This window comes from Camelus dromedarius, chromosome 5, assembly GCF_036321535.1.
Source record: "Camelus dromedarius isolate mCamDro1 chromosome 5, mCamDro1.pat, whole genome shotgun sequence".
In the NCBI taxonomy this organism is placed as follows: domain Eukaryota; kingdom Metazoa; phylum Chordata; class Mammalia; order Artiodactyla; family Camelidae; genus Camelus; species Camelus dromedarius.
Window position 1 is genome coordinate 29109778 of NC_087440.1, and position 144179 is coordinate 29253956.

Sequence of the window (144179 nt, forward strand, 5' to 3'; positions counted from 1 at the left end):
CATGTAATAATTCTGTAATTCTGTGTTACCTCAAAAACATTCATTGACTGCTCACTATGAAATAGAAAATAATTAATATACTTCTCTTTGGGTTGTTAACACACTTCCATTTCTCACTTCATCACTCAATTTTATTAGATTTTATTATTCCTAGTTCTTCTAATTTATCACCTTTATACTTTAAAATAATACTTAGTTTATCATTCTGAAAATAATCTGTTGATTTTCTCCTATAGTGAAAGTTGAGGAAACTAGAATATTTCAGTACAATTTTTTTCTTTTTCTTTTTGTGACTACTGTATTTATGCTTTAAAAATATTTTTTCCAAAGTTATTGAGCTATAACTGATATGTAACTATTCTTTATGCTGTCATGGTTTGTAACATTTGTATTCTGTTTTTTAACTGCAATCCCCAGAATTGTTTAATATTAGCCTAATAATTCACTATTACCATGTTATTTCTATTGTTTTCTTTACCAAATATTGTGAACTCTCCTTAAGAAACATTAATTTTTCACTTGTTGGATCGTATTTTAACCTATATTTTTCTTTAATTCTTGAAACTTGATTTTTCTATTTTAGTATATTTATCTCCACTTTGTCCGACTTTTAGTGATCTTCATTTATATCATACTTTTGTATTTTTATTTATTTCTTGAATTTTTCCAGTTTATTTTTCATCACTTAATATTTTGTCATTTATTTAAAATTTTCTAAACATTTCAGAAAGAAGATATCTTTAAAAACTCATAGAATATTTGCTCATAATTTTCACTACTTCATGACATAATCTATTATATGTATGCTGTATTCCTTATGTCATTTTCTCTTTTCTTTCTTATTGAAATATATTCATATAGGTCATCACCTGCTTTATTTTTTGGTAAAATTATTGTGACATAGTATACAATCATATTATTATTAATATTTTAATGTACTAGATATCAGAAAGGATATTGTGATGGAAGAGTTGAAATGGTAACGAGATATGATGGAAGGCAGCTGAGTTTTGGAATGTTGTCTGCATAGCACCTCTAATCTCTTGGTATGGTTCTCTCCTGGGCTGCTGGGCTAACTGCTAGCTCACAGCAGAGTCATATTTGTTAATTTCTGTCACATATTTTGTGATTTATCCTTTTCTTCTCATTATATAGTGGAAATTGTCAGCTGCCTGGCTGCTTTCTCCATCCTCTTGCTTTGGTTTTTCTTCCATTACAGAACACACATGGCCTAATTATTTCAAAATTGCTGTGTCTGCATCTTTCTCTTTAATATTCTTTCCACCATCACTCTCTGGAGTGAGGGTTCGCACATTCCAATACTTCTGTTCAAAGTAAAGATAACTGGTTTTATTCTCAGTGTATCCACTTCTTTGAGACTGCTGAGCTTCCTGACTAGCTCAAGATCCTTAGAGATATGCATTTTATTTCGTTGTTCATAATTGTCCTGTTGCAATTTTTATTGTAATAAAATTTGTCTTCACATGTTGTGATTTGGAATTGTAGGTATACTTCCTAGTGTTCCTAAGGATGGAGCTCACATTTATGTTTCTTCTCTTGATTTCAAGGAAGAGAGAGGAAGAAGCATCTTAAGTTTGGAATCTTAGACTTAAATATGATTTTATTTACATAATTGAGATTGACCTACGCAGTTCTATTTTTTTCTGTTGTACATGCCTGGAATTTGGATTCATTATATGATTTTCATGAAAGTGTTGGGTAATACTGACTTTTCTGTAATTTAAGGAAATAAAGTAGGAGAAAAAAGAAAAATTTGAGAAAATAGTTAATTCACATATAGCCTAACCTTTCAGTATCTATGTAATTTAGATAATTTGTATGAGATTATGTGGCAGTAATTACACCTGCTTCACAATGTGGTTGTGAGGATTCAACAGAATATGTATAAAAAGTTATTTTTACAGTCAGTTTAAGTCTCATTTCCTTATATATTCTCTCCGCTTTTTTTTCTTGGAATATTGTATGATTTTATCTCCATGTATTATTCTTCATACTTTTTAATATATTCTGGTTTTAAGTTGAATATTATTGTAGTAATCAACATAGAAATGATTAAATGATAAAAATTTTAAAGGACAGTTTTAAAATGTTGCTCTGGAATTCACCTTTAATCATCATAAAATAAAGATTTAAAGTAGTTCTGAAATATGGTCAGTGGTCTCTTTATCATAAGAAAACTAAGTGCCTCTTGTTTCTCCTCATTAACAGCTTCTATGCTTGGCTACAGTGGGAAAACCAAAACGGCCATAGGTGGTAATTCCCCAGGCCAGGTGACTTTGAGTTTGGCAGTTCCAGATCTCTGCAGCATCGCTTGGTCACTACCCCCTGGGGCTGTAATTAGCTGCTGCTCTGACTGTTTTATATGGCTATTTGTGTAGGTCTGTAATTATCCAGCATAGGATCTGGTTGATTTAGGGAGAACTGTATCTATCTCACTCTTTAATGATGCTACTCTCTTAGTTCTCTTGGCAAAACAGGTAGGTGGGAAGGACAAAAATCAAATCTGCAGTGAGTAAGTTACTGAATCAAAGTTTCTGTGTTGCAGGAATGTAAAAATTAAGTTTTCCTCAACCTGCTGGGATGTTAACCTTCTCTGTGGCAGTTTGCTGCTGGCACTAGAGAAGGAAGATGGAGCAGGAGTCAGGCATGGATCGAAAAGTCACCTGTATGGGCAGTTGAGGATATGAGTTAGGGAAAGTGTACCCCAGGACTTCAAAGGATGAGAATAAAGCTGTAGAAGAATATCAGGGAAGACCCAGAGTTTATTGTATAGCTACTCACCTCCTTTTCCAAGTTTCTTAAGCGCTTGGCCTCATTTTACAATTTTTTATTTTTTGGTCTCATGTGCTTTTCTTTCTGGTCTGTGATTCATGGTCTGGCTGGACACCAGATTGTTCTATTCAATGCCCATAAACCTTTCAACATTTGTAAACTTCTGCTCTACCTGCTATTTCACTTCTCCGCCCTTATCATCCTAATGGTTAAAGTTCAATTTGGCTGATTTCAAGCTCTGAGCCTTGCTGGTGTGTGTTACAGTAGAGTGGCATGTAAGTTTTCTGAAAACTTTGTCATCTAGCTCCTAATGGGGACCTTTCATTCATTCATTCATTCATTCAACAACTCTATTATATTTATTATATATTATTTATTCCTTAATGAACCCATTTCATTTTTATAATGTGTTCCTCTGATATATCAGCCCCAAACCATCCATTTAGAAAGTAGAAAACTGATGTCAATTAGTATCTCAGTTTTCTTGTATTTCTTCTTCTTTACTCTGTCATCTCACTTTCGTCACTGTCACAGCATTTCTCTATTTCCTCCTTTTATTCCATTTTCATCTTTCATTCTTGATTCACTCTTCTTTCTTGACTTCTCTGGCCCAGTGCTGATTGTCCCCTTACCTTCATGTTTGTTCTGCTTAACTCACTGGCTCCTTTGCTTCCTTTCAAACTGTCAGTGTGACATTCTACATGGTTGGGTCCTTGCTTTCCCCCCTTTTTTTCCTTTATACTCTTTCCCTCAGAGAACTTATTTGTTCTTATGCTTTCATTTATTATATGAATTACTATACGATCATATCTTGACTCTGTCCTTCTTTCCATACATCCCGTCCCACAATTCATCCTGGACTTCTCACTTGTACCTGAAACTCTAATTGCTTAATATAAATGTGAGTATCTATTTTCTCCACCCTCATAAATTCCATGCCCAATTACTTTCTTTTCAAAAATGGATCCACCATTGTCCTATTCATGCTCAAATCTATGTCATCTTTGACTGCGCTCTCCTTCTTGTTCTCTCCAACCATAATCAGTCACCAATTCCTTTGGGTTTTTACTTCTCAGTATTTCTGTCTTCTGTATCTATATTCTTAGAGATAAAACTGTGTAATCCTAGTGCATCTGCATGGCTCCCCAGATCTGTTTTAGCTCATCATTCTCTACCTCCATTGTTTATTTCCTTTAATTGATCTATCACACTTATAGATCGAGCATCTTCTTTAATAACTAGCCTCATCATCAGTTTCTTGCATCCACTCTTACATTGAATCCCTATACTTATCTAATAATTCTTGGATATCTTAGATTAGTTCTCAGTGTCAGGCACAAACTAATGTCTACCAATCTTTCTTCTCTTCTCCAAAATAATATCTGTGCTGTAGACAGTCTGTGTGCTTTGATGTTAACCCAGTGAACACCAACTTACCTGTTTTTAATATTTTGCTCCCAGCTTGAAATGACATTGTAGACCCTATGTTTGCATATTGTAATATTTCCTATCTCTTAAAGCTGTACACAAATGTCACATTTGCTATGCTGCCTTTTCTCATCACTATAGTTACCTTTTCCCACTCTTCTCATACACTGCTGAGTCTATTCCACTTCTGTGACCTGCGTCACATGATGCCTGATGTATATTTATACATGTGTCAGGTAAGGATTGACTTTGTACAACACTGGTCTTTCATGAGATCTGGCACGTAGGAAGCAAATTGATTTTAAATTAACAGAATTAGAGGATAAGAATGGGAACAGAACATAATTAAGACTTTGGTCTTAAATAACAATCTGACTTTATAATGTGCCTGAACTACTTCTGTTTTCTCCACTTGTACAATTTAAGTGGAGGTCAAAAGTAAAGAATTCTGTATGCCTCATGAAAAAAGCAGTTTTGAGAAAATTTTGTTTTCCTGAGCAGCTGGTATTGTATAGTTTGCCTTCCTTGCCTCAGCCAATCAATACATATTTTGCCTGGATGGGTACAGCCTTCAGAAATCCCTTGAAGCCCCTGGCTTTGCCCTTTCTTCCTTCTTGCCTCAATCTTACCCTTAAAGACAAGGGACATATTCAGTGTTGTCTAAGGTAGTCAGAAAGAAAAATTTTAATGTGGGGAATTGAAATTTATGGCTTTGTATTGTGGGGATGGCAGCAGTGGAAGAGGCATAGCCTGATTAGAGCACAAAGCTTCTTCCTGCATCCCTTAGGCAATCTTTGATTAATGTCTCCCCTCAAAGCAAAATTATTTGGGAAATATGGTTAAGTGATTGGATATAAGGGTAAGACATTAAAAACTTTACCTAAAATAAGGTCTCGTTTCAATACTTAAGAATAATGAAGGATTCAGAATATCAGGAATAAATTTCTATACTTGAAAGCCACTTATGTAAATAAATAGTCTTCCCTACATGATAGGTACCATTTATTGTGCCATACTATGTGCTAGGTTCTGAGGAAGGTATGTTTACATTTATTATATCATTTATTTCCCACAACAACCTGCAAAGGAGGTATTATTAGCTCCATGTTAATAATGAGGAAACAAGTTCAGAGAATTCAAGTAATTTTGCCATGTTGACTTAGCAAGTGAGTGGCTGAGCCTCGATTAAAAAAAAAAGCCTGGTTGATGTCAAAGCCCAAGCTATTGACCATTATACTATAATGTATGGAAGGAAATCTGTAAATTTTTGTATTTTTAGGATTGGGGAAGATAGAGATGAAAATTTGGAAAAGATTCCTGGACTTTTGAGATGTGAGCATATAGCCATGTGATAAATCCACCATGTAGAAGAACCACACCTTTGGAGATAACTGTACTGTGACTCTCATAGCAGAAGATGACTAGACAGAGAACCCTCCCGGGATGGCTGACTACACAGAAAACATGCACGGGGGAGAATTTAATGTGCCTCTTGTCTAGTCTGCACACTTTAGTATATGCTAGACTCCTCAAGTCATAGTAACAGTTAATTTTTTTACAGTGAATTACATGTGTATATTATTGTACAACATAAAAGGCAAACTTTCCATTCATTATCGTGTGTGATTTTCACAGAAATTCTGTGAGCCTGACAGGTCAGGTATTAGAAGCATCTGCCTTCCTTAAATGCAATCCAATGTCAAAGTCAGAAGCAGCCCTGAATCAATGAACTAAAGGTGAGAGAGTGATGTCCTCTTTGACTTACCTGGGCTTTCAGAATTAGAGGCTACCATATTTCATACTCTCTGAACCTTAGTCTGCCCTTTCTCTTTTCTCCTGATGCTTTTTTGGTCATTGTGCTTTTCTTTCCTAGTTTCCCCTCTATCTTCATTCTTTCTCTTTTCTCTCTGTTTTATTTTTCTACGCATCTCCTATTATTTCATAGACTTCAGGAAGATAAGTTGGGTGCTGGCTGTAGGTCTGGAGGTGAAATGCTAGCTAATCCCCAACAAGAAGTATGTGTAAAGCCTTAGATGCCTTCTCACTAGGGGATGATTAGCCATGGCTACCCTAAGTTTTTGAATGAGAAAACTTCCCTTAAGCATGTTAAAACTATTGAAAAAGATGATGGAGAGGATCAATAAGAATAAAGATCATTGAACTGTAGGCATGGCTTTAATACAGTCTGAGATTATGAATCTAACTTCTCAATTGATTGAACTGTCTCCTGACTTTCTACATGTATCTGAGTATATAATCTGGGTAATATACGTATGATTAATGATAGTTAATATTAAAAGATACCTTCATATTATATAATTCAAGCTACTTCCCACACATTGAATATGTCTTCCTTGTCTTCCTATTTAGTTCTCACTAATTCTTTAAGAGATGGATCAATATCTATGCCCTTGGGGCAGCCTTCTCCACCTGCTGTTGCTGACACTAGTTATCTTCTATCTTCTATCCCCTAAACTCACCAACTATTTATCTTACTATTTGCTTGACATGTATTTTATCCCACATTAGATTGTATTTTTTATGTATGCAATTCATGTTTTTTTCAACTATTTTCTTGGCTCTTTGATTTATAAGAGTTAGCAAGGGAACAAGTCATACGAAGGAAAATTGTCAGTAAAAGCTATAAAGACTAAATGGGATTTTAGTTTACCTTTGAGGATAATAAAATTTAGAAAGACCAGAAAGATGGGCTCCTTAGAAACATCATCTTGAGTTTTTTACAGTTGTAGTGACCAGTTACATAACTGGCAAAATATGAAGAATGAGTAGACAAATCATAATAGCAATGAATAAACTACTTTCCCAAATATAACTTTCTATTGTACTAGTCAAATAATCTTTAATTGTAGTATTATTTTATGTAATATTTATTTACTATTAGGTTGATATATAATTTAGTATTAATAATGGATATTTTATATTGAATTTTCTGGTTAGTTTTGGTTTTCATCAGGAAAAATCACTGTTTCGTGGGATTTTTTACTCGACTATTTTCTCTAAGATCTGTCTTTCTGGAATAAGAATCGAAAGACTTAGGTTCTGGTCTCCATTTCTTCCAGCTATGTGAATCTGGATGGGGTCTCATGTTTTTCATGTGAATGTGACCAACTTGGACATAATGGTCCATATATAATTCCATGAACAATTTTCATCTCATCACACTGAAGACATATGCTTTTCCTCATCAAGAGCTTGGATCTTTCCCCACAATTACTGAATTTCCTGCCCCTACCCCCTAGCCCCTAGTGCCTCCATTACCTCCTACTCGTGCATGTCCACCCTGTCAATCCTCTCCTGTGCTAACTCTTCCTGCCCTGATGGGCAGTATTAATGGCTGTTCCTTCCCTCTTACTCCAGGCCCCAGGTTTCTGGTAAAAGAAAGTGTATACCTTGAGACTGTAAACTATTGGCTTATGATATGTCTGTATAATCACTATGCAAAGGTGAGAATAGAAAGTCATGCCAGTTGTGATGACCTATTGGGTTCAGAACATAGTAACAACCTCTGTGAGTTTTGCAGTCTGGATGAATGAGGGTATCAATATGAGAAGGTCTGGACTTGTATCTCAAAAATTAAGGATGTCAACATACCTGTTCTACTGCGTTTCTTCAAATCCTTAAATACTAATCTCTATGAAATGTTTTCAGGGACTACTCTCTACTACAGGGCAATGATTGAAGTGAGTATCTGGACACAGAGAAACATAACACCATTGTGTACACCCTCCACTTCACATATAAATACAATACATATTAAAGGACTTAAATCTCCAGTGTCACATTTTGTATTTTATGATTTAAAGTCAAGAAGGACGCTCATCTGCTCTCCTAAAATGTGACTTAATAATGTTTGATATTTCTCGTTTCATAATCATAAATCAAAAGTATAAAATACAGATTGCCTTGAAGATAAAATATCTGAGTGGATTTCAAATTCAAAGTAAACAGGATAATATCAACTATCAGAACAGGTTACCATGTGGGTGGTACTGAGTACTTTAAAGGTTAGGGAGATGTCAGTGGCTGTAAAAGGTGACAGCAAAGGGAGGCTGAGACACTGATGAATTAAAACTCAATCTACCTCAACTATTCCAAGTGACCTCAATACCTCCACGTGTATGGACAGAAAAAAACTGTTTTCAGAGTTATTTTACATTGTCTGTGGCTACTTTAGGCATGTGCCTTAGCAGAAACTGGAGAAATCTCCCAAATACACATTTATTAGGCATGGAGAAAACCTTCCATGGCTGAGTGGTGTAGACTCTATATGAAAGCCTTACTGAGTACTGAGTCTAGTTTAGGGCTTTGTAATTTTGAAAAATTATGTGAAAACTAGAGGCACCCAGAGTAGCTGTGAATGTGGTAAAATGTGATGGAAAATAGTGGTGGTTCTATTTCTTTTTAGAGTCCACACACTTCCCCTGTTCTATACGTGTGGGCTTTCCAGTTTTACATACCCAGCTCTCTCTATTCAGTCTCAATCCGTAGCCTGTCCTAATTCAGCATCAATTTATGTCTCATGCACCCCTCACTCTAGGTGACAATCCATCTGTCAATTATGTCTTACTCTCATCGCTACTTTCTATCAGTGAATTTTGAGAGCAAACGGGGGAGAGAAGTGGATTATGAGAATATACATAAAAGCAAGATGGGATATCTTGGAATGAGGAATAGTCGATATGAGAAGTTATTTAAACAGCTGATGAATGTCATGGACACTCATGAATCTTTTGGTCTTCTCTAATCTGTTAATTTGAGAGCAGAACATTGCAGTGAGAGTATTGGTGATAGGTTTGAAGTATGCTGCAGCTCACGCATTGTGATGACATGTTGATTTTCATTTTTTGTTTGTATATTTGAGGAACTGGACAACTATATACTTTTCATTCATATGAGAACATTGAAACATCAGTAATTGCATGATATACTATCATCTCCATAATCACAGTTTCCTCCTCATTGTCATACTTATGATTTCAGTGGCAGTCCAGTTGGCTGGGTCAATGGATGGAGGGAATCACTCAGTTGTGTCTGAGTTTGTGTTTCTGGGACTCACTCATTCATGGGAGGTCCAGCTTCTCCTCCTGGTGTTCTCCTCTGTGCTCTATGTGGCAAGCATGACTGGGAACACCCTCATTGTGTTTTCTGTGACCACTGATCCTCACTTACACTCCCCCATGTACTTCCTGTTGGCCAGTCTCTCCTTCATTGACTTAGGAGCCTGCTCTGTCACCTCACCCAAGATGATCTATGACCTCTTCAGAAAGCGTAAAGCCATCTCCTTTGGAGGCTGCATTGCTCAGATCTTCTTCATCCACGTCATTGGTGGTGTGGAGATGGTGTTGCTCATCGCCATGGCCTTTGACAGATACGTGGCCATATGCAAGCCTCTCCACTATCAGAGTATCATGAGCCCACAAATGTGCATTTTGTTCCTGGGTGCTGCCTGGGCCCTTGGTGTCAGCCACTCACTGTTCCAACTAGCATTTATTGTTAATTTACCCTTCTGTGGTCCTAATGTATTGGACAGCTTTTACTGTGACCTTCCTCGGCTCCTCAGACTGGCCTGTACCGACACTTACAGGTTGCAGTTCATGGTCACTGTCAACAGTGGGTTTATCTGTGTTGGTTCTTTCTTTATACTCCTCATCTCCTACATCTTCATCCTGTTTACTGTTTGGAAACATTCCTCAGGTGGTTCATCCAAAGCCCTCTCCACTTTGTCAGCTCACATTACTGTGGTCCTTTTGTTCTTTGGCCCAACCATGTTTGTCTATACATGGCCACACCCCAATTCACAAATGGATAAGTTTCTTGCTATTTTTGATGCAGTTCTCACTCCTTTTTTGAATCCAGTCATCTATACATTCAGGAATAAAGAGATGAAAGCAGCAATGAAGAGAGTATGCAAACAGCTAGTGATTTATAGGAAGATTTCATAAATTATGTGATGAAGTCTTCTCACTAGCCACGGTGCAGCTTTATGTTTCTATTTTTGATATTTTAGATCAGGATCTTTGAGGCATCAAATTTTGATTTGAATTTTGTTAGAGCTATAACAATTGTAAACCGATAAATGTATTTATTCTTATGAACAATGAGCCGTGAAACAGTATACCTCTGTATCTGTGTACCATTTAATTACTTTCAGCAATATTTTAAGTTTTTGGTGAGCAAGACTTGCATTTCTTTTTTGAGATTTATTCCTAAGTGTTTTATATTTTTGATACAGTTTTAAATGGTACTTTTTGGGTTTAACATACAAGTGCTTATTGCTAATATGTATCAACATAATAGATCTTTGTTTATTGACATTATATCCTACAAACTTTTAACCATGGCTTCTAATAGTTTTTTGTAGATTAAGTAGGGTTTTCTTCATAGAAGATAATTTTGTCAGCAAATAAAGACATTTTATCTCTTTTATTCCGGTATGGATTTTATTTTATTCATTTTTGTTGCATTATTGCATTTTGCTGGGTCAGATGGTACAATGAATAGAAGTGGGTAAAGTGGACATCCTTGACTTGTTCCTACTCTTACGAGAAACACATTCAGTCTTTCATCATTAAGTAAAATGTCAGCTATAGGTTTTTCATAGATGCCCTTTATCAGACTGAGGAAGTTCTTTTCTATTCAGTTTGCTGAATATTCTAAAAATCAGAAAGGGATATTGGATTTTGTAATATGCTTATTCTGATTTAGTATTAGGGTAATGCTGCCCTTTTAAAATGTATTTTGTCATTTTAAATTTACTGCTAGACTTTTGTAGAATTGATATGATTTTTGTTTTTAAATGTTTTGTAGAATTCACCAGTGACATCATCTTGGCCAGGAGTTTTCTCTGTGGGAAGGTTTTCAACTATAAATTCAATTTTTGGTAGTTTGAGTCTTCTAAGAAATTTTCACACTCATCTGTGTTGTCAGATTTATTGGGATAAGTTCCTGATGGTCCCTTATTATCTTGTTAAAATATCTGTGAGACCTGCAATATTTTCTTCTCTCTCTGGATATTGGTAGTTTGTGTGTTTTTGCTTTATCTTATCAGGATGGCTAGAGGTTTTTTCAGCTTTCTTGATTTTCTCACAGAACCAAGTGTTCATTTCATTGATTTTTCTCTATTGTTTTGTTTTCTAGTTTATTAACTCCTGCTTTTGTTGGTTATGTTTATAGTCTTCCCTTTATTTTTAATTTGCTATCTGTTTCTAGTTTCTTTAGGTGGAAACCCATAGTCATTCATTTGAGACATTTCTTCTTTCCTAGACATTTAATTTTATTAATTTCCCTTTAAGCACTACTTTAATTGTATCACATGAAGTTTCATTTATCTTGTTTCTCTTTATTAAGTTCAAAATGCTTTCTAATTTTCCTTTTAATTTTTATAAACACAGATTATAATTCCCATGGAAACTTTCCAAATATCATTGTTATTGCTTTAAATTTATTTTCATTGTAGTCAGTAACCTTTGCATGATTTGAATGCTTTTAGAACTATAGACACTTATCTTATGACCCAAAAGAGGGCGGGTTCCTATTTCCCCTCATATTGAATGCTGAGCAACCTGCAGAGCCTGTTCTTTTGGGTTAGCTCAGAACATAGGAAAGGGCAGGGCATCCACTTACAGCTGGTGCTGCTCTGTGAGACTGAGAATAAGTGCACTGCTGAGGTTTTCACTGCAGGAAGGAGGAAAGAAAGTAAAGGGAGCCTAAGTCCTAGAAAGTCAGAGTGCCTTTTGTGGAGCTGATTTCTAGCTAGCTCCTACCAAGTGCTAAACTGGAAGAGGTCAGTTTTCTGGGTCAGCCAGCAATGAAGAAAAAGGCTAGGTGGCTTCCTACAGCTGGCACTGTTCAGTGAAATTGGGAAAAGGCACAGAACTGAGGCTTTTCCTCCTAGATGGAAGACAGGAAGTGAAACATTGTCTCCAACCTTAATGCACACACTCCAAGGGACTGGTGTCTATCTTGTTTCATATTGAGCACTGCTGACTGGTGAAGATCTTTGCCAGTCAAATGAGTCAAAAGGCTAGGAAAGGAAGATGCTTTTTTTTTTTTTTTCTCACTTTTTTTTTTATTGAGTTATAGTCATTTTACAATGTTGTGTCAAATTCCAGTGTTGAGCACAATTTTTCAGCTATACATGAACATACATATATTCATTGTCACATTCTTGTTTTTTCACTGTGAGCTACCACAAAATCCTGCACATATTTCCCTGTGCTATACAGCACAATCTTGTTAGGAAGATGCTTCTTAAAATGAATTGATAATAAAGCAATCCTATAAGGAACATGAAGAATTATGAAACATGCTACAATCCAAGGAAGAAAACAAAACTCCAGCAACTCATTTAAAATAAATGAATATCTGTGAATTGCCCAAAAATAATTCAAAATAATCATCCTAAAGAAGCTCAGTGAATTGCAAGAGAAGATGATAGACAACTAAATGAAATCAGGAAAGCAGTATATGAACACAATAGGAATATCAACAAAGAGAGGGATATGAGAAAAAAAAGAACCGAACAGAAATACTGGAGCTGAAGAATACAGTAACTGGACTGAAAATTTTCTAGAGGAGTTCAAGCACAAATTTGGTCAAGCAGAAGAAAAAGTCAAAGAACTTGAAAACTGATCATTTGAATTTATTCTGTTGGAGGAACAAAAATTAAAATGGAATAAAAAGAGTGAAGAAAACCTAAAGGACCAGGAGACTCCTACAAAAGAAGCAATATATACATGATGGGATATCCTGGTGTATAGAGAGAAAGGAGCAGAAAGCATCTTTAAATAAATAATGGCTGAAAACTCCCCAAATCTGAATAAGAAAATGGACAGAATCACAAGGCTCAAAGGACTCTAGGTTAAAAGTAAACAGATTTACACTGAGGCACATTATAAGCATATGTTAAAAGTCAAAGATAAAGAGAAAATATTGTAAGTAGCATAAATAACATGACTTGTCTTATACAACAAAGCCTCCATAAGACTGTCAGTGGATTTTTCAGCAGAAATCTTGCAGGCCAGGAGAGAGTGGAATGATATATTTCAAGTAGTGAAAGAAAAAAACTGCCAAACAAGAATACTATACCTGGCAAAGATGTCCTTCAAAAATGAAGGAGAGATAGACTATCCCAGATAAACCAAAGTTGAGAGAGTTTATTACCACTAGATGTACCTTACAAGAAATGCTAAAGAGAGTTATTCAGGCTGACACAAAAGGACACTACTTAGCAGGATGAAAAATAAGAAAGTATAAAACTTATTAGTAAAGGTAAATAATATAATCAAATGCAGAATATGCAAATACTGTAATGGTAGTACATAAATAACTTTCAACCCTCTCGTAAAAGTTAAAAAACAAAGGTAATAAATATAACTAGCTACAGTAATTTAATGGATGCACAAAATAAAAAGTTGTTAATTGTAAAATCAGTAACAAAGTGTGAAATGATAAATGCTGGAGAGGGTATGGAGAAAAGGGAACCCTCTTATACTGCTAGTGGGAATGTAGTTTGGTGTAGCCATTATGGAAGAAATTATGAAGATTCCTTAAAAAACTAAAATAGACTTGCAAAAGATCCAGAAGTCCTATTCTTGGGCATATGTCTGGAGGGAACTCTAATTTGAAAAGTACATGCAGACTAATGTTCATAGAAGTACTATATACAATAGCCAAGACATGGAAGCAACCAAAATGTCCATTGACAAATGACTGGATAAAGAAGATGTGGTAGGTATATTTATACAATGAAATATTACTCAGTGATGAAAAAACCAAAATAATGCCATTTGCAACAATATGGTTGGACCTGGAGATTTTCACCTCCTTCTGAGTGAAGAAAGCCAGAAAGAGAAAGAAAAATACCATTTGATATCACTCATATGTGAAATCTAAAAAAGAAAAAAGTGGACACTAAGGAATTCACCTATGAAACAGAAACAGACTCGCAACATAGTAAACAGTTTTTACCAGGGAAAAGAGGGTGAGAAAGGATAAATTTGGGAGTCTGAGATTTGCAAAGGTTAACCACTATATATATAAATAGATTAAAAAAATTAAATTTCTTCTGTATAGGGAACTATATTCAATATCTTGTAATAACCTTTATTGAAAAAATATGAGAACAGATACATGTATGTATACGCATGACTGGGACATTATGCTGTACAGCAGACACAGACTCATTGTGACTGACTATACGTCAGTAAAAAAATAACATAAAGTATGTGTAGGGGAAGGGAGAAGTAAAAGGGTAGAATTTTTGTATGTGATCAAAGTTAAGTTGTTATCAGCTTAGAATGGACTATTATAACTATAAGATGTTATATATTATATATATTATATAGATGTTATATATTAATATATATTATATAGATGTTATATATTAATATATGTTATATATTATATATATTATATAGATGTAACTATTATAACTATAAGCCTCATAATAAACAAAACCTATAGTGTATACACAAAATATAAAGAGAACACAATCAAAGTATACTGCTACAAAATAAAATCAAATCAGAAAGAAACAAAGGAACTATAAAACAGTCAGAAAACAATGGGAAGAATAAAATAATAAATCCTCACCTATATGTAACTATTTCAAGTGTAAATCAATTAAATTATCGAATTCAAAGATACAGAATGACTGAATGGATAAAAAACAAGGTCAAACTCTGTGTTCCTACAAGAGACTCACTTTAGCTTAAAAGACACACAGGCTGAAAGTGAATGCGTAGAAAAAGATAGTCCATGCAAATTGTAACCGGAAGAACACAGGAGTGGCTATTCTTGTATAGGACAAAATAGCCTTAAAATAAAAAATTGTCACAAGAGACAAAGAAAGTCATGATATTATGATAAAGTCATGATACCATGATACTATGATTAATTTATTAAGAGGATGTAACAATTATAAATATATATACACCTAACATCAGAACACCTAAATGTATAAAGCACAGAGAGGTCTGAAGGGGAAAATAGCAATTCAATAATAGCAGAGGACTTCAGTATCCCACTTTCAACAATGAATGGATCATTCAGATGTAAATCAATAAGGAAACAGTGGATTTGAACATTATAAATCAAATGGACTTAAAAGACATATACAGAAATTTTCATCCAACTGTAGCACAATACACATTCTTCTAAAGTGCACACAAAACATTTTCCAGGACAGATCATTTGTTAAGCTTCAAAACAAGTCTTAGCAAATTTAGTAAGATTGAGACCACTTCAAGTATCTTTTTCTGACCACAATAGTATGAAACTAGAAATCAATAACAGAAGGAAAATTTCCACAAATATGTGGAAATTAAACAACACACTCCTGAACAACCAGTGGGTCAAAGGAAAATAAAAAAGGACATAAAAAGTTATCAGAAGGAAAATAAAATCTTAAATGAGACAAGCAAAAAGGAAAAAAAGAAACACAACATACCAAAACTTATGGAACGCAACATAAGCAGTTCTAAGAGTGAATTTATAGCAAGTGAATTTATAGTGATAAATGCCTACATTAAGGAAAAAGAAAGATTTCAAATTTACGACCTAACTTTATACGTTGAAATAACAAAGATTAGAGTAGAAATAAATAAGAGCAGAAAAATAATAGAAAAAAATCAATGAAACTCTAAGAGCTGTTTTTTTGAAAAGATCAACAAAATTGACACACCTTTAGGTACACTTACCAAGAAAAAGAGAGAAGGCTCAAATAAATAAAATTGTAAATGAAAGAGTAGACAGTACAATTAATACAGAAATGTAAAGGATCTTAATTGTTACTATGAAAAATTATATGCCAACAAATTGGATTACCTGTAAGAAGTGGACAAATTCCTAGAAACATATGACCTACCAAGAATGAAGAAATAGAAAATCTGAACAGACAAATAATGAGTAAGGAGATTAAATCACCAAACACTTTCCAACAAAAAAAAGTCCAGGAACAGATGGCTTCACCAGTCAATTCTACTAAACACTTAAAGCAGAATTATTGTAGGTCCTTCTACAACTCTTCCCCCAAATTAAAAAGGGGTAAACACTCCCAAACTCATTTTATGAGGACAGCATTACCCTAGTACAAGGGTATCACTCTACAAAAAAAGAAAACCACATGCCAATATTTCTAAGGAACATAGATACAAAAATCCTCAACAAAATACCAGAATACCAAATTCAACAGGACCTTAAAAGATCATACACCATAATCAAGTAGGATTTCTCTCTGGGATGCAAAGATGTTTCAACATACACAGGTCATTAAATGTGATATATCCCATTAACATAATGAAGGATAAAAATAATATTATCATCTTAATAGATACAAAAAAGTATTTGACCTAATATAATACTCTTTTGTGATAAAAACTCTCAACAAATCAGGTATAGAAGGAATGCACCTCAATATAGTAACAGCCATATATGACAGGCCACAGCTAACATACTCAAGAGTGAAAAGCTGAAAGCTTTTTCTCTGACATCAAGAATGAGACAAGGATGCCCATTCTCAACTATTTAACATAGTATTGGAAATATTAGCCAGAGAAATTAGGCAAGGAAAGAAAATAAAGTGCATCCAAATCAGAAAGGAAGAAATAAAATTTTCTCTTGCAGGTGACATAATGTTATATGAGAAAATCCTGAAGACCTCACCAAAAAACTTTTGGAAGGAGTAAATGAATTCAGTAAAGTTTCAGGACACAAAATCAACATACAAAAATCAGTTGCATTTTTATATGAGTCATTCAAAAAAGAAATTAAGAAAACAATCTATTTACAATAGCATCAAAAATATAAAATATTTTGGAATAAATTTAACCAAGGGGGTGAAAGATCTGTACACTGAAAGCTGTAAGACAATGATAAAGAAATTGAAGAAGCTACAAATAAGTGGAAAGATATCCTGTGTTTGTGGATTGGAAAAATTAATATTGTTAAAATGTACATAGTATCCAAAGCAATCTATAGATTCAATGTAATCCTTATCAAAATTCCAATGGAATTTTCTGTAGAAATAGAACAAACACTTCTAAAAATTATGTGGAATCACAAAAGATCCTGAATAAACAAAAAAATTTCGAGCACAAAGAACAAAGCTGGAGGTATTACCCTGCTTGATTTCAGACTATATTACAAAGCTATTGTAATAATATTGTGTTGTATTAGCATAAAAATAGAGTAGACCAATTGAATAAAATAGAGAGTCCAGAAACAAATCCATGAATATGGTCAACTAAGCAATTAATCTTTGATAAAGACACAGTGAATACACAATGGGGAAAGAATGGTCTCTTCAATAAATTTCATTGGGTAAATTGAATATCACATGCAGAGAATAAAATTGGATCCATCTCACACACCTCATACAAAAATAAACTCAAAATCATTAAAGACAATAGGTACAAACTTCCAGTTATAAAATAAATAATTCCTGGGATATAATGAGCATCATGATAACTATAGTTAATAATACTGTAGTGTATTTGAGAGTTGCTAAGACAATAAATCTCAGAAATTCTCATCAGAAGAAAAAAATTGTAACTGTGTGGTGATGAATGTTAACTAGACTTGCAGTGATCATTTTGCAACATACACAAATATGAAATCGTCATACTGTACACCTGAAACTAATATAATGTTATACATCAATTATATCTTAACAAAAAAGAGTAAGTTTTCCAAATTGGTTTTGTGTTATCTGGAATTCATTTTCTGATCAGATTAGATTTACAAGTATTGATGACCCTCTTGTCAAACAATAAAAGGCATACTAATGGTCCTTAGCATGCAGTGGCAAAACATTTACATCAATCATCACCTGTAGACACTTGCAATCATGTGTCCCTAGAAGGCAAGGCTTTGGATGATCAAGTAATTGCCATCACAGAATACTTTAGTGAAAATAAGAAGTATAATGGGTTTATACGTGCCACTGGATGTTTTAGGGAAAGAAAATAATGAGTTTAATGCTTTAAATTCCCATCTCAAAACCAAGTAAATGACCAGGAAGCCTCTATGACTGCTGTAAAATAAACTTATCTTTTCGTAAGTACAGAGTCATGTTATCTAAGAAAAAAGTTTTAATACATCATCTAAAAAAAGGATTTTAATATGTGGGTGGCTGAATTACAGGGCAAATTAAATTCATAACCTCATACTATCATTTAAAGTTATGAGATTGACTGGGAAGAGGTAAAGCCTTTAAAAATCAAGAGAGGGAATACTGGTAGATTCCAATAAAACTAGGAAAATTGAATTCCTAAGTTCTCCCAGTCTTTCTTTGCCAGAAGATGTGTTTTATCTTCCTCAGTCTGAAGGGATTTGTCTCTTCTTATCCTGAGTTTGTTGCCATACAGGGGACTGCTGATAATCCTCAGGACCTGCCCCTACCTTTTTGCTCCTAGTCCTATAATCTGGCTCAAGTTCCAGAAAACTCCAGTGAACCTGGGACAAAGTGGAATTCATGAAAAGAGGCAATATACACCAAAAGAATTGCAAGATTTTACACATTTCTATCAATAGAAATCTGTATCACATGCATGGGAATGGATCCTAAGAATATGGGACCAGGATGGAAAGAATATAATGTTGACTTGAGCTACGATTAATGATTCTGAATTTCAGTGTTAGCTCAGTGTTAGTTGGCCTGGAAGCGACTGTAACAGTTGGCTTTATTGGGTTGACTACAAATTTAGACTCAAAGCTAGCATACATAAATGAGGTCGATCTGCCAGAACCCCCTTAGCTTATTGAAGAAGGTATTCAAAGTCTTTGGGAGATTGCAATGCTGTAATCGTTGATCCAATTTTTTGTTGTTATTTAAATTTTTTTCTTTCCCTGTATTCAGTTATTATTTGCTTTCCTTGTTATTCAGGGCTGTCTTTTGGCTTCATGACCGAAAAAAAAAAAAAATCTTAGTAGGGGAATGAAATGGTAATTTACAGAAAAGATGTCATCCCCAAGTGACCCATTAACCTCTTTTCTCCTCAATTATCCTGGGAAAACCAACATGATTCTAGGAGACAATTCCCATAACGGACTGATTTCTGGGTGACAATATGAGGTCTCTGAAGTTCTACTTGGTCACTACCCAAGCACAATTAGTGCTGTTAATTAACTGCCTTTCTGATGGCAGCATTCGGTGTAACTCTTTGCACAGGGGAGAATTATGCAACAGATGGAAACTTTCTGAGTGGTTCTGACTCCCTGAAATGCAATTGCTTTATGCCCTGTGGCAGAGGAACAAAATTTTCCCTGCTCATTGTGTTTCAGTATTAAAAATACGCATGCACTGGCTGAAGTAGCCTCTATCAATAGTGATTGAACGTAGGCCTTCAGACAAGGGTGATTTTAAATTGGAGGTTTTGTGGTCTCATTGACTCACTGTGCTTTGACTTTGATTTTAGTTATTATTTATAAATTGCAAAATAAAATAGCATGCAGGAAATGGCACAAAAAATATATAGCTTAATCAATTTTTATAAAGTGATTACTACACAAGTCAAAATATAGAACTCAGCTGTCCCATCCCAGGGATCTTTTTTGACTCATCCAAATCACAACCACCATTTTCCTCAGAAGTAACCATGACTGTGTTAAAGACTTCCTTACATTTTTTACAGCTTTGTCTTTCCAATGTGCATTGCACATTTCTATAATTTGTCTTGCTATTTTTTCACTTGACGTGTTTTTCAAATCTCTCCTAATACATAAATTTTTCTTCAACCTTCTTCTCTTCTTTATAATTTATTTGTTGAAAAACTTAGACCTTTGACACAACTTCCCACACTCTAAATTTTGCTGTTTGCAGACTCTTAGTGCATTTATTGTCTCCAGTGATTTTTGAATTTTGTCCAAATAGCAGCTGGATCCAAAGGTTTGCCCAAACACATATTTGATCCCATTTTTGATAAGATTATAGGTGATGTTGTGTTCATGCATCAGGTGACATAATTATGACTTTCTCCTCTATTATTAGCAACTATAATGCTCCATACGTATATATGTTTATATGTATATGTACATGTGTGTATATATACACACTGTATATACTGAGCAACAGAGAGAGAGAAAGAGAGATTATATTGATAATACCAATTCTTTCTAACCCTGTGGGCTTCTTTTTGTCTTCTGTTCTGTATCTCTCTTTCTTCATTGTCCCAGTGAGAATCTCAGCTCCAAACAAAATATTTATTAATTTGCTTAATCCTACAATGCACAAACAATTGTTTCAGAATTACTATATTTATACCACAATAAAAACAAAAAGTAATTAAGAATATAAAAACTTTCTTGCAGTTATTTTTTTAGTGAATGATACATAGTCAAATTATTATCTTCAAAAGTTAATTGGCAAAAAGAAAGAAGGAACAGTCTTAAAAAGAAGTTAATTAGGTAATTAGATTAGTTCTTTTTTTCCCTCAGTTTAGCTATGCCATTTATTTGGAATATATTTGGGTTCATTTGTTTCTCTTTGCATTCTCTTTTATAGACTTTTAACAAGTTACCTTTGTCAGATTAATTTTAGTTTTTGAATATGTAAAAGATTAGGAAGATAAAGTTAAGCTAGAGAAATGTCCCATTCTTATGTTTCCCTTCCACTATATTCCCTCCCACCTTTCATAGATAACATCACTTATCAGATTCTAGTACCTGTGTTGTGTTTATTTTTTCAACAAATTAATATTTTTTAATTTCTCATCATTTCTTACACAAAATTTGAGTACTATGCATATTCTTTTGCAGTTTGAAGTTTTTGCTTATGAAGTCTTTCCCTATTGGTTTATAGAACTCTTCTCAATTTTTTATAGTTGAATAGTACTCCACAGTGTATATGTTTCACAGCTCATTAAACCTATATTTCCAATATTTGCACATTTATGTAGTTCCAGTATTTTTCTTAACATTTTTTATTGAGTTATAGTCATTTTACAATGTTGTGTCAAATTCCATTTTAGAGCACAATTTTTCATGAACATGTGTATATTCATTGTCACGTTTTTTTTTTTACTGTGAGCTACCATAAGATCTTGTATATATTTTCCTGTGCTGCACAGTATAATCTTGTTTATCTATTCTACATTTTGAAATCCCAGTCTGTCCCTTCCCACCTCCCACCCCCTTGGCAACCACAAGTTGTATTCTATGTCTGTGAGTCTGTTTCTGTTTTGTATTTATATATATATATATATTTTTTTTTTGGCGATTCCATGTATGAGCAATCTCACATGGTATTTTTCTTTCTCTTTCTGGCTTACTTCACTTTTAATGACATTCTCCAGGGACATCCATGTTGCTGCAAATGGCGTTATGTTGTCGGTTTTTATGGCTGAGTAGTATTCCATTGTATAAATATACCACATCTTCTTTATCCAGTCATCTGTTGATGGACATTTAGGCTGTTTCCATGTCTTGACTATTGTAAATAGTGCTGCTATGAACATTGGGGTGCAGGTGTCATTTTGAAGTAGGGTTCTTTCTGGATGTATGCCAGGAATGGGATTCCTGGATCATATGGTAAATCTATTCCTAGTCGTTTGAGGAATCTCCATACTGTTTTCCACAGTGGCTGCACCAAACTGCATTCCCACCAGCAGTGAAGGAGGGTTCCCTTTTCTCCACAACCTCTCCAGCACTGGTTATTTGTGGACTTTTGAATGGTGGCTATTCTGACTGGTGTGAGGTGATACCTCATTGTAGTTTTGATTTGCATTTCTCTGATAATGAGTGATACTGAGCATTTTCTCATGTGCCTATTGATCATTTGTATTTCTTCCTTGGAGAATTTCTTGTTTAGGTCTTTTGCCAATTTTTGGATTAGGTTGTTTGTTTTTTTCTTATTGAGTCATATGAGCTGCTTATGTATTCTGGAGATCAAGCCTTTCTCGGTTTCATTTGCAAAAATTTTCTCCCATTCTGTCGGTTGTCGTTTTGTTTTACTTATGGTTTCCTTTGCTGTGCAGAAGCTTGTAATTTTCATTATGTCCCATTTGTTTATTCTTGCTTTTATTTCTATTGCTTGGGTAGACTGTCCTAGAAGAACATTTTTGAGATGTATGTCAGATAATGTTTTGCCTACATTTTCTTCTAGGAGGTTTATTGTATCTTGTCTTATGTTTAAGTATTTGATCTATTTTGAGTTGATTTTTGTGTATGGTGTACGGGAGTGTTCTAGTTTCATTGAGTTGCATGCTGCTGTCCAGTTTTCCCAGCACCATTTGCTGAAGAGACTGTCTTTATTCCATTGTATATTCTTGCCTCCTTTGTCGAAGATTACTTGACCAAAAGTTTGTGGGTTGGTTCATTTCTGGGCTCTCTATTCTGTTCCATTGGTTTATATGTCTGTTTTTGTACCAATACCATGCTGTCTTGATGACTGTAGCTCTATAGTATTGTCTGAAGCCTGGGAGAGTTATTCCTCCAGCTCTTTTTTTTTCTTCAGTAATGCTTTGGCAATTCTAGGTCTTTGATGGTTCCATATAAATTTTATTATGATTTGTTCTAGTTCTGTGAAGTATGTCCTGGGTAATTTGATAGGGATTACATTAAATCTGTAGATTGCCTTGGGCAGTGTGACCATTTTAACAATATTGATTCTTCCAATCCAAGAGCATGGGATATCTTTCCATTTTTTAAGTCTTCTTTAATTTCCTTCATCAGTGGTTTATAGTTTTCTGTGTATAATTCTTTCACTTCCTTGGTTAGATTTATTCCTAGGTATTTTATTACTTTGGGTGCTATTTTAAAGGGGATTGTTTCTTTACTTTTTCTGTTGATTCATTGTTAGTGTAAAGAAATGCAACTGATTTTTGAACATTAATCTTGTAACCTGCTACCTTGCTGATTTCTTCGATCAGTTCTAGTAGTTTTTGTGTGGACCTTTTAGGGTTTTCTATGTATAGTAACATGTCATCGGCATATAGTGACACTTTTATCTCTTTTGTTCCAATTTGGATCCCTTTTATTTCTCTCTCTTGCCTGATTGCTGTGGCTAGGATTTCCAAGACTATGTTGAATAGGAGTGGTGATAGTGGGCATCCTTGTCTTGTCCAGATTTTAGTGGGAAGCTTTTGAGTTTTTCATGGTTGAGTACTATGCTGGCTGTAGGTTTGTCATATATAGCTTTTATTATGTTGAGATATGTTCCCTCTATACCCACTTTGGTGAGAGTTTTTATCATAAATTGGTGTTGAATTTTATCAAATGCTTTTTCTGCATCTATGGAGATGATCATGTCGTTTTTGTCCTTTCTCTTGTTGATGTGATATATTACATTGATTGATTTGCATATGTTGAACCACCCTTGTGTCCCTGGGATGAACCCCAGTTGATCATGATGTATAATCTTTTTTATGTGTTGTTGGATTCTATTTGCTAATATTTTGGTGAGGATTTTTGCATCTGTGTTCATCAGTGATATTGGCCTATAATTCTCTTTTTTGGTAGTGTCTTTGCCTGATTTTGATATCAGGGTGATGGTGGCTTCATAGACTGAGTTTGGGAGTATTCCCTCCTTTTCAGTCTTCTGGAAGAGTTTGAGAAGGACTGGTATGAGTTCTTCTTTGTGTGTTTGGTAGAATTCCCGGGTGAAGCTGTCCGGTGCTGGACTTTTATTTGTAGGGAGGTTTTTTATTGCTAATTTGATTTCATTTTCTTCTTGATTCAGTCTTGGTGGACTGTATGTTTCCAGAAACTTGTCCATCTCTTCTAGGTTACCCATTTTGGTTCCATATAGTTTTTCATAATATTCTCGTATGATATTCTGTATTTCTATGTTATTTGTTGTAATTTCTCCATTTTCCTTTCTTATTTTGCTTATTTGTGCTCTCTCTTTCTTCTTCTTTGAGTTTGGCCAGAGGTTTGTCGATTTTATTTACTTTTTCAAAAAACAGCTTTCGGTTTGGTTGATTTTTTTTCTATTGTTCTTTTAATCTCTATTTTATTTATTTCCCCCCCTGATCTTTATTATTTCCTTCCTTCTGCTGCCTTTTGGGGTTTTTTGCTCTTCTTTTTCTAATTCTTTCAGCTGGTGAGTTATATTGTTTATTTGAGTGTTCTTCTTTTCCAATATTTTTCAATCACAGTAATACTGCATGTATATTTATGTATCTTTGGTGGTGTGTCTGCAGGGAAAATTCCTAACAGTGGGATTGTTGAGTTAAAGGCTAACATTTACATAGTTTTATTAGAAATATTGCCAAAATCTCCTCCATAAGGGTGAAACTACTGTGCATTTCCATATTCACCTTGTTTCTTGACAAGAGCTTTACCATTTTTGCCAAGTTGATGTATTAGAAATGGTATCTCATTGTGGTTTTATTTTGCCATTATTTTATTATTGGTGAAGCTGAACACTTTTTATGTATTTAAGGGATTTTATTTTCAGAGTGTTTATATTTTTTGCTTTTTATCAATTGACTTTAATTTACATAGTGTAAAATACACCATTTTAAAGTGAACAGTTTAGTGGCATTTAGTACAAAGTATTTCACAGTCCCCTCTGTCCAGTTCCAAACATTTTTATCACCTCCCCCAAACTCTTACTGTTAAGCAATTACTCTCCATTCCCGCTTTCTCCCCAGAGCCTAGAAACCACCAATCTGTTTTCTGTGTCTGTTAATTTGCCTATTCTGGATATTTTGTATAAATGAAACCATACACTATGTAACCCTTCTTTTCTTTCAGTTTTATTGAGATACAATTGACATGCAGCACTGTGTAATTTAAGGTGTACAGCATAATGATTTGACTTATATACATCAATAAAATGATTACCACAGTAAGTTTAGTGAATATTCTTCACCTCATATACATACAAAATAAAAGAGAAGAAAAAATATTTTTAACTTGTGATGAGAACTCAGGATTTACTCTCTTAACAACTGTCATGTATAACATACAGCTGTGTTAATTATATTAATCATGTTATACATTGCCTCTCTAGTACTTTTTTATCTTATAACTGAAAGTTTATACCTTTTGACTATCTTCATGCAGTTCCTCCTCCCCATCTCCTACCTCTGACAACTACAAATCTAATCTTTTTTCTATAAGTTTACTTGTTTTTTAAAGTATAATTGACTTACAACATTATGTTATTTCTTGGTGCATAACATAGTGACCAATATTTATCTACAGTACAAAATGATCACCATAATTAGTTATGATGCCGCCATCCAAAGGTATTACACATTGACTATATTCCCCACATCCTATATTTAATCCCCATGGATTATTTATTTTATAACTGTTAGTTTATATCTATTAATTTCACTCTTCTACCTGTTTGACCTCCCCTCTGGCAATCATCTGTTTGTTCTCTGTATCTATGTATCTATTCCTATTTTTATATTTTGAACATTAACCCTTTATTGGTCATATCATTTGCAAATATTTTCTCTCTCACAGTAGGTTGTCTTCTTATTTTGTCAGTGGTTTCCTGTGCTGTGCAACACATTTTGTTTAATTATGTCCTGTTTGTTTATTTTTGCTTTTGTTTCTTTTGCCTCAGGAAACAGATCCAAAAAAAAAAACATTGCTATGACTTATGTCAAAGAGTGTTCTGCCTGTGTTCTCTTCTAGGCATGTTATGGTTTCAGGTCTTACATTTAGGTCTTTAATCCATTTTGAGTTCATTTTTGTGTTTGATATGAGACAATGAAATGGTCTAATCTCATTCTTTTACATGTAGCTGTCCAGTTTTCCTAGCATGACTTGTTGAAGAGTCTTTTCTCTATTGTGTATTCTTCCCTTATTTGTCATAGATTAATTTGCCATAGGCATGTGGGTTTATTTTTGAATTCTTTTTTCTGTTCTATTGATCTGTGTGTCTGTTTTTGTACCAGTACCGTACTGTTTGATTACTATACCTTTGTAGTATAGTCTGAAGTCATGGCGTGTGGTACCTCCAGTTGTGTTCTTTTTTCCTCAACACTGCCTTGATGGTTTGGAGTCTTTTGTGGTTCCACATAAATTTAAGAATTACTTGTTCTATTTCTGTAAAAAATGCTATGGATATTTTGGTAGGAATTGCAATAAATATGTAGATTGCTTTGGGTAGTATGGACATTTTAGCAGTACTAATTCTTCCAGTCCAGAAGCACTGAATATCTTTCCATTTCTTTGTATCAGTGTCCTTCATCAGTGTTTTATAGTTTTCCGAGCATAGGTCTTTCACCTCCTTGGTTAAGTTTAGTCCTAGATATTTTATTCTTTTTGATGCAGTTTTAAATGGGATTGTTTTCTTGCTTTCTCTTTCTGATAGTTGATTATTAGTGAATAGAAAGTAACAAATTTCTGTATATGAACTTTATGTCGTGCAACATTACTGAATTTATTTATTAGATCTAACAGCTTTTTGGTGAAGGCTTTTGGTTTTATACATGGGTCTTGTTTTTTATACATTCAGCCACTGCCTTTTAATTGGAGCATCTAGTCCGTATACAGTTAATTATTGATAGCTATGTGCTTATTGACATTTTGTTAATTGTTTTTGTAGTTCTTTTATGTTCTTTTCTTTTTTTGCTCTATTCTCCTGTGATTTGATGACTATCTTTAATCTCATATTTAGATTCTCTCTCTTTTTTTTTAATGTGTATACCTATCACAGATTTTTGGATTGTTGTTACCACAAACTGTATATACAGTAATATACATGCTTTAAGTTCCTGACCTCTTAAGTTTAAGTGAGTTCTAGCAACTCTACATTTTTACTCCCTCCCCTGTTTAGTGTTTTTGACATCATATTTTACATCTTTTCTGTGTATTTACATTTACCGATGAGATTTTTCCTGCTGTAATTTTTATATTTCTAGTTGTGGTCTTTTTCACTTAAAGAATTCCCTTTAACACTTCTTGTAAAGCCAATTTAGTGGTACTGAACTCCATTAGCTTTAGCTGGTCTGTAAAATTCTTTAACTGTTCTTCAAATCTGGATGATAGACTGGCTATATAGGATCTTCTTAGTTGTAGGTTTTTCCTTTCATCACTTTAAATATATCATGCCATTCTCTCCTGAACTGCAAAGTTTCTGCTGAAAAAGCTGACAGTCTCTATTTCCTGCAGTCCTCTGGCTCTCTTATATGCCAGCCCTGCCAGCTTTCACAGCATGATATTTCGGGGGCTCATCTTTCCAGTGTAGGATCCCTGGCTGGGAGTCTGATGTGAGACTCAGATCTGTTATTTCTTGGGGAGAAACTCTGAAGTTGTGATTGTCCTTCCATTTGTGGGCCACTTACCTGGGGATGTGAGTCTTAATTCTGCTGTGTCTCTGTACCTCCCACCCATCTTGTTGTGGGTTAGTCTTTATATCTGTAGATGTGAAAAATATTTTCTTCTAGTTGTTGCCTTATTCTCATTAATAGCTTATCTGTAAATAGTTATAATTTTGTTGTGTCCATGGGAGGAGGTGAGCTCAGGGTCTTCCTACTCTGCCATCTTGGCCACCTACCATCAGTATGTTATTTTTACATCTGGCTTCTTTCACTCATCCACATGTAGTAGGTTCTACTAAACATGTAGTAGAGGTCATCCACATGCAGTATTTATCAGTACTTTATTCCTTTTTTTGGTTGAATAATGTTCCAGTATATGGGTACCCCAAAGTTTGTTTATCTGTCTTTTGGCTATTCTTAATAGTTCTGCTATGAACATGTATATTTAATTTTTTGTTTTGAATTCTTGTAGGCATATTCCTTGGAGTGGAACTGCTGGCTCACCTCCTAACTCTGTTTTTAACATTTTGAGGAAATGTAAAAAATGTTTTTCAAAGTGATTAAACCACTTTACATCCTCATGAGTGGTGTATCAGGGTTTCAGTTTCTCCACATCTTTACTATTTTCTGGCTATTTTGTCCCCACTCTCATTCTTTTTTTTTTTTTTTTTTTTTTTTTTGGTTTCACGGTGAGTGTAAAGTGTTATCTTGTGATTTTGATGTGCATAATAACTAATGATGTTGGACATCTTTTCATGTGCTTCTTGGTAATTTGTGTATCTTCTTTTTTTTTTTGTGGACAATGCCTATTCAAGTCATTTGTGCATTTCTAATTTTTTTGTATTTTTGTTGCTGCACTGAAATTTTTCTTTATATATTCTGGATACTAAACCCTTACCAGAAATATACTTTTCAGTATTTCTTCTCTTCTCAATGTTGTGTTTTTATTTACTTGATAATGTCCCTTGTGCCACAAAATTTTATAATTTTAATGAAGTCAAATTTCTTTTTGTGTGTGTGTGCTTTTGGTGTCATATTTAAGAACTCATTGCCTGTAGAGGGCCATGAATTTTTTTCTTTTTTCTTAGAGTGTTATAGTTCTAGCTCTTGTTTTTCACTCATTGATACAGTTTGAATTAAATTTTGTATGTGGTGTGAGGTATAAGTTCAACTTAATTTTTTCCCAGTTGGCTATCCAGTTGTCCTAGTACCTTTTGTTTCAGTTATTGTACTTTTAAACTCCTTTTATAATTTTGATATCTTTATTGATATTCTTTATTTGTTCATCTGTTGTTCTCTTGGTTTTCTTTAGCTCTTTGAGCTTTAAAACAGTTTATTTAAGGTTTTTACCTAGTAAGTCCAATGTCTGTGCTTTCTCAGAGATAGTTTCTGTTTATTTCTCCATGAATGGGACATACTTTCTTTTTTATTTGCATGCTTCTTAATTTTAAAAAAACTGAATATTTTGGATTTTATAATATGGTAACTTTGGAAATCAGATTCTTTCCCCTCCTCAGGGTTTATTTCTGTTAATTGCTGTGGGATATAGCTGGATTCTTTTTTTTTTTTTTTTTGCCGTTGTTTAGTGACTTCTAGATTTATTTTTGTAATTTCTTTATTCTTTGTTATGTTTGTTCTCTGAAGTCTCTATTCCTTTAACATGTCTTGAGTTAGTGATTTGAAAAAGAATTTTTTTTTAAAAAACCAATAGCCAAGAAGAAGAAGAAGAAGAAAAAAAGACAGGTAAAGGAAAATAAGAAAGGAAAGAAAAACGAAAACTAACAAGTTCTTCCAGTCTTTGCTGGTTGGTTGTGTGCTGGGGCATTCCTTCAACACTTAGGTTATATAAAACTCTACCTTAGTCTTCACTTTCTCCTTACATGAGAAAGCAGCCAGAGCTGGAAGCTTAGGGTCTTCTCAGGCATTTTCTGAGTATGTGTTCTGCCCTATACATGAATATAGCTTTCTTAATTCCCCAGTGTAAATGAGTGGTTTTAAATATGTTCATTTCCTCAAAAAAAAAAAAAAAAAAAACTGTCTCCCAGTTTTTTCTTCCAGGCTTTCAGGGCCGTAGAGTTGGTCTCAGTTATAACCTTTTGTCCCAGATGGCTGTGGTTTTTTCATTTGCCTTACATTGTTTTTGAACAATGCCTGCCTGTCTTTCACCTTGAGTGATTTCTGAGTTAGGTGAAACAAAGATGAAAGTCTTTTCATTATTGATTCGCCAGAGTTCTTTATATATTTTGATAAGATATTCTTATCAATATATAAATAGCAGATATTTTTCCATTCTGTATGTTGTCTTTTTCTTTTCTTGATGGTGTCCCTTGAAGAAAAAAAATTGAATTGTGATTAAGTCCAATTTTATTATTTTTTTATTAGCTTATACTTCTGGTGTTACATCTAGGAAGGCCCTGCATAATAAGGCCCTGCATAATCCAAATTCATAAAATTTACTGCTATTTTCTTCCTCAGTATTTTGTAGTTTTAGTACTTATATTTATGTCTGTTATCTACTCTGAGTGAATTTTTGTGTATAGTGTAGAGAATGGGGTCCAACTTTATTATTTTGCAGAAACTACTTATCTTAAGAATTTTATGTTAGTTTGTTAAATGATTAATGGTAATATTTATATTTAACTAGTTTAGCATATCTCAAGATAAACATCTTGGGGGAATTTAACTGTGAGTAATGGAAGAGTAGCTGGTGTTAAAGTTTCCACAGATATTAACTATTAAGTTTGGACAAAATACAAAAAGCAACTATTTGAAGAAACTGGAAAGTAACTCAGAGCAGGCAGAAACTGGGTATAAGTCAGATCTTGAGAGAAAATACAGATTTTCTTTATATAGATTTTTGCCTGAGGGAAAAACTCTTATTTATGCAGCATATGTTAACTAAAAGTCAAGGAGAAAATTAAATTCTTAAAGACCTGCAGAATCAGAGGATGAATTTGGGGACTGCAAGAATGGCTGAAAAATGAGGGGTGACATTCAATAAATGAGGGAGCTTCAGTAATGGTAGTCCTAAATTTTGTTTATAATCTTTACTCAGATCTTTGGCACTTCCATAAAACTGCACATAAGTAGGGTAGGCTTTGTAAAGTAAAAGTTGATAGGTTAAAAATGTTGAGCAGTTTGAGCAAGGCAGACATAAATTGGAACATAAGATGACCTGCATTAACTGCGTCCTAGAACAAGAATCAGTACTCTTCATAGGAAGATAATGAAATCTAGACTCTGTACAATGCATTATTCACAATGCCTACCTAGCTCATATGAAAAAAATAGACATAGAAATAAATAGAGAAATGTGAAGTCTAATTAAAAGAAACAATGATCAATAGGAACTGACATCAAGATGATCCAAATGTTGGAATTAGGGGTCAAGGATATTACAGCATCTATTATAAATATACCCAAGGACTTAAAGAATTCTATAGTAATAATGAATAAACAGATGAGAAATAGAGAAATGGAAATCAAAAGAAAGAACTTAATAGAAATTCTAGTGAGGCTAAATAGCGAATCGAATATTGGATAAAAGTAAATTAATGTAAAATAAAGCAATAGAAATGATCTCATCGGAAAAAGTAAAGAAGATTAAAAAATATGAAGTGAGCTGAAGTGGTCTATGGGACAATATCAAGCAGTCTGACATATGTATAATTAAAATCTCTGAAAGAAAATGGAGAGAATGGGGCCAAAAAATTATTTGCTGAGTTAATGCATTAAAATCTCTCAAATCTTGTGTAAATAAAATGACTTACATATCCAGACACCTCAATGAAATCCAAGTGGGCAAATATGTATATAAAGATAACCACACCTAAGCATGTCCTAGTCAAATTGTTGAATACCAAAAATGAAGAGAATTTCTGAAAAGGAGCAAGAGAAAAATAACTCATTACTTGTATGACACAAAAGATAAGCATAGTAGTTGATATCTTATTAGAAATAGTAGCCAAAATATAGTAGAATGGTAACTTCAGTATTTAGAAAAGCCCATGTATATTAAAATTAAACATAGTATTTATGAATACTTTCAAGGATGAACTTACAAGGGAGATTGGAAAGTATTTTGAACTTAATTTTAATAAGATGACAATATGTTAAAATATGTTATGCAGCTAAAGAATAGCTTAGAAATGTTTTGAATTAATATTCTGATTAGAAAAAGAAAAAAAAGTAAAATAAATTACCTAAATGTCTTACTTAAGCTAGAAAGACAAGCAAATCAAGTTGAAATAAACAGAAGGAAAGAAATGCTACAGATAAGAGAAGAAACCAATGAAATGGAAAATAGAAAAAAATGTAGTAAATTTATGTGTTAGTCTAGGTTCTCCATAGAAACAGACCAATAAGGGGTGTGTGTGTGTGTGTGTGTGTGTGTATTTTAAGGAATTGTTCTCACACAGTTGTGGAGACTTGCAAGTGCAAAATTTGGCAGGCTGGAGACCCAGGGAAGAGTTGATGTTGCAGCTTGAGTCCAGAGGCACCCTGGAGGCAGAATTCTCTGTTCCTCAAGAGGTGTCAGTATTTTTTCTGTGAAGGCCTTCAACTGATTGGATAAGCCAACCCACATTACAGAGGGGAGTCTGCTTTACTCAGTGCTTATTAATTTAAATGTTACTCTCATTTAAAAAAATACCTTCACGTTTAGTTTGGTATTTGAGAAAATTTCTAGCTACTGTGGCCTAGCCAAGTTGCCACATAAAATTAACCATCACAATTAACTAAGTGAAAAATTAAATTTTGAGTTGTGCTTAGAAAAGAATCTCCTTATTTTCTTATTTTAGACAATTTACAGACACACACATAGAAATACCATTAAATCACTTGTTTCTGTTTGAATTACATTTTACAGATTACTATTTTTTATTTAATTTATTTTAAATTAATGTAAAAGCATTAACATGATTTCAAAGTCAAAACTACAAAATAAGACATTTAGAATAGTCTAGCTTTTATTCCTTTTTTAATCTTGTTTCATTCTCACTCCATAAAACGTTTTTAACTTTTAAAATTTGTTTATTATTTAAAATATATAAGTAATTATAAAATACATATTTATAATTATATATACATATAAAGCTAATATATGTATCCCTCTTTTAACAAAAAATTAGCATACTAGAGACATTTTTTCCACCTTACTGTTTTCACTTAACATATGCCTAATTGATTCACCCAGAATGGTAATTAGAGATATTCTTCATTCATTTTTATAGTTGCTTAAAGTTCCATTGTGTATAATTTATACATATAATTTATGCAGTTCTTATTGATTGTCATTTGAGTATTTTCTATTCTTTTGCTATTAAAAATAATGCTTCAGCAAGTAACTTTGTGCATTGGTTATTTTATATTTTGCAAATGTATCTTTACAGTATAATTAGGATTCCAGGGTAAAAAGTTAGTAACGTAGTAATATTTGTAGATATTATCTTGCCGAGAGGTTATACTAGTTTGTATTCTCATAAACAATATGTATGAGTCCTCTTCTTCTGTACAGCTTAAACAATAGTTTGTTTTATTAACTACTGATATCAGATATTTGTGTTATATGTAAAAACTCACATTTCAGTTTAATTTTACTCTGCATATAATCTTAACATGACACATTAAACATTTTTCACGTAACTTAAGGTTCATTTATATCTTCTTATGTATGAACCATAAATTCATGATTTCTGCCAATCTTTCTATGTTTCTTGGTGTTTTTTGTTAGAAGTTCTTTAAAACCGTAGCTCTATTCTTTGTGATTGAGGTTTCAATGCTTTCTCCTAGAATCTCATTTATCTTTTCTCATGCATTTACAATATTACTCTTATGCTGTCAATATTATCAGTCTTTATCATATTCATAGATTACAAAGATACTTATATTTTCTCATAATCTAATAGTTGTATAGTTTAAAAATACTTATGCTTTCGCTCATTTAGAAATTTTCTTGGCATATAGCGTGAAGAATAGACCCAATATATCTTTTTCCATATTGCTATTCAGTTATTCCACCATCACATTAATAGGTCCTTTCTCCACTGACTTGAGATACTGTCATTATCCTATACTAATTTTTTATGTGTTTTTAACCCACTTATGGAGTTTCTATTCTCTTTTTTTTCTGAGGTAAATGTAATTTTAGTTCTCTTATCATCTGATCCTGTTTATTACTTTAAGCCACACTTTAAAAAATTATATTTCTTTTTTACTTAAAATATTTAATCTTCAGTTTTAGCCTGGTTCAGTGATTCTTTCTGGAGAGAGGAGCTATTTATCAGAATCACCTGTTAAGCTTTTCTTCCAATCTATATTTTCCTCTCCTTCTATGTTGAATTTTTGGCTTGTCTTCCTGGAATGGCAGAGTACATGTGCATGAGTGCACGCCTGCACATAAATATACACACTTCCACTTACAACTACAGTGCCCCCAAAAGAGCATCTGTTAAGATTGGAATGTATCAAGTCCCTCATGACTATTGGGATAAGATAAAGGTTGATGAGTTTTGGCTTGTTGATATATAGGATTTATTATAATAATAGTACCTAATATTTATTGAATCCTGAAAACATGCCACAAAAATGTGCTATTTAACTTTTGTGCTTTTAGAACTTTTAAAAGTTGACTTATATATATCCTTATAACTAAGCATATTTTTTGAGTTAGGTGTATGGCAATTGCTTACTTGATGTTTTTACGGAAAATGAGGCAAGTAGAAATTTTAAAAATACTGTAAGTCAACTTAGCTTCTGTCCTTCCCTCTATTACCCTAAGACCATTCAGGAAGGCACAGAAGTGTACAAATACTAACATATCTATGCCTTTGATTGTTCTAAGAATTAGTGAGATAGTATTTTCAAAGTCTAATATTAACTTAATATCTGTATTCAGAAATATAACAAGATTGTCAAAGGAAAAATTAAGGCTGTGTATGTGAATGTTCTTTGACAATTGCTAAGGGATATGATAATGGAAGTTCTAGTTTGCATGAGATTTATTAAGTAGCTTATCAACTTTATGCTATGTCATTATCTCTGATTAGTCACACAGTTGTAGGAGGTCTAAGACTTTATCCTAGAATTCATATTCCATTTTCTCAGTCGTCTCATGGCAGTCTTCATGTCTTTGTTCCTTAGTGTGTATATAATTGGGTTCAAAAGAGGAGTGACCACAGAATAAAACACAGCAAGGAATTTATCTAATGATTTGATAGGAAATGGCCAGGCATAAATGAAGATACATGGTCCAAAGAACAAAAGAACTACTGTGATGTGAGCAGTCAGAGTGGACATAGCCTTGGATGACCTCTCAGAAGGGAGATACTGGATGGTCATGAGGATGACAGTGTATGAGATGATTAGGAGAACAAAGGAACACACAGTGAGCACACCACTGTTAGCAATGACCATGATATCTAACCTATAGGTGTCTGTACAGGCGAGTTTGATGACCCTAGGCAGGTCACAATGAAAGCTATCCACCTCATTGGGACCACAGAAAGGTAAGTTCACAGCAAAGGCCAACTGGCTCACTGAGTGGAGGAAGCCAGTTCCCCATGCAACAGCCACAATGCCAACACATACATTGCCACGCATAATTGTAGTGTAGCGAAGGGGTTTACAGATTGCGACATATCTGTCAAAGGCCATGGCTATAAGGATCACCAGCTCACTCCCACCAAAGAAATGAAGGAGAAATATCTGAGCAAAGCAGCCCTTGAAAGAGATAACTTTGCATTTACTGAAAAAGTCAGCAATCATCTTGGGGGCTGTGACTGAGGACAGACACAGATCAATGAGTGAGAGGTTGGCCAGCAGGAAGTACATGGGTGATTGAAGGTGGGAGTCAGAAGCCACAGTTATGACAATAAGAAGGTTTCCAAACACAATTCCTACATAGAACACAAGAAAGAACACAAATAGGAAAATCTGGAGTTCCTGAGAATTGGATAGTCCCAGGAAAATGAACTCAGTCACCATGGTGTGATTTGTTTCACTCATTGATTCATTCCAGGAAATAGCCTCTGTAGTTACCTTGGAAAAGGGAGTGAGAGGAAAGTCAGTATTATTATATTCAAATTCCTCCTTTCGTGTCATTCTGCTCACACTTGAATGACCTTCTATGGTTTGTTACATAAAGGCTTTCAAAATGCACGCAATCTGAACCCACTATTTTATCTCATATTCCTCTGGATCTGCTTTATAGTCCAGTTATCCATGTCTTCTCAGTGTTTCCAATTATGTCAGGCTTATTCCTAATAAAATACCTTTGTTCATGTTACCCTTTCTGCGACAGTAAGTCTGCCTTGCTTTTATGTCCTTTATCCCTGAACTCCATATTTACATAGGCTTATTATGACACACATTTTTGAGAAAGTATTTTTAGGGGCCTAGTAGATTGTCAAACTAATTGTGTGTATGGTTATTAGAAACCTTCTTTCTGTCAAACTAAAACTAATCCTCATTCACAATTTTGCTGTGTGAGGCAATTGCAGTGTTTCCGTTTTGTATGTAGTCTATCCTTGAATTCATCCTCTTTAAAACTTATTTTACCGTTTTTGTGAATGTGAATACTAATTATATTCACTTCTTACAGTTATTATGAATTGCAAATGAAGTAGCAAATTAAGGTATTTTGCAGTTTTTATATTTAGTAATTGCACAACATACTTAGATAATTGGTAGTAACATTTATCATCTAGTTCATAGAGAAATCCTAGTTCCTCAATAATTATTTAAATTGTTACTTGTATTCTAGAAATGACAATAATAGCAAGATTTCAGTTGCCTGTATCCCTCTGTTACCCTGTCTTTAAAATGAGTGTACTGGGTCAAATTTTACAAAATTCCCACTAGTCCAAAACTCTGTGAGTTTTGAGGGAGGGACACAATTCCAAAATAATTTTCATCATCTCTCAGAAGCTTGGATAGAAACATGAAAACTAAGACTAATGAAGTGATTCAGCTTTAGGGGAAGTTTAAATTTATGAGGACTCTAAAAGAGAAACAAGGATTTATAAGAACTTGTAGTGGATAGAATTTATACTTAACATTTGGCAATATAAAGATATTTAGAGGAGAAAGACTTAATCCAAAGTAAAATGAAAAATAGAAATAAAATAACAAAAATTAGATTTAAAAATGAGGGAAAGAGGATAAAAGAAAGGGAATGACAAAAAGTGAGGAAAATGTTTGCTGAAAGAAAGGGATTTAATGGGAGATGAAATTGAAAAAGGATTCTGGAATGCCTACTAAAGGATTTGTGTTTTATTTTGTAGAAGTGAAGAAGTATTGAAGAATACTGAGTGATTATTTAATACATTTCTAACAAATGGTAAATAGTTAATACATAATAGTCATTATTAAGATAGTGATAATAGAACATGTGGACAGGATGTGGGAGATAAAAAAGATGATGCCAGTGTTTTTATTCTGAGTAATTCTGAGTATGGTAATAGCTTTAATTATAATAATAATTATGATAAGAACTAGTACAGCAATATGTAATATACAGATCACTTTTAGGAGCAGAAGTAAATTTGGAAGGAAGTAAAGGATAATAATAATGTCACGTAGAGTTATTGTTGGGGTATTTTTGTAAGTTGCTATCTGCTAAGTAAGAGCCTGAAAAGTGATGGTCATAAGTTGGGAAAGCCATTTCACTTGTGTATTGGGTAGAGCAAATAAATACTGTCTAGAAGTTTTGCAGTAAGTGAATGGAATGGTAGCCTGAAGGAGAAGCATGGCCATGAAAATACTTGCAGGATGAGGTGTAGGAGTTAACAGGCAAGGAAGATGTAAAACAGAGGAGTGGAAATCAATGGTTCCCTGAAAGACATGAGGGGATGGTTACTCATCAAATTTCTTGGGGGAGTAGTATTACTATTTTGTCACTATTTCCTTAATCAGTTATTCCATGGCCCTTGGAAATTACATTTTTCTCTTCTTTATCCATTCCTTAGCCCTATCCACTAAAGCTCCATGTTACTGTTTTCAAAGTTCTGTAAATATTTAGCAATTTTAATTTTATTTCCAAGTATAAAGACAAGTCTAATAGTAAAACAAGTCAGAAACATTCACTTTAGTTCTCTTCTGCTTAGCACAGTGATAAATATAATCATACTATTCAATGACAGTAAAGACGATGGCATTCCTATTGTGAAATCACTTCTAATGTGATTAGTTAGTTGGAATGTTTCTTTAGATTCAAGGAATGTAATTTAGAATTGACCTTGGATTTTTACTGGTATGAAACCATTTCATTTCACTGAGAGAGAAGGACAAACTTGATAGTTATAGCTCTATAGGTTATATAACAAGGATTATGGTTTACCAAAGGATTCTTATTTGCAGCAAAAATATTTTCTATCATGGTAACAAGTAAGAATTCGGATATGCTATTCTTCAACAGAAGGAATTTCTTGCTCACTTAGTTAAGACATCTCATTTCCTAAGTATATGCTGCTGAGGAGACAGTGATAATATGTGACCCTTCACCACTGTAATTCTTTCAAAGCTCATCTCTAACTCTTCAAAAATGATTTAATAAATTTTAGAAGTATTATATATTGCTTCTAAGTTAAGCATTAGTTTAGATTTATTAAAGAAGTTCTCCAGAATCTTACACATTGGTTGTAGAAACCACGAAGGGCCAGCTTCAGTTGAACAAGAAAATCCTTCTCTGTGCACACTTGATTAAGCTTAGAAAGTCAGCATTTAACAAAACTTAACAAGACTGTTGTTAAATGTTTGTTTTATACATATTTTATCCCTTTTTAAAGAAAAACACTTTAAATCTTTACAAATTTTACTGAAATTGAAGTCAGGAGACTTGGGGGTTCTAGCACAAATTCACTGTGTAAACTTTGTTCAGTCATTCAAAATCTCTGAGCCTTTGTTTTCCTGTTTTTAAAATGAGTTCATTGGATCAGAAGCTGTCAAAAAAAAAAAAAAAAAATCCCCAAACTCTTAAGATTAGGATTTGTACCTTTATGTGAAAGAAAAGTCCAAAACTAGGTTTTATTGGGGTTGCAGGAAGGAGGGAAGTAGATAGATAAGAGAACACTGGATTTGGAGAAATATGGGGAAAGAACCTTCAAATAGAGGGGAAAGAATAAATTAGCCCAGAAGATTCAGGAGAAGGAATTTACACTTACAAGACTTGTATAACACTTAAGTTGTATATCATAACAAGGGCTATCCTTGTTTACATTCATACTAATTCTTCTAAGTATTTAAGTCAACTTCATGATCCATTTTTCCTGAAAATACACACACAGTGAATTCTGCACAATGAGTTATTACTAATAGAAGTATCTCATTGTTAATACTACAGTTTGATTAGTTCTGCTAATATATTTCACTTATATCATTCCACCTACCTCCTTCATAACTGTGAGACTACAGCAATTTTCAGGGCAAAGAAGAGTGCAGATTTTTCTTTTATTTGCACTTTCCCTTGAAGCATAAAATTTCCAATAGAATAAAATCTATGTAAATTTTCCTACTTAGTAAATCATTTGGTTAATTAAGAGCCATTTATGAAAATGACCAGAGGCAGGTGAAGCAATCTGGAAATAGCCAGCCTGAACTTTGGGTACCGAGACTAACTCTTATAGTCTCACAAGCTTTCCCTTGAGGAAATACACAACCTTTTTTTTTTTTTTTTTTTTTTTAATTTAAAAGTTATTGTCCCAGTTTCTTGGCTCTGTTAGGTATTTTTACTCCATCACTGAATCTGAAGGTAAAATTTTAAAGAATCATAGTAAAACAAAAAAGATAAAGTTGTGAAATTAAAATCTAGATTTGTTAACAAGACAATAATAATGCTTTAGATTTTATAAAAAAGAAGATAGCTTAGAATTTGTTGAGAAAATATAGGAAAAATACTTTGACCGATAATAAGAAAGTCTCACTTCTTGTCATTTATCATTTTATTGAGCAGCTTTAATTACCATGCAGTGGTTAAAATTGAGCTGAGTTACCACAATTGATGCCCCTTAAATCAGTCATAGAAAAGCAGACAAGTGATTTTTCCAGTATGTTCCTTGATCACCAGACTTTAACTGAAGGATGTCAATCATCTTCTTTGTCCTAAGCAGCCTAGCTTAAGAACGATCATGTTAAATAAGCTGAGATCTGAGTGGGGTACCCTCCTCTAGGAAATAAGTCCCTTAAATACTTTTGGAATTGTAGATACCTTTGTAAAGTGAATCAAGAAATGCTTTGAATAAACTGTTGAAAAAATGGATTATAGGCAAATTTTGCATAATGTAAAGATCAGAGTCTATTTCTAAAATAACAGTGTACAAAATACATTAATAATCAAAGCCTGACAACAGTTCTTAAGAGTTTTAACACAGTGTCACAGTGTTTATCTTCCTCTTTATCTAAGTAAAAGTACAATTAGCATGAGAATTGCTTCCTCCTTAATTTTAATGTCTGCTAGTTTACATAAACCCATGTTTTATCCATTGGATCCACATAATTTCCATAAGAAATATTAATTGATATCCAATAATGCTTATTATAAATATGAAGATACTGATACATTATATATATGTACATGTATATATTTACATGTAGATATAAAATAGCTACATTAAAATTGAATGTAGCCATTGGTGGTACAGTTTGGGTTTGTAGCTTAGTCAGAAATATATTAGCACTTTATTTTTTATGATTAACAAAATTGCTACAACTCTATGTAAATGAAATTCTTTGTTTCAATACTTTCTTTTCTGTAGACTTCCAGTTTTTGAAGGCGATAAGGAAAATGTACACATTCTATAATGTTCATGGTGATCACAAGGGTCTTCATGGTCCATGACATTCATCTGTGCTCTCATCAATGCAGTCTGTTATATCATCTCTCTAGAACTTACACCCTGTCTACTTAGCCTTCTCATTGCCGCCTTCATCTCTCTGTTCCTTAAAGTATAGATGGCAGGATTTAAGACAGGAGTGACAACAAAGTCCACAATGGCAAAAAATGTATCTAGTGACTTAGTAGGGAAAGGCCACACATAGAGAAACATGCATGGAAGGAAAAACAAAAACACTACAGTGATGTGAGCTGATAGAGTGAAGAATGCTTTGGATAAATCCTTTGAAGAATGTTGTCGGACGGTGACCAGAATAAAGATATATGATGCAATTAAGAGAAAGAAGGTGCCCATAGATATGAAGCCACTGTTGGCAGTGACCACAAATTCTAGTCTGTAAGTATCTATGCATGCAAGTTTAATAACCCTTGGAAAATCACAGTAAAAGCTCCCCACATTATTGGGCCCACAGAAAGGTAAATTTATGACAAAAACAAACTGAGACACAGCATGAATCGGTCCAATGGTCCAAGCAGCCACTACCAAAAGCATGCACTTTTTGGGGTTAATAATAGTTAGATAATGGAGAGGCTTGCAGATTGCTGTGTACCTGTCATATGCCATGGCTATGAGCAGCACCATCTCAACTCCTCCTGTGACATGGATGAAGAACATTTGTATCATGCAGTTGTGCAAGGAAATGATTTTACAATCACTGAAAAGATCAGAGATAATCCTAGGAACTGTGGTAGATGAAAGGCCCAGGTCAACTAATGATAGATTGGCCAGCAGAGTATACATGGGGGAGTGTAAGTGAGAGTCAAAAATCACTGTAAATACAATGAAGAGGTTTCCCAGGATAATTACCACATAGAATATAGAGAAGAAGAGAAGAAGTACAAGCTGCATTCCCCAGGATTGTGCAAGTCCCAGTAACACAAATTCAGTTACCACAGAACCATTTACTTGGTCCATTGAATCATAAAGAAGTGAAGACTCAGAAGTGACCTGAAACGAAAGAAGGAATCAACTTAGAGGTACTGAGCACATGGTGTTAAATGTTGATAATTAAAAATTGGTCCTTTTATTTAATTGACAGTGGACAATTTACAAAGTAATAGGAACCCAGGTATAAAAAATTTAATCCAGCAAAGCTGCGCTTAGCAGCAATCTATTGCTTTAAATGCTCCCATTTATTCAAATACATGAAGTAATTGGGCAACATATGGTATTAGGAAAGAATGCACAACATGAACTTGAGGAATTTGGGTGAAAGAGAATAATAAAAATTAAAAACATAAATAAATAAATGTTGAATCCCAGAAAGTTAGAAGAGTGTATAAGAGCATATAAAAATGTTTAAAAAATAAAAAATGGATAATCTTTAAAAAATATAATCAAGAATAATAAAATTAGTTAGAAATGAGTATAGAAATGCATAATAACAGTCACTATATGTTTCCTACCTGTGCTTAAACACAACCTGCCCCATTAAATTTAAAAGCTTTTGTACAGCAGAGGACCATAAACAAAACAAAAAGACAGCCTGTGAGCTGGGAGAAAATACTTGCAAATGACATGACTGACAAAGGCTTAATTTCCACAATGTACAAACAGCTCATACAACTCAATAACAAAAAACTGAACAACCCAACAAAGAAATTGGCAGATGACCTAAATAGACATTTCTCCAGTGAAGACATACAGATGGCCAATAAGCACATGAAAAGATGCTCAGTATCACCAATTATCAGAGAAATGCAAACCAAAATGACAATGAGGTATCACCTCACACTGGTAAGAATGTCCATCATTAAAAAGTCCACAAACAAATGCTGGAGAGGGTGTGGAGAACCCTCTTGTACTGTTGGTGGGAATGTAATTGAGTGTAGCCACTATGGAGATCAGTGTGGCTATTCCTTAAACAACTGGAAATAGATTTACTATATTATTCAGCAATCCCATTCCTGGGCATATATTTGGAGAAAACTGTAATTCAGAAGGATACATACACCCCAGTGTTCATAGCAGTATTATTTACAATAGCCAAGATGTGTTAGAAACCTAAATGTCCATCGACAGATGCTTGGATAAAGAGTATATATGGAATGGAATACTGCTTAGCCATAAAAAAGAATGAAATAATGCCATTTGCAGCAACGTGGATAGACCTAGAATTTATCATACTAAGTAAAGTAAGCCAGAGAAAGACAAATGTCGTATGATATCACTTATACGTGGAATATAAAAAAATGACACAAATGAACTTATTTACAAAAGAGAAAAAGACTCACAGACACTGAAAACAACCTACAGTTCCCAAAGACAAAAGAGGGAAATATTCAGAGTTTGTGATTAGCAGGTATAAACTACTATATATAAAATAGACAAATAACAAGGTCCTACCGTATAGCGCATGGAGCTATATTCAGCATCTAATAATAACTTGTAATGAAAAAGACTGTGAAAAAGAATATATATATGTATAACTGAATCACTCTGCTGTACACCAGAAACTAACACAACAGTGTAAATCAACTATACTTCAATTTAAAAAACTACCTTAAACCACCACATGAATCATATACTTGAATTTGAAATGTAGAGAGGTGAAAGATTGATATCTTCAAAATATAAAAAAGAGTTTAAACCATTTAATAAAACCTCTGAGACCTAACAAATGGACTAATGATAAGAAGAGAGAATTCAGAAATGTAAACTATATAGGTATACATTTGTGTGTGTGTGTATATATATATATCTTTAGAAATCACATAAGATAAAGTATAATACTATTGTTTTCCTATTATATTAGAAAGAAAGTTTTACAATTATTACCAAAACTGACAAAGGCTCTGTCAAATAGTGACCTTTATATGGTGCCAGAGGAAATATAGACTGATTCAAACATTAAAGAAAATATTTTGAAATCATGAATCAAGAATCTTGAATCCATATCATTTGTTGCAATAATACTCCTTTTGGAATTCTATTTGTACAGAAAAATTTTTTCGCACAAACTGTTTATCACACTTTACAGTTGGTAAAACTTTGAACAATTTAAATGCCAATCATTAAGTTTAAGTCTTTTTTAATGTATGTACATGATGGAAAGTAATATAGTTATTAAAATGAATGTTAATGAAAGTTTATAATAGCATTAGGAAGATTTTTCTTTATAGTGTTAAGTGTAATAAAAGTAAATGAATAGCTTAGGACGAAATTTTAAAAACAGTAGTTGATTTAGGTTTTCTTTAGAGCTTTAAAAATCCTTTAGATTTTGAAGTATTTTTCAGTATGCATGTTATACTGATTGATTTTTTTGATAAAAATGTAAAGAGCATGAAGAGTTAAAGGAAAGATTTATTGAGACTATCTGAAAACAAAGATTGACTTATAATTATCAGAAGACAAACTAAGTGAGGAAGTAAAGGACTCTAATATTTGTTTCATCCAATCAGCCCTTTTTTAAAACTGTCGGAAACTGATTCATAAATGCTATTATTAAGGGGGGTGGGATATAGCTAAATAAGCAAAGGGTCCTGATTAAACTTCTTGGAGTTTGTATCAAACTATCGTGAAGTTGAAACCTCTTGAGTTATTCCATTCAAGTAGTTGACAAAGCATCTCCTCTGTTTCACTTTGCCAGGGTTGGCTATTTGAAATGAATTCAGGTAATCATGAAATAACTATAAGGAAAATAGATGTTCTTGTGGTTTCATCCCATTCTGAGTGAGCAAGATTAGTATTATTGCAATGGGAAATATTAAAAGAGATAAAGTAAATGGTCAAAAATAGAGTCAATTAAGTACAGTGGGATAGAAGAGATAATATTTGGGAAGAATATAGGAGATGGAACCAAGTGGGTTTGATTCCTTTCCTATTTCCACAATTACTATTGTTTTGTTGCTTCTTGATAAATTTTTACATCATCTTCTACCTTCTTTCACCTAGGTGTTCTCCTAAATACTCTTCCCAGCATTTTCTCTGAAAACTATGTTTAATCATTTCAATTTATTCATACTACTACCATTGGCCTTCTCATCCATATTTAAGTCAGTTAGGGCACAGGGCATAATACAAAGGATTTTGGGAGGGGAGTTGAAATTGTGGTGCATTATAGAGTTGAGAAGGTCATCCCTGGAAGATTTCATGGTGATACCCTCTACTCTGCTTAGCAGAAGGTGTTTGATGACTTCCTGATTTCACCATCCAATTCAGTGTTTTTGGAGAAATAAAGTTGAATCTGGAGCATCATGTTGACTGCTTAAGATCCAATTTTTATTCTGTAAAACTAAAATGAAATATACAAACCCAATTCTTCAGGACTGTCATCATGCAATTGGGTGTTTCATCTTATAAAAACAAATAAAATCTCTAAATTAATTTGTCAGATTTGGAAATTTCCATTACTATTAGGTTAGTACTGCTGAAGTGGCGTTTGTCTTGGAGTGCAAGTGATAATTAAGATTTTTAAACAGGAAACTCCCACATTATATAAGCCTGTCAGCCTAAAGACTAAAATCTTCCCTTTATAAAATATGATTTAATTTATTTATAACTTTTAGTCATTCTAAAATGGGATAATCACAATACAAATATTGGAACACGAGCAGAGTTAAGGTGGTGGAATCAGAGTCAGTAGCATGTTTAAGGGCAGGAAAGAAGACCCAAAGAAAGAGAAAGAGTGAAGATGGATTAGAAAGAGAGTAGGAGAATAAAAGTAGGGCAGGGAAGGGAATAAGAAGAATCCTAAAGGACAAATAAGGAGGATAAAACGATGGTTAAAAGAGGCATTGGTGGAACATTGCACATCTTTGCTTAGGTTGCCTGTCATGGTTTTAATCAACACATATCAACACATTATTAAGAGTGTTAATAATGTATTAATATATTATTAACCCAAGAACTTTATTTGGGTTCTCATTTACTGTTTTAGTATATTTTGACTGGAAGGATGGAAAGTAATAGTAAAACTGTAGGGAAAATGGTCACTGATACAAAGAAAAGTTAAGACCTTAAACATATGAGCAATGGCTGTGGCAATGGGGTTTGGTAGAATGGAGTGGGTAGTTGGGCATGGTGGTTCAGCTGACAGGTGAGCCACTTCTGAGATATTAGGATGTAACTGATCAGCCTCCAGTCAGTATTTCACTTTCCCTAGTTCTAATATTCATAGCTTTTTGTAAGTGTTAAATTTAAAGTTCATTATGTAGGGACACTACTTTGTCCAACACTGTATCACTTGACTGAAGCAGACTGACACATAGAGAAAGCTCCAGGAATATTTTAAGAATCAATTGTCTGGAAATAGGTACTAAATTGTTCATATAAGAAACAAAATAATAGTCCTCACATATATAGAGAGAAATTGAATTTAATAATAGCTTCTCTACAAGCTTGTACTTCCTGGTGATAACCCAGTCATATATAGAATAACATGGGTATTTAGGTAAGTGAAGAAGGTCCCACTCTTCCTGGTATAAATATCGGAATTAGTATGTATCATTGCTGGAGAAGTCTTGATGACCTAGAGAGCTTGTTTGGAGAAAAAGGACACACACTTGGTTTCTCCGCCTTCTTAGGAAACACTGGTGACTGTGTGATGTTCCCAGGAGTTCTTCAGAAGCCAAGTCCCCATAGAATTTACTGTCTCTGCTGTTGGAAATTTAAAATTTATCGATTATTTAGGGCCTGGAGAGATACATCTTTAAACAGAAAATGTAGATATATATTAAACAGAAAAGATTATTGGAATTACAGGTTTGTGTAGAGTGGGGAAGAACTTTGAGATTGTCTTGTCCAGTTACTTCATTCTCCAGATAAACAGCCCAGTGAGATTAAATGGATAGCGAGTGTATTCACAGCAGTGCATTCATAGAGCCAGCACTGGAAGTCAGACTAACTTCCAGTCCAGTAGTCTTCCTCAGTCATCCTCTATACCTGCTTAATAGAAAAACTCATTAAAAAGCTATAATTATTTATATTTGATAGGATCACTCTAACCTAATTAGAAGAGCCCTATTCACCCCTGAGTTCTCTTTTCATTTAAAATAAAATCGGCCTTCCTTTTCTAAAAGACTATTTCCTTTTTCATTGGATATTACTCCTCATGATCGCCTTTCCTATTTCTTCAAACAACCTGGCCAGTCCTTGAACAGATCTGTTTCAGAATTTATAGCCCCTAGCACAAGGACAGGGTTTTTTTTTTTTTTAAATCTGAGCATAGCCTCTCAACCTAGGCATTGGCTGGAGCCTTCAAATGCAGGGAAAGTAACAGCAAAGTAGAGGGAAACACACTAGAATCCTGGAGGTTGATGACTGAGATTTCCTTCTGTTTTAAAATAGAATTTGGTCCTCAAATAGGGTGGGCATAGGTGAGGCCAGCTCTCTGTTTTACACAAGGGAAAATGAAGTTTAAAAGGAGTTGGAAAACACAAAATCAGAAACATGTGAATCCTAAAAATATCTTCTTAAGGAGATAAATTTAAAATATCAAAGAGTATATGTGTGTGCATGAAATTAATTTTATCAGACAATGCAATTCTGTGATTAAAATTTGATAATGGGAGAGAGTTGGTATAAAATAAAAGGACAAAATTATTTCAGAAAGGAGAAAATTTCTGACACAGTATTTTTACAGAGGAGCAGAAATTGAAGGAGGATTGAGAGGGCTAGGGAGAGGGAAGCAGCCACTGCTGGGGCAGTTTTGTAACTTAAAAGTGTCTTTCCTACCTGCCTGTTCAGTCACAGGATGTACATTTTTAGGAGAAGAGAAATTCAGAGAGCTTACTCTTCATTGTAGTAATCACTCCTAACCCGCCCCTGCGCCAAAGACAAAGCTATATATAAGATTCTTCCTAATGGGGAAGTACCTAATTAGCGGCACAAGAGAGTGACCCACTGCTGCTGCAGAGACGGCCAATACCCAGTCCATTATTAGTTTCTCTTGGGGACTGAATCTTCGAGTCACATTGGTTTCCCCAAGAGAGAAGTATTGAAAGAATTGCCTGGTGTTGAAACAGAGGGAAAGAGGGAAGGTTTTGAGGTATTAATGTTGGTTTATATTAAAAAAAAAAACCCCTATTTAGGGTGGATGATCTTAGGGTATGAATTGCTTAGAATGACTGAGAAGGTGTGAAAATATATGTCCTGAGTGGACAGGATATTCATAGTACCAAGAATGAAACTTGAAGAAATAAATCTAAACTCTTGATATGCAAAGATAATTCTTATAATTGATAACAGGAGAATAAATTAATCATTTTCCTGTTTTTAATTATAGCAGATGTTTACCTGCAACTGTCTATCTGTGCTCCTAAACTTTGAAATGTTGGGGATGAAGGTCTTGAATGTTTTTGAACTTATCCTTCCTGAGTTGATTGGTTACAAGTCAATTTTGTACTTTATTGGGTCAGTTTCTTAGGAGGTCACAGGAAAACAGATACAAACATAAAAGAGAAAAAATGTAGGGAGTTATTTTGAGTTGTCTGTAATAGAAGCATGTTTACCTGAGAGGGAGATAATCATTCAAAGGACCAGAAACAAGTCATGAATACAAGCCTATTGGATCTCTCTGAAGAAGCTTGGCTTTATCTTTGATGTGTACATGCAAAAAATCTGATCTCCAGGTAATCATGGAGGCCTCAGTGTGTCAAGGCTCTGTTTGTTTAGAGTTATATTTGTTCTAGAAATGTGTTTCTTTTTCTCCTGTTCAGAAACAAGGGAAAACCACGTTCTATAGAATAGCAGCAGAATGATGGCTGGTCTTAAATTAATTTTTTTAAATAGTGACATTCCGGATTGGTGGAAAATTTCTCCTGTGTCCCTTTTCCTGTCCCTCCCCAGAAGGCCCTTCTGCAACGCTGAGCAGTACAGAGCCCCATCATTCTGCCATGCTAATGTGTTCCTGTCCTGATGTGCCTTACTCTAAGTGGGAGAGGTACTAAGCAAAACAGCACGTTAAGATGAATGGAGGAGAATGTAAGCAGAAATAAAGTCCTAGGAAGTGGGCCAGCTAGGCACAGAGCATCTCCTGGAGCTATTTAAGGACTGTCTCCTGGGGCACGGATGAGGGGTTTACTTGGCAGTGAAGAAGGGTCCTATGCCAGAGGAGGAGGACTTGTTAATGCAGAGTCTGTGAGACCTAGGAGTATCAGAGAGGTCTGAGACCAGTGATTTACAGGCTGCCTCAGCTCAGATTAGCTCAAGATTTGAACTAGACAAGCCTGCAAAAAGAACTGATCAGTAGATTTCACAATACATTTCAATTTTACTTGAGGAGATAGAGGCAGAGAACATTAAGAAGAGAAAAGGAGAAAGAAAAGGGGAGGAAGTTCTTTAATCCTATGGTTTTTGATTAAATGTAAAAAGAAAGCCCAAACACTATGCCACAAATTATTCTCATTGCTAGCTTATTATTCTCTGTTGGGTTTCTTCACTCATTTAATGATAAATGTTTATTGAACCTTTTCTATACTGTTACTGGTGTTACAGCAGTAAACATGATGGGCACAGGCCCTTTTTTATGGAATTTAATATGTAATGAAGAAGAAATACATTATATAAGAAATTATGAGTGTAATTCATGTTACAAAAGTCGTAATAGGGAGTGCTATAATAATACACAATGAAAGGAGAACTCCTGGACCCAGATTTGAGGAATTTTTCCCTGGCAAAATGATGTTGAAACTGAGATTTGAAGAATGAGTAGATGTTAATAAGTGACGCATGAAGGACAAGTGCTTCAGACACAGTGATTAGCCAATGCAGTCTCAGAGGTGAGAGAGTTTGAAGTTTCAGGCAAGTAAAAAACCCATCACATGGCTCTGGAATTGCAGGGAGAGAGCATGTTGTTCTCTGAGGCTGGAGAAGGGGCTGGAGACCAGGTCTCAGATGGGCTGATAAACTTCGAAACGGAATTAGTGTTTTAATTCAAGGGCAGTGGCAAGTATGTGAAAGGTCTTAAGCATTAATCACATATTTAGATTTGTATTTTTTAAAAATCTCTCTTACTAAGATGAATATATTGGGAATTAAGGAAAATAAGACTTGAAGTTTGGAGAACAGATAGCTAACTTAATATTCTATTCCAAAAATGACATGAGAAGCCTCCAACAAGAATGGTGATATTGTAGAAGAAAATAAGGACACATATTTAAGAGGTGTTTATAAGGTGGAATTAATAGGATTTGCTGATTTACTGAATATTGCAGATCAGAGGGAGGGAGGCGTCTGTTATTACTCCCGATTTTGTGTTGAGCAACTGGGTAAACATTGGTGCCATTTATTGTGACTGGGGACCTTGAAAGAAAAGTAGGTTTGAGGAGGAGACAATTAGTTTAGTTTTAGACTTGTTGAGTGGAAGTTGCCTGTAAAGCATCCAAGTAAGTAGGCAATTAGATATGTAGACTAGAAACTCAAGAAATAGTACCCTAGCTTTGATAGAACTTAGCTAAAATCTAGACAGAGTAATTAAAGCCATGGGAATGGATGCCACCTAGGGACAGAATATAAAGTGAGAACAGGCCAAAGGTGCAGTTCTGAGGAATATTTATTTGTTGGTTGAGCAGATGAGGGAAATTCAACTGATACTGGGAAAGAATTATCCAAGAGGTAGGAGGAAGACCAGGAGATGGTAGTGCTTCAGAAGCCCAGCAGAGTATTTGAAGGAGGGAGCTGTCAGCAATAATTTAGTAAAAAAGAAATTACTGTTCAGATGAATAACAAAGCATTAAAAAGAAGTATTAATGACTTATTTATATAGAGGAGGCCAGAGATGTTATTGCAAAGATTTCTGGAGAAATACAAGACAAAAAACTCCACATTAGTTTCTTTTAATTGAGGAGATTTTATTTACAGAGTAGTAGAAACAAATATATGAAAAAGTTACGTGTAACTTCAATAAAGCCTTTATTTCAAATGTAGAAATCTTTAATTAAATTGAATATGCCTCACCATTTTTGGTTTTACTCTTATCCAAGGCTATCAAATGCAGATAGTAAATCTACAGGAGGATTTTTTTTTGACAGACTAAGAAGCCATGTTCAAACACACATCCTAGGATGATTATTCTCTTGTGAAACAGCTATTATTTCTATGCCTTTTTAAAGAATAAACTGGGATGATTGAATATTAGAAGGCATTTATTTTCAAAACAACAGTGAAGAAGAAAAAAGTGCAAAAATCTCTGGTCTATATTTATCTAAAGAATTGTTTCTGTTATAGGAATTCTCTACCTGAAGTCACTCAAATTTAAATACAAAACTGAAATAGCACCCAAAACTGAAAAAGCTCAGGGTATAGTCAGGTTTGAGTTCATGGTTTAACATAAGTAATACATAATTGATTTTATTCTTATTCTAAGTTAAACTAAAATTAAAATAGAAATTTAAAAAATATACTTTATTTGTGATTTACCCAAACTCACATTTTATCTATTGAGTCCACAAGCTTACAGTGATACATATTTACCCATTTTTGAGGTATTTATTTATAATTGAGAGTAATTATAATTAACAAGTCCCAAAAATTGTCACCCAGAAAGTGATATTTGAATGTTAAGTTTACATCTGGAAATCATCTCACTTTTCTCATCTCTCTTCTCCATAAAAGTAGATGAAGTCAATTTATTCTCTGTGATCGGCAAAATAAAGTCACCTCTGATTTGACAGTCAATTTCTGCAGGTGTACCTTTGTTGAAGTCTCCAAGTAGTAATTCTTACCATCGTAATGGTGAGTCACGTGACTCTCAGTGTTTTTGGAGAGCCTGAAGCATTTGTACTCTAGATCTGCGCTATTCATTATGAAATCCCACCAGAACCTACAATCCGTTTGCCCAGTCTTCTCATGGCAACTCTCATATCTTTGTTTCTTAATGTATAGATAGCAGGATTTAAGACAGGGGTGATGGCAAAGACAACAATAAACAAATACTTATCCAGTGCTGTTGTAGAGAAAGGCCACACGTAGAGAAACATGCATGGCATGAAAAATAAAATTACTACAGTGATATGAGCTGACAGTGTGACAAACACTTTGGATAAATCTCCTGAAGAACGTTTCCAGACAGTGACCAAAATGAAAATGTAGGATATAATTAAAGAGAAGAAGGTAGCCATGGATATAAACCCACTGTTAGCGATGATTACGAATTCCAGCTTATAAGTGTCTATACAAGCAAGTTTCATGACCTGAGGTAAATCACAATAAAAACTATCTACTTTATTAGGGCCACAAAAAGGCAAGTTTATGACAAAAACAAACTGAGATATAGCATGGATTATCCCAACTATCCAGGAAGCCACTACAAAGGAAACACACATTTTGGGGCTCATAATTGTCAGGTAGTGGAGAGGCTTACAGATTGCAGTATACCTGTCATATGCCATGGCTATAAGCAGCACCATCTCACCTCCACCCATGACATGAATAAAAAATATCTGTGTCATGCATTTTGGAAAGGAAATGATGTTGCAGTCCGTGAAAAGATCAGAGATCATTTTGGGTACTGTGGTAGAGGAAAGACCTAGATCAAGAATAGAGAGGTTGGCCAATAGGAAGTACATCGGGGAGTGTAAATAGAGTCAATAATTACTGTGAACACAACGAAGAGGTTTCCCAGGGTAATTCCCATGTAGAACACAAAGAAGAACTAAAAGAGTAAAAGATGCATCTCCCATGAATTTGAAAGTCCAGTTAATACAAATTCAGATACCACAGAGTCATTTACTCCATCCATTGATTCAGTCAGTAGAAAAGTTAAAATACTCTGGGGGTAGAAAATAATAAAGAATTGAGAAATATGGGTATCATTTCAAACATTAATATCTTGTTTGCCCATCAATGATTCTGTGGGAAATATGTTACAAGTACCAATATGTTGAAGTTAGAAAACATATAGTGAGGGCAACTGAAAAGAAGATAAATGAATAGGAGAAATGAGACAATCAAAAGGTAGACCAGAGAGACAAGAAAAGAAATCTTGGTGATATAACAGGTAAGGTGGAGGAATTAGGTGCAGAGTAACATTTTCCTAGCTGAGAGCTTCTTTACCAAGCTTATTGTGCAATAATAATACTGGCTTCTTTAGTCTTGTTTGTATATATTTACCGTAACACCTTTCATGTCATAAATAATCAGCCATATTTGGAGTGTTCAAACTATTAATCACATTAGTTCACACACTTTAGGAGAATGCACTCTGATTATTCTTTCACTTTACACTTGGGAAATCTTATGCATGAATCACACATAGAATAATGACCAACCAATGAGGGAACAAATGTGGAACTGAAGAGGGATGGTAGCATACATTGAAAAGCCTTACTTCTCTGATAATCCAATATTTATGATTGCAGCCAATCACTTGGAGAATTAAGATACACTTTAAATCAAGGGGGAACTCCAAACTCCAAAGATGGAGTGTCAGAAGACTCAAAAAGAGGACTTTTCACTACTTTAGAATTGAGAAAGATTTTGAGAGCTAGGAGTAATGACTGGCAATTCAAACATGAAACAGAAATACTGGTGTTCTTCACTGAAATAAAATATTTAGTCATGATGCACTAAAAGCATGTAAAAACTACAAGCCATGAAGGTCATGACAGCTTGCCCTCAAATATTTGAAGCTTAGTTCTGCAAAAATGCTATTTAAAGGCGACTAAAATTGCTACCAACAATTTAAGAGAGAATATCTGTCATTATTACTACAAATAAGTAGAAATTTTGAGGGTGTTTATCTATAACATATATTTGAATCTATTCATTATCTAATCTAAAGTGAAAAGATAGAAGTACATTTAAAAGAGATGTGAGAAGATATGCAGAAAGGGGCTATTGGTAAGATTGATACCAAAATGAATGTGGCCCTTATAAATGATGCAAATTTGGATTTGTTGACATGTCTGCTAAATTATTAAGCGGCAAAAATTGGTTACAAATAGGTGTCTTACGTGATATGCTCTTGATATGTAAACATTAGAAAACATGTAAGTATATATGTTAATATCTCAAGAAGATCACTTTAGATAATGACACTTAAGGTAATTTTAATATTAAAAAGCTTGAACATCTGTATTTTATATTTTGCTTTGTTGGCCATGTGTTTGTTATAAAAAATTATGAAAATGAAATGAAAGGAAAGCAACAGGAGAGAAAGAAGGGCAAGAAAAGGAAAAAGAAGAACGCTGATAATTAAGGAGTGAGTGAAGTATGCATATATGTGATAGAGGTAGAATATTGTTATTCTTTCTGGCACAAGTTTCATAGTTTTATTAGCCCTTGTTAAACCACCATTTCTTAGACAGTGGATGACAATTACTGGGTGTACTATGAAGGAAACTTGGGTGTTTTATGCCAAATTTGAACCAGATATGTACATGCTTCCTTGTTTAGAGAAAAATTAATATTTGCGAAATTTTTATAGAATCCTGGTGTATCTTATTTGGAACAGACATACACTGAAAACAGTAGGAAAGCACTAATATAAGTGACCCCTTTAATGTGCCAACTGAATTTTATTATTTCTAATATTCCCTTATATTTTCTAAAACAGATAAGACTGACTGAAGAAATATGTCTAAAGAGAAAAGCTAAAAACGTGAGGTAAAATCAGGCTTACTCATAACTGTGCATGTTGTGCTGATTAACCTGTTTAAAGAGGATTCCATCTTCTGTTCAAGGCTTATCAGGAATTGGTTCTAACATTTAGTTAGTTAATCCTGAAATATTGAGTTCATGCTTAGAGTATGAGGGAAGAGCATATTGAAACCAGTTAAAAATGGTTAGTTCTTTTGTTTTCTTAGAAAATATTAAAGAATCAGAAATTCTCCAGAGGCAGAGTCTCATGAGTTGGTTGCTATCCCCACTGGATATTTTGGCTTTAACATTCAGAACATGGGAAACTCTTCAAGTAGGTAATGCATAAAATCAGATAGAATGTAGGTCTTCTGTAGTGATTGAAAATTCCCCCTCCTCTAAGGACCAAGAGGAATTATAACCACCCTAAGACTGAAAACCCAAAGGAGCAAAGCTGTTCAGAACTCATTTTGCCAATGTCCTGTTAACTGATGTACTATATTCACTAATTTTTTAAAATCTCTACTTTTAACCACCTTAGCTCACTTGTTATAGAGGTCCTTTTCAGAATCAGTGGACACCATGTTCATTTTTATTATTCTCCCTTTAATTCTGGACCCAGTCATTGGTTCATATCATCAAATGCTTTATTAAATATCCCAAGAGGAGAGAACTGATTGCCCCCAGCATTCTATACATGAGGGCAGAGAATCACTTCCATTGGTGTAATCTGTTAGGAGAATGGGTGGGAATGGAATGGGCAAGACACAGACATATTTGGTCCCCACAACAGGAAATATGAAGTGTCATGTAAGGTAATGAAGAAAGTTGTGAGACAGACAAGATCCTTGAGATACTAACTTACCAAAGAGAGACATTATAAATGTCAGTGCTTTCAGGAGTATCTCCATCTTCAGGCATAATATACTTTGGTAATTAAAACAGCAAGAATGGTACCCAAAGGACTGGAATAACTGGAGACAGAGGGAAATAAAGACAAAGTGGAAGAGAAATATAAGGAGAGAGAGATGCCTGGGATAATTGCTCAACATAAGGGGCATTTTTATGACCTACCTCTTCTCTTCTAGGTTGTGCAGCAGCATTTGTAGAAACTTAATAATTTTGATTTCTTCTTTATAGTGTAATCATCTCCAGGACAAAAATATATAAGTCCCTTCCCGGTGAGAATACAGTTAATTAAGAGCACTAGGTGTTGGTGACCCATTGGTACTTCTCAGATCCCTGGTTTTTATTAATTTCTCCTGGGTACCAGGTTCTACAAGTCATGCTAATTTTCCCAAGAGAAAGAATATCAGAAGAGTTACTTGGTGATGAGAAATTGGAAAAGAAAGAAGATGTATAATATCGCCTGTATATTGGGAGAGATAATGTGCTGGGTGGGTGAGAAATAAGCACCATTTAAAGGAGAAAATGTAGAACCACGAGCTGATTATAGAGTTTCTGAGGTGGGGAAGGGTGAGAAGTCACTCACAGTTCTTGCTGATGCTCTCATTCATGGAGTGGGAGAGAATGAGCCCCATGTATCAATATTTTTTCCCAGAAACAAGCAAGAGGCTTTATGAAGGGGGTTATTCCCATAAACATTCTTGATTCATTCCCATTCAACAATTTTTACCTATTAACTGACATACAGACAGCCAACAGGCACGTGAAAAGTTGGTCAACATCACTAATCATCAGGGAAATGCAAATCAAAACAACAAAGATATCACCTCATGCCTGTCAGAATGGTTATCATCAAAAAGACATGAAATACAAGCTCTGTCATTGATGTGGGGAAAAGTGAACCCATCTGCAGTGCTTGTGGGAATTTAAATTGGTACAGCCCTTATGAAAAACATCATGGAATTTCCTCAAAAAGTTAAAACTACAACTATCATACAGTCCATAAATTTCATTTTGGGAAATACAACCAATCAAAGGACACAAAAACAATAGTTCAAAAAGATATCTGCACCTCCAAGTTTACAGCAGCATTTTTTATAATAGCCGAGATATGAAAACAACTTAAGTGTCCACTGATGAATGAATGAATAAAGCAATTGTGGTACATACAGATGTCCCTTCATATCTGCGGTTCCACATCTGATGATTTAACCAACCACAGATCAAAATTATTGAAAAAAATTTCAGAAAGTTCTATGTAACAAAACTTCAGTTTGCCACATGCTGGCATCTATTTACAAAAGCATACACATTCTATTAGTTTTTATCAGTAATCTAGAAGATCTAAATCTGGGAGATTTAAAGTATATGGAAGGATGTGCAAAAGTTGTATGCAAATACTATATACAGCGTTTTGTATAAGGGGCTTGAGTGTCCTTGAATTTTGTTATCTATTGGAGAATCCTGGAACCAATCCCCTGGGGGTACCAAAGTGTAAGTATATATAATAGAGGATTATTCAGTCATGAAAAACAAGGAAATCTTACCATTTTAAACAACATGGATGGACCTTAAAGAAATTATATAAGTGAAGTAAGTCAGAGAAGACAACTATTGTATAATCTCACTTATACATGGAATGAAAAAAAAAAAAAAAAAGAAAACACCAAATTAATAACAAAAGAGATCAGCTTTGTAGTTACCAGAGGTGGGAGGAGTGGGAGGAGGAGGAATTGGAGGAAGGTGGTTAAAAGGCACAAACTTCCAGTTAGAAGATCAATAAGTATTAGGGATGTAACATATAACATTATGACTATAGTTAACAACTGTGTGTTATATAGAAAAGTTTTCAAGAGAGTAAATCCTGAGAGTTCTCATCACAAGGAAAAACTATTTTTCTTTTCTTTTTATTGTATCTGTATGAGATGATGGACATTAACTAAACCTATTGTGGTAGTCATCTCACAATATATGAAAATCAAACCATCCTGCTGTACACTTAGTGATGTATGTCAACTATTTTTCCATAAAACTGTAAAAAAAGCTTTGTTTTAAAAATTTTAATAATATATATTCTAATTTTTAATTGAGGAAACAGTTGTTTATAACATCACATGTTTCATGTGTACAAATTATATTTCTAATTTTGTATACCCCACAACGTGATTGCCACCAAAATTTTAGTTTTCATCTGTTACCATAAAGTTAATCCCTTTTACCCATTTTGTCCTCCCCACTGACTCTTCCCTTTTGATAACCACTACTTTGTTCTCTGTATCTAGGTTTATGTTTTGTTTGGTTTGTTCATTTACTTATTTTTTATTTGTTTTTTATATTCCACGTATGAGTGAAATCATAAGGTATTTGTCCTTCTCTGTCTTTCTTATTGAACTTAGCATAATACCCTCAAGGTCCATCCATGTTGCAAATGGCTGTGTAGTATTCCATTATGTATCTTCTTTATCCATTCCTCTGTTGATGGGCACTCGGGTTGCTTCCATATCTTGGCTATTGTAAATAATGTTGCAGTGAACACTGGGTTGCATGTATCTTTTCTAATTAGTGATTTTTCCTCTGGATAAAGACCTGTAAGTGGAATTGTTGAATCATATAGCCTGGAGATTTTTGTTTTGGGAGGTTATTAATTATTGATTCAATTTTTTTAATAGATATAGGCCTACTCAGATTATCTATTTCTTCTTGTGTGAGTTTGACAGATTGTGTCTTTCATGGAATTGGTACGTTTTATCTAGGGTATCAAATTTGTGGGCATAAAGAATATTTATTATTCTTTTAACATCCATGAATCTGTAGTGATATCCTGTTTTAAATTTTTGATATTAGTGATTTGTGTACTCTCCTTTTCTTATTTAGCTTTGCAAGAGGCTTCATTTTATTGACTGGCTCTTAAAGAGCCAGCTTTTGGTTTCATTGATTTTTCTCTATTGATTTCCTGTTTACAATTTCATTGATTTCTGCTCTAATATTTATTATTTCTTTTCTTCTGCTTGTGTTAGGTTTGACTTGCTTCTCTTTTTTCAGTTTCCTAAGGTAGAAACTTAGATTTTAGATCTTTCTAATATAATCATTTAATGCTATAAATTTCCCTTAAGCACTACTTTCACTGTATTTCATAAAAATTTGATAAGTTGTGTTTTTATTTTCATTTTGTTTAAAATATTTTTAAAAGTTTCTCTTGAGATTTATTCTTTGACCTATGTGTTATTTAGAAGTGTATTTTTTTAAATATCCTTGTACTTGGGGATTTTTCAGTTATTGTTCTGTTACTGAGTTTTAGTTTCATTCCTTATGGTCTGAAAGCAGACACTGTAAGATTTCTATTATTTAAAATTTGCCAGGTTATGTGTTATGGCCCAAATTGTGGTCTGTCTTGGTGAAGCTCCATGTAAGCTTAAGAAGAATTTCATATTCTATGGTTGTTGGATGAGGTAGTCTACAGATGTCAATTATATCCGCTTGTTTGATGTTGTTGAGTTCATTTCTATCCTTACTGATTTTCTGTCAGCTGGATCTGTCCATTTCTAAGAGAGGGGAGTTGAAGTCTCCAACTATAATAGTAGATTCATCCGTTTCTCCTTGCATTTCTGTTTTTGTCTCATGCAGTTTGATGCTGTTTTTAGTTGCACATTTTTAAAAAATTGTTATGAAATCTTGGGGGAATGAACCCCTTTATCATTATGTAATGCCCTTCTTTATCCCTGATAACTTTCCTTACTTTGAAGTCTGCTCTGTCTGAAATTGATATAGCTACTTCTTCTTTCCTTTGTTGTGTGTGTGTGTTTTTTTTTTGTGGGACGAGTAGGAAATTAGGTTTATTTATTTACTTAATGGAGGTACTGGGGATTGAACCCAGGACCTCAGGTATGCTAAGCACACACTCTACCACTGAGCTATACCCTCCCCACCTGCATTCCTTTGATATGTGTTAATGTGGTATATTTTTCTCCATCCATTTACTTTTAATCAATATGTGTCTTAATATTTAAAGTGGATTTCTTATAGGCAACATATAGTTGGATTGTGGTTTTTGATCCACGTTGACAATCTCTGCCTTTTAATTGATACATTTAGACTATTAACTTTCAAAGTGATTGTTTACATAATGGACTAATATCTATCACATTTGTTATGGTTTTCTGTTTTTTGCCCTTGTTCTTTGTTTTTACTTTTATCTTCCACCCTTTTTCTGCCTTCTGTAGTTTTAATCAACCATCTTCTATGATTCTGTTTGCTCTTCTTTCTTAGTGTATCATTTATACATTTTTACTTTTTTTTTTGGTTGTTAATCTAGAGTTTGCAATATACATTTACAACTAATCTAAGTCTACTTTCAAATAATACTATACCACTTCATGGGTAGTGTGAATACTTTATAATAACAAAAAATCCTAATTCCTTCCTCCCACTCCTTCTATCATTGCTGTCATTGATTTTACTTATATGTAAGCATACATAAGCAAGCATAAACATATTCAATTGACTACATTGTTGCTATCATTATTTTAAACAAACTTATCTGTTAGATCAATAAAGAATAAGGAAAATAAAAGTTTTTATTTTATCTTCACTCATTTCTTTTTCTATGCTCTTCTTTTGTTTATGTAGATCAGAGTTTCTGACCTACATTATTTTTCTTTTCTCTAAAGAACTTCTTTTAAGATTTCTTTTGTGGCAGGTCTATTGAAACAGATTTTTGGTGTTCATCCTACTTTGTATTCTGTGAGCTTCCTGGATCTGGAATTAAGTGTCTGACATTAATTTTGAGGAAATTCTCAGTCATTACTTTTTGAAACATTTCTTCTGTTCCTTCCTCTCTTCTTCTGGTATTCCCATTACATGTATGTTATACCTTTTTTAGTTGTCCCACAGTCCTTGGATGGTCTGTTCTGTTTTTTCTTTCATTCTTTGTTCTCTTTGCTTTTAGGTTTTTGAGGATTCTATTGATACATTATATAGCTCAGAGATTCTTTCCTCTTCTGTGTTCAGTCTACTGATAAACCCATTAAAAGCATTCTTCATTTCTATTACAGTATTTTAAATCTCTATCATTTCTTTTTTATTCTTAGGCTTTCCCTCTCTCTGCTTATAATGCTCATCTGTTCTTGCATACTATCTCCTTTATCCATTAGAGCCCTTAGCATATTAATCATTGTTTTTTAAAGTCCCAGCCTAATAATTCTGACATCCCTGTCACATCCAGTTCTAAAGCTTTCTCTGCTTCTTAAAATTGTGGTTTTTGCCTTTGGTATGCCTTCTAATTTTTCTTTGATGTAGTAGATATGATGCACTGGGTAAAAGAAACTGCAGTAAATAGGCTTTTGGTAAAGTGGTGGTGAGGTATGGGCGAAGGGGAAGTGTTCTATTGTCCTATGTTTGGTCTTTGTCTTTCAGTGACCCTGTGTCTCTGGATTGCAGTCTTCACAGTGTTTCTCAGTCTTTTTCTCCTCCCTTAGATAAGATAAAATGGCTAGAGTGGGCTGTGGAGTTGGATATTATCCTTGCCCAGGTCAGTTAGGCTCAGATAATACTTCAGTAGGTTAGGTTCTGGTTAACTAGTTTCCTCTCAGGGCAGGGCTTATTTTTAAAACAAACAAACAAAAAACCCCAGAGCTGATAACCTGAATCAGGCACTCCAGTGCTAGCACAAAGGCCCATGAATGAAGAAATTATAAATGGCAAAGGTGAAGTCTTTCTGAGAGTTTTTTATTGTATAATGGGCCTATGAATGAAATAATTATAAAGGGAGAGAATGAAGTCTTTCTATGGGTTCTTTCTGCATGGTCTCATCTCACTAAGGCAGCTACAGCCACAGCCATTGCTAAATGTTTGACCTTTCAGAGTCACACATGGATGCTTGACATGGTTTCATCCATTGTGGCATTTAGTAACTTGTTGGCAAGTTATTTACATTCGATCTCTTCTATGCTGAAAGAACAGCAAATTGTTCTTTCTGTGGTAATGTGTCTTCCAAGTATGGCTTTGAGCATTCTTACAGCAGTACCTTGGCCATTAGATGATCCAAAAACACATAGAATTCCTAATGCCCTTCATAACATTGCTTAGGACAAAGGAATATCTTTACAGCAAACGAAGTACAAATGAGCACACAGTCAAGTGATCCACTGGTGCTTTGATAAACAAGCTGTCAGCTGATAGAACATGGGAGTAGCTCTTTAAAGGTGCAAGTTAGTACCAGTTTGAGGATGACACTTTGTGCTTTAACATGTGACATATACTTTGAGCCCATGGACATTATAAGATATTGCGTCCTAGGATGTATATGTTTGGAAACCAAGGGTAGCTGGTGAGAGTGGCCCCATTCGCCATCACTTCTTTGGACAACTTGAATTTTCTGGACCTACAGCTTTGACCTCTGCTGGGTGGGGAGAATGCTGCTTCTTGGGACAGAGTAAGCATCCCAATAAACCTACAGTTTGAGTAGTTCCCTGGTCATTTTGATTTCCTTGTATTTGTAGATCATCAAAGAAACAAGTTTCTATCATGCAAGGGATAATTAATCTTCATTACCATGAAGAAATAGAGTTGCTGCTACACTTACATCAACAGTGACTGACAATAACTAGAATGGGCAATTGCAGAAATTAATAGACGGAGCATGATAATCATGGACTCAGGCTGCTCAGGGAGAAAGATATGGATCTGGGCAAGTGATCTAAAAAAACTGAAGTGCTGGATAAATGTGAGGGGGATCTAGAATGGGTTGTGGAGGAGGAGGATTATGGATATCAGATATAAACTACTATGTGTAAAATACATAAGCAAGAAGGATGTACTGTATAGCACAAGGAATTATAGCCATTAACTTGTAATAACCTATAATGGAGTATAATCTGCACAAATGCCATATCATTATGCTGTATACCTGAAAAGTGTGCAGAGGTCTAATATAATATTATAAATAACTATATTTCAATAAAAAATAAAAAACATAAAAAAGATGATTAATATCATCCTTGGCACATGTACAGTGACAGGGCCCATTAATACTTTTACTGTTTACACTGCTATGTTTAAAGAATGAATGATGGAGTGAACTTACATGGAGCATGAATGCATCTAAACATGGGAATATGTGGAGTGTATCTGATGCTCTTGGTGTCTCACACGTGTCCCTCTGCACTTAATATTCCCAAGAACGTAGATTGTTCTATACCATAAGTTCCAGAGACTTCTGCCTGAGGACTTTTTTTTTGGAAATCAAAAGTGTTCAACCCACTATGTGGAGTAGCCTGAAAACTTCCACGGAGTTAATGCCTCGGAGTTACACCAATACAGAAATACACAGCTTCCTCGCTTCTCAAGTGGGACCACTGTTAAGTCATAGAATCTATACAGTTTCTTACAGGGTCACAGCAAGATTGCCCCTCCAGTTCTCTGTAGTAGTAAGATACAAATTAGTATACCCTTCCCTGGCATCTGTCCTCCTTGGCCCCTTCTGAACCAGTGTCTTCTAGGAAACCTTTCCAAATAAACTACTTATATTCAGATTTTTGTCTCCTTTAAATAATAAGTAAAGCGATTGGGCCTACATGAATAACATTCAATGTAATAATACTTGATATTCATCACAACAAATTTACAGGTTATTTTTAAATTTTATGAATAACAGAAACAATGTTATTATATCCTTTTATTTGAAATATAATCCAGAATTTAAAATTAAAATGTTATTTGCCAGACCATGGCTGTTCTCTGTAAGAATATCAATTCTTAGCGTGACGTATTTACATTTCCCATGTTGGTAATAGTAAATGGTCTTATACTCTGCAGATAAAGTAGTAGCAGGTTTAGGATGGCAAATGATGAGTTTTTCCTGGATATGTTAAATTTGAGGTGCCTACATAGAGATGGGTCAGCTGAATGTACCATTTTAAAGCTTCAAAAAAAGATGTGATCAACAAAATCTGGAATAAGATATCTTTTTTTGCAATCTTTTTATTGCTACCTTTATGTCCTTGTTCCTTAATGTATAGATGGCAGGATTCAAGACAGGTGTAATAGCAAAGTCAACAATGAACAAATTTTTATCAAGTGACGGTGGAGGAGAAGGCCAGACATAGAGAAACATGCATGGAGTGAAAAACAAAAAAACCACAGTCATGTGAGATGACAAAGTGACAAATGCCTTGGATAAGTCTCCTGAAGAACGTTTCCAGACACTGACCAAAATGAAGGAATAGGAGAGGATTAGCAGGATGAAGGTGCCCATGCTCATGAAGCCACTGTTGGCAGTAACAATAAACTCCAGCTTGGCCCCATCTGTGCATGCAAGTTTTATGATCTTAGGAAAGTCACAATAAAAGCTGTCCACTTTGTTAGGCCCACAGAATGGCAAGTTTATAACAAATAAAAACTGAGACATGGCATGGATCACCCCAATTACCCAGCCAGTGATTACAAATGAAACACATATTTTGGGGTTCATGATGTTCAAGTAGTGAAGAGGCTTACATATTGCCGTGCACCTGTCAAATGCCATGGCTATGAGTAACACCATCTCCACTCCTCCCACGATGTGGATGAAGCATATCTGTGTCATACAGTTTTGGAAAGAGATTACTTTGTATTTGTTTAAAAGGTCTGTGATTATCTGGGGGACTGTGGTAGAGGAAAGACCCACGTCAATGAGGGACAGATTGGCTAGCAGGAAGTACATAGGACAATGTAAGTGAGAATCAAATATTATCAAAAACAAAATTAAAAGGTTTCCCAAGATGACCCCTAAATACAGGAACGAACATATCAAAGTGAGAAAAAGTTTTTTTTCCCAAGAACAAGAAAGGGCCAGTAATACAAACTCAGTGACCACGGAGTCATTTAGTTCACCCATTGACTGGGGCAGAAGAGCTGCTTTTCAAATGACCTGAGGATAAATATTAAAAGGAATAAGTATCACTGGCACAGACATAGATTCTCTATTCATCTTGCTAATAAAACTAGATACTGAGAGGAGAAAAATGAAGCATTTGGAAGAAATATGGTTAGCAATAAATTTATTGTATATAGGTGATAGCTGAGGAAGAAAAATGCGACTGTAAAGTTTTGCAGATAGAGCCAAAAAGAATTACTTTACTTTTCATCCCATAGCTAAATCTCTTTTAAATTTATTTTTCTTTAAATTTCTGGATCATTTTTCTGACCATTGCCGTAAGTGTTCTCACACCAAATATTTGTCATCTCCTCTGTCACCCTGCTGTTAATGGTACTTTCACACTAATTCTGTGCATTCTTACCTGCACCTTTCTTTGCCCATTGATATTCTCTTACTTCACTGAACCTGTAAAGATCACCAGGACAAAAGTATTTGAACATAGGCCATCACATAGGCTTTTAAAATTTTTATGAAACTCAGGTGCACAGGAGTTAATAATTGAAATACTTGGTTCATGGCATGATATTATCTTTGGTCCATGAGCACTTTTAATAAGTAGATTAATGAGAAACTAAAAATAAAATAAAATATTGGATATCTGAGTGTAAATATTGGTAAATGTAATGATGATAATTAATAATTAGTAATTGACTATAATGATCACAGATACCACTTAAGTGTCTTCTACACTCAGGGAATTGTGTTAAGTACATTATCTCTTTCAGACCTCCTAATGACTTTGTAAGATAGGTTCAGTTTTAATATACCTATTTCACAAATGAAGAAAGTGAGCCTCAGAAAAATAAAGTGGCAAAGCCAGGACTAGAATCAAGAGCTGTAGGACTTTAGAGTGCGTGCTCCAAACACTGTTCAGTGCTCTTCAAGGCCAGCACCTCCAGGTATGCTTTAGATCTCTCCAAAGATCTAGAAGCATCAATCAACCTGTTTCCCTCACCCCAATTTTTCATTTCTCTTCATCTCTCACACACAGAATCTCTCCTTCAAAAATAAAATCTGTCAAGGACAGCATGGGGAGAATTCCTTCTGATTTTCTATTTCTCTCTCAAACACTTCACAGATAAGTTTATTTTAACTTATACGTTCCATTTATTGACTAAGACAAAGCAAACTAGCTTCCTCCAGAAAATCCTTTTACAGAGGTCACCAGGGATTCAGCACACAATCGTCTACATATAAAAGTATCACATACAATAATCACTTTTTAGTCTTTATCTTACTCATTCTTCAAATTTGTTACCCATGATCATCCACTGTTTTTGAAATCTCTTCTGAAATTGGCTGCTACATATGTTGCCTGTCCCAAAGTCCTTTCCATCCCCTTTTCTGGATAACAGAACACCTACCTATTTAGTTATTTGGAAGAGATTTCTCAGTTTTGGCAGAAGATAGGTCCTTTTCCTTGCCCCCAGATGAAGCATGATAATCCACTGTCACTTGGCCATGGATTGGTTTAAGAGGGGCACGTAACCTAGAATTGATTAATGAGATACAGAATAATGTCTTCTGTGAAAATTTTCTTCCCCAGGTTAAAATACAAAGTTTAATGTGGAGAAGGCTCCTTTATTCCTGCATTCAATGTTAATGTGATGCCTAAAGGTGAACCAATTGTGAGCTTTGGAAGTCTACATGTTAAAGATGATAGTATGAACAGATAGAAAAAGAACCCAGTCCAAAAAAATCTTTAACTGACATCAGCAAAGGTCTACCTTCTGACATCTTGTCATGTGAGAAAAATAAAAGCTTGTTTGTTTAGCAGACTATAAATAAGGCATTGTTACTGGAAGCTGCATGCATTCCTAATATTTATGTGGCAAAGCTCCTAAATTTTCTGTTTCTCTTTACTCTTTTGTGTCTTTTACTGACACATAGATCCCCCCCCCGATTATCTTTGATTGTTGATGTGACTCAGAAGTCTATCCTAAACTATTTTTTCATTCAAAACATACTTCATTGTTTTAACTAATCTCCACTTACTAAGCTCGAGCCTTAGATTCCAGCACAGTATATCTAAGGCTATACTGTAGAACATAAATGGACATCCCTTAAGCACTTCAAAGTTAAGATGCACAAGTCTGAAATCTTAAAAGATTTTATCTTCTTTTAAATACCTGAGAAATATGACCATTCACAACGATGCCCAAACCCAGGGATCTACGTGGTACCCTTGTCTCCTCTTTGACCTCACATCCCAGGTGGAAAATTACACCTCCTGAATATTTCTCAGTTTTTTTCCTCTTCTTCATTTCCACTGTCAGTTCTTATTTCTGATGTATATATTTTCTCATCTTAATGACTGAAAGCCTTCCAAATGATGTTCCTGCCTCCATTCTTACCTAAGTTTAGTCCTTTCTATACTCTGTTTTCAGATCTGTCTATACCTAAAGATCGAACATAACTTTGTTACTCTCCTATTTGGATTTGTGATTCTATCATTAAAAACATTTAAAACTTAATAGCATATTACATAAGACCCTTTGTGAACTGAACATGTTACTCTATTTTTTCACATTTCTGTGCCTTTGCATGAACTTTCATTTGTGTTATTCCTGGTCATCACAAGGTGGAACTGTCTTTGGCTCTAAGGCCTGATAAACTTTGGTTGCCATTCCAACTCTGCCACTTACGGGCTATATAAACCAGAGCAGGCTATCAAATGATGAAATTTATTTGTCCATAAAATAGGAGAAGTATAACTTATTTTTCCTGATGTTATGAGGATTTGAGAGGATATGGGTAAAACTACCTGGCACAAATGTTACTTCCCTTTTCCTTTTATCCTTCAAGATACAGATTAACTGCCAGACACTCTGAAGTATTTATTGAAGACCCTAAGCAGAGTAAATAGCTCCTCTCTATGAACTATTGTTATATCTTGTGCATTCTTTATAATAATTAAAGTATACTATAATTTTTTTTGTATATTCTTAATTCTCAACTATGATTTCCGAGAAAAGGAACTTTTAGCTGACTTTGTATACCCCAATACTTAGCACAATTTCTGGCACAGTGTAGGCATTATTAGATGATAGTCTTCACTAACATTTATATGGTAATGAATGTTAAGCAAAATCGAGGGCCTAGAAGCCCCTGTGGGGGATATGGAGTAAATCTCCACCAAAGGACTTTGAGAATTGAGTTCACTGAGACTTGTATGCTGATGGGAGAATCTGGAAGCTGCCCACTTCCCTGTCATGAGCCTTCCCTCTCAGAGTGACCTCAACACCGAACATGTCCAACTAGATCAGAAATCTAATACAGTAAACTAGAAAAATGCACACTTTCCCCTTTCTTTTTTACCTAAAACAAAATGTGTATAGGCACTACAGAGTATCTGGCAATTTCCCTCAAGTGACAGGGAGTATTAACATAAAGCATGCTATAGAAATATTGCTGAACAGAAAAACGTTACCAGGTACTTGGAAAAAAATCAGTAATTCAAAGGAACAGTACAGTTTTCACAATTGAAATCCCTATAAAAAGTAATTTGCTACATGAATAAGGAAGAGAACTTCTAAATATGCTTGAATTTTTGTTCATAATATTTTTCAATGCACATGAAATAAATTAGAAGCTCAGATAAACTAACCTGAAAAAAATACATGATTTGAAATGAAGTTAAAAAGATTATAAAATAAAAAACACTACATATAAAGTAAATACATATATGGAAATATTTAGACTTTACACGGCAATGCCTCGAGTTTGTGGGATTTTAGATGATTTTATATTTTCCCTAAATATTAACTCTTATTTCCTATATTTTACAAGTAATATTTATGGATTTTCTGATTTCTATATTTAAAAAAATGTTTTTTGGATTTTCTAATTTCTAAGGAAGATTTGAAATTAGTGGAGGAAATAGAAAAAAATGATATAAGAGCAGTTTCATAAATAGTTTAATGTTGTAACGAAGAGCACAGATTCTGGGGACAGACTACCTGGATTTGAATCTCCATCTCCTTGATTTATGAGCTATGTGTCGTTGGGTGAGTTGCTTCACTTCTCTGTCCCTCAATTTTCTCATCTGTAAAATAAGGATGATAATAGTACTTACCTTATATGTTGCTGTGAGGATTAATGAATTAATATATGAAACACATCAGAGCATGCCCTGGCAAATAATAAGTACCTGATAAGTTTTCTTCCCTAGTAATTATAATTTTTAAGACTCAATCACTCAATTCTTTCCAAACATAGAGATAGCTTGCTTTGCCTGTTTATGTTCAGTTGGAATGAAATAGCCAGACATAATTTTTTTGTTTCCATGAATCTAATGGCAGAGAGAAAAAGGGTGGAAAAATATGAATTCCCTTCACAGATCAATTTAATAAAGATAAGGGCTTTTTGAAGAGAATTCTCCTCACAATACAATTGAAATTATGAAAATGAGACCAGGAAGATATAAAACAATACAAGTGAAAATCAATCAGATGAAGAGCATGAGCAAAAGGAACCTGGAGATAGAAAGAGGAAAGAAGACTTGGGAACAAAATGTAACCAGTTGTTCAGATTTAGATAACAGATTTTCTAGGTACCTGTTCAGGTTCAGGTACCTCTCAGCAGCAGCTTCGAGAGATTGAGACACACAGGAAGTTAATGCCCTTTTTGAATTGCCACCATCTCTGAATACTGAGAGTTAAAAATAGTTCATACCATTAGGAAGGAAGTCAGTTAGAAGGACTGAATATTGTCCATAATTTCTTCTAGTGGAAACAACATCTTCCATGTGCACTTCTGTTTTCCCCAGGGTAAATTATCTCAATTTGCAGAGAAGAATTACAGGGAAACTGAGCAGTTCAATGTGATGTTGATCAGTAATTTTTTGTTCCGCTAATGTATTCTTTTTTCTCAAAATTAGAAAATTTTAGGTTTACTTGAGATGTTCATTGGGTTATTGCATGTTATACGAACCACTATTTGACACCAATATAAACTTTAAGGAAACTATCCCTCAACACCCTTAGCTGCTCATCACATTTGGAATTTGGAGAAATAATGAATTGTTATTTGAGCAAATTAGGGGAGTTTCAAAATAGTGCAAAAAGAGACTGGGAAAATCTTACTTGGTATTTTTATAAATTTATAAACTTTGTTTTTTAGAGCAGTTTTAGGTTTACAAAAAAATTGAGCAGAAAGTATAGAGTTCCCATATTCCCCTTCACACACCCTCCACAAGTTCCTCGCATTGTTAATGTCTTGTGTTAGTGTGTTGTATTTGCTACAATTGATGACCCATAGTAATACATTATTATTAACTAATTTACATTATGGTACACTCTTTGTGTTGTATAGTCTGTAGGTATTGAGAATGGTATAATGACATGTGTTCATTATATAATCATACAGAATAGTTTTACTCCCTAAAATTCCTCTGTACTCAGCCTATTCATTCCTATCCCCTAATCCACCTCTGGCAGCCACTAATCTTACTGTCTCCATAGTCTTGCCTTTCCAGAATGTCATATAGTTGGAATATAGTTTCTAGCCTTTTCAGATTGGCTTCTTTCACTTAGCAGTATGCATTTAAAGTTCTATCATATCTTTTCATTATTCGGTAACTTACTCTTTTTATTGCTGAATAATATTCCGTTGTCTGCATGTACCACAGTTTATTTATCCACTCACCTTTTGAAGGACATTTTGGTTGCTTCCAAGTTTTGGCAGTTGTGAATAAAGCTGCTAAAAGCATTCATGTGCAGACTTTTCTTTGAATATATATTTTCAGTTCATTTCAGTAAATACCAAACAATGCAATTGTTGGATATGTGATAAGAGTATATTTAGCATTGTAAGAAACTGCTTGTCTTCTAAGGGTTGTTTGCCTTTTTATTTTAAGTTACTTATATATTTCTATATTCTTGATAAATGTGTTCTATTTATATATTCTAAAGTATATAACCTGTTCTATATATTAGTTCTTCATGTATATATGTGTGTATATATGTTCAGTGCTTGTCTATTCATTTTCTTAACAACATCCTTTTTTTAAATTGAGGTATGATTGACATGCAACATTATATTAGTTTCAAGTGTATAAAATAATGGTTTGATATTTGATATTTGATATATTGTGAAATGAACATCACAAGAAGCCTAGTTAACATCTGTCACTATACATAGTTACAGAAACTTTTTTCTTGTGATGGTAACTTTTGAGATTTACTCTCAGTAACTTTCAAATATGTAATCCAGTTATTTACTATAGTCACCATGCTGCACATTTCATCTCTACAATTTATTTATTTTATAACTGGAAGTCAGTTCTTTTAGACTCCCTTCACCCGTTTTTGCCCACCCCTCCCAACTGTCACTTTTGGCAACAAAAAAATCTGTTCTCTATATTTATGATCTCAGGAGTTTGTTTAGATTCCATATATAAGTTAGATAATATGATATTTACCCTTTTTTGTCTGAGTTATTTAACTTAGCATATAATACCTTCAAGGTCCATCCATGTTGTCACAAATGGTAAGATTTCACTTTTTTGTGTGGCTGAATAATACTTCATTATATATGTATATATATGTATATCACAATTTCTTTATTCCTCCATCAGTGGACACAAATTGTGTCCATATCTTGACTATTGTAAATAATGCCACAGTGAACATATCTTTTTGAGATAGTCTTTTTGTATTCTTCAGGTAAACAGTGGAATTGCTGGATCATACTGCAGTTTTATTTTTAACTTTTTTAGAAAACTACATACATGTTTTTGACAGTGGCTGCAACAATTTACATTCCTATCAACAGTGAACAAAGGTTCTGTATTTTTAAATCCTCACTAACACTTGATATTTTTTATTTCTTTGATAATAGTCCATTCCAGCAGGTGTGAGGTGATGTCTCATTGTGATTTTGATTCGTGTTTTCCTGATAATTGGTGATGTCAAGTATCTTTTTAGGTACTTGTTGGCTATCTGTATGCCTTCTTTGGAAAAATGCCTATTCTGATCTTCTGCCTATTTTTAAATTGGATAGTTTTTTTTTTTTGCTGTTAAGTTGTATGAGTTCTTTATTTGTGTTAGTTATTAACCCCTGTTTAGAATATGGTTGGCAAATATTTTCTTCCATTCAGTAGGTTGCCTTTTCATTTTGTTGATGATTTCCTTTGCTGTGCTGAAGCTTTTTTGTTTGATGTAGTAACACTTGCTGATTATTGCTTTTAATTCTTGTAATTTCAGTGTCATATCCAGGAAATTACTGCCAAGACCAAAGTTACGGAACTTCTTCCCTAAGTTTTCTTCTAGAAGTTTTAAAGTTTCCGTCTTACATGTAAGTCTTTTTTTAACTTTTTTTTTATTGAGTTATAGTCATTTTACAGTGTTGTGTCAAATTCCAGTGTAGAGCATGATTTTTCAATTATACATGAACATACATATATTCTTGTCACATTTTTTTTCGCTGTGAGCTACCACCAGATCTTGTATATATTTCCTTGTGCTATACAGTATAATATTATTTATCTCTTCTGCATATGCCTGTCAGTATCTACAAATTTTGAACATGTAAGTCTTGAATCCATTTTACATTAACTTTTTAATATGATGTAAGATAGTGGTCCAGTTTCATTATTTTGCATGTGGTTATCCAATTTTCCCAAAACTATTTATTGAAGAGACTGTCCTTTTCCCATTAAGTATTCTTGGCTACTTTGTCATAAATTAACTGGGTTTATTTCTGGGCTCTCTAATTTATTCCATTGATCTATGTGTCTGTTTTTTGTCGATACCATAACTGTTTTGGTTAATATAGCTTTGTAATAGGGTTTGAAATCAGGGAGCGTGATGTCTCCAGCTTTGTTCTTTCTCAAGATTACTTTGGCTATTTTGTGTGTGTGTGTGTGTGTGTGATTCCATACAAATTTTATAATTGTTCGTTCTATTTCTGTAAAAAATTCCATTGGAATTTTGATAGGGATCACTTTGAATATACAAATACGCTCTGAGTACTATGGATATTTTAATAGTATTAATTCTTCCAGTTCATGAAAACAGAATATTCTTTCATTTATTGTGTCATTTTCAATTTGGTTCATCAGTGTCTTATAGATTTCAGCATGTAGATTTTTCACCTCCTTGGTTAGATTTATTTCTAGATATTTTCTTCTCTTTGATGCAATTGTACATGGATTGTTTTCTTTGTTTCTCTTTCTGTTTGTTATTAGTGTATAGAACACAAAAGATTCTTGTATATTGATTTTGTATCCTGATACTTTACTGAATTCATTTATTAGTTTTATCAGTTTTTTAGTGGAATCTTTAGTGTTTTCTACATAAAGTGTCATGGTATCTGAAAATAGTGACAGTTTTACTTCTGCCTTTCCAATTCTGATTCCTTTATTTCTTTTTCTTTTCTAATTTTTTTGGCTAGGACTTCCAGTACTGTGTTGAGCGAAATGGTGTGAGAGAGTATCCTTGCCTTGTTCCTGATCTTAGAGGAAAAAAATTTCAGCTTTTCAGCATTGACTACAGTGTTAGCTATGGGATTTTCATATATAGGCTTTATTGTGTTGAAGTAAATAAAGGAGAGGTTTTATCATGAAATTATGTTTAGTTTTTTTCAAATGCTTTTCTGCATCTATAGAGATGATCGTATGATTTTTATTCTTTATTCTGTTAATGATCTGTAAAATAGTAATTTGCTTTTGCTTATGATGAACTGTTCTTGATTCCCAGGGATCACTTCCACTTGATCATGGTGTATGATCATTTTAATGTGCTATTGAATTCCATTTGATAGTAATTTTGTTGAGGATTTTTGCATCTATGTTGATCAGAGATATTGGCCTGTGGTTTTCTTTTCATGTAGTCTTTGTTCAATTTTGATATGAGCTTCCTAAATATTAGTGTTGGTTTCATAAAATGAATTTAGAAGTATTCCCTTCATTTTAATTTTGTGGAAGAGTTCCAGAAGGATTGATGTTAATTCTTCTTCAAATGTCTAGTAGAATTCACCAGTAAAGCCATCTGGTCATGGGTTTAATTTGCTGGGAGGTTTTGATTACTGATTCAATCTCCTTACTAATTATTACTCTGGATTTTCTGTTTGTTTATGATTCTGTCTTGGTAGGTTGTACGTTTCTAGGTTATCCAATTTGTTGGCATTTAATTACTCATGGTAGTCTTAAGATTTTTAAATTTCTGTATTATCAATTTTAATGTCTCCTCTTTCATTTCTAATTTTATTTATTTGAGTCTCTTGTTTTCTCTTAGTCTAGCTAAAAGTTTTTAAAATTTTCATTTATATTTTCAAAAAACCTATAATTAGATTGATTTTTCTTTACTCTTTATTTGTTTCTATAGGAAGCCATCTGCCCATTTCCTTTGGTTTTAGTTACCCTCAGCCACCAGAACTATGCTGGTTCTATCAGTGCCTGTGTGAGGCAAGATAGAATCTGGCCCCCCGGGCAGTGTACTGTAAGGCTATGGTCCTTGTAACGGCTCCACTCTCTCTTTTTCCATGGGAGAAGTCTAGGGCTGATGTAATCTTTCTAAGCACTGAGCTGTGCTGGCTTGGGAGAAGTGTTTGTGCGGGTAGAGAAATTGCTCTTCTTTCCAAATTCAGTGAGGCTGTTCTCAGTGTTTTGCTCATTTGATATACTGCCACTTGTTAACTGAATTCTGGACTTATCATAGAGGTATTTTAACATGCAAATCATTGTTAAATAAGTGTTTCTGTGGGGTAATAAGAGCCAGGACTTCCTATTCTACCATTTTGCTGACGTCACTCTCCCAAAGATGCAGTTTTTGATTCCTACTACATTGTCTTTCAACTTGTAAAGACTTATAGGTCTTTGAGAATGATAGTATATTAAGAATTACTTGGATTGATTTCCAACTTTAAAACAACCTTACATTCTGGGAAAAAGAACTAACTTACCCATGTGTTTCATCCTACTTTTATATCACTGATTTTAGTTTGTTATTGCTTTTTAGATTTTTGTATCTATATTGAAGTGATACAAAAATTAGGGTGTAATTTTTCTTTCTTATAATGTTACTGGCCTTTAAAAATATTCTGTTTATTGAAAGGAAAGGATTAATAACTAATCTGTAACCCACCTACTGTTTCATGGTAATCAAAAGAAAGAGGGAGGTTGGGAGAGGGTGGAGAGAGAGGGAGATGGAGAGAGAGAGAAAAAGAGAGAGAGAGAGAAAAAGAGAGAGAGAGAGAGAGGGATGGAAACACAGACAAATGGAATGGTGGGTGGTGGGAGACTGAATGGGAATAACAGGAAGAAATTACCTGATCAGATGTTCACAAAAATATACTAAGTGATCTCTTCCTAGTGGTATTTATTAGAAGATAGATAATGGAATGTTATTAGCATGATCTGTCTTGTCATCTAGTTTGCTCTTGGTAAATAAACTTGGAGTTTAGGCTTTATGGGACACAACCACAGAAATATACTAGTGTTTCATCTGTAATTATTGGAATATAAAAGGGAGAGATTTCATGACCAAAACAGATTTCATAACTTTTTGTAAGTGATCTCCTTCATGCATCATTGGAGACCTCATTTTATGTCTGGGTCAGAGAGCATCCTATTGCAACAAGAAAGAACCTGGGGTAATTACGTTGGCAGTCTCAGACTTCTGCTTCACTGTGTCTTACAGTTACCTATATCTTTGGAATTAGTAGAAAAGTTTGAAACTGAGTGAAGACTCTGATTTCCTGTGTGTTTGATTTGACACTCAGACCCTTTATTTTATCTCAGCCACATAAACTGTCTTTTAAAACTTTTAATATGCTTCTAGAGAATTATTTTTCTCTTTAAATGTTTGGCAAATTCACTAGAAGAATCACTTAAATATTTATTTTTCTTTTTTATTGGAGTGGAATGTGTTAGCCAGATTTCAGCCAGGTGATAGAAATCACACAACTGATTTGTGTAATGAGAATTTAAAGAATCATTACCTATGTATAAAGTCTTTAACCAGGTAATTGAAAGGATGAATGGTTATTAACCTCTCCTCAGCCAACCTAATGCTTGCACAGTGGTTCCATGAAAATGAAGAGGACATCATGGTAGAAAGGAAGGCTCTGTATAGGATCTACAGAGTGGGCTTCTACAAAAGCTTTTGCTAGCGCCTGCTGCTGTAGAATGTTTGGCCTTTCCACAGCACAGGTAGCTTCTTGAAATGATACCATCCTTTGAGGATGGAAATGAATCACTTGAAAGTAGTTATTGACATTGATCCCCTTCTAAACTGGAGGAGACAGAGACTTGTCCTTTATGGCATTGATAAATATTCTCAGTGTGGATTATCTTTCCTACTTTCAGTGCTTTGGCTAGTACCACTATCCAAGTGTTCATGGTGTCTGATATCCAACATGAAATCGTGCATAATATTTCCTTAGGCCAAGAGTACCCACTTTATAGCAAAGAAAATGCACAAAAGCACATATAACTAGGGAATCAATTGATCTTATCATATATTGCACCACTGGGATCTTATAGAACATTGGAATAGCCCATAAAAATTACAACTGAGTCACAAGGTTGAAGATGACACTGCAGAGTTGGGGCCTGTGCTTTAAGATATATGTTTGACTAGCTTTTAGATGGTGCTATGGCACCTATAGATAAATACATGATTCTACAAACCAGAGGGATAGAGAAAAATAGTAATATCTCTTATTATGAATCTCAATAAACTTCTTGTGCAGTTTCTATTTTTTTTTTTGATCCTAAAATTTTAGGACCTGGTGGAGTGGAGAGAATGCTTATGTGATGAGACACAGTATGGATTCTAATAAACCTAATTTTTCAGCTGCTTTTCTGTCATTTAGGGTTCTTCATATTAGAAGAACAACATTCAGAAGAATGAGTTACACCATTTTTATCCCATATTGGGTAAAGACAGAGTTGCTGGTTTTTTATGGGTGATGCAGTGGAGAATATTTCTGAAATTAGGCATCAGCCTAAGCACACCTGGTGGCTCCATGGCTGACGATAACTGTAAAAGGGCAATTGTAGCAACAACAGACTGGCAAAGACATTTTAACCAGCAGCTCGGACTGTCTCATAAATGAACTCACTGGGCAAGCAACGTGGATCAGCACAAGAACTGCCTGAGGATGAGGGGGATTTAAAATGCTTAACAGAAGAGAATATCAATTAGGAGCAACAATGCTGCCATAGCTTGTCCCTCCTGTTTAGACTCTTTCTTTTGTGAAATTGAAAACAGAGAATCTATGACAGGATGAAGTAAAGTCAAGTGGGGATTAAATTACTTTAAAAGATAGAATATGCCTTGGAATTTACAATTTCAAAACAAGGAGATGGGTCTCCACTGCCAGCGCCTGAAAGTCTATCTGACAGCTTATCCCTGGCTTCCTCACATATAGTTTTCTGTGTGGGAAGGGCTAGTCATGCCAAGGAGTTAATGCACCCTCTAAAAATGAAAAAAAGGACTCCAGCTTCCTTTCCCTTAGTTGGGACATTCCTAAATCACAGAATTTATACAGCCCCCCTGAGGGCTATAGTAAGCTTACACCTCAGTTATATTTATCTACATTCTTCACTTCTGTGTCTCCCTTTTCTACTCCCTTAATGATGTTTCCAAAAGTAAGCTTCCAGATAAACTACCTGCGATCAAGTTTTGTCTTTGGGCCTTTTTCTGAGGTCACACAACCTGAATAACTACATAGAGCTGCTAGTTCTATATATATATTTGATGTGATGATTCTTGACATTCAACAAAGCAAGTTTGCAGTTTCTTTGCAAACCTCATGGGAAGCAGAAGAGATGTCATTATATCCTTTCTGTTGTCAAGATGATCACATTTTAAATCATAAATATTATTTACTAAAAAGTGATACTGTGTCCTAAAATAATGAATATTTTGGTAGATTCATTTTTCCCATGGTAGTTAAGGCAATGAGTAAATGCTCTATAGAGTAGTAGAAATGTGTTCAACAAGGTAGACAGCATGTCCAGATCTGGCCATGTTAAAAGTCAGATGCTTGGTATAGATGTTGAAAAGGCAGGTGGATGAATAGTTTTAGAGCTTCAAACTCAGATCCAGTCAGCAAAATCTGACGTAAGGTCCCCCTTTGCTCATCCTTTTTATAGCTACCTTTATGTCTCTGTTTCTTAATGTATAAATGGCAGGATTCAAGACAGGTGTGGTAACAAAGTCAACAATGAAAAGATATTTATCAGCTGATGATGTGGGAAAAGGCCATACATAGAGAAACATGCATGGAGTGAAAAAAGAACCACCACAGTGATGTGAGCTGACAAAGTGACAAATGCCTTGGATAAGTCTCCTGAAGAACGTTTCCAGACAGTGGCCAAAATGAAGATGTAGGAAAGGATTAGCAGGAAGAAGGTGCCCATAGTCATGAAGCCACTGTTGGCAGCAACAATAAACTCAAACTTGGCTCCATCTGTGCACGCAAGTTTTATTATCCTGGGAAAATCACAATAAAAGCTGTCCACTTTGTTAGGACCACAAAAGTGCAAATTTATAGTGAAAGCAAACTGAGACATAGCATGGATCACTCCAATTACCCAGCCAGTGATTACAAATGAAACACACATTTTGGGGTTCATGATGTTCAAGTAGTGAAGAGGCTTGCAGATTGCCGTGTATCTGTCGAATGCCATGGCTATGAGTAACACCATCTCCACTCCTCCCATGATGTGGATGAAGCATATTTGTGTCATACAACCTTGGAAAGAGATTATCTTGTATCCATTTAAAAGGTCTGTAATCATCTTGGGCACTGTGGTAGAGGAAAGGCCCACATCAATGAGTGACAGGTTGGCAAGCAGGAAGTACATAGGAGAATGTAAGTGAGAATCAAAAATTACCAAAAACAAAATGAAGAGATTTCCCAGGATGATCCCTAAGTAGATCAAGGAGAATATCAGTGTGAGAAAAACTTTGGTTTCCCAAGAACCAGAGAGTCCCAGCAATACAGACTCAGAAACCACCGAATCATTTGGTCCATCCATTGACTTGGGCAGAAGATCTGATGTTCAGTTCACCTTAGGATAGAAAATAATGAAAAGTCAGAATCAGTGCTATAAAAGTAGATTTCCTATATATCCTGCTACTTTTTCTATGGATTTCACTTCTTGAAGTGAGAAATCATTATTTTAGATAAAAAAAGAACATAAAACATGGTGATCACGAGAATTACTTAAAGAGAAAAATATGAATGTTTTAGATGGAAGTAAATGGGGTTGTTTTCCTTCTTATTTCATTATCAGACAATTATTTTGTTTGCCTGTCAAGAATTTTGAGACATTTTTCTTGACTACTTACCTAGGTGTTCTCTCAACCAAATCATTTCTGTCAACTTGACATTCATGCTCTCATACTAACTTGCAACTTTTCCTTAGCTGAATTACTTATTTCACTCGTCAAATGGAGATCTTTCAGCCAAAACTGGCTTTTGTAATGTATTTCACCTTGCTTCACCCAATATGTGTGTTTTGTTTTTGTTTTTCTACAATTTACCTTGGAAGTCAGGGGCTCAGATTGAGATTATTCATGTTTTGCTCATGACACATTATTATCATGGTGCCTTCGTGAACCTCTATATCAAATAAAATTTTGGCTATAAGAGCATTAACACCAGTAAGAAAATATACTTTAAATAAAATCAGTATTAATAGAAAACATTTATTGATTCCTCCATGCTAGGCAATGTACTTACTAAGCACATGATCTCATTTTCACTTTATAAAATTCTGTAAGATGGACACTTTTATTAGATTCATTTTACCTATGGAGAAATTGAATCTCAGATAGATCAAATGTCACGGTTAGAACTTGTGTCTGTAGCTATGGGGCACCATAATCCATACCCTAAACCATGGCACTGTGCTCTTAAAGGCCAGCCCCTTCAAGTATACAGTGGATGTTTCCCAAGGATGGACCAATTAACTGTCTTAAACTTTTTATTTTCCTTGACCTATTAGCATAGTGAACTCTCCTAAAAAAATAAAATCTTTGAATCTTGTGTCCCCTTCTAATTATTCCCTTCTCTCTCCAATTATTCATTGGCAAGCTTTCGTCACATTTTGTTCATTCATAAGCTAAAACTGCTATCCACAGATTTCTTGTTTATAGAAAGAAATGCTAGATTCTCAGTATGTCATATAATAATCACTTTTCAATAATTATTTACCTTAAGCTCCCTGAAAGATTTGTTTCTATTTATAATCCCCTTGTTTCTGTGACTCTCTCCGCTCTTGGTTCATGCCTTCCTAAAGCCTTAGCACTCCTTGCCAATAGAAATTCCATTTTTTCAGTTAGTGGACTAAAATCTCTCAGTTTTAGAAGAGAGTAGCCCTATTCCAGCTTGAGAGCATGTTATATGATTTTTGTAAACCAGTTACTGTAATCCCATTTTCCTTGGTCATGGATTGTTATAAGAAGGGGCATGTAGTCTAGAACTGTTCAGTGATATGTAAATCAATAAAAGGAATCTTTCCCAGTAAAAGGAAAAATCTTCATGTCTAGATGGATTTTCCTGATCCATTTTTCCTGCATTTGATGCTAATGTTATGCCTGAAAGTGAAGCAACCATGAAATTCTAAAGCCCATATACGAAAAGTAACAGTGAAAAGTTAGAAAGGACTCAGGAACCCAAAACGTATGTTGAATCACTTAATAAAGCCCATAATTGCCTTCCTTCCTGTGCCTTCTGATATCTACATGGTCACTTCTATATCTGTAGCTTTAATGCTGGACTCCAGAGTAACATATGCGAAGCTGTATGTGGTATACACAAATGGAAGTCCCACCCCTGCCTTCAAGTTAACATGTCAAAATTGAACTCATAATATTACACCCACCCCAATGCCTTAATAAATGTTATTATCATTCCCCGAGATGCTCAGTATAGGCACCTGTGTGGCACTCTTGTTCATGCTTCACTTTCCATCTCTAGCTGTGCAATTTGCACTCTCAAATACTTCTCAATTCTCTTCCCCCCTCTTCTTTTCTGTTGTCATATGTTTTTGCTACTAGTCTGTATCTTTTCCTACCTTGACAATTAAAAAGCATTCTGAATGATCTCTCTGGTCTATTGTTCCCTAGATCCAAATCATTTATAGGCTGATTTCAGATATGTCTATCTAAATTCAGATATGATCATGTGGCTGTCCCACTTAAAGACTTTGATGACTCTATCAGGAGAAACTTCTTGAAATCCACAGCATATCAAAAATATCTGAGAGGGAATGAGCAATTTGATTTCAGAGGCTATTTACATAAAGATTAACAATATAGCAAATAGATAGTAAATATATAGAATATAGCAAATTTTTACTGAATAAATTTCAAAATTGATTCCTGATAAAAACTCTTAGTAAAACAAGGAGTAAGAAATATTTTAAACATAATGCTTTTAATAGAATTTTGAAACCAACAATCAATATCTTCTTGTGGATGAAACATTAAAATCAAGAGCATAAAGAAGGAAGCCTGAGGCACTATTTTTCAATCATATGCTATAGACGAGAACATTAAATCAAGCAATACTATTGAAGAGAAGGTAGCATACCTATTTTCATTTGCAAGTCACACAATTGTCCACCTCAAAAACTTAAGACAAATATTAAGAAAATATTAAATCTAGTAAGATAGTTTCTGTTGAATTTAGTAATAACCTAAATAAAATAGAAAGATCTCACTCATAAATAAAACGTAAGTAAAATATAAGGGAGCGCTCACTCATAAATTAAACAAATGTGCAATTTATGCATGCTACTGAAAGACATAAATTTTTCTTAAACATTTGAAACCTTGCATAAAATGGAGATGAAACCATGCTATTAGTGGAAAAAGGACTCCAGGCTATAAAAATATAAATTATGATTGAACTAATCTGTAAAGTAGTTGCAGTGCTTATTAAAAGTCCAGTGGAAATTTTTTGCAATATTATATAGTGGTTCAAAAGTCCATTTCAGAGCTTTGGTAAACTTGAAAAAAGATACAAAATGGCATTTGGGGGAGAAAAGAGAATGTTTCCTGTTAAAGATATTCAAACATATCCTAAACCTATACTAAAGTAAGCTAAATCATTTGAGTAAAGTTGAACAGGTAAATGTAACAAAACACAGTTAAGAATTAGAGACAAATTAAGAAATTTAGTATATGATAAAAAGGCATTGAAATTATATAAGAAATTAAAGAGTTAGTAAATGCGCAGAGTATTCAATAGCTGTTAAGCAGGTTGCTCAACACTGGAAACATCAAATTTTATCTTACTTTATATCTTATAGCAAAGTAAGTTCTGGATGGTTAGAAAGCTTAAATGTAATAGTGAAATTATAACATTTTAATAAAATATGTATGAATTAGTTTTTAAAATAAGGTTGAGGAGGTCTTTCCACTATTACTTTAAATTCAGAAATGAGGTTCAATTTTTATATTTTTTTCCTCAACAAAATGAGAAAACATGTTGTTACTGTGGGATGGGGAGGCAGTGCTCCTCATTCTCAGCTGGTAGGAATGTGAAGTGGTGCAAACATCCCAGAGAGCACTTGAGTAACAGAGTAAACAAATCTCTCAACACAGCAGTCCAGTTGGAGTTACTTTGAAAGGAAATAAATAGATAAAGTGAACAAAATATATTTGTAATGTTATTTTACTTCTCAGCATTTTATATAATAGGAACTAATTGGAAACATACTGTTCAAGAGTAAGGGACTGATTAAATGGATACACTTAAAGTAGGTTTAAAAATGATTGATAAACCTCCATTAACTAGCATGCAAAGATATCACTAAGTCAAGGAAACATTTATAGATTAAAAATCTTTTTATTTTAGGGGTGGCATATGTAATTTGCATGTGTAAATATTAGAATTTGCTCCAAATTTCTACAGGTGGTATGATTTTCAGTATTTTTGTGCCTATTTCTTTAGCCTCAACTTGATCTGCTATATTTTCAGAGACAATATTTATTGTTATTTTTAAAAACAAATGTATCAAAATTAGTTGAGGAAATAGGAACACTTACATAGGAGCCCTTTCTAATACACAATAGAGTGCAGTGTTTAAAAGCACAGACACAGGCACCTGTCTGTATCCCTAGATCATCCACTGACCAGCTCTGTGTTCTAGGGTGAGTTACTGAACTGCCAAGTTTCTTCCTCTGTTAAAGACAGATACTGAAAGTCATTACTTCATATAATCATTTTTAGGACGAAATGAGTTGAAACAAGAAAACATCAGAAAATGTGACATACAGTGAGTGCTAAGTTAAGTGTTATCTGTCATGATAATTTGTATGATTTTTTAGGAAACAGACCTAAAGTTTTTCAGATTGGTAATAATGGTGGGATAAATCTGGTAGAAAGAAAACTAGTTTATTTTTTCATGTTTTGTCATTGCTTTCTAATTTTATAATCGGAATCTTCAGAAAAAACTGGACGGAGGATGAAAAATATTTCACATACCGTTTTAACAAAGATATTAGAACCTTGAAGGATATTTTATGTTCATCTCATAATGTGAACTATGAGACTAAGATGAGAGGATATAAAATAATATGAGTGAGAGTCATTCAAATAAAGTGAATTAGCAAAGGAAAAAGGTGACAGAAAGATATAAATTGTGGAGAGACAAAAAAGGGTGATAATTATGGAGCCAGATGCTGGATAATTAAAGAGTGGGTCCCTCTTACCTGCACAGGCTCATATTTTACTCTCAGCAGCTTCAAGGGGTTGGGAAACAGAGAGGTTAACTCTTTTTTAGAGTCATTACTGTTTACGGCACATTGTTATAAATAGTTCTTACCATTAAGATTAAATCCAATTAGCCGGACTAGGTATTAATGACTAATATCTGTTCCATTATTGGCTTTCTATAGAAATTAGGTCTTTCATGAACGCTGACTTTTCCCCAGGGTCAAGTATCATTGAGATGCAGAGCCGAGTAATAAGGAAATCGAAAAATTGGTGTAATGAGTAGTAATTAATGTGGTCCTGGCAATACTTTTTCCAATTTGAGATTATAGATGTTCATCAGATTATTGATGCCAGCATTATAACTGATTATATCTGTTCAGCATCAGTATCATGTTAAAGACCCAATACTACAACATACTCTTTAATTACTAATCCCATTTAGAGAAATAATGAATTGGTATGTGAATATAGACTCAAAAATTTCAATTGGAGTTTTAATACCAAAAATTATTCTGTGTGGAATTTTAGAGACAAAGACATTTTTGTGTTTTGGAAAGAAGGCAGTGTGTGTTCATGACTTAGATATATGTAAGTGGTGTTCTTCACAGTCTTCACAAACCACTATATGATGGAGTATCCTACCTCGGGCTTCCCTGCAGGATTGCTTTTGATTTTCATTTGTACAGCTGTTGCTTGGGATCCCTTTTGTGAAAAATAGTTCCTGTCTAGAGAAAAGGGAAGCTATTTAATTAAAGTGAATCTATGTTCTGGAGGTACCAGATCCAGAGTATCAGTCCTTTTTGGCCAAAATAGCAAACAAAGATTTATATGGCATATGTATATCAATCAGTTTACATGGAGCTAGCCCTCTCCAAAGAGCTGGCAAATAGTGGATTACAAAATGATGGGAATATAATGAATCTGAGAATAACAAGATTGCAGTACAGTGTAAGAAGTGTTAATTGTGTGGAAGAGGGAAAACCAAGACAAGGAAGCAGTGCAGAGAAAACTTAGTGAGCTGAGGATGTTTTGTTTGCAAATTTGATCCATAAATATTTATTGCCTCCAGCCAGGCCTAATTAGAGGGTGGAAGGCAGTAGGTTCACCATTAAAGAATTAAGGACACAGTTTCCATTCACTACTTGTTCTCCTTCTCATTTTAGGAGTATAGAATACAAGGAAGGGTGAGGCAGTGTGAACATGCAATTACATGATTTATTTTCTAAACTGACTTGACAGAAGTCAGAAGTATTGGTCAATTTTCTGTGGCTGCTAGTTTAGAAGCATGAACATTTTGATGCATATTATTACTAAATTAAAAAACCCAATTTACTTTTTGTTTCTAATATAATGATACCAACTTTTCCAGGACAATAAATGACCCATACTTACAGTACATTCTACCATAATATCATTATAATGGGGGCTGAGGGGGTGATTTGGTGTCTGAGACAAATTTGCTGCTTGATCACTCAATTTTTGGTGGTAATCCTTAAACTGATATTCCTGTTAAGTATTTTGATCACAAATTCCTCATTATTCAAAACCATGTTTAGGATCAGTCCTGGTACTCTGTGAAACAGGCAGCATGGCAGAATTGTAAGATCTTTCTTGGGGAAGTATCTGTAAAGGGGATGGAGCAGAAATAGGCAGGGAAAGCCTTCATAACAAAAATGCCAGTGTGGCTCCTGTGAAAGAAGATGGGGAGGGAGAGAGGATTGAGTGGAGTAGCCACAGAGGGCAGTGCAGCTTTGGGAAAGTCTCAGCTGGGTTGTTGATCGAGCTCCACAGTCATTGGGCAGGAAGGTCCCTGCTCCAGTACACCCACTGTTGTCAGTCACTGTCTGGAGCAGCCTGGGGACAGATGGCCTCTGAATGCTGTAGTATAATGTGAAATTTCAACAGCTAGAAGTTGTCAGCTAAGTACATTCCCTGAAGCAAGTTTTTCCTTTAAGGGAGATTTGAGTGGTGCACTCCTATGGCTAAGAACAGTGGTGGATATTCCATCTCTATTGTATAGCAGACTTCATACCATTTGAAGCCATTGGTTTTTTTCACTGATCTGGTATTTTTTTGGTTTTGTTTTGAAAGAAACCCATTTTTCTTTGCTAATAACTATTTGCTTCTAAAACACTATTAAACCTATGTTTATATTCATTTTCCAACAACTCCTCATTGATGGTACTCATCAAACTTACCATTTATTGAGGAAAACAAATGAAACAGGCAATATTGTGTATTCAGTGCTATTATAAGTAAGTAGACTTGAGGGGTCTATAAAAGGGATATGTAACTTTCAAACAAAAAATTACATGTGAAGAATAGCAGTTTACTTCTATCTTTTTATACATTTTATTTAGTTCTCTTACCTCATTTAATTGGCCAGGCCATCCAATAAACATTAATGTTGAGAAGGATGCATCCTATTCTCATTTCCATTTTTAAGACATAGGAAAGTTTCCAGTGTTTCATCAACAGTTACAACTTGTGCTGGAAATATTTTTAAGATACCTTTATCAGATCAGTAATTTTCATTCTGAGCATAAACCTAAGAGTTTTATCTTGAAAGTTTAATGGATTTTATCAGATGGTCTTCCTGTATCTATTGAGATATTTGTATGATTTTTCTCTTTTTTCTTAACCCAGTGATTGATTTCTGATTGGTAAATCAACCTTGCACTTCTGATATAAAAATAATCTGTTTTAATATATTATTCTTATATATTGTTCCACTTTATTTGCTATTACTTTTTTTTGCCTCTATGTTAATAAGCGAATTTTCCTTTATGTCTTTGTCTAGTTTTCATGTCAAATTTATACTTGCTTCATAAATGAATTGGGAATAGGGTTAGCATCTGGTCTGAAACTCATTCTCTGTACTTTGTGGACATCTTGGAGAATGAAAAAAAAATACAGAAGGAAAGATGGTAACAACTTAGTCACTCTCTTGCAAGCATGTAAATTGGACCTCTACATGGTATCTAGATTGCTAATGGTAAATCAGCCTTGGAAACAGTAAATTTATAAATTTATTGGATAGAGTCAGCTGAAAATGTCAGTGAGCTATGTAATTATCAAAGTAAACATTGAAGATGTATCATCACCAAAATAAGCTCCCTCTTAAAAATGATGCTGTACATGCATGATTAGGTTTGACCCTTCATTGGTAATATCTGCTTCAGGGTATGGATCTGAGTGATATTTTCATGATTGTCTGGTTGGGGAAAATGTAAATTTCTGCAAACATCTCTTGATATAGTTTGCATTTCTTGTTTTTTTATATTTTTGGGAACTAATAACTATAATTATTTGTATATCTTTGTTAGATCAGTTATATTGTCATCATGAGCCCTTTAACTTGTTGGCATAGAGAGAAAGATTGATATGTCATTGTTAACTTTTTTAGGTATTGCTATAGGGATCTCACCCAAGAAATCATGACCCTCTTCTCTTCACAGGAATAAAGTAGAAATTAATATATTGTAAACGTGTGATAATACAATTTTATTCAGCAAGTGATATACATCATTCAGAGGTGTGAAATATGCACTATTACACATGCAGTTTAATTTAAAAAGATCATTTAATACCAATATAACTGCTCTTGCGCCAGTTTAACCCTACTAACCATAACAATAAGCTTCATGCCCTTTCTTTCTGTACATACTTTACCATCTATATGTGATATATGTGTCCATATATATGTACATTTTGGGGAGGGGGTCAGGTGAGCCTTCCCTAGAAACCTACAGTGAAATGAATGGGCATTGTATTGTAGGTTTTTTTTTTTGATTTGTAGAGGGCCAAAGAGAAAGCCTTTCCTTTGTATTTTCCTTAACTTGGCACTATATAATATTTGAAGTGTACCAAACAAAATAATTAAGTTACAAAGAAAAATGCACAAATGAAAAATGGTACAATGATAAATACCACATTACCGATACCATTTAAGTTGTCTGGTCTTCTTCTGTAGTCCATACATCTTCGGGCTGGATCATTGGCTCTGCTCCTCTTACCTCATGGCTTCTATTACTGACTCCAAAGCACCTGCTCCAGGTGTCCTGTATCCCAGCGCATGGGACAGGGGAAAGAATCTGGAGCTGATGTCTTTAAAGTGATGACTTGAAAGGTGTCCATATCACCTCTCATTTTCTGTTGACACAACTTAATCATTTACCCACAACTGTCTACAGAGATTAGGAAATCCACTCTGTAGCTGTGTGGTCATGTTTCCAACTACAACTTGGGTGATGTTCTGTTAGTAATGGGAAGAATAGGCATATGGACACTGGGGAACACTTAGCAGTCAGTTACTGACGAATTATTTGCATGTTTAGCTTTACAAGACGATAAAACAATACAGATTGTTATTTAAAGTGGTTAAATCAATTTACACTGACCAGTAGGACATAGAATTTCCGTGAATGCACATTCTCAACAATTGTTATTATTGTTATTGTTAGATGTTTTTTTAAACCCGTTTAACAGGTGAAAAATGGTATTTCATTATGGTCTTAATTATATTTCTCCGCTTACTAATGAAGTTGAGTGGCTAGTATCTATTACTGTTTTGTCTTCAGTGAAATAAACATTTGTTCAAATCACTTGTCCATTTCCCCCACTATTGGGTTTTTATCTTTTTTATTCATTTGTAGGAATTTTCATAAAATTATATAAAATTATTGGTTTAAAAATTTTTTTATTGATTTATAATCATTTTACAATGTTGTGTCAAATTCCAGTGTTCAGCACAATTTTTCAGTCATACATGAATATATATATATTCATTGAGACTTTTTTTTTCTCTGTGAGCTACCATAAGATCTTGTGTATATTTCCCTGTGCTATACAGTATAATCTTGTTTATCTGTTCTACAATTTTGAAATCCCGTCTGTCCCTTCCCACCCTCCGCCCCCTTGTCAACCACAAGTTTGTATTCTATGTCTATGAGTCTATTTCTGTTTTGTATTTATGCTTTGTTTTTGTTTTTTGTTTTTTTTTCAGATTCCACATATGAGCGATCTCATATGGTATTTTTCTTTCTCTTTCTGGCTTACTTCACTTAGAATAAATTCTCCAGGTGCATCCATGTTGCTGCAAATGGCGTTATGTTGTCGGTTTTTATGGCTGAGTAGTATTCCATTGTATAAATATACCACATCTTCTTAAATTATTGTTTTTTTTTAATGGTTTCTTTTGGCTTTTTTTTCTCTTCACTTTAAATATCCTTTGCTTTGAAGCAATGCATCCTTATGAGTTCTTTAATGTAAGGTAAAACAATAATCATAAAAATCATTTATTAACTTAAGAAAAAATAATGTTTCAAGGGATTACAAATACTTCTCCATGTCTTATTCTGGAGAAAAATTTAAGGGAAACTCCACCTTTAAATCAACAGTTAAGACTTGGAGACTTGAATCATAGTGATTCTGCTGTGGAATGTAAGTGCAATAGTATTATGACTTGATTCACTTATCTTTTTGTTTTATAACTGGATACAGACCACTCAAATATCTTCTCTAGCAAAGTTCAAGTTACAGTGGATAAATAATGTATTTTTGGGAATAAGAATAATGATAACTAACTCGAAGTGATTTAGTAAGTAATCATAACCTACGTAAATGCATAGTATGGTTTTGGGAACACAGTAGTGTTTAGTACATTGTAGAAATTATTATTTTAAAACTATCATTATCATTATTGTTATCATATAGTAATTTTTTATCACATACAAAGGAATATTTAAGCTAATTATTATTCCCTCCAGGCAGTAAAAATATAAATGTTGGATTTGAATATATTTTCTTAATGGAATAAATCAAGCCATATTACCTGGGAATACTTACAGCTTATAGATATGAACATATTTCCAGTTTAGTTTACAGGTCAGAATGTGGCCAAATTGGGGAGCCCACTGTGGAATTGCTGATTACATGAAAAATCTAAAACTTATCCCTTGAATTCATATGCTGACTTATCAGTCTCTTTATGGCATTCTTAATCTCTTTGTTTCTAAGTGTGTAAATGGCCGGATTCAGGAGAGGCGTGATTACTGTGTAAAACACAGCAAGAAACTTGTCCACCCAAGTTATGTTAAGTGGCCACAGATAGATGAAGATGCAGGGTCCAAAGAACAGCACCACCACTATGATGTGGGAAGTACAAGTAGAGAGAGCCTTGGATGCCCCATCCTTCGAGTGAAGGCGGACAATTACTAGAATATAGGTGTAGGAGATGAGCAAGAGAATGAAGCAAGTTGTAGCCAAGACCCCACTGTCAGCATTTATCAATATTCCTAGAGTATGAGTATCTATGCAGGCTAGTTTGATCACCAGAGGGATGTCACAGAAGAAGCTGTCCACTATTGTGGGCCCACAGAAGGGAAGTTCTAAAATCATAGCTAGTTGACTGATGGCATGCACAAAGCCAATGATCCATGATATGAAAACTAGCCAGATGCACCTTTGCCTGTCCATGATGCTGGAGTAATGGAGTGGCTTGCAGATGGCCACATAACGGTCATAGGCCATTGACACAAGCAGTACCATCTCACCCCCTCCAAAGAAATGTACGCAGAGGATCTGGCTCATGCAGCCCCCAAAGGAGATGGTTTTATTAACCTTTAGGAAGTCTGTGGTCAGTTTAGGGGTGGTTACTGAGGAAAGGCAGAAGTCAACAAATGAGAGGTTGGCTAAGAGGAAGTACATTGGGGAATGCAGATGAGAGTGGGTGATGATTAGGAACACAACAAAAAGGTTGCCCATGACAGTCATCAGGTAGAGTGTAGAAAATGGCAATAAGAGGAGGGTCTGGAGCTCTCTTGAGTTACAGAGTCCATGGAAAATAAACTCAGACACCACAGACTGGTTTGCTTCCTCCATTTAGTACAGTTGTAGTGCAACCAGAAGAAGAGATGAACTAAGAACTTCTAGAATGGAAAGAGGAACTTAATATTCAGATGCTAGAGAGTAGAGCAGACAAATACTTTTCAAGTGCAAAACTGAAATATTAGCATTGTACTAAATTCGAAATTGAAAATAAAGTTTTATCGAATTTATAGATGGACACAGTCTTGTGACTAAGGAGGTGAGCTAAGTGTAGAAGGGCAGGTCAAAACCTTTATCCATCTGAAGTATTGTTCTTATGGGGGTCAAAAATGAATATTCTGATTAAAAGTGTTAATTGTAATGTATTCCATAAACAATTTATCTAATGCCTGAATCTAGTTCTTCTGCAGGGAGAATGCATAGGCCTAAAACATATTTAGAGGGTTTTAATTTTTCAAGTTATATTTAGGGCAATAACCTAATGCTACATTTCTCATACAATACATGCTTCTTAGAAACAAATCTATTGCTAAGTTGATATATATGAGGAGACTGAATTGAACCAAAGTCATTTACAAATTCTGGTAAAAATTGTTCATTAATTGACTTGAGAAAAAATTATTATGTTTTAAAGAGACCTCAGGTACTGACTTTTCTAGTGCAAAATATTTCAATGCATTTTGAATCCCCCCTTGAGAGAGTATATCCATAATATTATATATTCCATAGCCTGAGTAACTCTACTTACTTAACATAAATTGACTGGTCCTTTGCCCTCACTGGTAACAGAGATTTCTTTTTTGAGAGTAGCTTAAAGGACAGACGAATGAAAGCTAGTTTTACACATGACTTTTTTTTAAACACTCATCCATGTTTCTTTTATCTACATATTTCTCTGTGTTGATTTTTCTTCTCAATGGTTATAATAATAATTTTTGACACTTTTATCATTCTTATTATATGCCAGGCACTCTTCCAAGCACTTGACACATGTGACCTAATTCAGTCTTCACAAAAGATTCTATTACTATCCCTGTTTTGCAGATGAGGAAACTGAAACATACTGACATTCATGGCTTACCTGGAGTTGCTCAGCAAGTGGCCCAGCTAGTCTGCAAACTAGAGAGCCTGGCTCCAGGGTCTGTGCGCTCTTGCTTGGCTGCCTCTCTGTGAATCCTTCTGGAGAGAGAGGTCTTCCTGTTGTGGTTCTGCCTCAATGTTTCCAGTTGAAGCAGATCTTTTTTGCTAGGCTCCAGTCTTTTTTCTCGATGGTTGTTCAGAAGTCGGTTGTGGCTTTGTTGTAGTTGTGAGGAAAGGCAAGTTCGTGGTCCTACTACTCTCTACCTTGACTGGAAATCACACATGACTATTCTTAATGGGAGAAAATATAAAGTCTAACTTCATTTGTTCTTAAACTGTTCATTTAGATTATTTAAATTGAGCTCTATGGAAATGTATGTATTGCCTATTTTCTTTAAGTCAGAAAGCAAAGTCCTTTTTCTTTCCTTCTTCTCTCCCTTCCTCCCTCCCTTCCTTCCTGCTTTTCTGTCTTCCTGGGTTTTTTCCTTCCCTCTTTTTCCCCATTCTTTCTTATTTTATTGAATTATTTATTTGATGTGTTTATTGTGTAAGCTCCAAAAGGAAAGTAATTTTGTTTCTTGGTCACTACAGTATTCTTGGTGGCTAGAGGGAGCCATGTCTTTTTGTAGGCAACCAATAAATATTTGTTAAGTGAATGATGACCTGTTTATACCTCTTTGAAGATTCAGTATAATCTAAAGGGGAAGAGGCCATAGAATAGCTATAAGACGTATCCAAGCAGGACTTTTTCTCTCTACAGACATATTTGCTGGCATCCATGGTTCCAAACTCCTTTCTTCTGCTCATGGTTTAAATTAAACTGACCATTTCCTACTTACGCCCTGCAGCTTCACCTTTCCAGTGCTGGTCATACTGATCCTTTCACATAGACACTTAGATCTTTCTTCTTTAGTCTCTCTTCATCACTCTCTGTTATCCTATTATTATTTTCAGTTTAGAGACTGAGAAGTGTTAAAGTTGACTAGATAGCACATTTTATGTACCATCTATGTTAAGCATTTTATAATCCTTTGTCTATTTTGTTAGATATTCCTTCCATAGGGCTTAAAACATTTTGTGTTTCAACCAGCAATGTACAGAATTGCCTGGTTTTCCACTCTTTGTTAACACAATGTTTTGTTAATATGGCGATGAGAAATGGCATCTAAATGTAGATTTAATTTCTTATTGTGAAATTAGGCATTCCCCCCTACTTTTAAAGACTGTTTGCCTTTCTTTTTGTTTAAAGTGCCTGCTACCATTTTTTTTATTTGTTTTTTGGTACATTTTCCTATTGGGTTTTACTTTTATTTTCTCAATTTCTTTTTCTCAGAACAAGTAAGACTTTTTTTAATAAATGAAAATCAACATGTGGGTTATGTCCTTGTGACTATCATCTCACCAGTAAATTTAATTATTTTATTTTGTTATTTTTGGTAAGAACATCACATCACATAACATCATATCACATAAACTATGTACATACATATTATTTTAATAATCATGTTTCTTGCCCTTTTGCAGGTGAGAAACTTGATTTTGCCAAGTCTTAAGTTTGAAAGTACTAGAACTGGAATATAAACTGAGGTTTGTCTGACTTCAAAGTTTCCAATATAACTTCCCCACTAAAAATGGCTTCTAGTAGGAATCTGATTTTAAGAAGACTAAGAAAAGTAAAACAGATTTCTAAAATAAGGCATTTTGTTCTATAAGGAGGTAACTAAGACATAAACAAATGTAAATAGCCTTATTAATATTAGACTGACGCTCTTCTCCATTTAGTACTTTGATCAATGGTAGAACACGTAAAATCCAAAAGGAATTAGGAAAACATCAGGATAAGTTGGAGAGTCTGTGAGAACTGATCTCATCAACCTGAGCATCTGGGAACTTTTAAGATTGTAGAAAGGCAGTGTTTTTTGTTAGCGTGTGGAAATACTGTTAGGAATCCAGAAGTCCCAGGGATTAGTTGGAAGAGAAAACTCATAATCTTTCCTATAAGCACATTAACTAAATAGCACATTCAGAACTGTAATCACCGTAGATAAGTATGGAAAACCTGCTGTAGGGGGGGAGTTAAATCTTAAAATAGGGGAAGGATTGAAAGTGAAAGCTCAAAAATCAGATAGTTTGGGATATACTCACCCTACACAGGTCACCTCTGAAACCCGATCCCTGTCCCTGACTGAGAAGGCTTACTCTAGACTTACCTTTAGTCTGAAATGAAATCCAATTAATTTTTGCCATGGCAAGTGTTGATGGGAGTGCGTCCTCCTCCTTATGGCAAATGTACACTCTAGAGTACACTCTGAGCTTGGAAACTTTCATGTCTGTGTCTTAAGTAAAGCCAAGTATGTGGAAAGACTTTGCCTATCATGCGCCTTGGGGATCCTTAGTTTTCCCCTTTTCCTGTGGAAAAGTTGGACTTTGAGAGCATAATACTATAATGCACCTTTTCAAAGCAAGATTACAGTTAGTTCAGTTAATGACACCTGAAAATGTAGTGGAAGGAAGTTTAACGTGTTTTACATTTTTTGTTTATTAGGAGGCTATAACTTGTCTTCTTCTCTGTAACTACCATGTCATAAGGTAAACTAATGTCAGATCCAGTCCCAGCGGAAGTGGGATGATTTATGTGGGTGGGCGGGTGACAGGCAGCTTGTCCTTGTCATTTAGAAGCTACGCCTGTGACTTAGGAACCTACTTGAACTGCTTCCAGGGACTCAAGAGGAAATTAGTTCTCAGTATTCTCAATGTTACCTTGAGCAGAGTTCTAATGTTAATGGTTTGAGTGTGAACCATATTATAGGCATTCCTCTAGGTGATTGAAAGATAGTAGATAGATGTTTTTTAATTTGCTACTTTATTAGAGAAATAATATATGTATACAGTTATTTAGTAAGATGAAAACAATTAATTAGATGTATTTGGAGCAAATATTGAAGGCCCCCTTTATCTGTCCCCTCCCAATCTCATCCACTTTTGGAGGTAACAACTATTAGTCATGTAGTACATCCTTCTGTTACTATTTCTGTCAATAGCAGTAAGTGTACATTTCAACATATTCCGTTGGAGACAGTTTTTGTTTTTTTTTCTTAAATTTTTTTTGTTTGCAGTTTTGAGTTTAAATAACTTACATGTGAAAGGCTATTATTACTAAATCCCATTTCTTTCTTTTCTCTTGTCCACTACTGTCCCTGCCCCTCTCCTCCTTCATTACTGTCTCATTTTCTCCCTCTCTTGAGTTTTGTTTATCTCTTTCATTTCTAGATCTCAAAACATTCAAATGACTTTATTTGGTTTACCAGCCATTTTGCATCCTGAGGTCTAGAATCCATAACCTTTAAGTTTATGAGAACATAAAGATTCCATGCTTATTCAGTTGCTTTTGTGCTTCAACACACTTTACAGTAATCATAATGGCATATATATCCACTTACTGAGGAAAAATACAGGCAAAAGAGGCTAAATGACTTCCCTAGCTCTTATAGTTATTAAGTGGAAGACCAGTGAGAGTTTTGTAGTTGCACATATATATTTGGGTTACCATTGCACCCAGATACACTGCAGTCTCATTTCACATCAAATCCTCCTGTGGTCCTTTTGCTCAACCGTGCACAATACCTCTGTCTTAGGAAACCACTGGTCTCTTTTCTATCTCTGTAGTTTCCTTCTTTCCAAAATACCTTAAAAATGGAAGCATACAGTTTTTTTGCTTTTTGCATCTGGCTTTTCTCACTCTGCACTTGAGATTCATCCACTTTGATGCATGTGCTAGTAGTTTCTTTTTATTGGTAAGTAGTGTTCCATTGTATAGATGCACCAAGTCAACTTATGTGCTCTCTGGTTTAGAAACAGTAGAGTTGTTTCCAATTTTTAGTGATTAAGAGTAAAGCTACGTGAGCATTCTTGTACCGGTTTTATGTGTTAAACTTTTTTTTTTTTTCCACTGGAGTATCACAGAGTGGGATTTTGGGGTCACAAGGTTAATTGTTCATATAATAATGCAAATCTTCATAAGAATTATATTCAAAATGATGAAGTGAATGGCCAATATCCATAGAAAAATATATTATATAAGTGTGTTTATCATTAATGTTGCTACTGTTGTTTAAAAGTTTTGTCTAATTTAGTCTATGCTCACCCTCATAGTATGTAAAAATAGTTTTCTGCCTTCAACAGTGCTGCCAGGTGGCAAAGTTTGGAAAATGAGACTGGAATTTAAAAATATCAGAAGTTGAAGTATCTAATTTTCTCTAGTGAGGTCAAAAGGGTATACTGAATATTTTCATAGATCATAGTCTAATCACTCCCAGATGCTTCAGATGAAAGAGATCCTGGGTGCCATGTATTACACCAAAGACCATGCCTGCTTTATATTCCCTCAATTTTTTCCTTTAAAGGTGTTACTAGTATTTTATGTTGATTTACAAATGACAGAGTATTAATAATACTACAAAATTAATTTATATGAATAGTCAGATAAAGGATACTGTAGTAATTAATTTTTAGAAGCACAGGATATTTAAGTTTGGACAAATACACCTTTATGTTCCAAGATTTTATATTTTTATCTTCAAATACTCAAGACAAAACTTTCCATAAAGAGGGGGTAAAATGCGTGGAGGTCAAAGGAAAAATCAGGGGAAGAGAGCCTGAATATGCTTCCTTGCCAAGGCCCCACTCACGTTGCAGGGCCTGATCTTTGTGATGACCCCATGGAATGGGTCTCTCGTTGAAGTGCTATGTCTCAGCATATCCTGCAAGAAGTCACAGAGTTAGGAAGCCTGGGACTGCGCTGCACAGCTAAGTTCTTCTGACTTCTGCTTCCATGGTGCCATTCTGGTTCTGTCAAGTTTTAAAAGCTTAATTCTGTTTCCATGGCAGCTAACTGATTTTCATAGCTTTCTGAGGTTTCCCTCTGTATTGTTCATTCAAGTTCTTCCTGAAGAAACTGTTGGCAAACACTACCATTATTAACTAATTTCCTGTTTGGAAATTTGTGGAAATTAGCATTATATATCTCTGCCTGGGACCATCTACCTATAGAATTGTGCATCAAAAAGTGAGAACAAACCTTACTGAATCTTAACATCTAGGGAGCTCTAGGACTGTACAGAGGCACTGCTTTTGGTAAAGGGAGGTCTTTTGCTCTTAGAGTCCAGAAGTTCCAGGAAGTAGCTGAGAAGAAACTCTTTATGTTTTTAGAAACTTTACAAACTTCCAGGAAATCCCAGTTGGCATATATGGAAAGTTGACATTGAAATACTGAGAAATTTGGCTTAAATGTGAGGGAAGAAGAAAAGGAAGAAGCTGAGATTGTTCTAGAGGATAAGATATATAACATTTGGAAACATCATTGTCTGTGATTGGATTCTTCTTCATGCATAAAACTGATTTAAAATTTTAATTAGGGCCTGAAATACAGTCAGATTGCAGTAAAACAAACAATGCATTTTCTGTTTGGACAAGTGTTTATGGGATAGTGTTATTCTCAGTGTGTTAGGTATTTACTGTGGAGAGTAGCTTCTGGGGTGGGAAACTTTAGAGCTTTGTGTTGTGGGTAGAACAAAGTTTAAACACTGTCCATGTTTTGCTTTGTGGGATCTTTAAGTTTCTGTGTTTCTCAAAATTGAAAGCATTTCTGATAATGTGCTTTTCTCAAATTCAGAGCCAGCCAAAATTTCAAAGTGAATTTAGTTATAACAGTTCGAGAGATGAAAGTAAAGTAGAATTTTAAAATGTTCTTTGGTTCATTTGATTTTTTTTTGTAGGTGTGACAAAATTTTTACTTTGATCTATAGCTGTGGTTTTTGTATTGCAACTAAGATTTCACTTTTTCTTGCAAAAGTCATTTGGCTTTTATGTGTAACAGGTAGGAGCTGATCTCAGAGTCTGGTCATGACTTGCAGAACCATGCCCATGGCTGAATGGTCCACCTTTAACTCTGGTTTCATGGGAATTGTGGAAAGCAGAGAAATATTTTATATCACTGATTCTCTGTGCTCAATTACCAGTTTGGGGTTCATTAGAGTAAAAAAAAAAAGTTTAATTTGCACTTCTCTAAGTAACAAGGCAGTAATGGGAGGCTGCTTTTAAGTTTCCTTTTATTGCCAGCAGCACCAGAAAGTCAATCTCACCTCTTTTCTCTGGTTCCCCAGCATAGATGCACAATATTTGCTGTGGGAAATGCTGGGCATGCCCAGAAGTTAGTGCATCCTCAAATCATGAACAATACTCCAAATACCTTGCCCTTCAATTGGGAGAATTCTAAGTCATAGAATCTATAGAGTCTCCTGAAGGACCACAATAAGCTTGCACTGTTACGTTAACATATAAGGATCCTTCCCTTCCCAGTATCAGTTCTCCATTCCCTTACTGATGCTTCCAAAGATCAGCTTCCAATTAAACTACCTGCAATCACATTTTGTCATTTGGTCTTCTAAGGGAAAGCAACCTAAGTAAGTAAGTAGGTAGAGCTATTTATGTCCTACAAATATACCCATTCAGTGTGATGATTCCTGACATTTCCCAAAGCAAGCTTGTAGCTTATTTCCAATTTTATGGAAAGCTGAGGGGATTTTATTATATGTTTTGTTATTGTCTAAATAGTCACAATTTCAATCTAAAATATTATTTAGTAGATACTGCTGCTGTCTGCTAAAATAGTAAAATAAATAACCTTACATGGTAGAGTCACATTTCCCATGGTGGCAAATTTAATGAATAAATGCTCTACAGAAGCAGTAGAATTTTGTTCATTGAGGTAGATGATACATCCAGTTTTGTCTGTTTTAAATCTAAGATGCCTAAGTGGAGATGTCCAAAAGGCAGATGGATATACAGTTTTCAAGCTCCAAACTCAGATCCAATCAGCAAAATTTGATATAATGTTTTTGTTTGCTCAGTCTTTTTATGGCTGCCTTTATATCTTTGTTCCTTAATGTATATATAATGGGATTTAAGACAGGGGTAATAGCAAAGTCAGCAATGAACAGATATTTGTCAATTGATGATCTGGGGAAAGGCCATACATAGAGAAACATGCATGAAGTGAAAAAAAGAACCACCACAGTGATATGAGCTGACAAAGTGACAAATGCCTTGGATAAATCTCCCAAAGAACGTTTCCAGACAGTGACCAAAATGAAGATATAAGAAAGGATTAGCAGGAAGAAGGTGCTCATGCTCATGAAGCCACTGTTGGCAGCAACAATGAACTCAAACTTGACTCCATCTGTGCACGCAAGTTTTATGATCCTGGGAAAGTCACAATAAAAGCTGTCCACTTTGTTAGGACCACAAAAGGGCAAGTTTATAATGAAAACAAACTGAGACATAGCATGGATCACCCCAGTTACCCAGCCAGTGAGTACAAATGAAACACATATTTTAGGGTTCATGATGTTCAAGTAGTGAAGAGGCTTGCAGATTGCCGTGTACCTGTCAAATGCCATGGCTATGAGTAACACCATCTCCACTCCTCCCATGATGTGGATGAAGCATATTTGTGTCATACAACCTTGGAAAGAGATTATCTTGTATCCATTTAAAAGGTCTGTAATCATCTTGGGCACTGTGGTAGAGGCAACGCCCACATCAATAAAAGACAAGTTGGCAAGCAGGAAGTACATAGGAGAATGTAAATGAGAATCAAAAATTACCAAAAACAAAATGAAGAGATTTCCCAGGATGATCCCCAAATAGATGAAGGAGAATATCAGTGTGAGAAAAACTTTGGTTTCCCAAGAACCAGAGAGTCCCAGCAATACAAACTCAGAAACCACTGAATCATTTGGTCCATCCATTGACTTGGGCAGAAGATCTGATGTTCAGTTCACCTTAGGAGAGAAAGTAATGAAAAGTCAGAATCAGTGCTATAAAAGTAGATTTCCTATTCATCCTGCTAGCTTGTTTTTTGAGGTTGGTTTTTGAAAAAGGAAAATTGAAATTGAAATTGAAAATTGAAAAAGGAAAAAAAGACAATATGGAAACATTATGGTGATCAGAAGAATAATTATATTAAAAACTGAATACTTTGAATGCAGGTAAATGAGGTTATTACTTCCCTTCTTATTTCAGTTTCCTACTTTTTTGTTTTGTTTTGCCTCTCAAGTTTCTAGACATTTCCCCTGACCACTTACCTAGGTGTTCTCCCATGTGAGTTATCTTAGTCATTCTGTCACCTTCACACTAATGTTCTCACACCAAATTGGAAATTCCCTTTAGTGTATTTCTCTTTTCACTGGTCAAATGGAAATCTCCAGGCTGAAACTATTTTGTGTTTCACCTTGCTTCACCTATGTATTTTGTTTTTGTTCTTTTAATATGATTTACCATGTAAGTAAGGTCCTCAGATTGTGATTACTCATAATGTTTGGTTCATGAAACAGCATCATAGTGCATGTACATACCTCTATATTCAATAAAAATATTGAATACGAAGCCTGAATACCTGTTAATAAAAATGTTAATTAAACAAATATTAACAGATGCCAGTTATCAGTGCATCCTCTATGCAAAACTTTGAACTAATCACATTATCTCATTTAAACCTCATAGAATTCGATATAGAAATGCTGTTTTATGAGATTTATTTTATTAATGAAGAAACTGAGTCCTAGATGGACCAAGTGTCAGAACCAGGGCTTTTATCCAGAGCTATAGGCCATCATAATCCATGCTCCTAATCATGGCAGTATGCACTCCAAGGCCAGCATCTTCAGATATACCCTGAATCTGACCCAATGATCCATCATTTACTAAAATTTACTTAAACTTTTTGTTTCCTTTGACTTATTACCATTAGTTCACTTCTTTAAAAAAATTAAATTGCTAATCTTGTGTCCCTTTCTAATTTTTGTTTCTTTCCCTAAGTCTTCATCAGCAACTCTCACTTTTCATTCATTCATCAATGTCAAAACAATTCAGTTTCCAAGATTTCTTGTTTCTAGAAAAACCCCTGGATTATGAATACATCATATAATAATCAATTTTCAGTCATCATTTTCCTTGATCGTACTGTTTATCATGAACTTGCTTCTGTAACTCTTTGCTGTTGGCTTCTTGGCTTTTATATAGCCTGTCTTCTCACTTATTGCCAACAGACATACCATTTGCTCAAGTAGTGGACTGACATCTCTAAATTTTAGGAAAGAATAGCCCTATCCAAGTCTAGAGCATGATGTATGATTTTTCTAAACCAGTTACTATAATCCCATTTTCCTTGGCCATGGTAGTCTAAGATGGCACATGTTGCCTAGAACTGTTCAATGAGATGTAAACAAATGTTGTGTCTGGAGGGCTTTCCTTCCCCAATGAAAAGACAAAACTTCATGTAGAGAAGGTTCTTTTCATGGTCCATTTTTTCCCCTGCATTTAATGCTAATGGGACTAAAGATGCAGCAACTACAGAGTTCTAAATCCCATATATAAATACAAATAACAGTGAGAATTTTGGGAGGACCTAACAACCAAAGGGCATATTGAGTCACTTAACCAGAGTCAGCAATAGTCTCCCTTCAGATTATTCTTATAAAGTGAGAAAAATAAACCCCAACTTGTTTGGTCCACTAAAAACCAGGTTTTCTGTCAATTTGCTGAATGCAGTTAGACCATTTCTACAACAGCCCTCCCATAATTATTCTCCTAACTTTCTGACTTCACTATACCTCTCACTAACTCAGTGATCAGTTCTCTGCTCATTCTTAATTTTTGGTGTGACTCAGAGATTTGTGATAAGTGTTTTTCATTCAATGTCAATTTACTCATTTTAACTAATTCCTGCATTTTGAATTCTGAATCTGTAGCTTCATCCCTGGACTCCAGAGTAATATTTTAAAGCCATACACACAAGTGAAAGCCAAACCTCCATCTTCAAGTTAACATGTTAAAACTGAGTTCATATCTCCAACACCTTAGTAATACTGTTATCGTTCTTCCAGGTGCCCAGTTTAGACACCCATGGGGCACTTGTCTCTGTCCTTTAATTTCCATCTCCAATTGTACAATTTTTATTCTCAAATATTCCTCACTTCAGTTCCTTCCTCATTTCCATTGTCACTTTGTCTTGTTTCTAGTCTTCATATTTTCCTGTCTTGACATTTGAAAAGGCTACTAAATGATCTCTCTGGACCATTTGTCCCCGAGTCCAGTCCATTATATAGAATTTCCAGAGCTATCCATCCAGAGCTCAAATATGATCACATGGATTTTCTACTTAAAGCCTTTGGTGGAACTGTCAAGAGAAAATTCTTGATCCCACAGCATATCACATAAGACCCTGAGAGATGAGTAATATTTTATTTCAGAGAGGGTATTTTTATAAAACTTTTAGGAAATGAATGTATTAGTCAGTGGGTAATTTTCAAAATTGATTTCTATAAAAACTCTTAGTAAAATAGCAAGGATTAAGAATTACTTTGAACATACCGCTTTTAATAGAATTTTTAAACCAACAGTCAACAGCTGATTATAGATGAAACATTAAAATCAAAAGCATGAAGAAGGAAGCCTGCAGCACCATGTTCCATCACATACTACAGACAAGAAGATTAAATAAATAAAACTATTAAAGAAAGTTATCTAAACTACAGTTATTAACAAGTCATACAATTATCCATCTCAAAAACTTAAGACAATTACGTAGAAACTTAAATGTAGCAAAATAATTTTGACAAATATAGTGAAGTGTTAATGATACCTTGGTAAAATATAACAGAGATCTCATTTATAAATGAAACAAATAGGCAATGTATGCTTTTTATTGAAAAACTTCCCTGGAAGATTTGAAACCCTGGTTTAAATGGACGATAAAATCATACTAATTGATAAAAAAGATTCAAAGTGGTAAAAATACCAATTCTCACTAAACTATTCTGAGCAGTAACTGTAGTGCTCAGTTTTAAAGTCCAGTGGAAATCTTCTGGAACATTACAAAGTGAGTCAAACTCTATTTAAAGCCCAGGGAAATTTTGAAAAGGAAACAAAGTGAGAGGGGAGGAAAGAGAATATATACTGTAAAAAACTGGAATATATTATAAGCCTATACTAATTGAACAGTGATCAAATTGAGTAATGTTGAACAGGTAAATTAACAAAACACAGTTAAGAATGAGATACAAATTAGGGAATTTAGTGTATAATGAAGGAGGCATTACAGTTATATAGGATGATGAAGGATTACTCAGTAAATTTGGAGTATTCAGTGGTTGTTAAACATGTAACTCAACATTGGAAACATAAAGTTGTATCTCTATGGATATCTAACAGAAAAGTAAGTTCTAGATGATAGAAGGCTTAAATGTAATAGTAAAATGATAAAATTTTAATAAAATATGTTATAGTTAAGTTTTAAAACTTGAGGTTGAAGAGGTTTTTAAATGTTTCCTACAAATTCAGAAAGAAGTTTCCATTTTTGTGTTTTTTTTTCCCCTCAGCAGAATGAATAAACTTGTTGCTATGGGACTTGGGAAGCAATGTGCCTCATTCTCAGCTGATGGTTATGTGAAGTGGTACAGTCATTCCAGAGGGCAACTGAGTAATAGAGTAAAAAATTATTTTGACTCTGACTCATTAATTGTATGTCTTGGAATGAATTAAAAGGAAATCAGTAGGCAAATATACAAAATGTATAATGCTACTTTACTTTACTTATCAGCATTTCTTATAATACAAACTTCTTTAGAATAAGGGATTAAGTGATTACATTTATACAACACAAATATTTAAAAAGATTAAGTATACGTTAGCATGTAAAGATATTGATAAGTCAAGAAAACATTTGTAGAGAAAAAGATCCTTTTATTTAAGGGTGGTGCAACTGGCATTTTGCATTAGTAAATGTTTAGAATTTGTCCCCAATTTCTACATGTAGTGAGATTTTAAATAAACTTATGTTTGTTTCTTTATCTCCAACTTGTTTGCTGTATTTTTTAGAGGTAATATTTAGCAGTTCCCAGATATCCACATTGGGAAAGGTCATTTCTCACAGACCCTCCAACTTATCCTGATGTTTTCTGTTTTTAGATTTTGCTTGTTTAATCATTTGATCAAAGTGGTAGCAGAAAAACCTCAGTCATTAACATTAATGGGCTTAAGTACAATCCAGTGAAGACAAACAATGAAGGCAGTGTTGTTTTTCAGTATGTGTAACTGCTGTTAGTAATCCAGAAGTCTCAGGGATTAGTTGGGAGAAAACATAAAATTCCTGCAAGTGCATTAACTGCGTAACACATTTAGAACTCGTAAGTTCTATAGGGAAGTGTGAAAAACACTACAGGAAAGACAACTTAGTCTTAAAATAGGGGAGAGGCATTGAAAGTGAAAGTTCAAAAATCAGTTATCTAGGAGGGATAAGGGGTATAGCTCAGTCGGTAGAGCACCTGCTTAGCATGCCCAGCCTGCACGAGGTCCTAGGTTCAATCCCCAGTACCTCCAATAACAAAAGTAATCAGTTATCTGGGAGATACTTACTCTGTAGAGATCACCTCTGACACCAGATTCTTGTCTCCGACTGAGAAGGCTCACTCTAGATTCTACCTGTAGTCCAGTTAATTCTCTGCTGTGACCAGTGCTGGTGGTAGTGCATCTTCTCAGTGTGGCAAATATACACTGTAAAGTGCAGTGTCTGGGCTTTGAAACTTTCCATCTGTGTTTAAATAGAGCCATGTATTTGGAAGGACTTTCGCTATCATTCTCCCCAGGGATCTTTAGCTTCCTAATTTCTCTGAATTGGGGGCATCATGTAATAATGTACCCTTTTCTAAGTTGCAGCAGTTAAATACAACTAAAAAGGTTATTAAATGTAAGAAAAGGAAGTTTAAAATATGTCTGTTCTGTTTATTGGAATTATATAATGTTTTTTTCTTTTGTTCTGTATCTACAATGTCATAAAGTGAATTAAGAAGTTCCAGTTCCAGCAGAAGTGAGATGAGTTATGTAGACGGGTAGGTGACCGTAGCTCGTCACTGGCATGTTGCACCTGTGCTCATGACTTAAGGACTGATATGAACTTCTGCTTCTTGGTACTTCAGAGGAGTATGTCTCAACAGCCTTAGTGCTTCCTTGACACTGAAAATGCACTGTTTGAGTATAAACCATGTTATAGGTGCTTCTTTAAGAGATGAAAAGATAATGCAAGGTTACTTTCAATTCACTGCTTTATTAAATAAATAATACACAGATGCAGTCTAATTTAATAGATTCAAACAATTAATTAGATGTACTTGGAGCAAATATTGAGGGCCCCCTTTATCTTTCCCCTAATCTACCCTTGGAGGTAACAACTATCAATCTCCTAGTGCATCATCCTTCTGTTACTATTCCTGTCAATAGTGGTAAGTGTACATAACATATGCCATTGGAGACAGTTTTTCTTTATCCTTTTTTGTTTTCAGCTTTGTGTTTAAATAAGTTATATGTGAAAGGCTGTTATTACTAGATCCCCATTTCTTTCTTTTCTCTTGGCTGTTACTGTCCCTGCCCCTCTCCTCCCTCCCTCCCTCTTTACTGTCTCATTTTCAGTCTCTCCAAGTTTTGTTTATATTTTAAATTTCTAGATCTCAAAAAATGTAAATGAATTTATTGCTCGACCAGCCATTTTGTGCCCTGAGGTCTGACCATCTGAGTCTGAGAACATAAAAATTCCATGCTTGTTCATTTTCTTGAGTGTTACAACACCCTTTTCAGGCATCATCTTACATAATCATGATGACACTTAGATACATTTACAGAGGAGAAAACAGGCAAAAAGAGGCTAAGTGATCTTCACTAGTCTTTTTTTAAATTTTATTTTTTATTGAAGTGTAGTTGATTTACAATGTTAGCTTCAGGTGTACAGCAAAGCATTCAGTTACACATATACATACATACATATATATTTTTTCAGATTCTTTTCCATTATAGCTTGTAACAAGAAATTCAATATATTTCCCTGTGCCATACAGTAGGTCCTTGTTGTTTATCTGTTTATATATAGTAATATGTATCTGTTAATCCCAAACTCCTAATTTATCCCTCCCCGACCCTTTCCCCTTTGGTAACCACAGTCTGTTTTCTTTGTTTTCTATGTCTGTGAGGCTGTTTCTGGTTTGTAAATAAAATTTGTATCTTTTTTTTCAAGATTCCACATATAGGTGATATCATATGATGTTTGTCTTTCTCTGTCTTTTACTTCACTGAATATGATAATATCTGGGTCCATCCATGTTTCTGCAAATGGCATTATTTCATTCTTTTTTATGGCTGAGTAATATTCCATTATATAAATATACCATGTCTTTTTTTGTATACATAATATATATAATTAACTTTTAATGTATTTTTACTGAACTATAGTCAGCTTACAATGTTGTGTCAATTTCTGGTGTACAGCACAATGCTTCAGTCATATAGGAAAATACATATATTCATTTTCATATTCTTTTTCACCATAAGTTACTAGAAGATACTGAATATAGTTCCCTGTGCTATATAGTATAAACTATTTATCTATTTTATATATATTAGTTAGTATCTGCAAATCTCATACTCCCAGTTTATCCCTTCCCACCCAATTCGTCCCTGGTAACCATAAGTTTGTTTTCTATGTCCGTGAGTCTGGTTCCGTTTTGTAAATAAGTTCATTTGTCTTTTATTTTTTTAAGATTACACATATAAGTGATATCATATGGTATTTTTCTTTCTCTTTCTGGCTGACTTCACATAGAATGACATTCTCCAGCTCTATCCATATTGCTGCAAATGGTATTATTTTATTATTTTTCATGGCTGAGTAAGTGTTCCATTGTATAAATATACCATAGCTTCTTTATCCAGTCATTTGTCAACATTTAGGTTGTTTCTATGTCTTGGCTATTGTAAATAATGCTGCTATAAACACTGGGGTGCATGTATCTTTTTGAATTAAGGTTCCCTCTGGATATATGCCCAGGAGTGGGATTGCTGGATCATATGGTAAGTCTATTTTTAGTTTTTTGAGGAATCTCCATAGTGTTTTCCATAATGGCTGCACCAAACTACATTCCCACCAACAGTATAGGAAGGTCCCCTTTTCTCCACAGCCTCTCCAGCATTTATTGTTTATGGAGTTCTGAATGATGGCCATTTTGACTGGTGTGAGGTGATACCTCATTGTGGTTTGATATGCATTTCTCTGATAATTTGTGATATTGAGCATTTTTTCATGTGCCTTACTGGCCATTTTTATGTCTTCATTGGAGAATTGCTTGTTTAGATCTTTTGCTCATTTTTGGATTGGATTGTTTGTTTTTGTTACTAAGTTATATGAGTTGTTTATATACTCTGGAAATTAAGCCCTTGTTAGTCACATCATTTGCAAATATCTTCCATTCTGTAGGCTGTCATTTTGTTTTGCTTATGGTTTCTTTTGCTGTGCAAAAGCTTGTAAGTTTAATTAGGTCCCATTTATTAATTTTTGCTTTATATAATTTTGAGGCCTGGAGTAGGAAGATTTCTTAAGAAAGTTTTGTTATATGTAGTAATGAATAATTCTCAAACTCTGTATATAATCTAGTTCTTACAGTCTATCTGGATGCCGAAATGAATTAAATGGATAGTTTATCCTAAATTTAAACTTTTTGTCCTATCTTCATAACACTTTCCCCCTGCTTTTACATGGTGTAGATAATGAAATCCCTAACCCATTTTTAAATAAAAAGGGAGGAAGCAAAATCCCTGAAGTTTATTGATACATCCATCTTTGTATTTAATCTATATCTTCTAAAATAAAGATAATTACACTGGTTCACAAATGACTAAAACATGGTATTGAGGGAACAGCACTCTCTCCAGATTACAGCGATAATTCGATGGTGAATACTTAATGATTACCTTTTACAGCTGTCTCTCCAGAAGGTAGCTAGAATGTTAACTAGTTGATAGGTTAATTAAGCAATTTGTAAAAATACAGCCAGCAATATTCAGTGCACTGGCTTTTTGAAAAAAATTTAGAGAAGATCTGTGTGAAATGCTTTGCTAAAAGAAATGCTCAGTAGAACAGAAAATTTCAAAATGTGGTGGTCGGTGTTGAAGTAGCAGTAACAACTATAATAAGTAATATTAACATTTTTACTAATTTAAAGTTATCCTTGAGAACAACCAAAATCATGGTTGTAAAGACTAACCAGATTCCAAAATAGGAAATAATTTTACATTCAATGATCAATAAATGATTGTGAAATATAATGGAATTGACACAAAACTTACATCTGGTGATACACATAATTTTCATATGTGAATTGGGGAGTGCATCCCAAGCCCAAGTAACAGGACAGGTGTGGCTAGTTTAGGGAGCTCACAGTGGACATTCTGATAATGTAAGGTCCTTAAATACCAACAGAAATCCATAGGCTAACATCGCAGTCTCTGGATGGCGTTTTTAATCTCTTTGTTTCTTAACGTGTAAATGGCTGGATTTAGGACCGGTGTGATGACTGCATAAAATACAGCAAGAAACTTGTCCACCCAGGTGATATGGAGTGGCCACAGATAGATGAAGATGCAGGGTCCAAAGAATAACACCACCACTGTGATGTGGGCAGTGCAGGTGGAGAGAGCCTTGGATGCCCCTTCTTTAGAGTGAAGGCGGACAGTAAGCAGGATATAAAAGTAAGAGAGTAGCAACAGAATGAAGCAGATGGTTGCCAGTACCCCACTGTCAGCATTTATCAACATTTCTAGACTATAAGTATCCATACAGGCCAGCCTGATCACCAGTGGAATATCACAGAAAAAGCTATCCAGTTCCCTGCGTCCACAGAAGGGCAGCTTTATAATTAGAGCTAGTTGGCTTATTGAATGCACAAAGCCAGTGATCCATGATGTCATCACTAGCCCAGTGCACTTTTGCCTGTCCATGATGCTGGAGTAATGGAGTGGCTTGCAGATGGCCACATAACGGTCATAGGCCATTGACACAAGCAGTATCATCTCACCCCCTCCAAAGAAATGTCCAAAAAAAATCTGACACATGCAGCCTCCAAAGGAGATGGTCTTATTTTCTTTGAGAAAGTCTGTGATCATTTTTGGGGTGATTACTGAGGAAAGACAGAAGTCAATGAACGAAAGATTGGCTAACAAGAAGTACATAGGGGAGTGAAGATGAAGATCAGCAGTAATTAGGAGCGCAATGAAGATGTTGCCTAAAATGGTGATCAAGTAAAGTGAAGAAAATATCAGCAGGAGGAAGGCCTGGAGCTCCCATGAATTACAAAGTCCAAGAATAATAAATTCAGACACCACAGTCTGGTTTACTTCTTCCATTTAGTTCAGTTTGTTCTGAATTTATCTGAAGAAAAGTCATAAAGATAGATTTTCTGAATGAACAGTATGTTCACTGAGAGGGTTTCTCAGACATTGCTGATGGAAGGGTATACTTCAGCCATTACTCCGGAAAAAAAGCTGGCCTTTTCTTGTAAAGCTCAATATTTACACATTTTATGGTCCAGCAGTTTCCCTCCCACTTACATGCCCAAGATAAACTATTGTGTATGTATATAAGGAAAAATTTATAATTATGCTTGTAAGCAGGACAGTGGAATATTATTTAGAACCATAATAAATAAAGTACAACAATACAAAATAGCATAAATGGATATATAATACACTAATGAAGAAAAAAAAGTTCAAAATGGATCCACTCAGCACAATTTTTATAAGGTGAAAAGCCATAAGAAAAATAACCTATTTTGCAGGAACTTGTATAAATTATAAAACTATGTAAAAATAAGATGTAAATAACCTCAGCTGTGGGGAGTCCATGGGTCAGGATGAGGATGAGCAAATAAGTTGTATGTTATTATCAACTGTTTAGGTCTTATATTAGATCATGTTTTCACAGGCATAACTTTATTATTAAATAAACAAGCAAACAAACTCAAAATGGCATGGAAAAACAGTGAGACTGTGCTATAAATCAAGAATTATGATCAATTCAAATACTGTGGATCTGAGGTAAAATAGCATTTTTTAAGAATGTCTTGTGTTATTGAATTATAGTTGATTTACAATAAATTCTCCATTTGCAGCCATATGGATGGACCTAGAAAATACTACACTTAGTGATATGAGAAAGAGAAAGACAAATAACTGTATGGTATGTCCTAAACATGGAATCTAAAAAATAATAACAAAAATGACATTTTATTGTTTGGGGGTTGTAGAGTAGAAAGATAGCATCTAAATATAAATGAACATTTTTAGCACATTATTGAAGGTTAGTAATGTTTTTGTTAATAAATACATTAATAAAGTAATCAGTTGAAAAGAGATATTAGCACTAGTTTTGACAAATGAGAAAACTTTCTCACCAACATAGTTAACTAAATATAGAGCAGATAAACTAATCAAAAAGAGGATGGTTAACAATCAGTGGAAGAATAAATGTTCCAGGCATAAGGAATAAATCACGAGCATCAGGAAGAAATATTTTCTGTTTGTGAAACTCGAAGCTACATAACCTATAAGAAATTACACAAAGCCTGAGGTATACATCAACCACAGAGACTCCTGAGATTTAGTCTCGAATATCAGGCTTGAAAATATTTTAGTATTGGAAAGCCCCTTTTGCCAGACATGATCTAGAACCACAGAATACACAATCTGCTTGTACGTTTCTGATTCAAAACAAGATCGTCTCCGAGAAACTGAAATCTAGGAATCTCTGCATGGACTGAAATGGTCCAAAATCTGTGATTAAGACTTAGACAGAGACTATGCCCCAAGTTACTTGAGAAAAACAATTTTGTGTTACAAATGAGAAGGTTCTTTGGACTTGAGACTCTGGCTACACATTTTCATAGTTAGTAAATCTCTCCATTTCCATTATTTCCATAGAAAGCTATTTCCATTCAGTCTCACATGCCTTAGCCTGAGAAGCCATAATTTTTGAAGTGCATTATGTTCTCCCTAACAATTATTGACAGAAGATTTACTTTTACAGTAACATTGTAAATGGCATATACAAGCTAATTAGACTTCTTATTAACAAGTTAGAGAAACTTTGTCTTTAAACTACTCATTTGCTGCAATTGAAATTCATTCCTTTAAAAATCTAACAATATTATAAAGCTGAAAAATAGATTTATATTCTTTCTTACTCTCTCCCTTTTTACTTTAATTTTCTCTCCTCTGTCTTCATCTTTTTCTTTTTTTCTTCTCCTCCTCCTTTTTCTTTTAAAAATGTCTGGCTCTCAAGTGCTTTGCCTCATGGGTCAATTATTTCCAACAGTCATTACTAATTCTTGATGATTGGTGTTCATAGCTCTCTATCAAAATTGGGAACCATTTTCTATTTCACTCAGAGGTATATTAAACATTTTAAATCACTGTTCTGTTACAGTGGTAACAATCCGATTCACTGCTGAAAAAGCCAAGTCAACAAATGATACATGGGTTTACCGTCACTGTTCTCTATGGTTGGAGCTGTTGATGATATTGTTGTTGCTTAAGTCTATGTAGTTATCAGATACCAGGGACAAAAATAAGAATGGAATTAGAAAGTACTAGATGTAGGAGGGGCTTTTAATTTTTTCTGGTATGATAAGTAAGAATTTATTAAATATTTTCTTACTGTGTACTCTGATTACTTTTGAGTACTTTGGTGAAAAAGAAATAGGCTGTAGATATTGTTGGTTATACCAAAGTAAAAGCCTGTGCCTGCTTTTTCAGCTAATACTTGCTTTAAAATTGTTTAATATTATTTTAGTTGAATTACAAAAGACAAAATATTACTGCTGAAATAATTATATTAATGGCAATAGCAATATTAATAATACTGTTATAAATAATTTTCAATCATAGATGAGAGGTAAATCTAAAGATTCTAAAAATATAACTGTAAAATCAAATAACAAAGTAGAACTTACAAGGAAGAATCAAAATTTAGCAAAATATAAAAGGAAAAGATAAAAGAAAATGAGACAATTTCCATTTTCTTTTTTGAGCTGCTAATTTTAGGGTCATTTGAAAACTAAGTCAATCGGTTTCATTGTGTCTCCCTGTTTTTCTTTCTCTCTCCGAATACCTCCCATGTGCTAGAAAGTTTCCCTAACGTTGTCTAAGGTAGTGTTCACAATAACCCCATGAAATAGGTCTTATTGAGAGTTTGGCTCTTAGTGTAACCTGTTACAAGGCTCAGAGCTGAGAAATAGTGTAACTGGGGTGCACACCCAGTGTTCTCTAACTCCAGTGCTTCTGTGGTGTCATTCTGTGTCTCCTCTGTTCAGTTCCAGGAGCATAATTCCATTTCCATGGTAACTACTGACTGTTATAACTTTTGAGAGGTTTCTCTACATATTCTCTGTCAGGTTTCTTTCTGAGCTAAATTAGTAACAATCACTTTCTCCAGTGTTTCGGGGTTTCTGTTAATTATAGTCAAATATCTGTGTATCGAACACAGTTTTCCTTAACTCAAGGAAACTGTGGACCCTGATGATTGTGGCTCTGTGAGAACAAGAGGACCTCCTAAACGTATTTAGGAAGCTATGAGACTGTGTAGAAGGCATTCCTTTTGATGCTGTAAAATCCAGAAGTCCCAAGATGTAGGTGGGAGAAGAAATCTTTGATATTTCTGGAAGCTATGCAGCCATTCCAACTCATTCTAATTAATATGTATGGAAATATGGTATTAAAACATTGTGACATTGTCTCTTACATGTGATAGAGGAAGCAAACTAAGGGAGAAGTTAAGAAATTTACAGAGTATAGACCATAGCTTCTTACCAGAGAAACACCATATTTGATCAGATTCTTTTCCAGGGGTAAAGCATTTTCCATATTGTAATTAGAATCTGAAATAAAACCATATTGCACCAAAACAAATAATCCACTTCCGTCGTGACCAGTGTTAATGGGAGTGTGTGAGGCATATATTTACTGTAGAGGGTGGCCTCTGGGGTAGGCAGCTTTCAAGCTACCCATGCTATGTTCCTTTGGGACCTCTCAATTTTGGAGTTTCTCAGAATTGAGAGTATCACCTGGAAAGTATGCCTTTTCTCAGGTCTGAGAGAGAGACCTGGTGTGTACAGTTATAAAAGTTCTAATGATGGAAGTTAAGCACAGTTTTAAAGCACTTCTTTGGTTAACTTTTTTTTTTTTTTTAAAGAAAAACATTATTTCAGAATTAACTTGCCATTTCTAGTCCCAGATGACTTCGGTGAGTGGACAGGGGATGACCAGCAGTAGGAGATGAGCTAGTCATTTGACTCATCAATTCTACTCCTAGGTATTTACCCCAAAGAATTAAAAACAAGTATTTAAACAAAAACTTGTACACAAATGTCATAGTAGAACTATTCACAATGGCCAAAGATGGCACATTTTCATCAGCTGATGAATGAATCAACAACTGTGGTAATACATACAAAGGAATATTATTTATCTATAAGAAGGAATGATGTCTTGATACACACTTCAACATGGATGAACTTGAAAACATTATGCTAAATGAAAGAAGCCAGACTCTTAAGGTCACATGTTGTTTTGATTCTCTTTATATAAAGTATCCAGATTGGATAAATCCGTAGAGATAGAAAGCAGATTAGTGATTTCCAGGGGCTGAGAGAGAGAGGGCTGACTGCTCAATGGATATGGGGTTTTCCTTGGGGTGATGAAAATATGTTGAAGCTTGGTAGAGGTGTGATTGCAATATTATGAATGTACTAAATGCCATTGGATTGTACCTTTCAAATGACTGATTTTCCATTATGTGAATTTTACCTTGATAACAAAATTTAATACTAAAAGAAAAATAAATGAGGAATTTTTTTCATTATAAATTAATATTTTAGTTATCTACTTTGTTTTAGCTCATTTTTTTTTCAGTCATACTTGGCTTAGGTTTACCTTTCCCTTTTTTTAGGTAAAAAATGTACTTTTGGTATAATCACACACTAGGGTTTTTTTTGTTTTTGTTTTTCATTTGTCTCCAGCTTAAATGCTATGTAGAACTGAGTATAAAATACTGTAAAATGTAAATCACTAAAAGCAATTTAACTAACAAAAATCAAGTTTGTCAAAACAACATGCTGAATTGGAGCTCTTATAATAGTGTTAAATGATGTAAGAATGTATGATATTTGGTCTTCTCTGTGTGTACATTGCTTTTCTGAGCAAGCCTTATAGAATTACAGATATTCAGTATCTCTGGATTTAGTTAATTGAAAAAAAAATCACTGGGCTGAATCCCAAGGCACACAAATTCTAGCCCCTTTTCTACTACCAATTGATAAGTCACAACCTTATTTCTTCATCTGATCGGGAACAATACTGCATTTTCATCTCACTGTTAGAAAGAAGCAATGAAATAATATAGGTAAAAATACTCAAAAAAGTAAAAAGCTAAATAGATCTGTGAAATCTTATTTATCTGTCACAACAGTAATACAGAAACGAGGCAGCATAGTGTAGGGATTAAATCCATGGACTTTGAAATCAGAAATAATCATATTTGAATATTGGATCTGACTTTAGCATAGTGACCTTTGCCAACATGTTGTCTTTCCGTATTATTTAATGTTACTGTCTCCCAAATGGGGATGGTAATTGTATATTTGAGGTAAAAAGCAGGTACAGTGTTTCTAAGGATGTTGCATGAATATGCTTTCAACAGAATTCTAAATAACTTTCTAATGTTTGTTAATTGGTATTCTTTTTCACTGGTATTAGTCTAAGTAGTATTTAATTTGTACATAGGCATTAAAATGTTAGGAGTTGCTGATTTTCCTTGAAGATATTTGGCTATCGTGTTGTTAGCCACAGCTTCCTTTTTTTCCATTTACTTTTGTAACCAAACTCTGATACTTTTTTCTTCTCTTAATGTCATGGGAATTCAAAGTAGAGTTCTCATGATAAATGACCTAGGGACTCAGGTCACTTGAGTTACCAGGTTGTTACCAAAGGCTGTTGTTGGCACTGGAGCAGTTGTGAGGAGCACTAACTGCAGAGATCAAAGAAGGAAACATTTCTTAAAAGGTCCAATACTAGGGAAAGTATTGTTTTCTGAGGCCTGGTATTTTTTGGTTGTTGTCGTTTGTTTTCTGTTGTTTGTTTGTTTGTTTTTGGTCAGGTAAGTGGGGGCAGTGTAATGTAAGTGAAGAGCCTGCTAAAATTACCAGCTCTTTTCCCGATGTGGGTAAAGCATAGCACCTCTGCCAACATTACAAAAATTGCATCCCCCTCAGCCTTCCCTCCCACTCTTTCTTGTCTCTATTCATATTTTTCAGTTCAACAAGCATTTGTTGAACCACCATATGAGTCTTTCCAAGGGGAAGATAGACTTTTCAATGTTAGGTTGCATGGAGTGCTCCCTGTACTTAGATTGTGACTCGATTTACAGGGAGATTTTTGTACTTGGACTTTATTTCACTAGGAACTAGAAAGGACCTTGGAAATTGGTTTTAATGTGAATTGCCTTTGACCGTTTGTGGCGATTTCTAGAATGACAATTGTTTTTTTAATTCTACTGGCATCAGTTTTCAATAGTACTAAGATATAAAGTACAACAGTCTTTACCAAGAAACAATTACTGTCAACTGTCCATGCATTTATATGCATATACATGGCCACATCCAGCCGCTTGGCTTCTCTCTGAAACTCACAACACTTAGGTTGGTCAGGACTTATGACTAAGACATGGTCCCTGCTCTAAAGAAACTCATACTCCTAGCAGGGGAGACAGACAGACTGGTCAACTGTAAATTATAATGTCATGAAAAAAGTATTATGAGAGATTTGCATGTATGATGTGAGAGCGTAGTGGAGGGATATGTAAACCAGACTGGAAGAGAGAGGGAGACGTCCTTGAGTAACTCCTGCAGAGATGGAATTTTTAGAACAAGAACTAATCAGCCAGAAGGTCAAGGATACCTTTAGTGCAGAACAAAATATGGGTAAACCTAATGTTAATGAAAGAACAAGGGTCCTTGTAATTCATGAGGTTTGTGAGATGAAGAGGTGAGATAAGAAGCCAGGAAGTGGGTTGTAAACAGTCCCCTGGAGCTTTATGAGCCATGCTGAGATGTTGTGAAGGCAGGGTAAGTTATTGAGGGTTTGTAAGCAGTGAGCAGGCAACAAGAGCTGGGAACCCCTCCCTAGGTGTGCTGTTTTAACTGCTTCCTGTTTAACTTGCATGGTATTCCTTCTTGCTTACTTCTATTCTTCTCTCCCATTTCTTTTCTCACCTTGTCCCTATCCCTTCTCTCCACTCCCTTCTCTTTTCTTTTCATGTCATCTCCTTCCTTACTGGTATCAAGCAACTAGACAGTAAATAGATTTTAAAGAAACTATCAGTAGACAGTTGCCAATAGGAAGTTTTATCTGTGGCTATTAAGCTCTTAAAGAGAACATTTTCTATTAAGGGGCTATTGTAATTTTTTTAATGAGTAAACAGTTGTTGACACACTTGTAAAGCTTTATTTCAATTTTTAAATGCTTATTTGTATGGCATTGACATCATCACTACACTCTGAATTTGAAGTGCTGTGCATCTCGAACCTCTTATTTTATATTTAGAAATCCAGTTTAAAGTCAAAAGCAATTCCAGGTTAATGCCATTTAAGTAACAGAAATGTAGACCTTAGGAAGTGAAAAGCCATATGTATTTCTACTTTTCAGGATTGACTACTGGTAATATTTGGTGTGCATTCTTGGAATCTGTTTTTTAAATTCAAACATACACTCTTCATTTTATATATATATATACAATGAAATGTGTGTGTGTGTGTGTGTGTGTGTGTGTGTGTGTGTGTATATGGCTGTTGGATGTTCTTGCTTTTATTCAGTATTTGTTTCCAGATCTTTAAGGACATGTAATAAACTGACCTTTCTCAGCATTTTACCAAGGTAACACATAGTACTGGTTATTATGCAACAATTTCTTGCAGGAATTAATGTTGGCCATGAGTATACATAGACAACCATATTAAACTCTAATAATTTTTTGAGAACATCAACATTGTTTTTCTATAATGGCAGGCATAGTATTGTTTTTAATGCACTTTCTTGTTTTCACTTAAATTGAAAATCTTTCCAGATCTGTGTATGTAGACCTATTTATTTTATTTAATAGCATCATAATATTCCATGGTATATATGTACTACAATGTGAGGAATTCCTTCTTTAATGATTGACATATGTCAACAACATTCTCAATATATATGTGTGAATGTGTGTGTTACTATGTACATGTTATATAAATACAGATGCTACATACACATAATATTTGCCCTTGTGCTAGTATGTCTAGAAATAGATTTGTACAATTTAATTTCTAATAAATACTGTCAATTGTTACACATCTTCAACAATGTATAAGAGTAGCTTTTATACTGACGTCTTGCTAACACTGGAAATTCCTTTTTATTCTCACCTGTCTCTTCTCTTTTTCTTTCTTTTTCCTTATCAAGTGGTACAACAAAACTATGAATCTCCTAATCACCTCTAATGGTGAGGCTGAGCATCAATAAATATGTTTATTGGCCACTTGTGCATCTTACTTTTCCTATTGTCAGTTGCATGTGTATGTTTCCTCGCTTTTTCAAGTAAGACCTTCTCCTTGTAGAGTTAATATATTGACCTTTCTATCAAATATAATCCTTTGTTTGACTGATGCCAGTATTTCCGCTTCCTATTGAAATGTATCAAATGAAGATAGTTTGTATTAATAAATGAATTTTTAACATTTAAAAAATAGAGAAAAACAGAAAAAAGAATCATCTAATTTTCCTACTAAGAAAAAAATCAATCAGTACTTTTTTTTTTTTAACTAACATTTCTTTTGTTCTTTGAAACGTATTTATTTATTTTGCACAATTGGGAATATACTGAATATACTTTTTGTGTGTACTAGAATATGTATATTTTAAAATCTACATGTTGTATGATCAAAGCTTTTTGATAGTTTTGGTTATAGCTCTTTTGAAATGTCACATCCACTGCCGTTAACCTTGGTGATTGTCCCATTCTCCCTTGCTCAGTCCTGTTCTGTTTATTTTCTCAGTTATTGGCTTTAAATTCTCTATCTAGTGCCCTTCTGTCAGGGCCTCGTAGTACCATCCCTGTAGTGTTTCTTTTTGGCTGTTATACCTTCTCCATGTCCATAACCCTCACGGTGTCCTTCCTGACTAGCCTGGCTACCTTCAAGTCTGTTCTTGGCTACAGCAGGCTCAAGGTGCTCCAGCCTACTTATGATGCCTTCTTGTTTAGGCAGTGCAGGGCTGTGCCCAAGGGAGAGCCCGGGCAGAGGGGAGTGACACAGGGAGGAGGGACAACATGGGAGAGAATGGTGGTTAGTGGTGCAGGGCCTGGAGGGAAGCTTATTGTTGGCAGTGCAAATGGGGGACCCGTGGTATTCAGTTCAGGTGTGGAACAAGCATCAGTAACTGGGTTTAGTTATTTAGAGGTAAGGGAGTTTAGACAATCATGTATGGAAAAAGATACGTTACTATATTATATTGAACTGTATAAAATTGATACTTGACCTTCTTTGAACTTACCAAAGGAAGAACTTCATATGATTCAAACTAATAAAAGCGTATAAGCCCAGAGATGAACAATTTATTGACAAAAATTAAAGATAAGCATCTTTCTATTTTTCCCTAGATATATTAAGTTTTAAAAAATAGATTTCCTATACATTTTTCTTGTAAATTTTTCTTTTTTTTCAATTGTCTATTATTCACTTATTTCATAGCACTGATTTTTGTTTCTATATATGAAGAATAATGCCTTCTCCAGGAGGAAGAACTATGAATATTTTAAGTCTCTATTGTGAGCATTGATGTTATTTCTTATTTTTCTTTTTATCAACAGTGGTATAATAGGTGCCCCTTATAGCTTAATTTTTAGCTTACCCATTATTATTACACTAAGCAAATTTCTTGAAGTGAGATTCTTAGTCACAAGTTAAGGAAAATTTTCAACTTTTGGTATCTGTTTTGAATGTACCTTCTAAAGAAACTGTATCAATTTTTACTCTCATTATCAGTGTATGAATGTGGCCTTTTCCTCACAGCCTCATCCATGATAAGTCATCAATTTTTAAGCCTTTGAAACTTGTTAGTAGAAAATAGCACCCCAAGGCAATATTATGTACATTTCGTTGATTACTAAAGAGGGTTTTACTCTTCATATGATTATCGACTACTAGGATTTCTTTTTTTGTCAGTAGTTTTATGTTTTGCTCATTTTAAAATTGGTACACCACACTTTATCTGTTTGGAAGAGCTAATTTCATATTAAAAATGTGAATCGTTTGGCTGATATTTTAAAACAATTTTCCAAAGTGTGTTTTTACTTTTATTTTTATAGTGCTTATATCTCCATATAAGATATCTGTATGTATATCTTTATACACTGTCTTTATGTATCTATCCAAATTTATGTACAAGATGAATTTAATACTTTGGATACTGCCAAGTATTATTTCTTCCCTGATTTGTTAATATGGGATATGCTAAGAATGAATTTTCCACCTTAATGTGGGTTTAAATATTCTTTTACTTTCTTTTGGCTTGTCTCTCTTTTTAATGTTTAAATATCCATCTGAAACTTCTTTGAGTTTATTGTGTGAGGCAAAATTTACATTTTTCCAAAGTTTATCTGTCGTACCAACACCACTGGCTAAATAATGCACCCTGTCCACACTGATGTGATACGATCTCAGTAGCCTCTTGAGGTCACTCTAAGTTTACTCTAGCCCTCAATCCATTCTTTACATTGAAGCTTTGGGTAACTATTTGAAAGCATGATCAGCTACTGCTGAAAGTCACCCCAAATTTTCTATTGCTCTTAGGATAAAAAGCAAAGTTCTTATCATGGATACAAGAGTCCATCCTGTCTGGTGTATTACTCCACCTAATGGGCAATCATTCATTCTCAAGTCTCACTGGCCTTCCTGTCCCAGGGTCTTTGCACATGGCATTTCCAAAGTCTGGACTCCTCCACTTACTCTTCAGTAGTAACTCCCTGTTTAGCAGAATCTGTTCAAGCACCACAGTGATGAGTCATGTTGTCCTCGTAGTCCTCTGTTCTTTTCCTTCAAATCAATTGTCAGAGTTGTATGTGTATTTACAGTTACTTAATGTCTAGCTCCACCATTAGCCTGTACACCTCAGAAAGTCAGAATTAGTATTTTACCTCAGACCTTGATGTAGTACCTGGAGTATGGTAGATACTCATTAGGAATGTCAGTTAACGCTCACTAGGTAGGTTAGCTGAAGGAATAAATTAATGCATGAATTTTTCAAGACATCTTAATGGCTGTTAGTAAAGATTGCTTTTCTTAAAACTAGATTTAAATAAAAGCGTATATCTGTTTATTTTAATTTTGATAAATCCTTTGGTTATGATTTTGTTTTTGATCTTTAGGTATCACCAGACAAAGCCAATGTATGAAGCAAATTACTCTTTGGTGTCTGAATTTGTGTTCCTGGGACTTTCTAACTCTAGACCTGTGCAGCATTTCCTCCTTGCCTTCTCTACAGTGTTATATGTAACAATTCTTCTAGGAAACCTCCTTGTTGTGTTTGCAGTGACCTTTGACCCTCATCTACATTCCCCCATGTACTTCCTTTTAGCCAACCTCTCATTTATTGATTTGTGTTTTTCCACCTTAACTGTTCCAAAGATGATCTCTGACCTGTACTCTGGGCACAAAATCATATCCTTCCAAGGGTGTGTCATCCAGATATTTGTCCTTCACATCCTGGGTGGATCTGAGATGGTGCTGCTTACTGCCATGGCCTTAGACCGATATGTGGCCATATGTAAGCCCCTGCACTACCTGACCATCATGAGCCCACGGATGTGCCTTCTGCTTCTGTGTGGTGCTTGGACTACTGGCCTCATTCACTCAGTGGTCCAGTTAGCTTTTGTTGTCCATCTGCCTTTTTGTGGTCCTAATGAAATAGATAGCTTTTACTGTGACCTACCTTGGTTTATCAAACTTGCCTGCATAGACACCTATAGAATGGAATTCCTGGTAACTGCCAACAGTGGGTTCATTTCTGTGGGCACTTTCTTCTTGTTGATTGTCTCTTATGTTTTCATCCTGGTCACCATATGGAAACGTTCTTCAGGTGGTTTGTGTAAGGCCCTCTCTACTCTGTCAGCTCACATCACTGTGGTGGTTTTGTTCTTTGGACCATGCATCTTTGTTTACATGTGGCCATTTCCCACGGTGCCAGTGGATAAGTTTCTTGCCATTTTGGACTTTATGATTACGCCCATCCTGAATCCTGCCATTTACACATTGAGGAACAAGGACATGAAGATGGCAATGAGGCGATTGAGTAGTCAGCTCCTGAGTTGGAGGATGATCTAAATAACTCAGGAGAGCACAAATGGTACCTTCTGTAAGCACTGTTGTAAACATTAAAACAAATTATATCATGTTAAGGCAATTTATTGTCTTTAATCCAGCAGCTTGAAAATCCTTGGATAGATCATTCCAAATTAATGACCAAAAATGTGATTGTATATTTTTATTATTTATCTGTAGGCTATTTTACACAGTTTTGAGATTATTAAATATATGAAATGTACTTTGTGAGACCTACATTTTGAATAATCTATAAAATATCTTAAATATTTTTTATGAATTCCGGTTCACAGTGCTGTATTGGCATATTGTCCTTCGTAATCATTGTAAAAAATTCTCAGTTAAAGAGAATGATTGGTTCTGTCTTAAGAATTTTTGACCAAGGAATGCAGTATTATTTTCTAAAGTGATTCTGGTTGCTTTTGCTTCTTTCCCTTCCTTTACTCTGTTACTGTGATATACTCAATTACATGAATATAGCTTTGGAAAGAAGTTTAATTTCTTTATTAGATTAAATATTCACTAATAGTCACATATGCTGAAAACAATACAGTGGACAAAAATAGTTAAGCAGTTTGAAATTTTTTTTGGATCTGTTCTCTAAGAAGGCAAAGTTATGTCTTCTTCCTCTCCACTTTGCTTTTAACTCTCCCCTTTTATTGTGTGCTGACAGTAAAAGGGTATGAATTAAGCAGTAACATTCATCAAAGGGTAGAGCTGGGCTGGGAGTGAAAAAATGTTTAATGAAAGAGAGGAAACTCAGATGTAGTGTTTCTCGACCATGGATACAGTGCAGTACTGAACCCCACTCTGTGTTTAAGCATGAAGCCTATGCTTTTAGACATACGGACCTGAGACTCACCACCATACAAAGCAAAACATCTTTTGAAATTCTTTTACCTGTTGAAATTGTATTCTTATACTGAGATGGAATTTGCTTCCCTAGATATTTCATACTGTGTTCTTCTTTTTGTAATCTGGAATTGTGCAGAGTAAAATATCTTCTATACTGTCTTTTTTATGTTTGGAAAAAAATGATTCTATATCTTCTTTTAAGGTTAAATACTCCTCAGGCTAAACATATTGAGTCCTAAATCTTTTTAGGCAAAATTCATTTTGAAAATTTCATGAGAGGTTTTTTTGTTTGTTTTTAATTATGAGTAAACCTGAAATATCAGCTTTAACTTTATGTTAAAATCTATTTCTGTTGGATTCTGGGCCTAAGCAGACACTGATTCCAGCTAGACAACCATATAATAGCCCATAATAAAGGAAATCTCATTAAACCTGAAATCTAAAATATGTAAGAACACTTGAATCAGAAACTCAAATCTTTGAATGAAAATGACTAAAAATATTAAAATTAAAAATGAGAGTTGATGGATGGAAACTAAATTTTTGGTGGTGAGCATGCTGTATACACACAGAAGTAGAAATATCATATTGTACATTTGAAACATATAATGTTGCAAACCAGTGTAATCTCAATTAAAAATAAATTAAAAGTAAGAGCCAACTTAAACTCAGAACAAAATTTGAACAAGAAGAAATCATTTCAAAAATGAACACCAAAATACAACGTACCCAAAGAGACTAGAATATTCAAAATTACAATGAATGATACAGGAAATAAAGGTGAAAAGAACCAAGAAGTGAAACCCAATTAAAGAAAGAAGTAAAAAAAGTTTCAGAGAGAAAGTTTTATAGAACCATGCAAATAATATTTAATATTATATAATCTGAAAATGAGACTTTGCAATAGAAATAATATTTCAAACTTTTATTAACGTGTGTGAAATGAAAGACCAGAATCTATTTAATGAAATAGCTTATAATCACCTTGGGATAGTTGACCTTAGATGGTTAATTCCAAGACATATTTTAGTAAAATTATTAAGTATTTAAAATACAGTATCTTCTGAGCTTCCTATCAAAGTAACATAAGTAACTTATAGAGGAGAGAAAATTGAGTTGGTGTCAGACTTCCTGATAGTAGTATATAAAGAGAGATAATGATTGAACTACATTTCCAAAAGAGTCAAGGAAATAAAATGTGAGATAAAAAATTAATGTAAAGCCAATCTGTCCTTCATGTACATAAAAATTAATTAAACATATTTTAAGTACGAAAGCTTTTGTTGAAGACTGTGTGCATAAGCCCTTCCTGGGAAACCATCTAAAGGACCAGCTCCATCCCAACAAGAGCTATTTGGGAAACTTCAGCAATACTGGGGCCTAAAATTTAACACTTTCTATTAAAGACTTAGGACTTAAAAGTGAGGCTGCACATGAAAGAATGGAATGTTAAGTGTTAAATCTGATAAATTAAACATTTTTAATGGAGGAGAGATAGAGAAGCAAAAAGTAGAAAAATGTGTTGATGTTCTCAGCAGCAGTAAGTGTCCAAAAATAACTGGCAACGCAAATAATGAAAGCCGATATTTTAAAATGAAGTAATAACTAAGAGAATTACAGAAAGATAGATGCTACAAATGATAAAATTTTATACCAAAACAATACAAAAATTAATTTAAAAGAATTAAGTGAAATAAAAGGAACAAAATTATGAAAGACATGCTAATAATAACATAAAACAAAGCTTCACAAAAAACAAAATAGGACAGATCTATTAACTGGCACTGACAAACCATTTTTGGAAGAGGAAATGAATGACTGAATTGAAAAATGAGGAGGTCATTGGTGACTCTGGAAAAGAAAGTATCAGTGGAATGGTGGATGTAAAAGCTTGACCGGATGGTGTTCAAATGAGAATTGGTTCAACCTAAGACAGGTCAAGTGGGAACTATAAGTGAAAATAAAAATTTCCAAATAATATAATCACCCAAATCTAGATTTCTGGGTGTATGGATATTTATCAGATTTGTGTTCCAGGTCCAGTGGAGAATTTTTTGATGTTCAAGTTCATGTAACTGCACATATCAGTTATTGGTTATTTAATGTCTAGTTCCTTCACCAAAGAGTAACTTTCCTGGAGGCAGGTGGTATATGTTGGGTACTTTCAGTGAGCTATCAGTGAAAGCTTATTGAATAAATGGATTTTAAAAGTTTAAATTTAAAAGTTTTAAAAAGCACCTTGTGCCAGGTAGTATAACTTTTTTAAAGTACACAATTTGAAACCAATTTAAATCTTCTTTCAACATTTCTAACAGACTTAGTTTTAGTTTTTTCTTTTATATAAGGAATTTTATATAAACAGAATATCAATAACTAGAGAAAAATAGTCTGTGGTATACAACTGATATTCCTGGACCTTTATAACTTCTGGCTAATATAGGACTTCCTAGCTGCCTTTCATATTTTTAAAAACATTCTTATCACCCCTAAAAACTTTGTACCTGTTAAGCATTCAAACCCAAATTTCTTCTTCTTCCATTTCCTGGCAACCATTAATCCATTTTCTGTCTTTATGGATTTGACTATTTTGGTCAAATTTTTTTGGTCAAAAATTCCATAGAAATGGAATCTTATATTATGTGGCATTTTGTGTGTATGGCTTCTTTCACTTAGCATGTTTTCAAGGTTCATCCATGTTGTCACATGTATCAGAATGTCATCCCTTTTAATGGTTGAATAATATTCCATTGTATGGATATACCTTATTTGTCTATCTATTCATCAGTTGATGGATGTTTGGGTTGTCTCTACCTTTTGGTTCTTGTGAATAGTGTTACTAAAAACATCTGTGTACAATTTTTTGTTTCAACACCTGTTTTCAGTTCTCTTGAGTGGAACTTCTGGGTCATATGGTAACTTTATGTTCAACATATTGAGACACCATCAAACTGTTTTTCACAGTGCCTATAAAATTTTACATTCTCTCTAATACTGTATGAGCAATCCAATTTCTCCATATTCTTATCCACACTTGATGTTTTATTTCATTAGTTTTTATTATGGCCAATCTACTGGGTGTGAAATTATATATCATTGTCCTTTTAATTTTCATTCCTGTAATGACTAATGAGGTTGAGCAGCTTTTCATGTGCTTGTTGGTTGGCCATTTGTATATCTTCTCGAGTGGAATGTTTATTCAAATCCTTCTCTCATGTTTAAATTGGGTTGTTTGTCTTTTTATTGCTGAGTTTTAATAGTTCTCTATATATTTTGATTACCATGCCTGTTTAGTTTTCTAAGGCTGCAATAAAAATTTACTACAAACTTGGTGGTTTAAAACAACATGAATTTATTCTCTCACAGTTTTGGAGGCTAGAATTGGAAATCAATGTGCTGGCAGGGCTAAGCTCCCTCCTAAGGCTCTAGGGGAGAATCCTTCCTTGTCACTTCCGATTGCTGGTGACTCTAGGTGTTTCCTGGTTTGTGTCTACATAACTCCAACCTCTACTTCATCTCCATGTGGCTTCACCTCTGTATCCTTGTATTCTCCTGTTTCTTATTAGGACATTTATGTTTCTTATTAGGACATTTATTATTCAGGTTCTCCAGGATGATCTCAAGATCCTTATTACATTTGCAAAGACCCTTTTTCCAAATAAGGTTTCATTAACAGTTTCAGGAGTTAGGATGTAGAACTATCTTTTTGAGGGCCTTCATTCAACCCACTACAAGACCCTTATCAGATATGTGATTTAGAAATATTTTCTCTCATCTGTACATTTTCTTTTTACTCTCTTGATTGAATCCCTTGACACACATAAGATTTTAGTTTTGATGAAGTCCAATTTATCTGTTTTTCCTTTTGTTAGGTGTACTTTGGTGTTATTTTAAAGAAACCATTGTCCTAAATAAATAAATATCTTTTCTCTGGGCATGTACTATATACTTACAGGATTGTATCATCTGGATTCTTTTCATATCCTAGGGATACTGAAATGAGGAGGAGGAGTGTGGTTTGAGATGTGGCTAACAGACAGAAATCACATTATACACAGTCCTTAGGTTTTGGAAAACATGACAGTTTAAATTTTATCCTAACAATAATAGCTAGCTTTTGGGAGGTTTTATAAGTATGTGTGTTTATTATGTGTAAGAGGTTGTTAAGCAATTACATAAATTATGCATTTTATCCTTAATATATCATGAGAATGAAGTGATATTTTATAGAAAGTGGCTGAGAGAAGTTATGCTTCTCAAAAATACTAATACCATCTACTCCCCTCTTTTCATTGGTCTGAATTTCAAGTCCGTGGGCTCCTTCTCTGAGCTTCTAAGTTTTAATCATGACAAACTCTTCCCTTAATTTCTCTAGCACCAGAGCTGGCACTTTTTTTCTTTAGTTGATTTTTAAATGATCTCTTAGTGTTTTAGAATGTCTATTATTTTTAGTTCTTTAATACCTACCTAGTTAACCATCTTCTCTAAATGATATTATTTTATTAAAAGAACTAGGATAAGTTTCTGTCTCCTGACTAATTCAGAAATTTGAAACAGAATTTTCCCCAGGAAACAGACCCTTAAATATGGGGTTTTGAAACTGAATTGGTCTTGTCCTTCAGAGTGATCTCCAAGTGCTGAGCTCCTTGCCAGTGTGAAATAGGAGGCTAGTCACCCCATTACAGGCAAGCAGTGGCATCATGAATATTGTGTTAATTGTATTAAAGTGCCAACTGGAGCACATGACTAATGCATTTGACCATTTCATTACTGATGATAATTATAAGTAGTGTGGAATGTGATGGATTTTTCTGAATGCTTTGAGAAAGAAATGACAAGCTCAAATCTTAAGTGTTCATTCCAGGTTAGAGTCTGAGAACCAGAAAAATTCAATGGAAGCTCTTAAAGAATATCTTGTTTATTGTAGTTACAGATGTAATCTTGCTGAAATCAGTCACAGAATTTAACATTGCAGAATTACAATTTGGCTTGTGAAGTTAAAGGCATTTCTTAGTAAATAATGGGACTATATTTGGAATTAAACATGCACACAGTTTTTCAAGTTCCAGAGATATATGTATTTTTTACTATAGCAATATAATTCACATACTATAAAATTCATCTGTTTGTTTTATATTCTGAAGAAATCTTTTTTTTTTCTGCAGAAATCTTAATTGTCTTGACATTCCATGAAACATTACCAATCAACTACATTGAGGTGGTTATTTTAATTGATCTAATGATGAGAAAAAAGCAAGTATTTTGGGTGCCTTAGACATATCTGAACCGATGGTGAGAGATAAACCACCTCAGTAAAGTTTCTAAGAGTACAAAGGTTAGTATCCTGCTGAGCTCTGGTAGTTATTAAATACCTGAATTTGGACCTCAAGTGATTGTATGATCTAAGCTACCTATCTGTTGGGCTGCAGCCTTCTTGGGAGCTTTTCATTGTGATCAGAAACTGGTGCTGTACTCACTGAGGGCAAGGAGAGAAGAAAGAGACAGACCACTCTTAATTGGTTGGTAGCAGGTTGAATAAGCAAGGAAACTTGCATATGAGGCTTGTCTTGAGTGTCTGTGAGATGAGTAGATTTTAGCACCTGCCTGCCAAATCTTAAACATTTACGTAGAGGCCTTAACTGGGCTCAGGCATGTACAAAGCCCAGATAGTCTCAACAGCACATTGCTGTCTCAAGGATGTATCCTTGGGGCAACTTCCAGTGCAGGAAAAGCAAGTGGAACACACATTGCAATGGCAGGTGAGAGGATGAAAAGCCTTCAACTGTCTGGATCCACAGTGATGGTCACTTCTTCTTGATGACCTTCCTCAACACCATCAGGAAGTGGATGCTATCTCACTATTCAGACCATTAACTTGAGCTGAAAAAGGAGCATTATGTCATCAAGAGGAAATGGTACATAAGAGATTAGGCTTAAACAGGTCCAGAGGCATAAAGAAGTTGCATTAGCTTATAACTCAATTCCTATAACAACTGCTACTGTCCAGTTGTCTTCTCCCCCTCAACGTACACCTATGGCTACATAGAGAATTCCTTATAACCAGTGGACTGAAAATTTCACATTTGGTCCTGAATCTGCAGTTGGTTTTGTATGATATGTTGGCAGAAACTAGAAGTGAAAGTTTGCAGCTGTACAGCCCCAGTTTAGTGAAGTATTATGGTTAAATATTAGTTATGGTTAGTACTGTGATTATGGCTATGAAAAACAGTGATGAGGAGAAATTCTCCCTTTGGGAAGAAATACATGCGGTTGTCCACTTTGGCTAGAAGCATGTATATATACTGATTCATGATAAGTTGCTAGTGGTTTGGTTAGATAGTAAGGGCTTAGGATAAATAGAATTGGGAGACTGGTGGCAAAGAATTCCTGGAGAAGAATTCTGGAAATAGATCTCTCAGAATGGACACAGATTATGAAAAATATGTCTCATGTGAACTGTCACCATAGGGTATCCACAGCAGAGGAAACTTTAGTAATAAGGTAGACAAATGACACGTTCTGTGCGGGTTAACCTCTTTTTCTAGACACCTTCAGGGCTTGCTCAATGGGCTTCTGTTCAAAATGACCAGAGTTGGAGATTAGGTATTGCTAAACATTGCATTTGATCAAGAAATTTATTTTACAGCAAAACAAGTATAGCAATGGGCTTTTGACCATGGAATTTACTGATCATAACATATATTGATCACCAGTGAACAGCTGGTCTAATAGAATGGTGGAATGGCAAACTGAAGACTTCTTCATGGGTATTTTGGGAGATGAGAACTTCATTCTCTGATTCTGGAATCAAGATGTGGAATTGGTAGTAGATCCTCTCAGTTATAGCTAACTCACTCACAAAATGTTTACTCCCTGTCTTCACCACCTTGAGCTCTGCTGGGTGAGAGGTCTTAGCTCTTAAGGAAGGAATGCTTCCACCAGAGTAGATAATATTTTTATTAAATTGGAAATTAAGACTGAATTCTGGCCATTTGAAACTTGGCTAGAGAATGTGTATGACAGTAAGATTCTAGATTAATATCTGTGAGGATGATTATAAAATAAGCCAGAGAGATAAGGAGAATTTTCCTTTCTGGTAAATGTCTAAATAATAACCTTACTTAGCATGGCAGTAAGTGACTAAAATGTTTGAGTTGAGAGCATGTAATACTTTAATTTTGTTGTGGCAAATTACATTACAAAATAATATAAGTTGCATTTTTCATTCTTATGCCCTTCTACTTTTAGAATATAGAAAATCCATACAAATAGTACTTAACACTCAGATTTAGTTTTTAAGGACGGACAGAAGTAAAAAGATACTCAATATTCTGGGTAGGAAAAAAGATACTTAAAAAAATACAGTGATGACAGTGCAGAGAATGAATGGGTTTACCCATGAGGATGAACTGAGGCTACAGCCCAAGATAGAGTTAGCCACGTAGTTGACTCTTAGTCCTTTGGTATGATCTGTGTGCAGGAATGTCCTTGATGATGTTTCTCTTGTTCTCAGTTTACACTTTAAAATCAAATTAACTTGCAAATTAGGGTATTTCCAATATTTTTTAAATTGTTAGGTTGATAGAGGTACTCATGTTATTCTTGGCATAATTTATTTTTTCACTCTCGTAGGATATAATTTTCTATTGTGTAGTGTCATTTAATAAGTGAGTAGTTTTGGAAATCAAATTGATCTTTAACACCCTAAGAGAAGAAAAAAATAAGATTCTGTTATCTTAAGGAACTTTCTTTCATATTTCTGAGTCTCAATTTCTTATACATAATTTGGGAAGAATAATAAACTCATATAAAGTAATACTCATAACATAATGGCATAGAGCAGGCACAGACAGGTAAGTACTTTTTTTTGTTAAAAATTGTTTTAATTTTTTCACTTTTTAAGTTGAAGTATAGCTGATTTACAAATATTGTATTAATTTCAAGTGTACAGCAAAGTGATGCAGCTTCACTTAGCAAAGTGATTCAGTGTATATATATTTCAGATTATTTTCCACTGTAGATTATTACAAGATATTCAGTATAATTCCCTTTGCTATACAGAAAATCCTTGTTGCTTATCTATTTTATGTATAGTAGTTTTTGTCTGTTAATCCCATACTCCTCATTTATTCCTCCCCCCTCCCCTTTCCTCCTTGGTAACCATAAGTTTGTTTTCTATGTCTGTGAGTTTGCCTTTGTTTTGCATTTTGGATTCATTTGTATTATTTTTAAGACTACACATTAGTTGTAGCATGTAATGCTTGTTTTCCTTTGTCTGAGTCACTTAACTTAGCATGATTTTCTCTGCGTTCATCCATGTTGCTGAAAATGGCAATATTTCATTCTTTAATATAGCTGAGTAATATTCCATTGTGTGTGTGTGCGCACACACACTACATCTTAAACCAGTTGTCTGTTGATAGGCACTTGGGTTGTTTCCATGTCTTAGCTATTGTAAATAATACTACTGTGAACATTTGGTGCATGTAGCTTTTCTAACTAGAGTTTTCATATTTTCTGGATATATGCCCAGGAGTGGGATTGCTGGTTTATATGGTAGCTCTATTTTTAGTTTTTTAACTTCATTATTGTTTTTCATAGTGAGTGCACCAATTTACATTCCCACTACCAATGCAGGAAGTTTCCCTTTTCTCCACATCCTTGCCAATGTTTTTCATTTGTGTACTTTTTTTTATAATAGCCACTCTGACAGGTGTGAGGTGATATCTCAATGTGATTTTGATTTGCATTCCCATGATGATTAGTGATATTGAGCATCTTTTCATGTCTCTGTTGGCCATCTGTATGTCTTTGGAGATACGTCTATTTAGGTCTACTGCTGATTTCTTGAGTGGGTTGCTTTTGGTGGGGGGCGGATATTGAGTTCTATGACCTATTTGTATATTCTGGATATTAACCTCTTGTTGTTCACATTGTTTGCAAATATTTTCTTCCAGTCTGTAGGTTGTGTTTTCATTTTGTTAATGTTTTCCCTTCAGGTGCAGAAGCCTTTAACTTTAATTAGGTCCCATTAGTTTATTTTTGCTTTAATTTCTTTTGCCTTGGGAGACTGACCTAGGAAGACATTACTACAATTTGTCAAAGAATGTTTTGCCCATATTCTCTTCATAAAACTCACAAAAGGACTTCTATGGTGTCATGTCTAATATTTAGGTGTTTAAACCATGTTTGAGTTTATTTCTGTGTATAGTAGGAGAAGTCTTCTAATTTCATTGATTTACACCTTTCCTAATGCCACTTGAAGAGACTGTCTTTCTCCACTGTATATTCTTGCCTCCTTTGTCACAGATTAATTTACCATAAGGGTATGTCTTTATTTCTGGGATCTTTATTTTGTTCCATTGACCTGTATGTCTGTTTTTGTACCAATACCATGCTGCTTTTATTACTGTAGCTTTACAATATTGTCTGAAGTCTAGAAGAGTTATGCCTCTCACTTTGTTCTTTTTCCTCAGGATTGCTTTGGCAATTCTGGGTCTTTTGTGGTTACATATAAATTTTAAGATTATTTGTTCTAGTAATGTGAAAAATATGTGTATTTTGATAGGGATCACAGAAAATCTGTAGATTGCTTTGGGTAGTATGGCCATTTTAACAATATTAATTCTTTCAGTCCAAGAGCATGAGGTATCTTTCTATTCCTTTGAATCATTTTCGGTTTCCTTTATAAATGCTTTATAGTTCTCAGTGTACAGGTCTTTCACCTCCTTGGTTAAGTTTATTCTCAGGTATTTTATTCTTTGATGCAATTTTAAGCAGATTTTCTTACTTTCTTTTTCTGAGATTTCCTTGTTAGATAGGTACATTAGTTTTATTCTGCCTTTATTTCTACTTTGTTCCTATAGCAAGAGAAATAAAAGTGATATATGCACCATATTTTTACTTTGGGACTTTTATTGTTGATTCTTATAAATGAATTTTAATCCACTTAATTTGTAATTCTAGAAGTAAATTTTATTTATAATTTTAATTTTTTAGGAATCTGTATTTAATGACAACAGCTTGTTCTTAAATAATACACCATGATCAATACATAGTATGGTATTTGAATGGAAAATCGGCCTTTATGTATAAATTAAAATGTATTTTTTAAATGTTGATTGTATGTTAACCACTGTAATAAGTACTATAATTTCAAGAATTAACAAGGTAAGATATAGCTCCAGCCATTAAGGAGTTTACATTTCAAGACTTTATACAAATGGTTAATTATAATCTAAAGGATAAATATTAGACCTTGAGACCGAGATGACCCAAATAAATATGATTAAGTTTTACATTTTTTCACTTTTATTGAGTTATTGGAAACAAAACAGAGAATAACCTCAGCTGTTATTCTAACCTCCACTATTGTTCCCTATCTACTGTACCACTGTTATTTCATTCCCTCTTTATTTCTCCCCTACTGCTTTTCATTAGTATTTGGGTAAAGTATTACGTTAAATAGTAATTCAGTTGCCTCTTGAGAAGAGGTTAAATGAAAGGTTTGAGGGAAGGACTCAGTGTTACAGAGACACTTTCCAAATGGAGTTAGGAGAAAATTCAAGAGAAATTTGTTAAGATGCTGACAATCAGTATGGATGTATTAGTTGGCTGAATGGATTTCAGCTTTCTGATTTAACGTAGTTAAAAGGCATAGGAAAATTGATTAGACAATTCCCTCACAAAGAAGAATCGTTTGTGTTTGAACTTTAGGAAAATATTTCATGGTATTTCATGGTAGTGGTTGATTATTAAATGTTGAAATTTCTTGAATTATATTAATCTTATTCCTGCACTTGGAGACAGGCAAAATATGTAGATATAAATTGAGTGCCTAGAATTCTCAACCTCTTTTATAAGGTCAGTATATTGTCAATTTGAAATGCTTACAGTGAGGTTTCTGGGCATTACATATCTCCATTGGAATGCATGTAGTAGCTTCTGAATCTCTTTATAGCATTTTTTATCTCTTTATTTGTCAGGTTATAAATGGCTGGATTTAGGAGAGGTGTAAAGACAGAGTAAAACACAACAAGAAATTTGTCCACCCAGGTGATGCTGAGTGGCCACACATAGATGAAGATGCAGGGCCCAAAGAAGAGCACCACCACTGTGATGTGGGCAGTGCAGGTAGAGAGGGCCCTGGAAGCACCAGTTTTAGAGCTTTGGCGAACAGCGAGAAGAATATATGTGTAGGGTATCAGCAATACTATAAAGCAGGTTATGGCTAGAAGCCCACTGTCAGCATTCATCAATACTCCCAAGTTATAGGAATCTATGCAGGCAAGCTTGATTATCAGTGATACATCACAGAAGAAGCTGTCAATTTCCCTGGGGCCACAGAAGGGCAGTCGCATAATCACAACCATTTGACTCATGGCATGCACAAAGCCAATGGTCCAGGAAGTCGCCACGAGCCCAATGCACTTTTGCAGGTTCATAATGGTCGAATAGTGGAGTGGCTTGCAGATGGCCACGTAGTGGTCATAGGCCATTACCACCAATAGCACCATCTCACCTCCTCCAGCAAAATGCACAAAGAGGACCTGGCACATGCAGCCTCCAAAGGAAGTAGTCTTGTTCTCCCTGACAAAGTCTGTAATCATCTTAGGGGTGGTGACTGAAGAAAGCCACGTGTCAACAAAGGACAGGTTGACCAACAAGAAGTACGTGGGGGAATGCAGGTGGGCGTCAATGATGACTAAGACCATGATGGCAATATTTTCAGATACAATGATCAGGTAAAGCATAAAAAATATCAATAGGAGTAAGACCTGCATATCCCAGCAAAGTCCCAGAAGCACTACAGACAGATTTCCTTTATCCATTTTATTCAGTGTGTCCTCTAAAATAACCTACAGAGAAGGATAGACTGTTAGTCTCACAAGTGATGGGAAAGGGCACTTAACTTTTTAAAATTCAGTTGAAATTCTATCTCAGTGAAGTTTAAATTTCATTGAAAATTAGCACCTGTATTTGAAAGTGCTAAAAGTTAATTAGCACTTTTTTTGTCAAGATAAACCTTTCCAGTATTAATTTTCTGTAATTAATTTTGTACCTGTTAAAAATAGAGACATAGAAGATAGCTAATAGCAAAAGCAGAATTTCAACTGTGCTTGAGTGCAGAAATTGCTAAAAGGTGAATGTGTACATTGCTGAGGAACAGTTTACCAATAAGAAATCATAACTACTTTTAAAATCAGTTTTGAAGTTGTTAATATTTTATAATACTGGTAGACTATATTACTTGATTAAAATTAATCAATATTTGGGATAACTTGTAGAGTAATGTGGACTTTTAAATTAGTCAAATCTGGTCTGAACTCTATTACTTGTTGACCTTGTGAGCTTGACTTAAATATTTCTGTTTCCATTTCCTCATCTGTATAAAGAGAATACTCAATATAATAGACTTGTCTTCAAGCCAGAAAATATACAGAAAGCAATGAAAGTTTTCTGGTACTCAGTGCATGAATAATAAATATTAGATATTTCTTTATTCATTAAAATGCAACTTCAAGCTCTGCAGTTCCCAGAGCTTACTGGCAACAATCTTAGTTAACGGCCACACATCTTCTGTAAGTACAGTATATGGAATCAATTTTCTTTAAAACACGTACTGCTTATATTTTTTCTAAATTAATAAGCAGATGCTTAGCAGCCCTATAGGATGTAGGTGGGAGGGAAATAGCAGACTTGCTTCTTGCTTTCCATGCGCTTAACACCTTTTTCACCTTTCACATCTGCTTTTGTCTAGGAGGGGTTTAATATTTTAAGAAACCTACAAGAGGCAATAGCACATTTTCTTAAAGTACCTTTGGAATCTTGTAACTCTGGGTGAATTTTCACAAAAGGAGGTACTGATAACTTTGGGATTAGGGACATTGAAAAGTTAGAGAAAGACAAATAGAGGTTTTTTTTTTTTTTTGAGTATTAAAATATAGCCACACATTTTTCATTCCGGTCTAGATGCAATGTCCTTCTATTAATTTTTAAATAAGAGTAATCCTGAAACTGTGAGATTATCAACATTTATAATTGTACAAAGAGAAACTTGGACATGAGAAAATTTAATAGATTGCCTGAGCTATACACTGGTAAGTTATACAGAGATACTCTACCTTCCTTTCTCTACCCAAAACTGGCTTCCTTTTTTCCTCAGGTTATGAGTTTTAATACTATTAAATCCTATTAATCCTACAGTAACTGAGTTTCATATCACTTCTCACTGGATATCTATTATTTTATTTCTATCTCTATGCTAAATGTTATCTTATTATGCATTACTCGCTCTGATATAAAATACTTTATCTTCTTAAATTGTAAGGCAAGAATCATTTAGCAGGATAGCTGGGAGTTGCTAATTATCAGGTAGCTGTGATAATAATCAAAGAACCATGATCTCCTGAGGCAGACCTGGGAGCATCTCTGAGGCACAGCATTATGGTGGTGTGTACACTGTTGTTAAAGAGACCATAGAAATTCCAGTAGAATAGAATAGAATAGGAGCAGAAAACCCATAAATTATCTCTTTAAAGGTTAGAAGCTAAACAAGGCATAATCATCTTCAACCATAGGCATGCATGAAACAGAGGCATATAAATATTAAAAAAATTATTTTTAAGAAGAGAGTCACAGAGAATATGAGATAACTTACTATACACAAGTTTTCTCTAGGACCGGATAAATTTTACTCTCTCTTCTGATAGATGCTTGAGATAACATCCACTGTTGGGTAGAGACAGTATCTATGGAAGAAGTTTCCGTCAGCTTGATATATATTCATCACTGGAGGGAATCCCTTGTGTGAAGTTTTCCTATTTTCTGTTTTGGGCAGAACAAGAATCATGAAAATAATTTACATTGGACATCTCTTGGGGACTTCTTTGTTAAGAGTAATAATTTTTGCATATTCTGAAAATCAGAAAAGGGAGACAAGCAAAATCGTATGTAAAGCAGCTAAGTATTAAACATCAGTGAAGTTTTAAATTGTTTTTCATTTAACCTGTAAGTACTAAGAAGATGTCTTCTGCAGTCTTAATCTCTAACTAGATCTAAATAATCAGATTCAATTAAGGTTTAGTTCCAGTTTCTAGAGCAGTCATATCCTAACCAGTGTGATATACAACCACCAAAAGAAAACCCTGCCATGAATGGCATGCTCTACTGCACGTCTAATGTTCTATAAACAGACAGGTAATCTTGATTGGCTGACTGATTTCTTTCAACATTATCTATGATTATTTGAGGTCCTGATAGGCAGTGAGTGTCAAATTATTAAGATATCTTTAGATTAAAAAAAGAACATTGATGTTAGAGTAAAATACATTCATTTTGGCCTTTTAGATTTTTAAAATAACTTTACTGTGGTGTAATCAACATATAACAAACCACATGTATTTAAAGTGGTCAATGTCCAAAATATATAAATAGCTCATACAACTCAACATCAAAATAAGAAACAACCCAGTTTAAATTTAACAGAAGAACTGAGTAGACATTTCTCCAAAGATGACATGCAGATGGCCAATGGGCACATGAAAAGATGCTAATCAGGGAAAAGATGCACATGAAAATTGCTAATCAGGGAAATGCAAATCAAAATCACAATGAGATACTACCTCACACTTGTCAGAGTGGCTATCATCAAAAAGTACACAAATTGCTTGCAGGAATGCAGAAAAAAGGGAACCCTCATACTCTGTTGGTAGGAAAATAAATTGGGGCAGCCACTGTGGATAACAGTATGGAGTTTTCGCTAAAAGCTAAAAATAGAATCACCATACGACCCAGCAATTCCACTCCTGGGTATATATCCATGAAAACAGAAACACTAATTTGAAAAGATACACTCACCCCCATATTCAGAGCAGCATTATTTACAATTGCCAAGATGTGGAAGCAATTTAAGTGTCCATTAACAGATGAGAAGTTAATGAAGATATGTTGTATATATACAATGGAATACTATTCAGCTGTAAAAAGAATGAAATGTCACCATTTGCAGCAACATGGATGGACTTGGACTATATTATGCTAAGTTAAATAAACAGAGAAAGACAAATATTGTATGATATCCCTTATATGTGGAATCTAAAAATTTCAACAAATTAGTGAAAATAACAAAAAAGAAGCAGACTCACAGATACAGATAACAAACTAGTAGTTAACATTTGAGAGAAGGGAGAAGGGACAATACAAGGGTAGAGAATTAAGAGATGCAAACTATTCTGTGTAAAATAAACTACAAAGATATTGTACAATGTAGGGAATATAGCCAGTATTTTATAATTACCATAAATTGAGTATAACCTTTAAAAATTGTCAATCACCATATTGTATACCTGTAATTTATGTAATATTTTGCATCAACTATATTTCAATACAAAAAGAAAAAGTGTATGAATTGATAAAATTTGACATATATATTCAAACTTAAAAACACGATTAAGATAGTGAACATACGCATCAGCCTGTAAAAGCTTTTGTGTTCCTTGATAATCCCCCTTTTCCATCCCTCCCTCCCCAGATGACTCCTAATCTGCTTTCTAATACATTAGTTTGCATTTCTAGAGTTTAGTAAAAGTTGAGACATGTAGAATGTACTTTTTGTTGCCTGACTTTTTTCACCCAGCATACTTAATCTGATATTTATCATGTTTTTCTGTGTATCAATAGTGTGTTCCTTCCTATTGCTAACTAGTATTCCATTTTATGTATATTCCACAGTTTGTTAAATGATTTGTCTGCTGAGGGACTTTTGAGTTGTTTCCAGTTTTTGGCTCTTATAAATAAAGTTATGAACATTTATATATGTTTATGTATATGAACATTTATATACATATCTGTATATATGTATGTATATATGTATGACTTGAATTCTTTAACTTTTATTAGGACTTATTTTATGGCCCAGAATATGGTCTAAGTTAGTAAATGTTCTTTGTGAACTTCAAAAGGATGAATATTCTGATGTTTTTGGTTAAAGTGATCTATAAATATCAATTATGTCAAATTGGTTCACAGTGTTTCTCAGCTATATTACATCTCTGATAAATTTTTGTCTACTTGTGTATTCCCATCAATAATGAATGATAGCTCGTATTACTCTGCATACTTTCCAGCTTTTGATAGTGTCAGTGCTTTGGATTTATCATTATAATAGATGTGAACTGATAGATCATTATTTCAATTTAAATTTCCCAATGATGTATAATGTTGAACATCTTTTCATATGCTTATTTGCCATCTATCTATTCTTTTTTCCTACAGTATTTTTTATTGAAATATAATCAGTTACAACGTGTAAATTTCTGCTGTGCAGCATAATGTCCCAGTCATGCACATACATGTATATATTAGTTTTCACATTCTTTTTCATTAAAGGTTATTACAAGATACTGAATATAGTTCCCTGTGCTATACAGAAGAAATTTGTTTTTTCTCTATTTTTATGTATAGTGGTTAATATTTACAAATCTCAAACTCCCAAATTTATCCCTTCCCACCGTCTTTCCCCCGGTAACCGTAAGATTGTTTACTGTGTCTGCGAGTTTGCTTCTGCTTTGTAGATAAGTTCATTAGTGTCCTCTTCTCTTTTCTTTCTTTTCTTTCCTTTCTTTCCTTTCTTCTTTCTTTCTTTTTCCACATATAAGTGATATCATATGGTATTTTTCTTTCTCTCTCTGGCTTACTTCACTTAGAATGACGATCTCCAGTTCCATCCATGTTGCTGCAAGTGGCATTATTTTATTCTTTTTTTAAGACTGAGTAGTATTCCATTGTATAAATATGTAACAGCTTTATCCAGTCATCTGTTGAGGACATTTAGGTTGCTTCCATGTCTTGATGTCTGTATATAGTGCTGCTATAAACATTGGGGTGCTTGTATCTTTTCGAATTGGAGTTCCTCTGGATATATGCCCAGGAGTGGGATTACTGGATCATATGGTAAGTCTATTTAGTTTTTTGGGGAATCTACATACTGTTTTCCATAATGGCTGCACCAGACTGCATTCCAGCTAGTAGTGTAAGAGAGTTCCCTTTTCTCTCGAACCTCTCCAGCATTTATGGTTTGTGAACTTTTGAATGATGGCCATTCTGACTGGTGTGAGTTGATACCTCATTGTAGTTTTGGTTTGCATTTCTCTGATAATTAGTGATATTGAGCATTTTTTCTTGTGCTTATTGGCCATTTATATGTCTTCTTTGGAGAATTGCTTGTTTAGATCTTCTGCCAATGTTTGGATTGGGTTTTTTTTTTTTATTAAGTTATATGAGTTGTTTATATATTCTGGAAACTAAGCCCTTTTTAGTCACATCATTTGCAAGTATTATCTTCCATTCTGAAGGTTGTCATTTTGTTTTGCTTGTGATTTCCTTTGCTGTGCAAAAGCTTATAAGTTTAATTAGGTCCCATTTGTTTATTTTTGCTTTTATTTCTATTGCCTGGGTAGCTGCCCTAGGCAAACATTGCTAAGATTTATGTCAGAGAATGTTTTGCCTATGTTTTCTTCTAGGAGATTTGTTGTGTCTTGTCTTATATTTAAGTCTTTAAGCCATTCTAATTTTATTTTTGTGTATAGAGTAAGAGAGTATTCAATCTCAAAATACTAACTAGAAAAAATCCTGAGGAGAATCATAAAAGTAATTTTTACTGTTTGTTGTATAAAATTGGAAAATTAAAATCAAATAATATTTATTGATTTAGGGTTTTTTGAAAATTTACAAGCATATTTATAAAATATATCCAGCTAAATGTACGTATAGAAGGAATCAAATCTGATATGGTAGATGAAATCATTCATTATGACAACTTGTACATATGATCAAATATGAAATATCTTTAAAAATCTATATTTCTACTCAGACACAGGTAAAACTAAGTTAGAGTTAGAAAAAGAAAACGGTCCTTTCTAACATAAAGCTCACATGGAAAATTTAAATGAGTGGCATTTATTATGCAAATAACATTGAACTGAAAAGAAATGAAAGACAATTGAGTAAAACTGGATCAGACAAGGTTTGGCTTCTCTAGCAGGAGCTTGAGAATGCGATGGGTGGCCTGTGATTGGGGAACCTAGCCTTTTCTGTGCCATTCGTGTTACATGCTGCTGTCCAGTTTTCCCAACACCACTTGCTGAAGAGACTTTTCTCCATTGTATATTCTTGCCCCCTTTGTCAAAGATTAGTTGATTGTATGTCTGTGGGTTTATTTCTGGGCTCTCTATTCTGTTCCATTGATCCATGTGTCTGTTTTTTTTGCTAATACCACGCTGTTTGATTACTGTTAGCTCTGTAGTATTGTCTGAAGTGTTGGAGAGTTATTCTTCCAGCTTCATTCTTTTTCTTCAGTATTGCTTTGGCAATTATGGGACTTTTGTGATTCCATGTAAAGTTTAGAATTATATGTTCTACTTCTATAAAAAAAAAAAGTCCTGGGTAATTTGATACTGATCTCATTAAATCTGTAGATTGCCTTGGGCAGAATGGCCATTTTAAGTATTTTGATTCTTCCAATCCAAGATCGTGGGATATCTTTCCATTTCTTTAAATAATCTTTAATTTCTTTAATCAGTGTTTTGTAGTTCTCCATGTATAAGTCTTTCACCTCCTTGGTCAGATTTATTCCTAAGTATTTTATTGATTTCAATGCAATTTTAAAAGGGATTGTTTCTTTACTTTCTTTTCCTGCTATTTCATTGTTGGTGTAAAGAAATGCAACTAATTTCTGTATGTTAATCTTGTATCCTGCTACCTTGCCAAATTGTCTTATCAGCTCAAAAGTGTGGTGCTTTTAGGGTGTCTATATATGATACCATGTCATCTGCATGTAGTGACAATTTTACCTCTTCTGTTCCAATTTGAATTCCATTTATTTCTTTTTCTTGCCTGATTGCTACGGTTAGAACTTCCAAGACTATGTTGAATTGAACTGGTGAGGTTAGGCATCCTTGTCTTGTTCCAGATTTTAATGGGAAGGTGTTAAGTTTTTCACCATTGAGTATTATGCTGGCTGTGGGTTTGTCATAAATAGCTTTTATTATGTTAAAATATGTTCCATCTCTACCCACTTTGGTAGGAGTTTTTAATCATAAATTGGTGTTGAATTTTATCAAATGCTTTTTCTGCATCTGTTGAGATGATCATGTGATTTTTGTCCTTTTTTTTTTGTTGATGTGGTGTATCATACTGATTTGCATATGTTGAACCATCCTTGTGTCCCTAGGATGAATCCAACTTGATCATGGTGTATGATCTTTTTTATGTGTTGTTGTATTCTGTTTGCTAATATTTTGTTTCAGAGTTTTGCATCTATGTTCATCAATGGATGAGACTGGCCTGTAATTTTCTTTTTTGGTTGTGTCTTTGGCTTTGGTATCAGGGTGATGGTGGCTTCATAGAATAAGTTTAGGAGTATTCCCTCCTTTTCAGTCTTTGGAAGAAATTGAGAAGGACCAGTATGAATTTTTCTTTGTATGTTTGGTAGAATTCCCTAGTGAAGCCATCTAGTCTTGGACTTTTGTTTGTAGGGAGGTTTTTTTTGGTTTTTTTTTAGTTGTTAATTCTGTTTCATTTCTAGTAATTGGTCTTTTCAAGTGGTCTGTTTCTTCTTGATTCACTCTTGGTGGACTGTATGTTTCCATAGATTTGTCAGTTTCTTTCAGGTTGTCCAGTTTGTTTCCAAATAGTTGTTCATAGTATTCTCTTATGGTTTTTTGTATTTCTGTAGTATTGGTTATAACTTCTTCATTTTCTTTTCTTATTTTGTTTATTTGTGTTCTCTCTCTTTTCTTCTTGGTGAGCTTGGCCAGAGGTTTCTCAATTTTGTTTTCTCTTTTAAAAGATCATCTCTTGATTTAATTGATATTTTTCTATTTTTTTTAAATCTCTATTTTATTTATTTCCTCCCTGATCTGTATTTTTTTTCTTCCTTCTGCTAACTTTAGGTTTTGTTTGGTCTTCTTTTTCTAATTCTTTTTGGTTATAGGTTAGATTGTTTATTTGAGATTTTTCTTGTTTTTTGAGGAAGACCTGTATTGCTGTGAACTTCTCTCTTAGGACATTTTCCTGCATCCCATAGATTTTGTGTGGTTGTGTTTTCATTATCATTCTTCTCAAAGTATTTTTTAATTTCTTTGATTTCATTGTTGACCTGTTGTTTTTTAGTAGCATGTTGTTTAGTCTCCGTGTAGTCGTTTTTTGTTTTTGTTTTTGTTTTTTTTTTCTCATTTGTCTTTTTATGGTTGATTTGTAGTTTCATGGCATTGTGGTCAGAAAAGATGCTTGAAATAATGTCTATTCTCTTAAATTTGTTGAGACTTCTTTTAAGCCTGAGTATGTGATCTATCCTAGAAAATGTTCCATGCACACTTGAAAAGGATGTATATTTGTTTTTCTGGGGATGTAATGTCCTAAAAATATCAACCAATTCAAACTGTTCTATTGTGCCATTTAGTATCTCCATTGATTTTCTGTCTGGAAGATCTGTCCAATAATGTTAATGGGATGTTGAAATCTCCTACTGTGATTGTGTTCCCATCAATTTCTCTCTTTATGTCTGTTAGTATTTGCTTTATATATTTAAGTGCTCTTTTATTGAGTGCAGATATGTTAACGAGTATAATATCATCATCTTGTATTGCTCCTTTAATCATTATATAGTGTCCTTCTTTATTTATGGTCTCTGATTTAAAGTCTTATTTCGTCTGATGTGAATATTGCTACTTTCATTTTCTTGTCCTTTCCATTTGTGTGAAATATCTTATTCAGTCCTCCCACTTTTGACCTATATGTGTCCCTCACCCTAAAGTGGGTCTCTTGCATGCAGCATATTGTAGGCTTTTGTTTTATTATTCAATCTGCTGCTCTGTGTCTTTTGATTGGAGCGTTTAGTCCATTGATATTTGTAGTAATTACTGATAGATGTATCTTTATTGCCATTTTGAATTTAGTTTTCCACTTGATTTGATATTTCCTCTTTGTTGCTATCTTTTTCTTTTTCTTTCTTTTTTTTCTTTTGTGTGTGTGTGTGTGTGTGTGTGTGGTTTGATAATTTTTTTTAGTAGTTTCTTGGTTTCTTTTTGGCTTTTGTGACTCTTGTGTATTTTTGATTTTTTGTTACCCTGCTTTTTAAGTATATGAACCCATTTTTATAATTGTTTGCTTTAAACTGATAGTCATATATGTTGGTGCATTATTGTTTATTGCAGTCTCATAATCATCTGTAATTTTGTAATGTTGGTATTTGTTTTTCCTTTTTCATTTCTCAATTTATTTACTTGACTTCTCTCTTTTTCTTGGTGAGACTTGGTAAAGATTCACTAATTCTGTTTATCTTTTCAAAGAAGCAACCTTTGTTTCCATTTATCTTTTCTATTATTTTCTTTAGTCTCTATTTCATTTATTTTCATCTGATCTTCATTATTTCCTTCTTCTACTAACATTGGGCTTTGTTCTTTTTCTAGTTATATTGGTTATCTGAGATTTATTTTTGTTTCTTGAGGTGGCGTGTATAACTATAAACTTCCCTATTAGAACTACTTTTGCTACATCCCATAGATTATGTTATATTGTGTTGGTATTTTCATTTGTCTCAAAGTATTTTTTGGTTTTCTATTTGATGTCATCAAAACCCCATTGGTTCTTTAGTAGCATGTTTAGCTTCCATGTGTTTGTGTTTTTCTCAGTTTTCTTATTGTAATTTATTTCTAGTTTCATACTGTGGTGGTTAGAAAATATGCTTGATATTATTTCTATCTTCTTAAATCTATTGAGACTTATTTTGTGGCCTAACATGTGACCTAACCTGGAGAATATTCCATGTATACTTGAAAAGATTGTATATTCTGCTACATTGTGGTGGGATGTTCTGTTTTTATCTATTAAATTCATTTAAGATATACATTAAGAATTGATCACCACTATATTCAGACTGGAGTATGGTGGGGGATTTGGAAAAATAGGTGAAGGGGATTAAGAGATATAAACTTACAGTTATAAAATAAATAAGGCAAGGAATTTAATATACAACTTAGGAAATGTAGTCAATGATATTGTAACAACTTTGTATGGTGACAGATGTTTATTGGACTTATTGTGGTGATCAATTCTTAATGTATATAAATGTCAAAATCACTATATTGTACACCTAAAACTAATATGACTCTAATACTATATCAACAATATTTCAATTAGAAAAAAAGAAAAATATATAAGAAAGAAATGTTGCCAATAATAATTTGATCCATTGGTGTATGTATGTAGATTAAATGAATAAAGATAGGTATCCCAAATTATGCATAAAAATTTTATGAATTCAAGAAGCATTTATAATTTTAAAAAAGGTTAGAAATATATTAATAGAAGAGACATATCTTAATTTTAAAAAAGTATAGTCCATGATGCTATTTTAGAAATAAACATTATAAAATTAGAAAAAAGAAAATATCTTCCCTTCAGCATTGTACTAGTGGTTCTAACCAATGCAATATGAATAAATGTAAATAAACATCAAATACTTGGTTTGGAAAAGATCAGGAAAAAACTATTTGTTTTCTAAATAAACTCATTAGGATATTGAGAGGAACCTATAGAAAGAATAAAAATGATTGGTAGGAAATTTCAACATAGTTGCTGAATATAAAGTGAATATACAAAAATCTGCTGTTTTTCTACATCAGTAATGACCTACTAAAAGACACAGTAAGAGAGAATTCATTGTAATAGCAAGAAAATATAATGCCTGATAACAAATCTATTAAAATATCACTAAATATTACAAAATAAAATGTAACTAAGTAAAGAGATATACTATGTTAATGGATTAGAATAATCAAAACAAAGTTATCTTTTCTTCCCAAATTAATCTATAAATTCTATCCAATTTCAGTTGCTGTCCTAAAATTGTTTTTGAGGAATTTGGCAACTTAGTCTAAAATCATCTGGAAAAGTTAATTGACAAGAACAACTTAGATATAATAATGTAGAATATTTTGAACTTGTAGATTCACTATGCTAAATATTAACCATAGTTAAGGTTTTGTATCTTATCTGAGAGAAAAAGTGACAGAATTAGAGGCTAAGACAGTCCCAAGGATATGCGAATAATTGATATATAGCAAAAATGACATTATAATTAGTAGGGAAAAACTATTCAATAAATGATATTTGGATAACTGTTTATATCAATATAAAATAAATTAGATTCCTGTAAGATATAAATACAAAGTTTCTAGTTGAAGTAAATAACTAAGTGTGAAAAAGAAATTTTAAAAATTATTTTAAAAAGTAAAGTCAATAAAATATTTTGGGCTGCCATTTGTAGAAAATGTACTATATAAGAGACAAAACTCACAAACGTAAGGGGAAAAATTGATAAACTATGTTAAATTTTGTGTATCTATAAACATCACAAAATTTTAATATAATCTACAGGAGTGAAGATATTTCCAGTTTATATAATCTTTTTTTTTTTAACATAAAAAAGATAACATCCCAAAAGAAAAATCAGCAAAACTATGAACTGGAAAGATGAAAGAAGGGGTCAAAGAAATACTCAGATTAATGCCCAAATTCATTATTAACCAAGGAAATGCAATAAATATTTTAAAATTAGTATTTAAAATTTTTATTTAAAGTAAAAATATTTTATACATCTAAATAAAAAAAAGCACAACAATTTGCAAAATCCTGTATTGAAAAAGTC

The 144179-nt window shown here is 34.1% G+C and overlaps 11 protein-coding genes and 1 pseudogene across 11 annotated transcripts in view; 2 read left to right on the forward strand and 10 right to left on the reverse strand.

Annotated features, from left to right (window-relative positions):
- The first annotated feature begins 9245 nt into the window (after positions 1-9245).
- LOC105089962 (olfactory receptor 4F3/4F16/4F29) lies at positions 9246-10184 on the forward strand. Its single transcript, XM_010981145.3, has one exon. The coding sequence runs from the start codon at positions 9246-9248 to the stop codon at positions 10182-10184; it is 939 nt and encodes a 312-aa protein (XP_010979447.2).
- A 16463-nt stretch (positions 10185-26647) lies between these two features.
- On the reverse strand, positions 26648-35626 carry LOC105090015 (olfactory receptor 4F4). Its single transcript, XM_010981208.3, has 2 exons — positions 34570-35626; positions 26648-26678 (listed from the first exon to the last, which is right to left on the reverse strand). The coding sequence occupies exons 1-2, from the start codon at positions 35562-35564 to the stop codon at positions 26648-26650; spliced, it is 1026 nt and encodes a 341-aa protein (XP_010979510.3). The 5' UTR covers positions 35565-35626.
- Positions 35627-40327: 4701 nt separating this feature from the next.
- LOC105090014 (olfactory receptor 4F21-like) lies at positions 40328-41275 on the reverse strand. Its single transcript, XM_010981207.3, has one exon. It carries the CDS (start codon positions 41264-41266, stop codon positions 40328-40330), a length of 939 nt encoding a protein of 312 aa, XP_010979509.2. The 5' UTR covers positions 41267-41275.
- Positions 41276-51093: 9818 nt separating this feature from the next.
- On the reverse strand, positions 51094-52131 carry LOC105090013 (olfactory receptor 4F15-like; annotated as a pseudogene).
- A 10580-nt stretch (positions 52132-62711) lies between these two features.
- LOC105090012 (olfactory receptor 4F15-like) lies at positions 62712-63647 on the reverse strand. The gene has a single exon (XM_010981206.1). It carries the CDS (start codon positions 63645-63647, stop codon positions 62712-62714), a length of 936 nt encoding a protein of 311 aa, XP_010979508.1.
- Positions 63648-76744: 13097 nt separating this feature from the next.
- LOC105090011 (olfactory receptor 4F21-like) lies at positions 76745-77688 on the reverse strand. The gene is given in 2 exon segments (XM_010981205.3): positions 76745-76935; positions 76938-77688. Coding segments are annotated over 2 exon segments (933 nt in total). The 5' UTR covers positions 77680-77688.
- Positions 77689-88313: 10625 nt separating this feature from the next.
- LOC116153478 (olfactory receptor 4K3) lies at positions 88314-89331 on the reverse strand. Its single transcript, XM_031453372.1, has one exon. It carries the CDS (start codon positions 89250-89252, stop codon positions 88314-88316), a length of 939 nt encoding a protein of 312 aa, XP_031309232.1. The 5' UTR covers positions 89253-89331.
- A 7819-nt stretch (positions 89332-97150) lies between these two features.
- On the reverse strand, positions 97151-98095 carry LOC105090010 (olfactory receptor 4F21-like). The gene has a single exon (XM_031452772.2). It carries the CDS (start codon positions 98084-98086, stop codon positions 97151-97153), a length of 936 nt encoding a protein of 311 aa, XP_031308632.1. The 5' UTR covers positions 98087-98095.
- Positions 98096-106604: 8509 nt separating this feature from the next.
- Positions 106605-107564, reverse strand: LOC105089961 (olfactory receptor 4K15). Its single transcript, XM_010981144.3, has one exon. The coding sequence runs from the start codon at positions 107559-107561 to the stop codon at positions 106650-106652; it is 912 nt and encodes a 303-aa protein (XP_010979446.2). The 5' UTR covers positions 107562-107564; the 3' UTR covers positions 106605-106649.
- Positions 107565-118681: 11117 nt separating this feature from the next.
- On the forward strand, positions 118682-119620 carry LOC105090009 (olfactory receptor 4F6). Its single transcript, XM_010981202.3, has one exon. The coding sequence runs from the start codon at positions 118685-118687 to the stop codon at positions 119618-119620; it is 936 nt and encodes a 311-aa protein (XP_010979504.1). The 5' UTR covers positions 118682-118684.
- An 11759-nt stretch (positions 119621-131379) lies between these two features.
- Positions 131380-132303, reverse strand: LOC116153479 (olfactory receptor 4K14). The gene has a single exon (XM_031453374.1). It carries the CDS (start codon positions 132298-132300, stop codon positions 131380-131382), a length of 921 nt encoding a protein of 306 aa, XP_031309234.1. The 5' UTR covers positions 132301-132303.
- Positions 132304-140072: 7769 nt separating this feature from the next.
- Positions 140073-144179, reverse strand: part of LOC105090008 (olfactory receptor 4K13-like) — a 7995-nt gene continuing 3888 nt past the window's right edge. The window contains exon 2 of the mRNA XM_010981201.3: positions 140073-140179. Within this exon, the coding sequence (XP_010979503.3) occupies positions 140136-140179 (44 nt within the window). The 3' untranslated portion in view covers positions 140073-140135. The remainder of the gene's footprint in view (positions 140180-144179) is intronic.

What these genes read in the sequence shown, in the direction of transcription:
- LOC105089962 (XM_010981145.3), top strand. Translation starts at nt 9,246, where the DNA reads ATGGATGGAGGGAATCACTCAGTTGTGTCTGAGTTTGTGTTTCTGGGA.
- LOC105090015 (XM_010981208.3), bottom strand. Translation starts at nt 35,564, where the DNA reads ATGACACGAAAGGAGGAATTTGAATATAATAATACTGACTTTCCTCTC. An exon ending in ATGAAGACTGCCATGAGACG is followed by an intron (nt 26,679 to 34,569) that starts ACTGAGAAAATG and finishes CGGACTAGATGC; the next exon opens with TCCAATTAAAAGGCAGTGGC.
- LOC105090014 (XM_010981207.3), bottom strand. Translation starts at nt 41,266, where the DNA reads ATGGACCAAGTAAATGGTTCTGTGGTAACTGAATTTGTGTTACTGGGA.
- LOC105090012 (XM_010981206.1), bottom strand. Translation starts at nt 63,647, where the DNA reads ATGGGTGAACTAAATGACTCCGTGGTCACTGAGTTTGTATTACTGGCC.
- LOC116153478 (XM_031453372.1), bottom strand. Translation starts at nt 89,252, where the DNA reads ATGGAGGAAGCAAACCAGTCTGTGGTGTCTGAGTTTATTTTCCATGGA.
- LOC105090010 (XM_031452772.2), bottom strand. Translation starts at nt 98,086, where the DNA reads ATGGATGGACCAAATGATTCAGTGGTTTCTGAGTTTGTATTGCTGGGA.
- LOC105089961 (XM_010981144.3), bottom strand. Translation starts at nt 107,561, where the DNA reads ATGGAAGAAGTAAACCAGACTGTGGTGTCTGAATTTATTATTCTTGGA.
- LOC105090009 (XM_010981202.3), top strand. Translation starts at nt 118,685, where the DNA reads ATGTATGAAGCAAATTACTCTTTGGTGTCTGAATTTGTGTTCCTGGGA.
- LOC116153479 (XM_031453374.1), bottom strand. Translation starts at nt 132,300, where the DNA reads ATGGATAAAGGAAATCTGTCTGTAGTGCTTCTGGGACTTTGCTGGGAT.